At 37.7% G+C, this 144,179-nt stretch overlaps 4 protein-coding genes across 7 annotated transcripts; all 4 read left to right on the top strand.

Moving 5' to 3' along the window:
- The first annotated feature begins 9,025 nt into the window (after positions 1–9,025).
- On the top strand, positions 9,026–11,215 carry ZNF770 (zinc finger protein 770). The gene has a single exon (XM_062495822.1). The coding sequence runs from the start codon at positions 9,026–9,028 to the stop codon at positions 11,213–11,215; it is 2,190 nt and encodes a 729-aa protein (XP_062351806.1).
- An 11,397-nt stretch (positions 11,216–22,612) lies between these two features.
- Positions 22,613–71,324, top strand: AQR (aquarius intron-binding spliceosomal factor). The gene is made up of 35 exons (XM_062495381.1): positions 22,613–22,708; positions 23,634–23,690; positions 24,508–24,548; positions 25,552–25,587; positions 26,619–26,739; positions 28,046–28,186; positions 29,784–29,852; positions 30,323–30,423; positions 31,042–31,118; positions 32,338–32,402; positions 34,288–34,404; positions 35,845–35,958; positions 36,730–36,833; positions 37,313–37,415; positions 38,461–38,581; positions 41,322–41,463; positions 42,174–42,352; positions 44,129–44,296; positions 44,726–44,895; positions 48,845–49,086; positions 50,602–50,745; positions 51,053–51,122; positions 52,027–52,137; positions 54,177–54,286; positions 55,658–55,793; positions 56,633–56,842; positions 57,601–57,738; positions 58,594–58,665; positions 60,087–60,274; positions 61,914–62,085; positions 64,355–64,525; positions 65,267–65,352; positions 66,157–66,331; positions 67,632–67,745; positions 70,817–71,324. Exons 1-35 carry the CDS (start codon positions 22,613–22,615, stop codon positions 71,060–71,062), a joined length of 4,407 nt encoding a protein of 1,468 aa, XP_062351365.1. The 3' UTR covers positions 71,063–71,324.
- A 26,616-nt stretch (positions 71,325–97,940) lies between these two features.
- Positions 97,941–102,302, top strand: ACTC1 (actin alpha cardiac muscle 1). Of its 4 annotated transcripts, XM_062495714.1 has the most exons (7): positions 97,941–98,069; positions 99,022–99,148; positions 99,260–99,346; positions 99,992–100,153; positions 100,263–100,454; positions 101,642–101,823; positions 102,159–102,302. In XM_062495714.1, the coding sequence occupies exons 1-7, from the start codon at positions 97,941–97,943 to the stop codon at positions 102,300–102,302; spliced, it is 1,023 nt and encodes a 340-aa protein (XP_062351698.1). The 4 variants fall into 4 exon arrangements, with proteins under 4 accessions (XP_062351698.1, XP_062351697.1, XP_062351699.1 ...); XM_062495713.1 differs by having other exon boundaries at positions 99,022–99,346; XM_062495715.1 differs by lacking the exon at positions 99,022–99,148 and having other exon boundaries at positions 99,151–99,346.
- A 20,630-nt stretch (positions 102,303–122,932) lies between these two features.
- GJD2 (gap junction protein delta 2) lies at positions 122,933–124,850 on the top strand. Its single transcript, XM_062494821.1, has 2 exons — positions 122,933–123,339; positions 124,007–124,850. The coding sequence occupies exons 1-2, from the start codon at positions 123,269–123,271 to the stop codon at positions 124,848–124,850; spliced, it is 915 nt and encodes a 304-aa protein (XP_062350805.1). The 5' UTR covers positions 122,933–123,268.
- The last annotated feature ends 19,329 nt before the right edge of the window (positions 124,851–144,179 follow it).

Raw genomic sequence — 144,179 nt, forward strand, 5'->3', positions numbered from 1 at the left:
ACCAGAGGGCTTTAAGATGGACTATTTAGGAAAAAAAAAAAGGCAGAAAATAGGACAAGAGAAAAAGGAAGAAACCTAAGACTAACACGAAATGCATATTCACAGTTTTAAAAGCCTTTGCAATTTACTGCAGCCCTGAGGTGGCATTAATTGACACATTAGCAAGTTATATACTGTGTTATGTGTCTATTTAGCCTATAACACAATAAAAATAACACCAGGAGAATCGCTGCAACACATTGCAATACAGCTTGTGTTTAAAGTAGGGAACACCTTACAAAAGCAGACAAGAGCAGATAAATGATAATGTGTTGCAGTTAACTCACAGACTGTCCCTGCAACTCATGTAATCGAATTGCCAACTGTCAGCTTGCAGAGGCATCTTCACAATACTTTAAGGCAAAATCTTATACTTCCTAAAAATTAATGGGAACAGAAATTTATTTGAAGGAGATCTGGTTTTCCATATCAATAGACTACAGCATATACCCACAAAAAGACTAATCACTCATTTTCTGTTAAAATTAAGACTGAGATGCTAATGCCTACTCCAGATAGTATGACTTCTACAAGAAGTGGAGCAACGTGCATTTAGAAAAATAACATTAAAGGATTACATAACTTATGTTCTTTTGCAAAATTTCTTTTCACAAATGAAGGAACAATTCACCATTTCAGGATCTTGAAATTCAGCACAAGCCAGTGAAACTATTGCATATTTTTTTTTATTTAAGGAAACTTTAGGAATTCTTTCCTTGTTTATTTTTTACATTTCATTTTCTTTGAAAAAAAAAGGATCTTGCATGTAACACTATAGCTATCACTAGAGGTAATTCTGTATAACTTCTCCAGTGCTAAGATAGATAACAATTATGCAGACTGTCTCATTATGCTCCTGGTTTATTATCTATTAAATGTAACCTTATCTAGCTAAGTAAAACAAGGATAATGTGCATACCAAAGCATGCACATCCTGAATATTCTGCATACTCTTAGCACGTAGAAAACTGCTACAAATGTCAATATTAATGTGCAGGGAGAATGAATAACATCTGGGTGTGAAAACATCAGAAAGAAAAAAAACAGCTGGAGAATAGTTACAAGAATGGTGTGTATCCACAGCACCTCGATTAACAGATCATCAAGATCCCAGCACATATCTACCTACGGCTTCGGCTTCGGCTTCGAAGCACACAAGGTGAGGCAAAGGGCAGCGAGTAAATCCCAATGATTTGCTGAAGTGGGACAGGATTGTGAAAATAAGTGTGGTCAGCTTACAAGAAGACATATCCACAATCGAGAGGTGGGAAGAAGACATAAGTGAATAGCTGAAATCAGTTTATATTTAAAATAAATCCACTTTCCACTCCTAGGGGGTCTTGCATTGTTGATACAATGTTGCAACATGATTTCCTGCAAACCCTGCCTATTTTTTCTTCCCTGTCATAAAAACATATAATTGACTCCATGTGCTTGCAGCATTTTCTACAAAAACATATTGAATTAATTCACCTGCATTGTTATAGCTGGGCTAGGATAGAATTTAGTATTTTTTGGATTACACCTTCTGGTAACTTCCAGAACTACACAAGAAGATTCTCAGCTGGTATTCATTGCAACAGCATCTTTAAAATCAAAAGCTACAACAATCTACACCAGCTGTGGGTCTGCTATACTAGTTTGTTACCAGGCACATGCAGAACTCAGCTGCTTGTGTGCTTGCTTCAGACCAGACCAGAGGTTTCATGAGCAGGCTGCAAAGGCTGAATATACTTTAAAATTAAATAGATGCTTTAAAAAGATATATATATTCAGGTGATCTGCAGTTATTAAATAATGAATAATATTTCTGAATAGCTGTATGAGATGCACATGGCAATTATTATGCACTTTTTATAGCTCGGGGGTGGACATTTAGAAGCCTAAGTGACTTCCCTCTAGTCATATAGTGTTTCCAAGCTTTCAGCTCTAGGCTGTCCCAGTCCCCATTTCAGCCACAAGACTGGGCTCCCTTCAGGGAGGTTAATATGTGACTGTATGCTACTGCAGCAACAATCAACACTGGCCAAGCATTTCAGCTTAAATGGAAGTAAATTTTGTTGTTTAGTGTTACAGTTTGGTTTGTGTGCTGTAAACTAGGTCAGGTGTTATTTATACCACTGGCAATGAGAATGATTTGATTTCTAGCATTGCTAAGTTAAGAAGTAGTGATTGTTCTACAGACGTTAGCTTCTAGGTATCAGAAAAGGACATTTCTAGGTATCACAAGAGCAGTTCTTCACAGACACCATGCCCTGAAAAATTATCCTTAGGCTAGTAAATGCTGCCAACTTCTCTCTCATTGATTTATACAACATTCATGAGTAAACAATTACTTTTATATATATACAGCAGTCATTTAGAGTTTCCTCAGCAGAGGTAATTTCTACTTGAATTCCCAGTAGGACTGGGAGAGAAGGTTTAACACCCAGAGCAGAGAGACAATTTAAGTTACTGCAGCCTTTGTAAAACTTTACTAATTTACATCTTTGATATTTTTTTGGTTCTGCCCTCTTCTGTTTCTTCTGCTAAGAGTCAGATTCTAGCCTCATCCATTGTACTGAGATGGAGTCTTGGTAAAAGGACAGCTGAAAAAAGATGAATGAGTTGGCAGTCATGTTTTTCTAAGAAATTAATGCTGCACATGCAAATAATTACTTAATTTCAGTCTGCATGAACAAAAGAAAATAAGCAAAGCTCTTAGGAAAATGCATCTGTATGAAAAAAATAAACCTCTTACATACTTCATCTCAGGGAATGACTTATTTTGTCTTCAGTGTTGCAATTTCACTGACAAAGATGGTCAATTACGTGATGCTTAAAAAGGTGAGGCTTGGTGAATTGTCCTTTTTTAAAAGGAAAAAGGAAAGCATAGAAGACATCTTTTGGTCCTCTGTAATTCCTGAGATATGGCGGATACCTTAAAAATAATAAATTTTTAAAAATAGAAAAAATATCTGCAATCTGTCTTTATGTGCTTTTGATAAAGAACTTAAGATTTGACTAATAGAGTCCATATTCAGCTGTAAATGGAAGTGGCTAAGTCAGAAGTCTAGTGACTAGAAACTCTCTGTCCTAATGGAGGCAATGTAATCATCCTCATCCATGTCCTTGTGTTTTATTAACAGACATCTATGATGAATCTCTTACACTTTGCTGTACCATTTGCATGTTCTTTTATGAGGCAGAATCACAGAATAGAGTGATTTGGCAGGGACCAAACCCAGGTTATCTAGTCTAACCCCTTGCTGTACACAGGGACATCTTTCACTAGACCAGGCTGCTTAAAGCCCATTCAACCTGGACTTGAGCACTTCCAGGGATGGGGCAACCACAGCTTCTGGGCAACCTGTTCCAGTGCCTCACCTCTCTTATTTGTATGATATTTATTCCTCATGTCCAGTCTAAATCTACCCTCTTTCAGTTTTATTTTCTTGCTCTTTGTCCTGTCACTATAAGCCTTGGAAAGTCTTATAAGCCTCTTTGAAGCACAGGAGGGCAGTTCTAAGGTCTCCCCAGAGCCTTCTCTCTTCCAGGCTGAACAACCCCAGCTCTCTCAGTGTGTCTTCATAGGGGAGGTGCTCCAGCCCCTTTTTGTGGCCTCTTCTGGACTTGCTCCAGCAGGTCCTGTGCTGGGCACCCCTGAACTGGATGCAGGACCCAACTGTAAATGGTTTGTCTTGCTCTGTATGTCTTCAGCCCTTTGCTGGCCATTCCTCTGAGGTAACCTCAGCCAAGCTGTGGCCTCTAAGGGAGACCTGACTACTGCTGGGCACGTGTCCGTGCTTCAGCCCAGGAGCTCCTGTGCTTGTTTGTTCCCTCTGTCCTGCAGAGGAGGCAAACCTGTCACCTTTGTGTGCGCACATTATTGAAGGTGGTTTTAGAATCCCCGGGCAAGCCTCTCTTTTCCTCTTCCAGGTACCATTTCCTGGCCTTTTAGGCCAACTGGTTTGGCTTTACCGCGCGTTTAACACGTAACAAGAGTGTAACTCTGCCATCGTGCTTTGGTTGCAACCCTGCAACCACGGGGAACTGGCTATTTGCTTTTAGGTTGCTGAAGCAGAAAATGTGTCCTATTTGTACGGAACAGCGTGCCACACCAATAAGAAAAAAATCATCAGAGGGGTCGAGGGCATTTTCCGCCTGGGCATAAATGGAGCCTTCCCCGCCCCTCGTCCCGGCGCCGGCCCCAGCCCCGGCCGCGGCCCAGCGGCGGCGGGCGGGGCCGGATTGCGCGGGGGAACGGAAAGCACCGGCCCGGGTTTCCCGCTGTCCCGGTGCCATCCGGGGGGAAGGGTTTAGGCGGCAGCAATCCCGGGAGAGATGAGGAAGGTGGAGGTGTGAGAGCTGCTTCTCCAGGTCGCTCCTTCTTCGTCCCCGGTCGCTGCCTTTCCCTGGGCCGAGTGCGTCGCGGCGCTGCCCTGCCGAGCCCTGGGGCACCGCGGGGCCGTGCCGTGCCGGGCCGTGCCGGGTTGTGCCGGGCGGGGCGGGGCTGTGCCGGGCCGGGCCGGGCCGGGCCGGTCTGGGCTGGGGTGTTTCGGTGCGCGGCAGGGCCAGGCGGCCGTGGGCCCAGCAGGGACCCGCTGTGCTCCGAGAGAGAGCCGCCCAAGGGGCGGTGGTGGTGCATGTATCTATGTGTATATATCTGTGTGTGTGTATGTATAGGTGTGTTTGTGTGTGCGCGCGGTCTGCTGGCCGTAAGGGCCGCCTCGCCACCTGCTTTTAGGTTTCTAACTGGATTTACGTGTGTCCTGTTGCGGGAGTGTTGGTGTCAGACCCAGAGGTCTCACTCAGGCCCCTGAAGCAGAACCTACGTTTGTTCTTAAAGCAGCTCTATTTCACCATCGTGCATCTTCTATTTGGTTGGCTTCAGGAAGTGTATTGGAAAGTTGCAAGGAAAACAGGAGAGAATGGAGGGTGTTTGCTCTGAGGAGCCATAATGCCTGATGTTGATTTCCGTGTAACAGTTCTATTTCTGGTGTGATTAGTTTTCCCATTGTAGTAATCTAAACTTTTCTCTCGGGAGAGCTGGTGAGGAAATCCAGCGGGCACTGTGATTTCCTTGGTGCTCAGGTTCCTCTCTCTTTATCATGCTATGTTTCATAAATCAGCAGCTAGATTTTAATTTCCTTGTTGTGTCATTAGTGTTACTGGAGGTACCTTATGTTTCTTCACGTATCTATTTTTTATAATTTGTTTTCTTATATAATTGTTTCTGGGAAATTATAAGCATTAGTATGCCTCAAGGATTTGAAAATACACTAATAATATAGAAGAATCCTACCTGGCAAATTTTGAAATATATTGAACTTTCAATTCCTAAATTGCTTGTTTTGAATTACAATAACAAGTCACCAAAAACCAAGCAAGAATATATTCCTTTGTATAGGGTCAGCTGTATGGGTGTGGGAATTTGAGAAGTGTTTGTACAACCTTCTTTGGAGACCTCCAATGTAGGCAGAGCAATCTCCCCACATAACTTGTGTGTATGCTTATTAAGAAACACTTTGCAGCTCTAAGGACATTAATAATATACTTGAATTCTTTCTACTGTAATTTGAAACAATTTTCATTCACAACAATAAATGCTTTGGGGAACAGCTTATTTCTGTTTTCATTAAATGTGATTCTTCTGCTTTGCCTTGCAGAGGGTGTGGTTTTTTAAAAAAAAAAATGTGTCTCCTCTTTTTTAACCTAAATGGTCCCAGTTAGTTTAATATTTTTCCTTTTATATTTTGCATTTAAGCTCAGATCATTCTTGGTCCTCTTCTCAGAATTCATTCATTCCAATCAGTTCATATGTTTGACTTAATTTGAAGGGCAGTATTCAAAACTGGGCAGACTACTTCAGCTGAATTCTAAACAGTAGTAAGTAAGAAAGAAGATTTATATCCTCTCAAAGCTTTACATCTGTTCACTTATCCTGGTATGGATGGTAGCCTTTGGCATATTCATCTTCTGTTCCAGCTTATATTCGAGGTCTTTTCTGCTTTTCTGCACCAGGGGATTATTCTGTCCTAAATTGAAGATCTTGCTTTTCTTCCTATTTAAGTACCCCGTTCCTGATTGGTTGTTTGCCTGTTGTTGTAGCTTTTTTTTTTTTTTTAAACCCCAAAACACCACAATGCAAACTTTTCTGGTTAGTAAACACTGGATAAAATTTGGAATTTTCTTCCATCATGTTTCATTTTGTTGCAGCTTGCTGCCATCTGTAATATTAAAGAAACAGTAAACAATACTACTTAGGAGGGTCCTCTCTGAACTTTCAATGGCCTATGTAACTCCTTGATTCTATTTTTCTACATGAGCTTGCAGCCAAGATGAAAAGTAGTGACAGTGTAATATTAAATTGGACCTTTGCCATAAACTAAATCCTTATCACATAGTGAGGTATGTTTTCTAAGTTGAATTAGGACAAGCCTGTGTACTTTCAAGGCTAGCAGGAAGCAATATTCCAAGTTTGTCTTTTGCTCTTTAATCTTCAGCAGCAGCCTCGGATGTCCAAGGCACAGAGCACCCTGAAATAGGTGTGGAGACGCCTGTCTTAAGTAAATAGGATTTGAAAACATATTGGGGCCACACAGTAATGCCCATCTTGGCTCCTTTCTCCTTCCCTTGCTTAGTTTAGGTTGTCTGAGCCTTCAGTCTTTCACAGGGCAAGAAGATCACAGCAAGAAGATCTACTCTGCTTTTGACACCTTGTACTACAGAGCATTTTCCTCATTCACCAGATAGAATCTTAAAAAATTTATGAGCTAAATACAAAATCCCTTGTGTAATATGCCACAGCTGTCTTTTACTTCGGACTCTTTTTCTTTGCATGTCACTGTAGTGTTTGAGCATTTTCCTGATGTGTAAATTAGATCTGTATGACAGTATGATAACTGAAATTCATCACTCTTTACAGTTCTTCCTCAGGAGGTTTTCTTTCCCTGCTAATGGAGGCTGCCTTGAGCTGCACGGAAACAGCATAGCAGAGAATCTTTTCTCCTTCAGCCTGCCTGTCTTTAGCTTCTTCACTAGAAAGCATTTGGTGTTGCACCCTTACTCTCTAAACTTCTGGCTTTTGCATGATGTGACAAATGGGAGAAAAGGGGGTCTCCTAAAAGTGTGTTTTCTTGCATCTTGAAAAGAAGATTGAAACTGAATAGGTGTTAAAATTCTAGGGAAAAGAGAACTTGAAAGGAAGAGTTTACTTTCTCAACTGCTTTATCTACCTTGAACTGTTCCAGTGAGATTAAGAAGCTCTTCAGTGTAATGACAGTCACATCTAAGGCAGACATCCAAATGTTCCTTATTAAGGCCCACAGTTACATAGGAACATATCTGTTAGGGGTGAAACAATTCTACCTCATGACCAGGTTTTCTATTAAGCTTAAGAAAAATCTTGATTAACCAGATATTTTCACTCATTGTGCATATTTCTTGGTTCTCATTGTAACTTGCTTTTTTACCACTCACAAGTGCTAACTGTTTGGCTGTTGCTTTCAAGTTTGCTCCCTTCATCCCTTTTATTTAATACTGGTTATATCATAGAGGTATTTTTATTCTGTTGTTTGTACTATGGTTGTGGGCTGGAATACTTAACCTGTTTTAGACCCTGTAATTTAGGAATGAAGTGACCAGCTGAAATTGGTCCAGAGATGATTAAAACCACTTTTTTTGTGGACCTAAAAGCAATACTTAGAAAACCCCAGAATTTTCCTAGTTTTCAAGCAAAAGGGGAGAAAGCAGACTTTGAATACATAAAGCTGTGACAGAGAACATGGACAATAACTTTGTAGTAAAAAATGCTAAGCTGGGTGCAAGGAAAAACTCACGAGAAGGAGAAACTTTGAAGCAGGAGCCCTGCTGAGATTAAGGAACCTTCCTCACTGGAAATTTTTAAGATCACTTTGGAGGCTGTCTAGACATGGGTTAGCCTCACAGCTAGCTCGGGCTAGGTGTTCCTATGAATATCTTAATAACCTTTCATGCACTCAGGAGCTTGCAAATTATTTTTTCTTGTTTGTAAGTCATTAAGCTGAGACACAGTAGCTTGCCCAATTGTGTTCCATGTTGAAAATTAAAAGAAAATTAGAACTATTTTATTATTGTGTTTTAGACTAAAACAATAATTGTATGAATTATTATAACTACCTTGGTATTCATGATGACTTCACAGTATATGTGTGGTTAGGTATCAACCCTGACATTCTAGCTTTATGGTGAGATAGAAACATAGCCTGTGCTTTTTCCATGTTCTAGGAGTTGTCTTTGTTACGGTTATAGTTTATGGCTAGTGTGTTGCTCTTGCTGATTGGTTTCAGCACTTGCCATTTTGAGAGAAATCAAAATTGATTCTACTGCTGGATACAGCTGATAAGATGCAGAAACATGAGTAGTAAATTTAACAATATATTGAAACTAAGTATTTTTCTTTTCACTAACACTGCATTCATTTAATGCATTTCTGAAGTGCAAGAAATCTTAGTTCTTGTCTTTTTCTCTCATCTTCATAAATATTATATTTGGGAGTTAAAATTACTGCTGTAGAGAAGACGTTCATTACAATAAGTTCCTTATTCTTTTCAAATTAATGTTTGTAGCTGAACTGCGTATTATTTGGAAGAACAGATGCATTTGTAGCACAGATAACTTAAACTTGTTTTTTTCTGAAAAGCAATCCAGTTTTTCTGTATCATATAACTAGTGATTACTCTGTTACAAGGAAAGTATTTTAAGCTACATTAAATCAAGAGTGTGCTAATCTAATACTTTTGGTATCTTGTGTAGGAAACAAGAGAGAAACGTAGGCAATTATGTATTAATATAGGCTAAATAATACTCTCTTTCTTATTTTAGGGACCAGTGGGATTTAAGAATCTCTCTCCTAAGAAAATTCGCTGCTTCTACGGCTTTCCTTCTTAGTGTGCACTTGGTGATTTCACCAGAAATACCTATCTGGAGAAATTAAGACTAGGCGAGGTGTAATTACCTTTTAAAAATGTTAAAAGTTCAACATTGTGTAACAGCTGTGAAGATACCAAAGAAAAAGCCATATATTTGTGACATGTGCTATAAACAATTTGAAACTCCATCAAAATTAGCTAGGCATTATCTCATACATACTGGTCAAAAGCCATTTGAATGTCATGTATGCAATAAAACTTTTAGGCAGCTAGTCCACCTGGAGAGGCATCAGTTAACCCATAAGCTGCCTTTTAAGTGTATTGTTTGTTATAGAAACTTCAAAAATGTAGTCACTTTCTTAAAGCATCAGAAGCTTCATAATGAAAATTATGCGAATGATACAAAGCAAGCAGAAAACTATATAAATGCTGAGCAAGACAGGGTCACTTGTGGCATATTTCATTGTTCTGTGTGCTGGAAACCCTTTACAGCTAAAGAGAGGTGGATGCTGCATCAGTGCCTCAAGTCAGATCATCTACATGGTTCCAGAAGGAGAAAGAAGAAAACTCACACTTGTGAATCATGTAACAAGACGTTCCCATCAAGATCCAAGCTAGAAAGGCACTTCCTTATTCACACTGGCCAGAAACCTTTTGTGTGTTCTTCATGTGGCAAATCTTTCCGACAGTCAACACACTTGAAAATTCATCAGCTCACACACACAGAAGAAAGGCCTTTTCAGTGCTGTTTTTGTCAGAAGGGATTTAAAATACAGAGCAAACTCATGAAGCATAAACAGCTCCATGCCAGAAATAAGACTTTCCCCAATATTGTATGCAAAGCAAAGATCCTTAAATATCCCAGACCACACAATGTGTTGGAAGGAAAATGGGATAATTTTGAGAATGCTGATACACACAAGTCACAAGAGAATGACCTACATGATGTGCACTCAATTTATATTGTACCTTTTCAGTGCCCAGCATGTGACCAGTGTTTTGAAACAGAGCATGTTCTAAATTTGCACAGATGTTGTTCAAAAGGTAGCAGAAGTTCAGATAATGGCACAGCAGCATGCAGACACACAGTCAACAGGAAAAATAAGACCCTGATGAAAATGAAGCATACTGGAGGAAAGACAACAAATTTTTCTCTGGCTGACAGAAAAAAAATGAAATCAGGTCACGCTGGAAGTCCTGACCTGGTTACAGCTAGAGATCAGTGTTGTGATCAGCACGTGTCCACTAAACCTTCCAAGAACTGCCAGAGCAGGTGTGACAGGCACAAGTCAGTTTGTAATCAGATGAAAAGAATGTTTGCTGGGCTATTACCTTGGCAAGAGTACCCACAACCTCCTGACTTGGGCTGTAATTTAAAAGGTTTGCTTCCTGGTGAAAGCATGTTAAATGTCAGTGGTTCACTGGATAATAAAGGTGATGCTTTTTATGGTTCATCAAATGATAGTTTTTTTGATAATCCAGAAGCACTCCACTGTGCTTTTTCATCTTCTGCTAAAAATACACATAACAGACACAAAGTGTGTAAATGTGACAGATGTGAAAAAATTTTTCCATCTTCATCCAAACTTCAAAGACACTATCTTATACACACGGGACAAAAGCCCTTTGGCTGTAATGTTTGTGGGAAGACATTTAGACAGTCAGCTCACTTAAAAAGACATCAGCTCACCCATACTGAAAAGAGAGCCTGTAAAAGCCCTGTTTGCCAGGTAGAATTTGAAAAGCTGAACAAACTTTTCAATCATCAGGAAGATCACACTGAATTTAAGTCTTCTCAGCCTGTGGGTTGTTCAGGTTATTCTCAAACACCTTCACAGCCATCTGGCTTTCAAGAATTTGAGCTGATTCAGTCAAACCAAACAGCTGAAATCAAAGTTGAAATTGAGTCAGGGGATTTTGTTCTTGACACCAGCAGTAGAAACCCACAGACGTATTTGTGCAGTAAATTGTTGGGAACAGAGCAGAGCTGTTACAGCTATTGGCATGATTTTTCTGAAGGTACTGAAAAAAGTGAAGCTGTTAACAAATTATATCAATGCAGTATCTGCTTTAAAACTTTTAAATCTCCTTCAAAGCTTGAAAGACATCACCTAATGCATGCTGGACAGAAGCCATTTGAATGTTTAGTTTGTGGAAAAAAATTCAGACAGGCCCCACATTTGAAAAGACACCACCTTATTCACTTTAAAGAGAGCTTAAAGCTTAGTTCCACTGAGGAACAAGCAGAGAATATCTTATTATCAAAACGGGCTAATGTCAAATGAAATAATTTTTAAATTTTTTTGGTTGCATAAATATAAAGGATTTCTGTTAGGCCAAACAATTAACTGAAGGGGATTATATTTTCTGTTACAGAGATGACCTGGTGAAGTTAATTTACTGTCCTCAGAACTGTCTACTTGATAAAATTTGAGAGATATTCATGTTGAGATTTTTTTAAAAATGCAACAAACACACACTTTGCATGCCATTTGGCTAAGTTAATTGATAAATACACATTCACATTGTATCAATAGCGTTGCAGCAATCTTCAGTGTTCCAGATTATTATAATTATCACTGAACATAAAATACTATATGGGAAAATGTAACACTTTTAAACTATCAGAAAAGTAAAGACAGAAAGGTAATCTTGAGAATGTGAGAAAAAGGTCCCTTTAGTTTCTTCTGGCTCCCCACATGTTCTAAGCAAAGGATTCTTGCTGTATTTATCCCATACTTAAAAATATTGTTATTTTTAGATAAAAGAGGGTAGAAAAAGGGGAGAAAGTTCAATGAGAAGAATGTTGATGTGGCATTATAGAGCATTCTGTTTGCTATAGGATAGAAAAAAAACCTGCTTTGTTATTTGCACTTAATGTGCTTGGAGAGCTGTACATAAGGAATTCGATAATTTCCCTTTTTTATATAAAATACAAGGAGACAATGCTATAGTATTAGGATTTATAATCAATTTATCAATTTCACCACTTCATTAACTCCACTTCCTTGTAAATCCCTTGCCTTCTCTAGCATTTTTGGCCAATTTATACTTTACTGAACTATTTTTCTGTAAGAAAAGAAGACAAGAAATTATCATTAAGGTTACAAATAGGCTTTGTATCTGTTCAGTCTCCTTTCCTCATAGCATACATAGTGAACCAGTAAAAGAAATGTTCTTTAAGATAATAACTCAGACTAGCAGTTTTGTCAGGAAGTCATGTTCTCATTACGTTAAATATAAGAGACTGAAAATTACTGTTAGCTAAAATTAAGTAACTTTGATTTTGTATTAATAGAATATGTAGTTATACTTTCTGGTAAGTAGATGGTTTTGTCTGTTGTGCCAGTGGGGCTGACAAGAAGTGCACATGCAGTGGAGCTTCATACATAATGAACATGTATGAAGTTTGTTTCTTCTTTTTTGTCCTCAGGAAAAACTACCTTTTAGGATACCTTCTTTGATGCAACTTTTGAATAGTTAAATCCTGAAGTTCTTATTCCTGGTTCTAAATTAACATATCTGTAAGATACATTATATTGTTTTTAGCATTTAAACAGAACCATATTTAAGTAAAATGGGTTTGTTTGTTTGTTTGTTTGTGTTTTTTATTTTGGAAATGGCATGGACTTCATGATCCTTGGTGAATATGAAGGGTAAAAGGAGTTTTATTTTCATACATGTTATTCTTTTCCATTTTCAGTGAGAACAATACCAGAAAAAATACTCACTATGCTTTTGTATAACAGACAAATTCAGTATATTAATGATGATTATAGTTATATATTAAGAATTTTTCTCCCTATGTAAATTGCTTCATATTGAAAGACAAAATACTGTATAAAATGTTTTGAAAGCATATTGTAGATTTCTTTTAAAATACTTGTAATAAACTATTTTATTTATATTATACTTTCAGAGTGTGCTTTATGTGCAAACCAGAGTTTTGAAACTACCGAAAATTTATTATGCAGAAAAGACTGCATATCAACATAACTTTGTATGTTAAAACAATAGGTGTGGTTTCAGACATTTTTTGTTATAAAATATAAATATGTTTAAAGATAACATCTTTCTTAAGGAGTTACAATCATTTAAGATGCTATGAGAGTGATGTTTAGAGATCACAAAACTTTCATGTTTTGAAAATATCAATTTAAGTAAAATGAAGGAAAAGTTAATACAAAAATATATTTGTGAGTTATGAATAGACATCTGTGGGAAGTGTTACTGTCAGTATTACTGAATTTGAAAAGTAATGAAATCTTTGGGCTTGGATTTCAGAGCCACAATGTCTATCTGGCTCTCCACCCCTTCATAAAAAGTTTTGTGTCAGTATAAATTCATTAGTTTATGGGGATTATTCCATAAACTAACTAGAAAGGGGTTAAATGGTTTCTAAGAGTCAGGAGAGAAAAAACCAGGTTGAAATCCTGTGTCTTTTGCAGTTAACAGTAAAATTCTTCAAGTATCTGAGAATTTGAGCTAGAAAAGTTTTCTCTGTAAAAGTAACACTTGTTCATTAGTATGTCAATCATTTTTCATAATGCTTCAAGGCAAGTTCAAGCCATCAATCTTTCAGGTATCTTTGGTGGCAGAAACATTGCCTGTGGCTTTGTTAGAATGAACTGATGGCTACTACTAATAATTTTATAGTACTGAACTAGTGGATTTTTTGAGACTGTGCAGAACCAAAGCATTTTCCTACAGAGGAAAACAGTGGGTCCTCCTCTGTTAACAACGAGGTCCTGCTGAGGATAACTTCTCCAACAGCATGGGTTTAGCACTGAGGCTCTGTGTGGCATAGAAAAAGGTTCAAATATTTTGAAACAAACAGAAAAAAAAAAGGTAAAAGGGATTTTTTTGGAAGAAAAATTATATGACTGAGTACTAACTGATCATATCATCCATCTTCTGTCTAGATGTGGCTATGGATACCTTTAAAATGTTAATGCTGTACTATCACTGCAGTGTGTCAAAAATTACTTTCAGGTGGCTCAAAGAATCACTGGCAAAGGTATCAAAAACAGGTTTTACATAAAAGTGAAAGCACAACAAAGTTTGTTAGCAACATTCACTCTACTACATATTAGATGGTTAAAGTACACAGAGGAAAATCAGACTAAAATTGAAAAGAAATCCATCTATAATTAAAATCAGCCTAAAATTATCTGTGTGGAGGTTGGTGATGGAAAAAGGCTAAAGGTGGGAAAGGGTAAGGATATAAGAAATAAGGGAGACCCTCCAATTGTGTCACAAGGTTCAGAGTGGAGCCCCTTGCCAAACTTAGCCCCAGATTTGACCAACAGTTTAGGTCTAAAGTAAGAGCACTTAAAAGCACTTAATTTAAACAACTTCCCAAAGATTCTGTAGAATTTATATAGCACAACAGTAACTCATAGGCCTAACTCACAAATTACACATACTTGAGAATCCACGAGAGCAACATTCATGGTATGTTTGCTTCAGCGTATCCACCTTCACACATGCAAAGAACTAAAGGAGTACGTCCAGGGTATATTCCTGGGAAAAACTTCCTTCAAGTTCAGTGAAGTTCTCATGTCAGATGCCATTGCATCTTAATGGGCAAAGGGCTGAGCCTGTGAGGGTATCAGCCCAGGCTCTGCCAGAAGTGTTCAGTGCAGCCCTCAGAGTATAGCAAGCTTGAGTTCACCAGCTGAGAGCCGTCCCACTCAAGGACAAGTGCTGGTTGAAGCCCACTGTGGTTCAGGAGAGCTCCAAGGGTTTTACTTAGGACTGCTGTTTGTAGGGTTGCTAGAGAGTTGCCTTCAGTCACAATAGCCTTCCATCCTGGGTGAAATTCGTCACAGTAATTTTGTTTGAAAGTTTGGTAAGAACAAATTGTTCCACTTGTGTTATCACGCAGGCAAGAAAAACAAGTTTCCAAGGCTGTTCGTTAAAAAAACAGGAGCTTGTTAGATAGCATAAGTTCCTGGGAAAAGACAGTGTTTCTGATAAGTTCCAGAGGAACTCGGCCCCAGCACTGTTTGTCAAGGCCGAGGAGCAATTCTGAGATCATAGTGTGTGTGGCAGCTGTACCCCCACATAAGGTTTGCAGAAAGTCAAAACATACATATATAAGTATTTCTATATATGTCTACAGAAAAATGCAAAAGAGGAAAAAAAGTGACAATAAACCACAGAAAAACTGTTTAATCATTGAAACTGCTTTTCCCTGTGTGCTGGCTTTCTCACTCAGCTGTAGCCTACCCTCACACACCCAGAGCCAACAAGAAGATTAGTGAAGCAAATGGGAGATAGACACAAAAGAAACTTAATTGAAGTTAATGACACCTTAGGCTTCAAACCAAGATGCTGGATCTAATGTTTAGTTTTCCTGGCTGCCTCCTAGTATAAATGTAAAACTCCAAAAGTCATAATCTCTCAATAGTAGCTCATTTGAGTAATACTTACCTAAGTACAGTTGGATGACTCTTAAATCAATAAAGACTATGGATTTGGTCCACCTAGTGGCTCCTTGTAATGATGTTGAAAATGCCCAGACCTCCTAAATAACTGAAGTGGTAATGGTTCATATTCCTAGCACAAGATTTTGTGGATTTTTAAAGTGCAAATTTTAACTTAATAGCCTGGTTTTATGGTCTTATGGCTGTGGATGAGATGTGTCTGAGAGGCAGTTATCATAAGGAAAATTGAAATTACAGAAGTGACTTCTCCATGCTCTCTTATAATGTTCTTTCTCCAGGTTAGGCAAGTAAGTTGTATTTCTTCATATAATGACTAGTTCTGTTGAGTAGCTTTTAAACAGCTTTTTTTTTAGCATCTGTTAAAAAAGTGAATCTTCAAAGTCCACACAAGTGAAGGATAAATCAGTCTTATGACAACAAAATCACTCACAAATGTACTGATACCTCCTTGTTCAGAAACTATTGTTCTAACATGAAAGTGTCATTTTATGTCTATGCTGAGTTACCATGGGTCTCTGAATGCTCTTTTACTTCTGTTCTCTGCCATTCCAGTTCCTGACTGCTACCAGGATATCCTTAAATATCCATGTATCCTTGACATGAATTGGATATGTGGCTGAAATTTTTTCCTCTTCTCTGGAATCCTTCCAGTGTCCCTGGTGCCAATCTGTATGGCTCTGTTAAACCCCATCTGTGAGTTCTAGCCCAAGAGTCATGGAGCTGGCTGTTGCACGTGTGCTGCCCTGCTATATAAAATAGTGCCTGATGATGCGAGTGCAGGAAGATGTGAGAAGCTCACTGGTGATGATGTAGACAGTGGCCTGTGATGGTCCACTCAAAGTCATCTGAGTGTGTAGGGTCATAAGAGCACATGGATATGGTGACTGTCCAGCCTTGCCTGTGGCACTGGAATGTGCCTTGCTGACATAGTGAAGGAGGGGAAACAGAATTCCCTGGCTACTGCTATTTTACAAAGTAAAAGACTGTTCCTAAACTAAAGAAGCCAGCTATGCATGGTGTCTTCCCTTTGTACTCCTAATGCACTGCACTCAAATCCTACTGACATAATGGAAAACACTATCTGGATGCTAAGTGGCATTATTTTACCTGTGCATATTTTTGAGTATTAACTTTAATCCCTAGTATGTGTTTGCAAAAGTAGTTTGCTGAGCCACAGAAAATCAGATGATTTCCTCAATTTCTAGTTTATTTTGTTTCTAAGATGATCCTGAAAACACAACAGAGAGATTCCTGTTAGTGACAATACTAAATGTCCTACTAAATGAAGTAGAAATCTGCTAAGCTATCTAGACACCCCAAGTGTAGCAGCCGATTTGAGGATAATTTTTAAGTTCAAAACAGGTTAGGATTTTTTAATGACACTGAGAGCAACCTTAGATCAGTGTCTTAGCAACTTTGTTTGTGGTGTGTATCTTGTATTTTATACTCTGGGTCTTAAAAATAGCCGGTACTTGGGTGGTGAGAATAGCTCTGGAAGAACCCCCTCAGTGTTAAATAATGTGTCTGATGCTAATGCAATTAGCAGAGGTAAAAAGTCTATTTTCTAATAAGATAAAATTATTTGTTGAGTAATATTATCATTTATATTACAGTAGAAGGGGTTTTTTTTCAATAAAGGGCATTATTAAAAGTCAAAACTTTTTTTTTATTACACAGGTGTGAATTTGCTGTTTTCAATAGGTATTCTTTTTTATTACCATTTCATAATCCTTTAAATTGAAATGCTAATGGAAACATCTACCAAAAACCTAGAAAATATAGAGAAAAGCAAGGATGAAAGCTTTAGGAAACTAGAGCTAGCTCTAAGCACCTTAGAATTGCTGTCTCAATTGAATTTTATGCTACATACTAGGTATGTTACAGCTTTGTCTGCAATGTGTATTTTTTTCCTTTATTGTGAGAAAAGAGATGTGATCAAGAATGTACTTTTACAATGATGCTACAAATACACCCAAATTTCTATAGCACTTCTCATGCCAGCACTAGCATAAAGGAAATTATTTGACTTAAAACCTCATTTCAGTGATGAAATTTCTCTGTCAGATTTATTTCATACTGATTTTTTCCACATAGAAACTTCATCACATAAAAACCTCTCACAGGATTTTTAGCAAATATTGCTAGAGCTTTTCTGGCCATTGATCTCAACTTCTTACCACTGTTCTCCCTCAGCTGGCAGGAACCTAGCTAGAAGTCTCTGAAGAGAATTATAATAGTCCAGAGTCAGCTCTAACTTGAGCTGTTACCCAAATGTGAGCCCAGCAACAGAAAGCTAAGAATGACACAAAGTCTCCTCTTCCACCGTCTTCTTCACTAGAGGCACTACTTGCTATTCTGGGATATAAAAGCAGCTGGGTTGCTGAATTAACCATATTTTCCTCTAGTCATGAGCTCAGAATATCCATTGAAGTTACTGTAAGTTTTGCACAAAACTCAAGGGCAGTACATTGGCCAGAATGTGTGCTAAATAAATATTTATACACAGATCAGAATGCTACTGATGGCTTCTTTACACTTTAAAATTCTAAATATTTTAAGAAGCATCTGTTACTAAACTGAGGCATCATTTTTGAAAGTACCCATATTTACTGAGTGGAAGTACACATATTTAATGAGATGAACACAGTGACAAAAGTCTTGGACTAGAAGAATGCACATAAATAAAATAGTAAAACCAACGTGACATGATTGAATTAAAGCTGTAATGAACAGACTGAACATTTAGTTTATATGAATATTAACTGCTATGAAGGATGAGCTATAACCAAAACAATAACCCGCTGTCATTGTGCCTAAGCTTTTTACATGTTAACTGATTCGTCTAATCTTTTTTGAGATGATTTTCCAAATTTTATTTACCTGAAAGCAGGTTTAAATCAATATATTTCTTTGATAATTTCAACAGGTAAGAGATACAGAGATTTCAGATCTTTTTTGCTTAATGTACACACTATTCTATTTATATGTCACTCATCCACTCATCCCTTTCAAAAACATTTTTATATAACTTAGCAAGAAATATTTCAAAATATTGCATATCATAGTCACTTTCTTCCTTTGGTTAGAAGAAAAGCTGTATGTGCAAGTTGGTATATATATATGACACATGATGACACTTGAAATTCTCCTATGTGGAGATTTCAGTTTCAGAGCTTTTCAGAGGGATGCCTCTTGAAATATCTCATATGTATGTGCAATAGTCCATAAACTAAGATAAAAGCTGATTTTAAAGGGATGTGTTCTCCTAAGCTTTACAGACTCACTTCACAGAAAGTCTACCCAACATATGGCTCAGGGTCACTCAGGCTGAGATTCATCTGCTTTAAATTGAGGTGTGCAGTGTGCAGGTAGGTACCTCCCCAAAGCTAGGCGTACACATGTAGTATAAAGCAATGATACTAGACCAGGTAACACATTCCCATACAGTGGTGAGATGCATCCCAGATATTTTAACTCCCATCCTGAGAAGCATAGTTCTCTTAAAAAACCACCTGGACCACCTCAATATTTGTAAGTTGTGCACAGAGAAAGCACAATTCAGCCATCAAAACTTAGCTGTTTTTGACTTTCTGCACACAGAACGTGGCTGTCAGAATAATCACTGCTCCCTTTCATAAAGGGAATGTGAACTTCCCCTGGCCTCTGAGTTACAGAACACAGGGGCCAAGAAACTCTAAGGGTATTCAGTATATGCAGAAAGGAGAAAAAACTGCTGTTGAAAGGGGAAGTACAGCCACAGTCAACGATTTGGGAAGGAAGAAGAGTTTCCATCTATCAGGCCCCAGTGTCTCTATCAAGAAGCAATTAAGGCCAAAGATTCAACAGCTTTGGTCATTTATGCCTTGGAACTTTATGCCTAGCTTGAAACTGTACAGGTGGACCAGCAGTAAAAGAACCCCTAGATGGGAGAGCATGGGGCAGTACAACAATGCTGTTTGTCAGTGAGCTGCCCTTCTCTTTTATGAGAGCAGTGTTAGCAGGCCTTCTGCTATGAGGGAACAGTCTCCACCCTAGAAAGAAGGTTTTGATATCTTCAATTCCATCTTATGTCAGGGGAATGTTTGTTCTGCTCCCCTGGCCACCTGGACAGGTGACAGTAGAGTTGTGATAGTACCACGCCATCATTCCAGATCAGAGAGCCAGGAATAGTCACTGCTGCTGTGCTGCAGTGACCAGGCTGAGACACATGGGGGATCATCTATCCCAGCAGAATGTTTCCTTGGAGGAGAACAAGTCAGTTGTCCACCAGACAAGATCCTTGTTCATAATTTTGAAAAAAAAAAAAAAAAAAAAAAAAAGGATGACTAGAATGGGTAAGGTAATGCCATTTTGCACGCTGAGTAGAGTGCTGGTATTTTTTGCCTGCTTTGTAAAAACCTTCCCACCAGAGTATACCAAGGTGCAATATGGTACCCATACAGAGTCTGCATCTTAGTGCAGAGTTTAGGTCTAAGAAGCTGAAGTCTAAATCTCTGTATGATAGACAAACAGTCAAAAATTACTGTCAACAGTGTCAAAAGTCAACAGTGTTTATATTAGAAGTATGACCCCGGTGAAACTGCTGAATTCACTGGTCATGTATCACTGATGACCCTAAAACAGTAATAAACAAAATCAATTAATGTTTGAAATCTTTATATATAGTCTGGAGTTTTCATTGTTAGAAATTAATATTTTCTGTGACTCTAGGTAGAATCTAAAACAATTGCAAATTTAAAAAACAGGGAACATAGACTCAACCCCTGCCCATTATCACTAGATATTTCCTGTTCTGGTGGAACTGTGCTCAGGAGAGTATAACTGAAATAAAAGCAATGGCCAGCTTACTAATGACCTAGGCTTACACGGTTTACAAAGAAAAGGAGACAAGCACATTTTCCTGTTTACAATAATATAGAAGGGAGAATGGGAAGCATCCAAAACAAGAGAAGCTAATTAAGCAAGAAAGCAGCATGGAATATAAATTGACCAGGACTGTATGCAGCCTAGAAATAAATAATAGTCTTGAAAACTGCATCTACTCAAATACATGACTTTTAAATAATACATGTCTTCATGAATGAATTAACAGGTTTTTGAAAGGAATATTTGATTTTCTTGACATGTTAAGCCAACGAGTACAGAAAGATGGAGAACTTCACAGAAGGCTTCTGGGATGATGGGGTACAGGGTTTTATTTCTCCTCAATTACAAAGGAGTTTGGAGTGGAAAGTGTCAGATGTGCCTCCACTCTGGGGGAAACTGAGCACAGGAATTCATGAGAGCAGTCTCAATAGGCAATAGTTGTGATCTGGGGTGATTTGCAGATGGAGACAAAGGTACAGCACTGGGTCCATTATGCTTGGTTTCACCACAGTTCTTTAAAAGTTCCCCTGCTCTTAAGGATGAAAGCAATATATTTTTCCAAAGCACTAGTTTATACTTTTGCTACTCATCTGTAGTCCTACTGTCCCAGCATTCTCTAAATTAACAACATCTTGCATAGAGAAAAATTTAATATATTATTTATAGGGAGAGTATCTTTGTCATTTTATTTGACATTTTCACTAAGGGATGCAATCATACTGCCTAACATTAGGCACCTAATAGTTTCTGATATCAGAAGCTGCTTTAGAGAATGAGAGCACTTAGGTTAGCTCTGATTTGCCCTTTGGAAGGACCTCTGTTGCCACACTGACTTGTAGCGAGATTGAAGACAACTGACCTCCTCACTGGGACACCCAAATGCCAAAACTTAGGTAAACGTGGGCTCCTCCTTGAGGTTCCATAGCTTTTATAACATACGGAAATTTGTGGGGTTTGACACATGCCATGGTTATGATCCATCATAACCAGAAGATTTAGGTTAGCCTTGCAAGGCTGTCCTAGAAAATTCACAATTTGTTTTTGCAAAATTTACAAAGTCCAAAATGTGTTTGCCTCTCCGAATTGTCCCATCCTAACACAAATCAAACTTTTGGCTTCTATCTGAAAGCCAGTTCAGAAACTTTCCTATTTTCAGCCTATATTTATAGGCAATGAACTTACATTCCTTTGTCCTTTCTTATCACTGTTTTGTAGCTTCAATTTCAATCTTTGTTACTGATAAAATTTTCTACTGGTACTTTTGTAACTTTTAAATTTTACTAGCTTCCATTTTTCTGGATCTTCTAAAGTACAGCCATGCAGTAGGCATATTTATTTGAATGTAGCCATTGTCTGATCCTATTCAAGGTACTGTCACTACTTTTCCCGTTCCCATTGTACATTCTAATTCAACTTCAAAAAGAATATTTAGTTTAACCTCTGCTTGAAGAAACGAAATTGAGATCACCTTGATATGAAAACAAAGGAGGTCATATTCAAACAGACTTCAATGGGACCTGCTTGGAAGTTTAAAGTACTCAAGTGGCAGGTGATGGATAATGAGCCCAGAAACAAAGCACAGGGACTTCCTTGGGGAGTCCGTTAATTTCCTCCTTAATTAATCTGTTTAACAAAGAGAGTAAGTTAATTGCAAACCATTCTAAAGCATTACGAAACTGTTGACTTCCTTGAACACGCAATTTTCCCCTTGTAGCTTTGCCCTTCCTCCACACATTTCAAGAGATTCAGAGTACTCTGAGTTGGAAGGGACCCCATAAGGATCATCCTGTCCAACTCTTAAGCAAACGGTCTTAATTACGGGCCCGTGGATGAACACAGCGCTCACGTGCGCTCAAGTGTCGGTGGCAATTGTTTGATGTTAAAAAGAGCGTGTTTTTTCTATGTTAGATGGACAAAAAGCTGCGCTCTAAGTGATACATAACACAGGAGTCCCCCTAAGCGGATTCACCGAGAGTTGGAAGGCTGAGTGAGGGCAAGCAACCCCGTGCGCTGAAAGCCCCTTCACCTTTTCCCGCAGCCTTTCAACACCGGCTCCTGAACTACGGCCGGTGGCACGGAGGGAGCGGCAGGGGCCGGGAGAGGAGCGGCAGGGGCCGGGAGAGGAGCGGCAGGGGCCGGGAGAGGAGCGGCAGGGCAGGGAGAGGAGCGGCAGGGGCCGGGAGAGGAGCGGCAGGGGCCGGGAGAGGAGCGGCAGGGGCCGGGAGGGAGCAGCAGGTGGCGCAGCCGTCGCCCGCCCGGCCCGCGGCCGCTCCAGCCCTCCCGGCCCCGGAAGCGCTCCCGCCTCCTCTGCTCCCGGCCCGGAGATCCCTCCCTCCTTCCCTCCTTCGGCCTGTGCCGGGCGGCACCATGGCGGCTGCCGCGGCCACTGCGGCGTCCTCGGCCCCGCCGAAGAAGATCGTGGCGCCCACGGTGTCGCAGATCAACGCGGAGTACGTGACACAGGTAGGGCCGGCGGAGCCGCCTCTCCCGCGGCCGCAGCCGGGGCTCCAAGGGACATCGCGACGGCGCCGCGGTGTTTGAATAGGTTTTGTAGGCCGTGGGTGATGGGGAAAGGGTCTTGCTTGGTCGTAGCCGACGAGAGATGTACGCCTCTGCCATGTACGAGAGGTGTTTCTCTGCGCGCTTCCAGACCAGCGGGATTTAGGAAGCAGCGCTACCGAGCGCATCAGTGCAATGCACTGTGCATCGCTGTAAGGTGTGCTTTAACCTGTGAGTGCATCGCTGTAAGGTGTGCTTTAACCTGTGAAAAGCTGCCGGAGCTCCTTGTTGGTGAAATTTTTAAGTGGATTTTCTACAAGTAGTATTCTTCTTTTTTTTTTTCCTTTTCTTTTTTTCTTTTTTTCCCCCCCTTGGAATTCTGCTTTTCTTCCCCCTCCAGAGCATAAAGAAGCTTGAATGAAGTTGCACAGGAAGCTCTTGTCATCATGGCTCAGGAGTATTGGCGAAGTGATGGCTGCAGCAAAGAGCCTTAAGAGTGCTGGACTTTTATATATAGCCTGTAGTTACTTGTCAGATTCCTCAAGGAAGCATAATCACTTGCCATTTTGGATTTGCAGTTCCTGAAAGATCATGGTTTATTTTTGATTTGATAGATGTAACTTAAGGTTAGAAAATGTTCATTACATAGCATTCTGTGCATCTGAAATTTTTCCAAATAGTTGCATTTCTGTTGAAAGAGGTTTAGGCATAAAAGCCTTTAAATGGTTGATAAGCATTGCTGTTAGAAAACATAATTTTGTTACTTGTAGTTAGCACAAGCTGAAATTAAGCAAGATAGTAGTGAAATAAAGTTTGGGTATGTTGTAGTGATGTTTTATCATTGACATGAAAATGTATGTATTTAACCTTTTTTTTTTTTGTTCTGTAGTTAGCAAATAAGTACTGGGCTCCACATGTGAAGAAAACATTGTCTTTTGATGTAAAGGTAATTAATTCTACTGGAATTTTAATGGGGGGTGTAAAAGAATGAGGATCAATGATTCCATGATGTGCCAATATTTTTGATGTTGCTTATTTTACAAGACTATGGGAGAATGCTTGGAAGGTCAGCTGTTACTTGAGACACTGTAATTTGTTATGTATTTGTAGTTTATAAATGTAGGCACTGTTAGGAAGGTATGCTGTAGTGTGCAGTTATTTTGTATGCTGTTCAGTTTATTTTGGCCAAGAATTTGAGGGCAAAAGACTTTTGAGCATCTCCTTTGAGGTTAAAAGATGCTAGAGGGGATTCTACTTTCAGAAATCAAACAAGAGTGAAAGATGCAGGTATTACTGAACTGTGTTCTTTCTAAAAGCTTCTTTGGTGCACTTCCATCAGACAACTTTATTGCCATTTTGGTGGATATGTGCATTTTGAACGTTTGAAATTTGGCATGATGTGATTGGTTTTGTGTACTACAGGGTACTTAAATCTTAAGTTTCTTTTCCATGTGGATGTTTGCCTAAATCTCCATGTTCAGCCTCAGTTTATTTTGTAGTATTTGTGATAGAATTTATCTGTGATTGTTAGAACTGTAGACTGTTAGGATGTACACAAACAGCTGAACTGCATCTCTGTGTCATGTGATGTCAGAGTGTGTCTGTTACAACTTACAGTGCAGATTCTTACGTTCTTGGAAAAAATTATAAAAAGTATTTTAATACCAGTAAGCAGAGAGTGACAAATTTGGAGTAAAATGTCTTAATGCATTTTGAATCATGTTAGTGGGTATATAAAATTCTCTTGACATTTTTTTCCATAGGTCATTGAAGATGTATATACAAAAGAAATTGTCAGGTCAAAGTAAGTATACCAGTTGCTTTCTCTTATTTACCACCATTCTGACATTATCTGTGTTGGACTTGTTTCTAATGTTTGATAGAATACATTAAAACTCATCCATATGTTGAAAGCAGATGAAAATTACTCAAGCACATTTAAGTAATTTAATCATGGTGGTATTTCAAAGTCTGAATGTGGTAACAAGAGAGTTCCTAAGACCATAAACCTTAAACATGATGGTTGGAGTTAATATTTTTCAGACCCTTTACCTGGTAGTCTGTTGTCTTTTATGTTGGTTTTGTTGTGGTGGCTATAGGAGGCTGATCTCTTCTTTTGTCACTAAGGAACGTAAAGAAAAAAGACTGTCATGGAGTGCACTGCCTCTAGTTTCCTTCTCTGTTCTGGCTGCTGTTAACAGATTCCCGAAGGAGAAGTCTAATTTCAGTGAACTGTGCTATTAGATGGGGGAGACAAATCTAAGATACACTGCATTCTGCAGCTCTCTGTGCAGAAAAGAGCTGGAACTGTAGTTGGAGCTTTTTGGGGAAGATTGAGCTCTGCAGAGAATTCTCTATACTACTCCTGTATGAAAGCAATCTTAAGAATTTGTCCTGTGGAGTCGAGGCAAACTTCCATTTCCAGTCACTAAGAAAAAATACCATTATGAACAGATTAAGTATATAATTGTAGTTTTCCAGGAGACACTTTCAGCTGTTAGCAGCTTGTATCATCAAGGCTACTGGAGGTGGTGTCTTCATATTTAAAAGACATTTGTAAATTTATTTAAAATGTGAATTTAATTGCTTAATGAATCTCTATGAATTTTAGCTCCCGCAGTGTTACAGCAATTGCTTCTGCATTCAAGTAGTTACTATTGCATAGAAATGTCAGCACAGAAATAATTCCCGAGTGTTCCTGCAAGTTTCCTTATATAATGAAATAAGAGAAAATACAGCTATTTTCCATGCAGCTGCATGTGGGAAGCTTTCTTTCCTGTGTTAATTGTTTCATTTTTCCTTTTTAGGTTTGCGATTAGAAAGATCATGCTTCTTGAATTCAGGTAAGATAATGGGAGGGAAATTCGGAGTTATTTTTTCATAGGAACCTATAATGGTGAGAAGCGAATGCAGGGCAGTATGACAGTTTGAAGGTAGTATACTTGTTCATACTTCATCCTTGAATTGTGTACTGAGGAAAAATAAGTGGGGAGAGTTTAATTTAAAGAGGAAATAAATCCATAAATGTAGGTAACATCTCAGAGTGTCTTGTTTTATGATTCTCAGTTTCTAGTGTAAATGAAGCACCAAGAAAGAAAATGAATGAAATAAGTGAAAAACTTGGTTCTGTAATTTGGAATGTATCATTAAGCCTTAAATCAGAACTCACTGAAATCAGAGAAGTTTTTTGATTGTGTCTGTTACTATGAGGTTAAAAATGAATTGTGCTGTAGCAGCATCATTAACATTTTCTTCTCTTGAAAAGGAATGGAAATCTAATTAAACAGTAGTTAACAACTGCTTCAGACGTTCCTGGACGAATTTATAAGAGTATGTCTAACAAGGTGTAAAATAAATACTTGCAATGTGTACATAAACACACAATATTTTAAGATGTTTGGTTCTTTTATCCCTCAAATCTTAAGAAAAAATACAAGATGTTTTGTGTTTGAGGTACATTCTTAGTTTCAGAAAGGCTGAAGTCTATAAGTTACTACCAGTAACTACAAAAGGACAAACTTCCCTCGGTTTCTTGCACCTGAATTAGAAAAAGCGCAGAAGAGAAAGTGTAAATTATGGTTGAGGGTTTGATGCTAACAGATGGCATGCAATGGACTTCTGGGATTTGTATGTCAGCAGTAGCACAGAGTTAGAGGTTCCTTGCATTTCTGTGAACGTTGTTATCAGTTACTGAGTCTAACAAGTTTTGCTTCAGTGACCTAGATGAGAGGTAACTTGAGGAACTGCTCACAAACTATGAAGACAGCTTTCTGGGGAAGGAGGAAGAAAAACCCTAGTGGATAATGCTTTTTTAAATGAGTGACAGATTATGTGGGTGGCTGCAACTAATGAAATACTCTTTATCTCTTCACAGTCAGTACCTTGAAAATTACCTGTGGATGAATTATTCTCCAGAGGTGTCCAGTAAGGCATATTTAATGTCAATCTGCTGTATGGTGAATGAGAAGTTCAGAGAGAATGTCCCTGCGTGGGAGGTAACTGATTTCAATTGCAGCTAGAATTGACTTTGTTCCACAAGTTGCAGCTTTTACAGTGTGCTCACTTAGAGTGACAGAAGGTAGAAGAGCTTGTAGTATGAAAAGGAAATAGTGCCTCAGCTGGAATATCTCATCTGGTGTTTTAAACTTCGTGTTCTTTTTTTGGAGAAAGGAATGGACAGGTGAAAAATTACTTGATTCCTTCTGGTGTGGAAGTCTTGGTTCTGCTGTGAGATGGCAGACATTATCATCAGCATTTGCTTTTTTGGCACTTGACAGAGGTTGGGTATTTACAGGGAAGTTCTTGCTCTGATGTTGAAAGAAAAAGGATTTATATATATCTGTAGATACAAAAAGGCACCACTGGAAGTCTAACATATTATCCAATAATGTCTTGCTTAAAATAATGTGACTATCAGTTTCTGTCTTTTTTGCTTTATAGCAGAATAATGTCTTACTCTTCTTTTGTGTATATTGTTTGATTGTTTTGTTTGTTGTATTTTTGTTTGTGCTTTTTTTTTTGGTACTAATAGGTTTGGAAATTATTTAATATTTCTACACACAATCCAAGTTTACAGATAATCTCAACAACAGAAGCCTAGTTATACATTCTATGCAGGCATTATTTCAGAAGCACACTTACTTCAATATGTGTGTCATTACTTGAGAGCTGGCAAAACACAAGGGATTAATAACTTGCTCATATGTTGTCTGTGTGCTTTTCTTCTGGCTTATGTAGTAGAAATAAAATGACAGGTGCATGGTATGTTCCAAGCAGCTTAGTTAAATTTGTTTGGTACATGACTGCCCTTGTAAAGGAACTGTTTTATCTTGGTGATTATTCAGTTTATCTTTTTTCCTGGTCAGGTAGCTGAATGGAAGTTCCAGGACTGTAATTAAACCCTGGTGGTTTTTACTTGCTTACTTTTTGCAAGTCATTTAAAACTGCCATAGTTTTGGCCAAAACCTACCATTTATCTTCTTCCTGGGAGATTTTAGAGTGTTTCTGTGCAGTCACCAGGTGAACATTCCTACAAGACTTCACCTGGGCTTCTTGTCTAGTTTGTTCTGTGCGTCACCTCTTTGACTATGCAGAAGGTATAGGGGGAGATCCCTTGTCAGGAGGATATCATTAGACTGTTTTGCTTGTGCTGCCTGGTCAGAATAAATGAAAATGAGAAAAACTAATCTCTTCTTTTATAGAATTAAATGGATTTAGAGAACTTAAGCTATGTTATGTGAATGAAGATTGAAATTACTTGTATCAACCTGATTGAAAATTACCTTCCTCTTCTGTTCCTAGACATTCAAAAAACGGCCAGAACACTTTCCTTTCTTTTTCAAACGCATACTGGAAGCATTGCTGGTTGAAAATGAGAGTGAGTACTCTCTGCATGAACAGACAGTCCTGCTACTTTTCCTTGATCACTGCTTCAATAGTTTGGTATGTTCAAAGTAACTGTAAATATTTCCGGTGTGTTTATGTTGTTCTCTGTTAATAGCAGTTTAATTTGAGCAATTTCTTCCTACAAGGCAGATGAAGCAAAATTCTGGTTTAAGGAAAACACAGTACCAGAGGGCTTTTACCCTCTGTTTTTACTCTTACTTTATCTCTCTTATCACATTTGCTTTCTTCTGATACAAGGTCACAGATGAGACTTGCAACTGGAGGACTGACAGTTAGACAATTAAAATACAGGATTTTAATATAAATTTTTGTATTAAAAATGGTACTTTAAAATTTATATATTTATATTTGAAAGGGTGCTTTCTATTTTAAACCTATTAGTTTCTACTGTGCTCTTTTTAGTTTGCATAGGAAATAACAGAAAAATTATTTCCATTAACTATTGAGAAAGATAATGAGGCTTTTTTCACTTGAAACCAGGTTTAGATATGATTTTTTCCTGCAGTTTTCCTAAGTTAGTTTTAAGAAAGCATTAGACCAACTTGTGTTCTCAATCTATAGTTAAAACAGAGTTAAGGATCTTAAGTGGCAAGCAGGAAGAACAATTTACAATTACCTGTTATATGAAGCAGTGCTTTCTAACCTCTCTTGCTACTGGGCTTTTTCCTTAGTGACGTTGCACATGGGGTGTATTATTCAAACTCAGGGTCTGCACAAATAAAATTGTCTCTCAGACAAAATAATGTAGAAAGTGTATTATTTGATTCTGGGATCCCGAATGATTTTGGGAGCTAGTAACCATCTTGAACTTTATGTGTATAGTTTATTGAGATAAGTGTTTTTCTGTAGTGGCCATGGTACAATGCATCTTCATTTTAAATAATTTGATGGTGACTACAGAATCCTTCTTGTAGAGCATGTTTCTAATGCATCATGACAGGGAAGCTGGTGAAAATGGGCCTGTAAAAGCACACTGTTATTAGAAGCTGCCCTTTGTGAAGGGCAGAGTGAGATAGTCACAGTAATATTTTAAGTGAAGAGCACTGAAGTTTGAAGTTTGAGAATGCTGAGAATGGAGTATTTGTCCATGAAGACATACTTAAGATGTTAACTGAAAATTCTCAGTAGCTCAGGAAAGAAGGAAAATTTTGTGGATCCAGATCACAGGCACAGTTGGAGAGAGCATGTTTGAACTGACATGCAGAAAATTATTTCTTTCAGATAATGGGAAAAGTATAGAAGAAGTGAGAGAAATTTAATAAATTAAGGGCTTCAGGAGACAAAGAGCAGCTTAAAAACAAGTAGGGAAAGCATGGTAGGTGAGTTCAAGAATACAAAATGACTGAAGAAGGACCATCAGTTCTCAGCAGCTTTTGTGCTGAAAATACTTGCATGGATGGGGCCCCTAGTGAAGTCTTAAGAACTGACAGACTCCATGAAAAGAACCTAAAATACAGAGGTGTCACTGGGTAGGGCTATAGTACAGTTTCCTGTTAGGAAGTTGTGAAATCTAATAGAACAATATAAACATTTTTGTCAGATGGTAATGTACATTGATGTATTTTGTAAGACAGGCGTATCAGAAAACATAAGAATGTTTTAAAAATTTGTATCATTTGTAACTTTCTAACAGGAGGTGGATTTGATCAGAGGTCAGGTGCAGCAGCTCATTTCCTTACCGATGTGGATGGCTCTACAACCTGTAAGCATAACACTGTTAACTGGCAGAACAGTTTTCTAGGTGTTATCCAAGTTGTGTAAAGTAAATTCTTACGGAATACTGTTATGGAACTTCAATATTTACAGCATTGCTATGGAATTATATTTTTGTGTGCTTTGCTAAATTCTTTCTTGTTTGTTGCAGATGTCAATGTAATTATGTTTTTAATGTAATTTTTCAGAAAACTGAGCTTTGTTGTTTATGGCTTCTTTGAGCTGTAATTTATAGACAAGCCCATGAGGTCACAGGGAGGCAAAGGAGTTGGCATCTAGTCATGTCTGGACTCTAGCACTATTGCATTTTTGTTTTCCAGTGATACTGAGAATAGCCAGAGACAGCTCTTTATTTCAGTTTGTTATATATTTTTTCTTTTCTAATAAAAAGACTGGACTATATTTTTATCTCATGAAAACAAGGTTCCTTGGTGACTGAATATCATTTTAACATTTCAGAATCGACTGGAACAAGAGTTGAAAAAGACACCAAAACTGAGAAAATTCTGGAATCTAATTAAGAAAAATGATGCAAAAATGGATGAAGAGTCAAGAATGCAGTATGTACAGAAGGCATTTTTTCCTTAATGCATTCATGTTGCAGCTAAAATAAATTGTTCCAATGAAAAAGGTGTTTTTTGAAAATTTGTGGCAAATGAGGATTGATCATATGTGGCCACCTGGAAGCTGTTCTGTTTTTCAGTAGTCTTTATGCAAAATACTGTTTTAGAGCTTTATATTTTATTGAAACGAGAGGATAAAAGCATAAAAGGATATTCATGTAGCTACTCACTTTTTTTCATGACCTTTAGCAAATGTTTAGCTCTTAGGCATATAGCTTATGCAAGTATTTCAGTAAATCTGTGTCTGTCTCACCAAAATCAAATGTCCCAGTGCCTTTGTGTTGTACTGTATGGTGTAGGAGAAGACTTACTTCTTGACACAGTAAGAAGCACGGGTTGTTAATCAGTTTCTGTGCCTAAAAATGTAGGCTGCTAATCTGTCTGCCTGAGTGCAGAGAGAATAGTTATCAACTAAACAGTTTAGGTGTGTTTCAAAGCAACCTACTACCTTTATATGAATTTTAAAGCAGCTAACTTTGTGTTAGTGAAAGCTACAACATACTTCTAGTCTGCATTTAAAGAGTATTAATTCTTTTGTCATATGTCCAATTTTAGAGCATATCGAGAGAGAAGATTTCTTTCACAGCTCATTCAGAAATTCATTTCTGTTCTAAAGTCAATACCTGTCTCAGGTAACTGGAATTCTTATGTTACTTTGTTGTCTGCTAATCTGTGTGAAAATCTTTTCGTGTTGCTGGAGCAGCTAGTCCTTAGGATATCAGCCTGAGGGGACCTTGTTCAGGTGGGGCTTTGTCGTGAAATTGATGCCTGTCTGCATGAATTTCATTTCAAAATTAATATTCTAATCTGTATATACTTTAAAAATGAAACAGCAAAAAGTTACTTTGAATCTCCTTCTGTTCAGTATGTACTTGGTAAAAACAATATTTCTGGGAACTGATACTCTTTATTGTGTGCTTAGAGCCTTAAAGCATTAAAGCATTTCATACATGCTTAGGTGCCTTGTTAAATAGGTGGTACAAATGGATATCATAAAGCTCTGTCTGTTTGTACTGTTGATTTACAGTAAGAACAAAAGCCTAAGTGAAGTGAAATTCTGTGAGATTTGACTGCTCTTGAGTCATTGTGACAAGCAAAATTGTCTCCTTGCCTGATTTAGAATGGAAAAGTGTTTGTAGAGGAAGGTGTTAGCCTTTTAACAGAAAAGGATTATTATGCACTAAGCACAGCACAATTTGGGTGAAATCAGTTCCTAGAGTTTGCTTTTGCTGTTAAACTTTTAGCAAACTTCAGCTCTTACTTGAGCTGTAAGGGTAAATTTTGTAATGTGGCTTCCTCAGAAATGATGCTTATCCCCTCTGTCTTCCTAATTATGCTAAACCTAATTATGCTTTAGGAAGATTTACTTTAACAGTTCTTTAAGAGTTTGAAAGTCATAAAACGAAATGTGGTGTGTTTTGATGTGATTCTAAGGGCTTAGTGGTCACGACTGAGTACCTTTGAATATGGCCAAGGCCTTTTGCAAACATCTTGTTTGCAGCTTTTAAAAATGTATTTTTGAGTACCTGTCATTAAAAGTTCTTAACAAATGTAATGGGCAAGTGATATCTCGTGGAAGTGAGTGTTTCTGCATGTTACATTCAAGGTATTTTAAAGCTGATAAGATCACTTCTGAAATTCTGATTCTGTTACTCTTTCATTGCTAACCAAAAGAATTTTTAATATAAGAAAGAATTGTTTTAAAGAGATAATATTTTAATTAGTTTTCAACAAGATTAAAATTAACACTTTTATATTTGTAGCATTTATTTTGTTTTTAAGGAATTGTTCAAGTGTAAATATATTGTGATGTGGATCAGTGTAAACTTTTTTTGTTTATTTTTAATCTAGGTCCTATTTCTATGGACAAGGTTCATTATTGTGAGAGGTTTATTGAACTCATGCTAGACCTTGAGGTAAGTTTTTAAATTGATTCAGCCAGTTTCCAGGTGTACTTTTAAAGTGCATAAAGTAATTATTAAGCTTTATTCCAAACAGGAGGTGATTACATCACAGCTTTGCATATGGCTGTTGAGTAGTGATTTTCCATCTGTAAATAAGAGGTTGTAGCATTGCATCCATATTGGTAACTGACCAGCAATGCTGATAAGCCATTAGAATGCTTTGACCAAGCTAGGATCCTAAAGTGCTCAGTCAAGTGGATATAATTGGAATTGTGGTAATAATACTAGCAATTTATGAAAACGTGTGATGCTTTAATCTGGTAGGAACAATTCAGAATTATTCTTCCTGGTGAATAACAGGTCATTTAAAGTCTCTTGTGTTGGGTTAAGTCCCAGAAAACAGCAGTAGTCTGAAATACAAACTATTCCTGCTTGACTAGAGTTCATTATTTAGTAGTACCAGGTCTGGTGATGTGCAGTTTGTTAGAGTTGTAAGGCGTGGAGCAGGGTTTTGTGAATTTTTTCAGCAGATACTGAGAACGTGAGACAATTTTAAGGACCATGGTACCAGTATTAAAAGGCATTGATTTACAATCTCTTGCATGAATAATTATTTATTTAGAGTAACTACAGATTCAGAAGGCGTTGTGAAGTAAAACAAAATTTTCTGAAACAGTATCACAGGGAACTTTAAAATGGCTTTTTGATGAATTTCTGCAGGCTGGCGCTGTTAAGAGACTGAAGTAGTCTGTGCCTGTAGTTGCAATAGATTGAAAAATTTAAATTTGTCTTATGTATATAATATACTCTGGTAAGAGAAAATATGTTGGAAAGTGAACTAAAGTCCGTCTGACTTAAAATGCTTAGAAGCAACACATTTAATATTGGTTCTCTCTCAATATTACAGAAAGATTAGAATTTAGACAGGTTATAAAGCCTGTTTAAGTAACTGGAACAAGCAAATGAGAAATTAGCTGTAAATCCTGAAGTCTTTTTGCCTTTGTAGCATGTAATGTGTTAATGGGCTCTTTTTACTTGTGTTAAAACCTTTTTCAGAATATTACTCTTTCATATTACAGTGCATATATTGCCATCAAAACTGGTGATTTGGTAATTTGAAAGTAATGATTCAGTTGAGACTTCTAAGGGTTTTATGAGGGTTTTTTTGGTAATTATTGTGCAGGGCAATCAACATTTTCTGCTACGGATTCTTTTATTTTCTTCATCTTAGTTCTAAACACAATGCTGATGCTTTTTGGCTTTCTAAATCCAGTCTGTAGTGAGCAGATAATTTTTCTCTTAAATTGTTGTCGTCTTAACTGTATGGCATTCAACAGTTGCTACATATAGCAGCTTAATCTATTTACATTGAGAAGAAAAGAACTCTACTTTGTTGTTATTGAAGATTTGAAAAATTCTTGAGTATTTTGCAAATAAGAGAAGATACCCTATCACATTTAGAAGAAACAGTTGGCATTTTAAAGAAGATAAGCTTAAAATTCATCAAATTAGTGTAGAAAACAGACATTTAAAACATGCTGAAGCAGTTTGACATAACATTCGTAACATACAGTCATTATGTAGGCACTTAGTAGTAGAATAATTGATTTATGTAATTTACTATTTTACTGGCAGGATGAAATCTCACTAATGGCAAGTTCATGTCCTGCTCTCTGTTACATAAAGGACTGTATTCATAGCAGCTTACCTGCATAAACCCTGCATAGTGTCTTGGCATACATAAATGTTGCTTTAATACCTCTGTAAGGGTATTAGATATGCAAATAACTGCAGCAGTCTATCTGAATATGCTTTCTTGAAATGGAAAATTCTGAGAAGCCAAGATTTCTTACTTTCTGAAGAGTTGCTTGTATTAACGTGACGTTATTTGCCACAGGCTTTGCTTCCCACACGGCGCTGGTTTAATACAGTGCTGGATGACTCCCATCTTGTTGTTCACTGTTACCTGTCTAGTCTTGCTAAAAGAGAGAAAGAGGGTCATCTCTTCTGCCAGGTGAGATATTTTCATTCCCTTTGTTTCTGAATGCTGCAGTTGTTTTTTATTAAAGATAGGCTTTTGTTTGGATTCGAACAACATGTTTATTTAAATCTTTCACACAGTAGTTTTTTCTTACCTGTACCTACATGTGTGGCTGCTCTTACATTTCATGGAATCACAGCATGGCTTGGGTTGGAACCTTGAAGGTCATCCACTTCCAAGCCCCCTGCCATGGACAGGGACACCTTCCACTCAATCAGGTTACTCAGAGTCCTGTCCAACCTGGTCATGAGCCTCCAGGGATGGGGCATCTGTGGACAACCATTTCCAGTGCCTCACCATCCTCACAGTAAAACGTTTTATTCTACTATCTAATCTAAACTTGCTCTCCTTCAGTTTAAGGCCATTCCCTCTTTTGCTATCACTGCATGTCTTGCGTAAAGCCCCTCTCCATCCTTCTTGTAGCTCCTTTAGGTACTGTAAAGGCTGCTGTAATTCTCTTCTCTAGGCTGAACAGTCTAGCTAACTAACTCTCAGCCTGTTGCTACAGAAGGGGTGCTTCAGCCCTGTACTAAACTCCTCTGGACATTTTCAACAAGTCTACAGGTTTTTTTGATGGTGGAGACCCCAGAGCTGGACATAGTACTCCAGGTGAGGTCTCACAAGAACAGAGTAATATTTCTGCTTCTGTTTTTGAGAAGTTCTTAAAAGTACAAGCTAGAAAGCAGTACAGCTTCTGGCATACTTTACCACACACATAGCAGAAGTCGTCACCACTGCATTCTTCTCTTGTTCATTTTGACTTCCCACTGTTCTGCAGTGCAGCTGTTTTTCCCTCCTGTCCTTCAGTTTACTCACTCATAGCTAGTATATTGGTTTTTTTTATGGCAGGATCTGAAGATCTGTCCTCTTTCCTGCATCTCAGCTGCTTTTCCTGCTGCTAGCTGTCCCCCATCTCTGGCACTTGTTCATTTTCTCTGAGGGTCAGTATTGATGGAACACAAGGCCAGCAGCACATCTGAAAAAATTTTCTTCCTCCAAGTTAAATAATCCCATTGAAAAGTAAGATGAACTTTAGAGCTGCCATCAGAAGAGGGCAGAAGGGCACAAGGCCTCTCACTTTTGGTAGCAGCAAGTTCTAAGTTGGGTTCAATGACAGCCTCTGGCTAGATCACCTTACTGGGATCAGTTTCAGGTTTCAGTTTCAAGTCCTAGTATATCAAGAAACGATATTGCTTGTGGATTATACTGGAATTTTGATGGCTTGCAAATGAGATACCTGACAAAAGCTATTTTATGCATCAGCCAAGTAAAAAATTTAGATACCACTCCTTAGTCCAATTCTTCTAGAACTTTGAGGAGTTCTTTGTGCATTTGTCCTCTTGAATTATGGTTTTGTTTGTAGTAGGGTGTCTCTTATTGTTAATCCACTAATTTATATTGATGATGTCTCAGCTTTTAGATATGCTCAAATTCTACACTGGCTTTGAAATCAATGATCAGACTGGAAATGCTTTGACGGAGAATGAAATGACTACAATTCACTATGACAGAATTACTTCTCTACAGGTAAGCAGAGGATGAAGTGCTTATTAGAGAGCATTTGGTTTTGCTGTTCTAGTCTAATTTGCATGTGGAATAGGCATGAGGTTATTTCCCAAATTAAACCCCTTGTTTTCCCTGTTGAGTTACCGAAATAGCTTTAGTTTGGCTGCCTGTACCATATTGAAGACGTGTAATACTTCAGTATGGTGGATGTGATAATGACTAAATAATATGCTCGAACAAAACATCAGCATTTCGGATGTTGGGTTACCAAAATGAGTTGTTTTTGTTATCTCTGTTGAGGAGGAAAAGCAGAATGCTGAAGGAACCTGTGGCAATGCAGTAGGTGGCAGCATTTCCTCAAGATCAGTGTGCACGTGTGCCTGCAGTGCTCCCTTGAACAAAAGAGACAAAGCAAATTCACTCACAGTTTTTAAAATTGTTCACATCAGTTTTAACAGTATAATTCAAGGAAGCTTGGTTTTAAGTTAAACTTGCTCCTTGCTTTTCTTAGTTGCCTGCAAAGCTGCATATCTGCTTCCTTAAGTTTTGTTTTAAATGCTGATAGAAGGGTGTATGAGAAAGATACTGTGTCAGAAGTGGAGGAGTAACAAATAGATGGCGTTAAGAAAAATGGAGATTTAATCTGGCTTGTATTTCTATGCTGGTTGGTTTCATAGAGCGGTTTGTGTTATGAACCAGAAGAAGCTATGCTTTTTTCTAAGTATTTAAACTGTTATTAAATCATTTCGTTAATATGCTTACATCCAATTTTCATGAATGGATCTTTTGTAGAGAGCAGCGTTTGCACATTTTCCAGAGTTGTATGACTTTGCACTCTCAAATGTAGCTGCCGTAGATACTCGTGATGCACTGCTGAAGTTATTTGGACCTCTTAGGTAAGTTATCAAATTGAAATTGAAATTCCTGGTTCTCAGTATGATTAAATTTAACAAATTTCCAGCCTTTTTTCCTTCTGACTTCTCATGTGCATAACCAGTAGTTAACCTCTAACTAGTTTAGTTTTTCTAATTCTGTTTTGTAAAAGAACTACAACAGAAATCATGAAAGCATACCACTGTATTAACTGTATTATATTGTAAATGCTGTGAGTAAAAGGATAGCAGTATGTGTTTTGACAAAGGTGCTTTGTTTAGTTCTGCGTCAGGTCTTGAAACAACAAAAAATACCCGCCCCTTGCTGTGTTTATTGTGGGTGAACCTTATACACAAAGCTCACTTCAAAGCCTGACTCGTAACTGTTTATCTCTGGTCGAATCAGCCAGTTGGAGTTTTCTTTAAGGAAAAGGAGCTGCTCTAAGTGATGTGTCTCTAGTTTCAGTGTGACGGAGGCTTCTCTTTTTCTTGTCCTTGTGCAGCTCCAACGTTCTCCACCAGGTGGCGTCGTACCTGTGCCTGCTGCCGCCGCTGGCCGAGGGGCAGGACACGAGCCATGGGAAGGAGTTTCTGCTGGAATTGCTGGTAAAAACATGCTTCGTGCTGCTTGCACTTGTGCTGAAAACCCAAGGCATAGCTACACCCAGCAGCTATCAGCTACACTGCAGTGAAGTAGTCATTTAGAACCAACTATGTCTTCTGAACCAACTGTGAACCGCAGCAGTGTTCTAGCAGTAATTGGCATATTAAGATGGGGTTTAAAACCCTATAAATTAGGTATTTGAAAATGCCTATTCATAAATACAGTTTCCATGAGAAACTACTGTGTGCTTTTTTGGTCAATAAGGAGAGTCTTGGAAATGGTTTTTGAGTTATTCTGATAAAGTTTTTCTCCTATTTAAAAACAAAAATTCTGCTAAAGTAGCTAGAGATACTCAGCACCTACTTGGGCCTCAAACCAGTTTGAAATATTTTTGATGCACATCATGATTGTTTGAATATTCAAGGTCTGTCAGTATTACTGTAGGCTTCTAATCTGATAACAGAATTAGAATAGCATAGCAGTTTTTAAAATGTCTTCCAGAAGTTTGTTTTGTGGTTGTTGATTTCTTTAAAAATTTTTCATGTAGTTTAGTAAGGTTCACAGGGCGGTGATATGATGTCCTATGAGTGCTATGGAGAGATACTTGTTCAGATAACATATTATTGGATACTGGATATTGGTATTGGATAGATTTATTTTTTTTGTGTCCCAAAGAGAAAATAAAGCCTGTTACTGAATGAGCAGTGTTAGTTAGATACTGACCATATTTGCAATGGAGAGTAAGGTAAGTTTTATTTGAAGTTGATTCTCCTCTGAGCCTTGACTGTTTTCAGTTCTCTTGTGTCATTTGTGGTCTGCTGAATAGCCAAATGATTGTTTGATTCTAGTACTACGTACCATGGTTGGACTGTATTTTTTCATCTTCTGATGTCACTGTGTGCATTTAGTTATATTAAAATATTTAATTAGAAAAATATTGATGGAGAAAATGCAAGTGACTATCTTATGAATTATTGTCTATGTTTCAGAAGTATCTTTATTGTTCCTTTTTGACTTAGAGAGGTTTGAAATGCTTCCTTTCTTTAGGTTTCCCGTCATGAACGTCGAATATCTCAAATTCAGCAACTGAACCAGATGCCTCTCTATCCCACAGAGAAGATTATTTGGGATGAAAATATTGTGCCAACTGAATATTACTCTGGAGAAGGTATGATTAATAGTTCAGTAAATGCTGAACAGAGCTGCAGTAAAAAAGGAGTTCTGATACGTTATGTTTATTGTGTCCAAGAAGCTTGCACATGGTACTTTGGCATCTTCCAGTATCTTGGAGTAGGATTGGAGGGGGGGGCGGTGTTCAGTTATGAATCAGGAGCTCTTGAGATTACATTGTTAACAAATATATAGTGGATTTAAAGAAAAATCCAAAAATCTATTTTCACACAAAGATGTTTCTTTGCTTCTGGATAACAGATGTGCTGTGCTGCCAGCTGAGGCCCAGGTAAGGTGAGAAAGGTTGGAAGCAGCAATAGAAAAGCTGTTGGTTGTGCTCTGCACTGAAATATGTTCAAGAAAGCCTTTCTGAAAAGGGGGAAAGGTGGTATTGGGAGGAAATTTGCACTACTTATCTTACTTCTATTTCAAGGTAAAAGGACATCTAGTCACTGGAAGGTGACTGCTTTGAGAACCTAATGTGCTTGTGATCAAGGAAGTAAAGTGCTGGTGTTGCAGACAGGAATCATGGAATTCTAAGGTTTGCAATAAACAGCACATGCATTTTTGTTCAGCTACTTTAAAAAAACCTTGTTTTAATGTAGCTCATGAGAAATTTTATTAGAAATGTGAAAAATTTAATTTGGAATGTGGCAATTTCAAGTAACAATGTATGTCTTCACAGACTAGTATAAGGCTTCTTTCAGGTTATAGCAGCCAGTATTCCATACCCTTCTCCATGTAGTTTTGATTGAAAGGATTTTTTTGTGTAGGTGTAACCTGTAAGTTCAGCTGCTTTGCATAAATTTGTCTTTTTGGATAAAATCTCTGTGAAACAAGTATTAATGAGAAGAAAGAGATCACCCCCTTCAGATGGGCAGGGTTATAAGCAACAAAGGATCTTTTTCTTACAAGATAGGACACATATGTCATCTAGAGATCTGCCCCAAAACAGGAAAAAATATTTTTATTTAGTATGATGCAGTGGTAAAAGCTGATTCTAATTCTTCTGCTGATGACGTTCAATCTTTTTTTAAAAAAGGCATAAAAAAGAGACTGCCTCTCTTTCCCCAAAAAAACCTCAAAACAAAGGAAAAAAAGCCCTGAACTGAGGAGATTGCTGTAGTTTATAGGAAATTATTATATAAACCAGGTATTTTTTTAAGTTTTCTTTTTTGTTTCAGTGAAGAGCATGTAGGTTGTTCTGATGCTCTGAAGCATTCAGGTTCTTAAATGCAGGTCAGGGCAGCTCTACTGTCCATTCATTCTGTATTGGGAGGTTGACTTCTGTGGGTTACAGTGGGGGCAAGAGGAAAAAGCAGCTCATCATTGTGACTTCTTAATGCATTAAAGAAATTTTGTTAATGATGAGATGTAGTTCTGTCAAGTAACACTGATTGCTAGTGAAAACATTTCCTCCTGTGGTGAATATTTTTGGAATTATGGTATTGATGGTGCTGTTGTGAAGTATTTCTTTTGCTGTCAGACTGTTCCAAGTATTTTCTTCTGTTTTGCTTCTCTTAGTTTAGTTTACACTTTTTCATCTCCGTGTATTCTCTCCTGATTTCGAACAAGGCAGTATTGGCTTTGTGGTCTTTAAAAGGTTTTTTTTTTGTATTCTTAGAAGTAATTAAATGTTTGGTCTAAAAATTTTTTAAGAGTAATTTAACCCGGGAATGTTAGTATTGTTTCTATTTCCTTTTAGAAAATGAGGGAAGGAGAATATGTATTTGATGAATATTGTGCAGCCTTAAAGAGGTGGTGTTCCTTCACACCTTTTGTGCATATAACTAGCTTCACAGGACAAGGTTTCTTACTTGGTGTTGGGAAATGTGTTGAAGTATTTTATCACCATCAGGCTTTCCACAATAGAAATGACTGTGTTTGCTGCCTTTCTTCACTGCTGTTATATCTCAGTGCATATGGAAGTCAGTATGTAGAACCTATACCAGAGAAAGGTTTCAACAATGGTATTGCGAGTTTCAAAAGCAAGATGCTTTCACAGGTCTTAAACATAAGTATCAAACTGGAATAGTAGTCCAGTAATGTTAGATGAGTAACTTACAGGAATTTTAATTATGCATCTAAGACTATCCTAAAACAGTGGAAGAAGCCTTAGGATCTGTCTAGGTGTTCTAATACTCCTTGTGTAATACAATGTAATCTTCCTATGTTTTTCATTCTCATTTAAAAAACAAACCAGTAAGAGAAGCTTTAGAGGTGTGTGTTAAAAATTGATTTCTTGACTTAAATCTGTTTTCTACATTAATGGTTTTCATGGCCTCTTATAAACATAAAGCATGGGAATAGGGGAATTTTTGTATGTTGCATGGTTTTTACTAGTTTTATGAGCCTTTTTCATAATTATTTAATGCTAACTTAATTGTTGGATTTCCAAAGACCATTACTTCGCTGTGCATTTGATTTTCCTAAAGTCAATTTTGTTATAGTCTGAATACATTGGTGGATTTAATATTTGAGTAGTTCGCTGTATTATTGCTAAACTGATGAAAATTCCTTTAACCTTGTGCAGGTTCTTTTAGAGAGAACCTGAAAAATGCATGCTTTTAGAGGTGTGTATTGTTAAAAGGGATAGTTTTTAGAATCTCCAAGGTAACAGCTATGGCAGTTGTACAGTAAAGTGTGTATGTATGTATGAATTCACAAAAGCAGTATATTATTTTTTTTTTTTTTTTTATTCCTCAAATGCCTCTTTCCTTCTACCCTTAAACCCTTAGGCTGTCTTGCACTCCCCAAGTTGAATCTACAATTTCTGACTCTCCATGACTACCTGCTGAGGAACTTCAATCTTTTCCGCTTGGAATCCACCTATGAAATCAGACAGGACATCGAAGATAGTGTCAGTAGGATGAAACCATGGTAATGTTTATTAAATGGTGCAAACCAGTCAGTTCACTTCTAATCAAAGTGTATTTAATCAAAAACTAGTACTGTGTGTATACTAAATGCAGAGTAACAAATGCGTTTAAAATTACTACATAGATACTGTGGTTTATAGTTACTCCTTCAGTAAGGTTTTGCCATCCCAAGAGTTGATAGTTTAAGGGTTTGTGGATATGTTTCCCTGTAGGTGTTTTAAAGGCAGTATGTTGGATGCAAACAGCCTTCGTTGTCTTAAGATGGATAAGTTAATTTTCCATGAGTACTAAGCCTTGGTTGACATTACAAAATATGCAAACGTCATCAACTCCTCTGTTTGTGGGAGATGTTATTGAGTATTCTTGAATTTGCCATCTGCCACACTTTAATCCTCTTTTGATTTAAAGAGTTTATTGCTCTGATATCTTTTATACTCCGTAGTTGCTTTTTGTTACCTTTCCTTTATCTTCTGTTTCTGTGAGGTTTTTTTTATAACGCTAGCATAAATTGCTTTTGTTTTTTTGAAATATAAGTCAGTTTGTGTTATGCTATGATTCTAAAATTCAGCATTACACAAATCTTATTCAGCAGCACATAAAGTTAAGAATTCTATATTTGTCTTAAAACTTACTGTGTCATAATTTTTTTCATAGTTTCAAGGAGAATTGCATAAGCTAATGACTAACAAAACTTTGGGGTTTATTTCTTAGGTTATCAGAATATGGAGGTGTGGTCTTTGGTGGATGGGCTAGGATGGCACAACCCATTGTCTCTTTCACAGTGGTGGAGGTGGCCAAGCCCAACATCGGTGAAAACTGGCCCATGCGAGTAAGAGCAGATGTTACAATCAATTTGAATGTCCGAGATAACATCAAAGATGAATGGGAAGGTACTTAGCATGCTTTGAAATAAAGTGCTCAAAATAGGTGCTCATCAAAATACATTTTGATGTAATCTTATTTGTAAAAAAGGGAGGTTTTAATCCATGATACAGATTTGTCAATCCTAACACACTGTTTAGAAGTCAGTTACTCAAATTCCAAATTAAGAAGCTTCTATTTTCGTAAAGTGAAGTCTGAAATAAGTACTTAGATGTTCATTGGGAACAGAATGTTTATTTCTTCAGACTGATGTTACTCAGTGATCAACTGTAAAATGCTTTACAGGGACTGTAGAAAGTTAACTCAGCATTTTAAATAATGTATATGCTAAAAATGTTGGATTGCAAAGAATGGGGAATGTGATATCTGTCTCTCACACAGGTGGAGAGGACAGATTTTTATTTAATTCAAGCCAGTCCATTTCAGTAGTTTTCAGTATATTTGAATGTTACGAAGTGCTGACTGTACCAAATACTGTTTCTTATAAGTATCCACAGGCGACACTACTTTTGCTTGGGGATTTGAACTTTAGTTGACTGTGTTGGCAAATGACACAGAAGCATGCACTTATCAGTAAATGTCACTCCTTTCTCTTTTGTTAGAGAAACCTGATGAATATGCTGGAGCTGTGTGGTGTGATTACAGGTCACATAGTACAAATGCTAAAGCTGGGCTGTGTGAGAAATGAGCAGATACCAGTCTGGGACTGCAGATTTCTGTTAAAGTAGAAAATCTAGGGGGATGGCAGAGAATTCACTATACCGAAGGTATAGTGGTGCACCTAGCTTTTTAAATACTAAAACAGCCTTCATGATTTATAAAAAATCATGTTTTAACTAAATCAAAACTGAGGTGAAGAATTCATGAATGTATGATGTAATGGGATCTTGATTAAACTGCCTTCTGTTGAATAATATGTGGTGCTTAATGAGGAATTATTTGTCTTATGAAAAATACAGCATGTTTGCTGAACTTTGAAGGTGTCTTAGATCTCTGAAACTCCAGAGGTATACTGAAGAGAAGGTTTAATGATCAGAATTATGTTAGTGAATTGGCAAAACAGCATTTTAAAAATAGGATGTAGTTCAACAGGGATGATTATTAAACAAGAACAAGTCACTGTACAGATGCATGTTGGAGGAACAACTTACCAGGCAGTACCTCTGCAGAATGGAAAGATCGGAGGTCATCATTACTCACAAGTGGATGTGATTCCCCAACATGGTGTTAGCACTGAGGGGGGAAAAAAAAAACAAAACTGAAATTATATGGGAATTTATAAGCTGGAATGTAACAGTAAACGAGTAACTTGGTTAAGTGACCTTTTACTCTTAAATAGATAATTAAAATAACTTGGTTTAGGATTTTATGCCCTGTTCTAGGCACTGCACTGAACTTGTTGTAAAAGAAAAAAGCAACTGGAAGTTTGTCCAGAGAGAAGCAATGAGAATAAGAGATTAATGCCACACTTCTTTAGAGATGATTGAAAATAACTAGGTTGTGTAACTGGAATAAGATTACTGGGAGAAGAATAACCTTGAAATAGTGTTTGTTCTTATGAACAAAGCATTCAATTTACACTTTTTACATCTAGTATATCGCGGTGGCCTATGGTTTTATATTCTGTAAGTTCAAGGCATATTTAGAAGCAAAGCAAAATATACCCTATACAGGTGGGATTTTATTTAAAAGAAATGTTGGTGCTTTCTTTTATGTACATGTTAAGGAACTGAAAAGGAAAATGCCATTCAGTGAAATCACTGACTGTTCCTTTTGGTGGTCAGGTCTGCGTAAGCACGACGTCTGCTTCTTGATTACGGTGCGTCCCATGCAACCTTATGGCACCAAGTTCGACAGGCGACAGCCTTTTGTTGAGCAGACTGGCCTGGTGTATGTTAGAGGCTGTGAAATTCAGGGCATGTTGGACGAGAAAGGACGTGTTATTGAAGAGGGTATGATATACCAATACTTGTTCAAAAGATTTATCTTTATTTCCTCTCTCTATTTTTTATTTTTAACAGCCTAGTTGGTAATTTTTCTCTCTTTTAAGGAATGCTCATTGAATTAGTCACATACTTGGAAAGGAACAGACCAATTCCATAAGCAGCCTGAGAAAGGTTAACTAGTTTCCTCTGGTAAAATTTGATGTTGCTATGATAATTAAATAAATCCAATGTGTTGGGTTAAGGAGTAAAACAGATTCTATTTGAAAACTATTAGAATAATGCAATGAAAATGTTTCTATTGCTATGCAGAAATCAGTTTTGTAATATGCATTTGTCTAAATTTAATTTCAAGAACAGCTGTGTATCACTTATTTGAATGATAATTTGCTTTTATCACTGAGTCAAATTCTAATCTTGCTGTTTCATTATGGGCAGGACCAGAACCAAAACCAAGACTTAAAGGTGATTGCAGAACATACAGAGTATTTCTGGACCCAAATCAGTATCAGCAGGACATGACCAATACAATCCAAAATGGAGCAGAAGATGTCTATGAGACATTTAATATAATCATGAGAAGAAAACCAAAAGAAAACAATTTCAAGGTAAGGTACTTGCTCCTTAGCTCTAGGTAAGCATTTGTCTGAATATGCTGTCTGTATTGAGACTTTTATTTTAGATGCGTATAGTTAGGCAAAGTTTAGGCTTTCCCTGCAGGAAGCTAGACTATATCAGTTTGTGATAACTTTCCCCTGCAGATAACTCTTACATTGAAAATGAGAACACTGCTACTTTGCTTGAGGGTATAATAAATCATGAGATTATTGTTTCAGTCTTCTAACAGGAAGCCTACACGTTTGGACTTCTGGGTTAAGGGAGTATGTGGAATGTTTTTTGTTACCTAATGTAATAGTGAGCTGTAAGAAAAGGAGTAACCAGTCAAAATGTGAAAATCAGAGAGGTTGTTCACTTTTGGGAGGGTCACTGGATCAGTTTCTTATTGGGCATTGGAGTGTGTCAGATAGAGAGCAGCCCTGCTGGGAAGCAGTTGGAGGTACTGGTGGATGATAAGCTTGATCCTGGCCATCATCAAAAGCAGGGTGGCCAACAGATCACAGGAGAGGCTTCTTCCCCTCTGCTCTGCTCTGGTAAGACCTCACCTGGAGTGCTGCATCCAGCTCTGAGCTCCCCTACACAAGACAGGAACCTGTTGGAGCAAGTCCAGAGAGGAGACATGAAGATGATCAGAGGAATGGAGAAGAGAAGGTTTCAGGGAGATTTGACTGCACCCTTTCAGTTAAGGGGGCTTTATAAGAAAGATGAGGACAAACTTTCTAATAGTGATAATACAAGGGATAATATTTATAAATTAAAAGACGGTAGATGCAGACCAGATATAAGAAAGAAATATTTTATGATGAGGGTAGCGAAACACTGGAACAGGTTGCCCAGAGAGGTGGTAGATGCCACATCCCTGGAAATATTCAAGGTCAGGTTGGACAGGGCTCTGAGAAACCTGGTCTGGTTGAAGATGGCCCCGCTCATTGCAAGGGATTGGATTAGCTGAGCTTCAGAGGTTCCTTTCAGCCAAAACATGACTCAGCTTCAACAGTGCTGAGCAGAAAGGAAGGAGCCACTTCCCTTGATCTGCTGGGCAAATTTGTACTGTAGCACAAGGTGCTGTTGGCCTTTTTCACTGTGAGGGTGCATAATTTTGTACACCTAAAAACATTTCTTACTCAGTTTCTTTGCTTTTTAGACTTCTGAATCATTAATGTTCCTTGAGTTTTCCATGAAAATGAAACATGAATGAAAAACTACATTTCTTTTGGTGCCTGAAAATCATGCACTACATAATTGAAGTGATTTTCATTTTAGAGGATTCTGTAGCAAGTTCTGAGTAAATGGATGAAGAGGTAGGCAGGAAGTCTTGGGATTTTTTTTCTTTTTGTATCTAGAAAGATACCTTTGCAGTGAAGGAGTAACTTGCAGCCTACATAGACCATTGTGGTGCCATCCACCTGTGGTTGGTACTTCACAGAGAGCCCTTTATAAATATATTTAAAAGAACCACCAGAACTGATTATTTGTGTATCTGTGGCAGGTCCCTTTCACATTATAAATATGAATACCTTCTGCCAAAGCCTCCTGGTGTACAAGCATGTAGACATGTTTTTTCATTCACATGTATATGCACTTTCGTGTAGTGAGAGGGAAAGCTCTGCAGTGAATCCTTGTTTGGTTAGCATCGCTGTTAAATGTGAATGCAGCTTTCACATTTGTACTGTGTTTTTGCAGCTAATTTACAGTCAAATCCCTATGCAAGCCATTCTCTGCTGGCATTTACTAAAATCTCATACATTCATTTTTCAAGACAACCTAAGGCATTTGCATGTCTATCACATTGCTACTAGTTTAGGTGCATACATTGCCTTGTCATTTGCAAGCCTTTCTAACTTCAGCTGAAGAAAAGAAAACAAGGTGATGCTGCAATTAGTGTAGACAGTGTGTGCAGCAGATAGAAGGCAGCTTGAAGTTTAAAGCTGAACTTGTAGGAGAGAAGACAAGAGAACTCTTGTGCAGTCCTTGTAAATTAAGCAGATGAGACAGCAAAGAAAGTGCAAATACAATGTGTTTGCTAGAGGTGACACCACTGTGTCACTACAGTTGGTCAGCAGTGTTAGTTCGTACAAGAATGAGTCTTACTATTTTTACATACATAGAAATTACTTTTTGAAAAGCCAGAGCAAAGTTTTTGTGATGTAGAAGCAGCACATTACCTGTTAGGAACATATTTCATGCTTCCTTAGAAATTGGTCACTAGGTTTAGAAATACTACCTGAAAATGCAATATTGTCTGATTTCTTTGTGCTTTTCTTAGCACAAACATACTATGCACTGCCTAATATATGTTTGAGCCAGAACTACTTGTTCTTGCAACAAAAATATAAAAGTTCTTAGTTAATATGGGACTTGTCAGTCCATATATCTTTGAAGTAATTGCAGGACCTTCAGGCTTCAGAAGTACTAAGATGCCTTCAACTTGGTAGCTTTACAGGTCCGTCACAGAATCCACAGCATGACTGTGATTGGAAGGAACAGACTCAAGAGTACGGTTGAGGTTAGAGGACCCTTCAGGGATGATTTAGTTCACGGCCAGTTTAAAGCATAGTCAGCTGGAGCAAGTTGCTAAAGATCTTGTGACTTTGTGGAGTTGGAATCGGACATCTCCAGGGATGGAGACTGCATAACTGGTCTAGACAACCTGTTCCAGTGTTGAATTACTGCCACAGTGAAAATACTTTGGTGTATTTAGATGGAATTTCCCATATTTCAATTTGTGCCCATTGCCCCTTGTCCTTTCACAGGGCACTATGGAGTGGGCTCTCATTCCATTGACCTTACTTCCTCCTGTTACATTTTTTTTAATCCAAATTGATCAAATTCTGTAATACTGCTTGAGTTTTGTATTCTTGAGGATAAACAATCCCAGCTCTCTCAGATTCTCATGCAGCAGATTCTCCAATCCTTTAATCATCTTAGTGGCTCTTCACTCATTCCAGGATGTCTGTGTCTCTTGTCCTGTGGAGCCCAGCATTGGACACAGCAGTCCAGATGTGGTCTCCCCCACAATGAGTAGTGGGGAATAATTAGGACCTTAATAGAGGTTGACTAAGCAGGAATGGTGATCCCATTGTTTGACTCCTTGAATGGTACAACACAAGCAAGAAAAGAAAATCCTACTCTTAAGAGATGGATATGTGTAAATGTAGACTATCAGAATAAAATTCAATTCTTGGATTTGACTGACTGTTCATTTACAAGATTGGCATTTGGAGGTTCTGTATTGTAATCTGGTGTCGATGGCTGATGCAGTGTGTTTGCCATTTGTGTCCACATTGGGTGGCATGGGAAGTTGGAGGATCTGGAAATCAGTGCAGGTCTGGTGTCCTGTGTTTTTGCTGCTGCTGAGGAGCAGATATGCAGTGTCCAAGTGCTAAGTTTCAAGTGAGATTGTTCTTCAAGACTTGCCACTAGTAGCCCTTTAACAGGAAGGCTAAAGTTTGGCCACCTCTTAGTTAAAAGCACACCCTCTGTGCAAGTCTACGGTCAGGAGCATTTGTGTTTTCACAAGAGGGGAAGGGAGAGAAAACTTACATAAACACAGATTATTAGATAAATTAATTTGTGGGTGAAGAGCAAATGAAGGGAAGCTTAAGATGACTTCAGGGATGAAATTTATAGGCATGTGAGAGGAAATTTAAACTGTATGAGGATCTTCTGTGCATTTTTTCCCCTGCTGTGAGTGTTCTGGAATGAAAACTTTGCTGATGGTCATCTTTACTAGCTGTTAGTGTAAGAATTCTGTGCTTTGATACTGGTGTTTTGTTGCATATATACACTGTCTGTATACTGACTCAATCTAACTGCCAATTAAAGAGTTGCATTCTATAATCTTAAAACAGATTTGATTGATCTTCAGTATGATTTTTTTCTTGGTAGAAAGTCAGTCTCTTCAATCCTATTTTTAATGTTTTTTTTTCTTATTTTCAGGCCCTTCTGGAGACTATTAGGAATTTGATGAACACAGATTGTGTGGTTCCCGACTGGCTGCATGACATCATTCTTGGATATGGAGACCCAAGTAGTGCACACTATTCAAAAATGCCAAATCAGATTGCAACTCTGGATTTTAACGACACTTTTCTGTCCATTGATCACTTGAAAGCTAGCTTTCCTGGGTACAGTGTTAAAGTCACTGTTGACAATCCAGATCTGCATGTGCCCCCCTTCAGGTGATCTCAATATTTCAAGTACTTCTGGTCTGGTATTTGTGCTGAAATGTGTTTTCAGGTGGAGTTATGTTCAGGGGTGGAAGGGAGAGAGATGCTCTTTGTCTTAAGAAAAGATGGAGATATGTTAAGATTTAGATAGCTACATGATAGTTAACTGCACAACAGTTATACCCAGGAATGGCTTCTGTTCTCTTCTGTACAAAAATGCATCAGAGCATTGCTTGTAGATCAGCCTACGGAATATATGGAAAAAACAAAAGTATGAGTTAGAGAGTATTATGTGTCTTGATTCTTCTGCATTATGGTATCTAGCCTCCTCAAGATCAGCCTAGAGAATTTAATTATATAGTTTCCTTACACATCTCATTACAACAAGCTAAGAACAGCAATTTCAACATCAGTTAAAATGTGAGCTTTTGGAAACACCATTCAATCAACACAAAGGATTAAGTCTGAAATCCCATATTGCTTATTTTTAGAAATTATTTCTGAAATAGGATGCCTACCTTCTGGGCAGCTAAATGAAATTTCCTCATTTTTGTTTCAGTGGTGCTATTGTCCAGTATTTTTAGACTTGACAATTCTGTTCCTCCTGGTGCACTTCCTTGAATTTTGACAACTGGAAATTCACAATGCATAGTATTGGAGAACAGTTCCTTCAGCTGAAGAAGCTACATCTTTTCCTTGTGAAGGAATAAATCTGTGGAGGGAAAAGATGCCTTTCCCCTTCACCAGTCAGCTTTTATTATGGCTAAATTGAATCTTGAAAAGCAGGGAGTTAATCTCCCAAGCTTTTTTTGGAAACACTGCATGGAGAATTTGTGTGGAGAAAGCACTAAAGCTCTATAATGATATAAAAATAGTCTGAAGGTATCAGAAAAGATCTCACACACAATTTTCCTCAATGACCTATTGTTCAGTTTCAATTCCTATAGTAAGAGAGATACTGCTCTTTATTAAGAGCTGTTGCTCTTCCTACTACTGCATTTGTCCTTCAAGAGATCATTACTGTTATAGGTATATGCATTTTTGTCTTGAGTTATTTGGATAGGCATTGGGATTCCTTCACCTGTGTTTTTTCCTGAGCTAGAGAAGCTTGCTAATATATACAGAAGGCTATAAAAAAAATTAAATGGTAGGATAAAAATTTCATCTGTTGGAATAGTTTACAACATTGACACAGCTTATGTTCTGTGATAACTTTTTTCCTGTCTCTTCCATTTCCACTTTTGAACTTCTTGTCTTCAGTGTTTTTCCAGCTGGCTCTCAGCACTGCTCCTGGCTTTTCCAGTTATGAAAAGAGTGCTTTCGATATACTTCTTGTTTAATCAGCTTCATCAATTTATTTGCTATTTCTTTTCTGTATTCTCCTTAAAACTGTCATTTGAAGCACTTTTTTCCCTGTTGCATAAAAGTTTGCCTTAATGGTGAGAAAAAATCTTTCTCTGTCACCTTCTGAGACACTCTATATTGTAGTGAACATGTTGAACTGTAACCTTAAATTATGTGTTACAGGATAACTTTCCCAATGAAGGGAGGTAAAGGAACAAAAAGAAAAGAGGATGGAAGTGAAGAAAACCCTGAAGAAGCTAAAACACTGATTGTAGAGCCTCATGTTATTCCAAACAGGGGTCCATATCCATATAATCAACCAAAACGGTAAAAAATTGATGGGAACTTATTTTCTAATTATAACACATGCATAGCAGGTCATTTTCAGAAATGAGAGTGGTTTGTTTTATATTTAAATAAAAGTAAAAATGTCCCCCATCTGTTAAAAAAGTCACTTGAAGAGCAGTGAGAAATACTGTCTTCCAGTGTTTTTTGTCTCAGGAATTTGAATATTAGGAAAGTAATTCCTAAATAATTTTACAACATTATCTGCAAATAACTAAAACCAAACAGTCTTTTAGATGGAATGAGTTTGTTATCACATGGACAACATGATTTACTGTCTTTGTTGCAGCAATACTATTCAATTTACTCATACTCAGATTGAAGCCATCCGTGCAGGAATGCAGCCTGGGCTAACTATGGTAAGAATGTTTTTAAGTATGGTAAGAATGTTTTTAAGGATTCTGTACTCTTGTTTATTTAATTCTGGCATTAAGTACACTCAGTGAAATACTAGTAATGCCCCTTTCTGTAAACTTACTGAGGTAATTTCTATTAATAGTTTAAAGATATGAAAAATTAATATTCAGAGGTACAACATCCTCCAATCCTCAAAAATTCATATGGCAACACTTATATCTGTAACCTGTGTTTCAGTGGTTGGACAGTCTTTAAATAAGGTAAGAATGATTTGATAGCAGTTTGTAATTTTATGTGTAGATGCTTAGGAAAACTGCTATTCTGTGCTTCTTAATTCTGAATAAATAATTTTGAGATGCTTTATAATACTTGGATACCTTTAAAATGTCTGAGGTGTCAGTTTTGGAGTGTTTGTGGAATTGAGCCTATGGAAACATTGTATTACAACTGCCATCAGTTGTAGATTTCTGAGTAAATACAAGGAATGAACTCCCCTTTTTTAAAATTTTCCTGTTTTTTATGTCTGTTTCACCTTCTTCTTTTTCAGTTGTAGGTCTTTATTCTGTTTTCATTGTTTCCCCCCTGTTTAACCTGTTCTGAGGCTAAACTACCTTTTTTCTCTGAGGATATATGTTTTCATGCTAGTACTTCCTTTGCTGGATTACCATATTCCTTTTAGTCAAGAATCTGCCAAAAGAGTCTGAAGGATTCTTTTGTAGTATGTTGTATTTGGTCTGAAAGTTCACCAAAGCCAGGAAGCAGTGTGTAATGTCAGTGTCTTGTGAGATTGTTCTGCATTTTTTCTTCCCCAGCTGACTCAGTTTTCTTCATTGTGAAATATTCTGATGAACTGTGTACTGATTTTTGTTTGGTTTTATTTTTGTGTGTGTGCGTGTTTGATTTTAGGTAGTGGGTCCACCTGGTACTGGAAAAACTGATGTAGCAGTCCAGATAATATCCAATCTTTATCATAATTTCCCAGAACAACGAACTCTAATAGTTACCCACTCTAATCAGGTAAAGTGTCAATCATGTGTGGAATTCTACTGTAATTACAGTGTAAAAGAGCAGTAGGTATTGAGATCAGCAGTTTGGGAATTTGTCTTCTAACAATGGAAGCTTGAGTTGGCTTGTGTGCAGCTTTGCCAGTTTCATAATGCAAAGACAAATTTTTTAAATTTCAGGTGTGTAGTTCTGAACTATTTATCTGAAGTTTTCAATGTATTTGGTTGGTTGGAGGTCAAAAATAACCAAGTTTGCTTGGTTCTTACAGTTGCACATGCATTGCATGCATGCCAGATCTTTGCTAATTAGCTTTCTCAGACACTGGTTGCTCTGTGCTTTATGGTCCCAAAGGAAGGCCTCTTCAGCTGAATATTTTGTTTCCATTCATAACTGCTAGTTCTCAAGCATATATAAAATGAAAATAATAATGTTAAGTTTTTAGGAGTCTTACTCTTAATTTCCCCACTTTACTCTGCACTGATGCAGCCTCACCTTGAGTCCTGTGTGCAGTTTTGAGCACCACAGCGTACAAGAAACATAAAGCTATTAGAGAGTGTTGAAAGAAGGGCAACAAAGATGCTGCAGGACCATGAGGGGCAGCCATATGAGAAGCAGCTGAGGTCACTTGTTCTGCTCAGCCTGCAGAAGAGGAGACTGAGGAGAGACCTCATTGTGGTCTACAATTTCTTCATGAGGGGAAGAGGAGAGGCAGGCATCTCTTCTCTGCAGTGACAGTGACAGGACCCGAGGGAACGGCCTGAAGCTGTGTCAGGGGAGGTCTAGGTTGGATATGAGGGAAAGGTTCTTCACCCAGGAGTGGTTGGATACTGGAAGGGGCTCCCCAGGGCAGTGGTCACAGCACCAGCCTGACGGAGCTCAAGAAGCATTTGGAAAATGCTCTCAGGCACAAGGTGTGACTCTTGGGATGTCCTGTGCAGGGCCAGGAGTTGGGCTTGCTGATCCTTTTGGGTCCCTTCCAACTTAGCATATTCTATGAAGTCTGCGTCTGATTTGGAATTATTTGTTTGGAAACCAGGGTCACCTGTTTCCTGGTCTCCCTGATTAGTCTGTCCTGTCTCACTTACGAGTTACTTTAATTGAACATACCATTGGAAAACATTTCATAATTTTGCATCTAAGCAAGATGGAAGAATGGTTGAGGGGGTATCCTTTTGGTGAGGAGTTACAGCCTGGAGTAATACAGGCCAGTGTGCAATGGCTTGCAGGAGAGTGACAGGTTAAAGTTGGGAGAAAGAGTTGAGAACATGTCCATTGAGGAGAAAAATAAGGAAATACTTCCAGGCAGACAGAAGACTCTTCTTATCAGACAAGACTTTAATAAGGACATTAACTTGAAATTGTATCGTGAGAAATCAACTGTATCTTAGCAGGGTACTTTACCCATGCCTTGATGCTGCACCTCAAAATGTTTGCATGATTTGCAGCTGCAAGTGGAGCTTGCTTGTGTTTATTCTTATTTTCAAAACTTCATGGTCCAGTGCTTAAAAGCTTGCTCCTTTGAAATACACAAATTAGTTGATAGTAAGCCACTAGAGAACTGAAGAGTTTAAGGCAGAAAATGTAGCACACCTAGAAGTTGAGTTAAGCAAAATTCAAAATGGAAGAGTGTCAGTACCTGACAGTCAGTACCAGATCATACTTCTCTAATATCCAATAAAAGTTAAATTGTTTAATGTCATCATACAAAAATTGGTGTTTGTGAGACAGTTTTGTAAATTGATAGCTTTATCAACTCAGTTAACTGTGATAGAATTAACTTTTAAAATTGTAAAATCAAATGTAGTTGTTAAAGAATGCATAAAGAATGCAAATAAAAGGGTGTTAGTAGACTGATTTCCCTGATGTCAAGATTGGGAATTTCAGTATTAACTTTGTTTTGTTAAAATAAAATTAACTTTTGTTTGTTTTGACTTCTAAAATACACTAAAATAGGCATAATCTCCTACTTTACTTATAATTCTTCGGTCTTCCCCTGCAAGAGCCTCTGAACTTCTAAAAACTCCTTTTCTCCTGTTCTTGTCAATCTTTAGGCTTTGAACCAGCTGTTCGAAAAAATCATGGCTCTGGACATTGATGAGCGTCACCTTCTGCGTCTGGGTCACGGAGAAGAGGAATTAGAGACAGAGAAAGATTTCAGCAGGTGAGAAAGGAGATGCTAATGATAAACTCATTGTATAAACATGGCAGCAGGATGTCTCTGCTGAATCCACTCTATCTTCCATGCAAAGAAGCTGTGTTGGACAAGTTTTACCCTTCTCATTGAATCTTACTGTTGTTTGTTTATTGTTGAATATTAGTGTTACTACATAGAGTGCATTGTTTTTCAGTACAAGGTTCAGTAATATTAGTTCTTAATCTATACAGAAGCTGTGCTGCCTTGAGCATATAAAGGCAGAATCAGTCAGTTGCTTGTTCACAAACTCAACTGCTTGAATAATAGATAATTATATTCTTTGGACCCTTACACCTTTCGTACAATTAATCCGTGAGAGAAATCAGAATAATTTCAGATATATTGCAATACTTGGAGTTACAGGGTTTTTTTGTACAAATATGGTATCACTTGTACTGTCATGGTGATCTTTGCTTTAATAAACCTGAAATCAAACTTTCTGCAAAGTTGCTTATTTCATTGATAAGGCATTTTGAAGTAATACGTACATAAGGAAAGCTATCAACTCTGTATCAGTACAAAGACTTAAGAACCTGTTCTTCTAAATATTTGTGTGTTTGTCATGCATTAGTCCAATTGACGTCAGTAGGATTATGCACATTCATAAATGTAAGCAGGGTATAGTGGTCATGCACTGGAAATATCTGAACTGTCCAGTACTGGATTATCATAGCAATACTTTGACTTCAAAAGCTGTAGTAAAAATTATATATAGTCACTAGGAGCTACCCACATAGTAGGTATACATAGTTCAGTATTTAGCAAAATAAATACCTTGTGATTTTTTTTTTCTTTTAAATTGAATGCTTTGACGTAGTCAAATTATTCCAGAAATTTGATAGCAAAAAAACTTCCCGAAATGATGCCATAGCAGATACTTATTTAGTAGTATCCATAGTTTAATATATTCCTAGTATATCCATAGTTTAGTATATTCCTAGTATATTCCTTGAATTGTAGTTTTTGTTATTAAAAGGAATTTTTTAAGACACTTCACTTTCTATTGTCACATTTTTCTCAAGGTAACCCAGACCTATGGGACATTTCTGCAAGCACCGTGGGTTCTGGAAGTCCAAGAGCGGGGGGTAAAGGCTGAGGAATATTTCTGAAAGTGGGCTGCAGTGCTTTGAGAACTTTATTTCTCATAAGCTTGGCTTTGTAAATAGTTAGGGCTCAACTTACAGAAATAACGTGTAGCAAATTCTTAGGTTTCGGAACAGAGTTGTACTAGTGGGGTTTTTTTGGTAGGGTGCTGGGGTTTTTTGTGATCTGTCATTGTGATACTTAGATACTATTTTTGGTTTAATAAGTATTGTGTTGTATGTATCCATTTTGTAGGTATGGAAGAGTTAATTATGTGCTGGCTCGAAGACTTGAACTTCTACAAGAGGTTGGGCGGTTACAAGAGAGTCTTGGAGTCCCAGGAGATGTTTCTTACACTTGTGAAACAGCTGGCCACTTTTTCTTATACCAAGTAAGGACTAAAATACTTTTGCAGAGACTGTATGACCTAAATACATTACAAAACACTTTGTAAAATTTGCAGTGAATTTTTCAGAGTTGAGAGTAAAAGCAAAAAGCATTTTCCTTGGTGATTCACAATACAGTAAGAGCTAAAGTTAAAATTGCAACGTGACTTGCTTTTGTTGCTATTGTTTTAAATCCTGCCTGCTGACTCACCAAGTCATTGCTGCCCTTCATGAATGCTGGCAAAGATTCTAACTTGAAGCTTCTCCTTCGGATAGGAATATCTGTCGGCTGCTTTATATTTTGGAGTAGCATTAGAGCAGCTACTTGATGGTTCTGTTAGGAGGCTTTTATAGCATTAAATGCCAGTCTGAAATCAGCGGTACAGTGTAAAAAAATGGTGTGTTGCATGTCCCTCATTTCTTCTCCAGGTACTTTTTAGTGACGTGGTTTACATTTGCAATTAGTGTTGCATAAGGAGACTTACAGAGTGGTACTGAGGACTGAATGCACATCCTGTGTATGTTTTTACAGAAGTTACTCTGGGCTAGTTTTAGTGTGGGCCTTAACATAAAATGGACATTAGGTGTTGAAGAGTGTGAGGAACACTTCTAGAGGTCATCTTCTAGTTCAGTTTCCTCCTTTAATGAATCCCACTTGGTATTTAAATCGAAGTAATGTAAGTGGAGATAATAAGGAAGTTTACTTCTGCAGTTTACTTCCTGACACAAGGTCAAATGATGCCTAAGACATACCTTACTTCTGTGATAATTTTTTTAATGCTATGCTGCAAGCCTATACATTGCCAAAAACCTTATTATATAAACCCACTTTGTTTTGTCATAGGTAATGTCTCGTTGGGAGGAGTACATCAGTAAAGTGAAAGTTAAAGGTGGAAAATCACCAGATGTTGCAGATGTCTCCCGTTTCTTTCCTTTTCACCAGTATTTTGCAAATGCTCCTCAACCAGTTTTCAAAGGCAAATCATACGAAGAAGATATGGAAATTGCTGAAGGGTGTTTTAGACATATTAAGAAAATATTCACTCAGCTTGAGGTAAGGCATTGTTAAAGGCAAGTGAATCTGACTAATCCTGTAGAAAAACTTTACACATTCCAAAATTCTCATTTTCCCTATATCCTAGAAGAAATGTACACATCTAGGCAGCTTCATTACCTTGCAAGGTGAGATATTACACGATAGGTGCAAGAGTCTCATCTCTTTTGTGGGAAGCAGCCATTCTGCATCCATTTTCACTGATGAGGTTTCGAGGATTGGTACACCTATCACTGCTTCTCTGATCATCACAGGGTCTTTGTATTTACAGTGAATTGCCTTTAATCAGATAACCTAAAAGTAACAGATTCTATTTTCTGATTTTGCCAGAATTGCTTAAGAGGCTACTAAAAGTTAAGGTAAAGGTGATTTTTGTATCATTTCATTATATTCACTGTAATGGTCTTTCTACTGCTGAATTTGATGTGATGCAGTAAAGTAGGAAACAAGATACAGTAAAAGAAAATCTTGGGGGATTCTGTGAGGATTCCTCAGAATTATTTGAGTATCTGTCTGCAAATTTATATGTACATACAGGTTGGAAGAATTCTTTGATAGGTTTTTCCAAGATTGTTTTTCAAAACATGCTAAACCTGGAAAACACAAGTTATTAGATAGGATTTTTAACAGTACATAACCTCAGAACATTTCTTGTTTAATTATATTAAGAAGGTGGCCATATAGTTTGAGTGGATTCATTTTATAAGTGATATTTTTTTGTATTCTGACTTTTAAGACTTTACTTTTGTCCTCCTTAGGAATTCAGAGCATTTGAACTTCTCCGCAGTGGCCTGGATAGATCCAAATACCTCTTGGTGAAAGAAGCAAAAATCATTGCCATGACTTGTACTCATGCTGCTCTGAAACGACGTGACCTGGTTGAATTAGGTTTCAAAGTAATGAATATACTAATGTTACTGCACTACTTGATTTTGGTGTTCACTCTCCCCTATTCCCCAACCCATATGAATCTTTCTATTTGCCCCAAATCTAAGCAACTAGATGCTTTTTAACCCCTATGTTTCAATTTTTAAATTTTACTGAAGAAAAATATAACTTCTGTAAGTAAAAGATTAAATCACTTTTAAGTTATTGTATATACAAAAATACTTACCTAGTGCATTTTTTTAAAGTCAGTTTTGTCGCATTACATGATAAACAGCAGTGATAGGATGAATAAAATAGAGGCAGAACTAGGTAGAAAAATAATGGCCTTTACAGCTTGGTTTACCTAAAAAGTTAACAATTTGAGGAAAAAAAAGCTATGATGCAATGCTTTGTTCACTCTGCAGTGGTAACTATAACTATTAATTTAGTGCAGTCTATTTTTCTGACAAAAGCCAGGCACCAGTAATTCTTTCAGTATTATTTTTCACTGATCATGTACTGTATTGGATCACAAAGTAGTTCCTGTTCAGCTTCAGTGCAGAGGTACTAAATCAGTTTGCACCACTGCACAAAACTTTTCTCTCATGGTTATATCATATAGGAAGCATGTAATGTAATTCAGTCATGGATTCCTTCTAGGTATAAGCCCTGACTGGTACAGAGAGATCTGCCATTGGTGTAATAGGTCTTCATGTATTTGGTAATACTGAAATTTTGCTTATAAGGTGAAATCCTGCTATAACTGTCCCACCCAGCAAAATCGGGAGGAGTAATAGATGCTTTCCTTTGATAGGCTGAATAAATATGTTCCTTTGTGTGTTACTGTGTTTATGGACATCTCTTTACATTTTTTTTTTCCTCAGTATGACAACATCTTAATGGAAGAGTCTGCTCAGATTCTGGAGATAGAAACCTTTATACCTCTTCTGTTGCAGGTTAGGCTTGAAACATAAAAGATCTTTTAAAAAAAAAAAGATAAATAAGACTGTGTTCTTGAACAATATTAAATATTAAAATGAAAAATATGTTGTGCAGAAAGTAACCCAGAACTGATATTTGCTAGGAAGAACTTTCACATTGATTATGAAATTATTTTATTCAATGAAGTAAGTATCTTACAGTTTTTTTTGAAACTTTTAAATGACCACTGTACAACCAGATGGATCTGGCAGGTGAGGGAAAACAGGTATATGTGAGAAATGCAAAAACTGAAGAGTTTGTGTAATTAGAGTAGACCATTTCATCATAGGGGTATATTCTAGGAGATATTCCATGTTTTTATTTATGTGAGGCATCCAAATAGTTCTTGAAAATTGAATGGGCTTTTATTTTAACAAAACTTAAGGATCTGGCCTTCCAGAGTAGCAGTACTTGATTTCTTCACTTGCAATTTAGTGAGAAATTTTTAGAAACAGAATTTTTGGGGGGGGTCTCTGACCAAGATTAAAGTGGCTGATATGTGTAGAACAACTATATAGAATTATTGGACATCTGTAAAGCAGAAACTTTCAGGAGCAGATTTAAAAAAAACCAAACTTTTTGGGGTTTTGTGTTTTTTTTATTCTTGCCAATAAAAATTATTCCCATCCTCTTACTTTCTTACTAAGGCATTTTCAGGCTTGAAGAATTGGACAGTCCAGAGTTCAGTTTTCTTTCCTTGCTGTCTGATCAGAAACAGCTTGAGAGCTCTTCCACTTCAAGTGGCAGGAAAAGGACCTTTACATTCTGTCTCAAATAGTGTTCCCAAGGGGAAAGGGAATTATCACAGGAGTGTAGGATGAGGATATGACAGTGGGAAGTCTCCAGGATGCTAATTGTGAAGAGCATTCAGTCCAAGAGCCAAGATGGGATTAGTTAGGGGCACATCCTGGTCATGGAAGAGGCTATTTGAGAATTACAGAAGTAAACAGATGAAACAAATGTAAATAGAGACACTTGAAAGGCAGGTTCAGTTTTGCCTCAGAGATCTGAACACTAAAAACTGTTTCAGATGCTTCGTATTCACTACCTCAGAATCCAAAAAATGAAGTTCAAAGGATATTTCTGGGGTAACTACTGCTACTGTGTAGTAGGGTTTTTTGGCTTTTAAAGCAATATAATATGATATTTATTCTGATATTTCTCTACTACTTTTAGTAGATAAAGGTACTTGTTTTATAAGAAAAGAGACTTTTGATTTACAGTTCTACTCTCTGATTGGATGGAAGCTAGTAGTCCTTAAAAAGACTGCAGCTCAGCGTAGCTTAAGAGCAAATGTTGAAGGGCTTAGACAGAGGTAGACAATCTGACTCTTAATGTGTTTTGAGTGCCTTGATTATATTGTAATAGTTGCTGGTGTATAATTGTTCAATTCTAGAACCCCCAGGATGGATTCAGTCGTTTGAAGCGGTGGATTATGATTGGTGACCATCATCAGTTGCCACCAGTCATTAAGAACATGGCCTTTCAAAAATACTCCAACATGGAACAGTCTCTTTTCACACGGTTTGTTCGTGTTGGAGTGCCAACTGTTGATTTGGATGCACAGGGAAGAGCAAGAGCAAGGTAAGAGAGAAAATCCTTTGTCTAGCTTGTAAGAAAGTAACACGTTAAAAATGAGAGAAGGGCACATATAGTTATGGAAACTGTTTTTTATTGTTAGGACAGGAGTTTGCAAAACTGGAATTTAGTTGTTTATATTCCATTAATTTCAGCTTAGACTAGGAAGGCAGATTTTACTTCTCTGAAATGCAGTCAGATTAATTTCTTCATTGTTAATTTTATATAGTAGTACTCTGCTGTTGCATGAGTATTTTAATGAAAATTATATTCAAAGGTACTTAATCATCTTAAGTGTTTAGGGTTTTTTTACAAATGAAACTTTGCAGAAGCTTTCTTTTCTAAATTAACATTTAGTATGTTCAAGGTTAAATAAAGATCTGATTTATTTAGCATTGAATATATAATAATTCCCTTAAATCTGTAAAAGGGTGCTTTTCAAGAGTAGTATTTCAGGAGAGATGCATCCAGAGATTGGGCACATCCTGGTTGTTCTCACAAGAACATAAAGCCTTTTTTATATTAAAGGAGATACTGTGACTCTGTAGTGTAATAGCTTTTCTTTTTTATCTATGTGTTTATCATTTCACTGTGGAAATTTAAATACCAGATTTATTGATTGTGTAAATTGTTGATTTGTTGTGTCATGTTAAGAAGGAAAAGTAAAACCAAACAAGAGAAAATAACTCCATATAAAATCTTGCTACTCTAGGTTTAATTTTAAATCTTTATTTTAGGCTTAAAGTGTAGTGAACAATATGAAGGATAACTTCATTTTTTTTCATGTAGGAAATGTTTGGAATCTGGAATATTATTTTCTGGTCTTATGCATGGCAGTTCAGTATGATTTTTTTAAATGAAAATTTTATCTGAATGTGATGGTAAATAAAGTTTATTTTACAAAATCTTAGTGAACTTCTTGATAAGAGAGCAGAAGTCCTTCACTTCACAAATAATTTCTTGATCAAGGATTTTTGGTCCATGTCTTCTTATGCTTTGTCCTTTTTGATCACAGGCAGCTTCTCCATGAACTATCTGCTTCTTAATCTGGTCTGGATATTGTTGTGCATTTGTGAATGAGCAGTTAATATTACTGTCATTTTGTTAGTATTACTGTCCCTATAAATATCAGGAATCATTCAGAATTAGGTAGATTTTGTTTGTTCCAGTTCGTCTCTTGTGTTAATTATTAGGCAATACACAAAATAAGTAAGGAAATTTCTTTTACTGTAAGAAGCCTTACCACAGTTAATGCAGAATATACTTTTCTTCCTTAATCCTTCTGTTTTGTAAAGAAGCTTAATATTCCTTAAGTTTTGTTACCAGTGAAAATCTTCGATAGAATTCTTGAAAAATTTGTACCTTGATCGAGAGGAACACACTTAAACCTGAGTGTGCCACATTGGCATGGCATCTGAAGTTTTCGGTGGGAGAGAACAAAAGAGAATCACAACCTAAAAATAATATTGCTGGATAGATTGTTCTAGTGCGTTCATTTACATATGTACAGGCTGCCTAGCAAAATGATTTTTTTCACTAAAAACCTACAGAAGCACTAATCTTGTATGCATCTGAACTATTCTGAATGAGTTCAAGAGGCTGCTGTAACTGACTCTGTGTTTTGTGTCTGTGTGGTTTTGAACAGTTTGTGTAACCTCTACAACTGGCGCTACAAGAACTTGGGTAACCTGCCTCACGTGCAGCTTCTGCCAGAGTTCAGAACAGCCAATGCTGGCTTTTTGTATGACTTCCAGCTTATAAATGTAGAAGACTTCAATGGTGTAGGAGAGTCTGAACCCAATCCTTATTTCTATCAGGTAAGGGAAGTACTACATGTGTAATTAATTAACCTCAGTAGGGCTTCTTAGATCTCCAGTGAAGACAGACTATATCAAAACCAGTAAACTGACATTTAATTCAGGTTTGCAGATAATTGTGTCACGTGTATGATTTTTTCCTCCTTTTAATGAGTTTTGAATGTTGAAAATGAAACATTATGTTGGGGCTTTTGCTCAGTGAATGACTTTGATATCTGTTTTCTCATTGTTATGGGAGGGATGAGACTTGGTGTCATTCTTTACAAAATATCATTTTGACCTAAGGCAAATTAAAGTCTGTTGAATTTCAGCTGTACTGCCATGATAGTGAAATGAACAGTAGCACTTCCCCTGAACACAAAGAATTGAAGTTTGCTTGGTAGCTCATACCTGAGTTTGAAGAGTCACTGTGTTGATTCGATCTATATGTAGGAATGCTAAAATGCCCATTCATAAAAGAATAAAACTACTGAAGAATAAAACTACTAAAGATAAAAATACTGCTAGTAATATACATAAAGAGGCAGAGAGACACTGAGGATGAAATCAATTGCCAAAAAACCTTAGTCTTGGAGTTTCTCAACCAAATTTTCAAACTCTCGAGTAAATTTTGAAATTAAGCCTTTAACAACAGTTTATCTATTTCTCTTAAATGAGGAAAACATTTTACACTTGTAATGAGATACTTCTATTTTTAGTCCTTTTATTTTTCTTGTTTTAAAAACTGGTGAAACAAACTATGGTGCCTAAAATAGCAAACTTGGGCTTTTGAAGAGTTAGAGCTGGAGCGATGTGTGAGTTAAGGAGTTTAATTGAAATGTGGAATTAACACCTTGTATTTTGCTTAATATTATGGGTAGCAAACAATATACTTTATGATGATAATATTCATGTTAATTTTTCCCTCTGAATATCGCTGAGACTTATGTGAATCTCTATTTTTTAAAAAGTATGAAATATATTTGTAGGTTTTGTTTGGGTAGTTCTCAATAGTTTTTCAGTACAAATTAGTGTGCTGCTAAAGCAGAAAGCAGTGGTCAATCATAATCCACTTTATCCCATTGTTAGATTGAGGATGTAATTGTTTGGTGAGATTATTTTGATTTTTGGTTTTGGAACTCTAGCACAATTAGTAAAAAGTTGTCCAGCAGAACACAAACGACTGAAAGGAGTGCCTGATAATTGAGAGTGTGAGCACTGCTTTAAGACCACTCTTCGGCTAAAGAAGATTAGGAACACTGACATGAGGACACAGAACACACTTCTCATTATATCAGTACTCTCATATGCACACTCTTCTAATACTGCCTAGCATTACTTTTTTTTGGTGATCTTGATAACAATATTTAGCAGTGTATGTTGGTTTTTCATGAGATAATGGGTTGCTGTAATGTATTATTTCTCTTTGTGAATTTGGGCTTTTTTTTCCAGAGTTAAAGGGGATTAAAATTTGTAGAATAGCTTTACACCCGCAGGTGTTTGATATGCCTGGCAACTGCATTTTCCAAGTAATGCAGAGCCCACTTAGTAAGAAGAAATAAATGAGGCTGGTATGTCAGGCCTATTCAAACATACGCCAAGTGGGGATAAAATTCCTTGTATAAATAGAGCAGGAGTAAATGTCAGCATTTGAGAACAACTTTTTAACCTGAAAGATAATTTTTGTTAACAGAAAATGGATTTAAATAGGCTATGAATAACTTCAGTCTGGAAATAGAACAAAGCTTCCTGTAGCCAGAAGAGTGGTACTTTGGGACCTACTCATGAAGTAATCACAGAGAGAGAAAGTTACAATATACAAAACAACAGCTAGTAGTTTGTAATTGAACAGGATGACCTGCAGTAGAAATAACTGGATTTGATAATCCAGATGTCTGTCTCCTAATTAATACTTGAAAGTACTTTTATTTTTACAAGTGCAACTAGTTCTTACTTTCAGTTTACTGGCGAGTGAGTCATTGCAGCTTTTTGGGCTAACTGGAACTTTTGAGTAAATATTGCAAAGTTTCAATCAGTGCCTAACGATAATATTTTTAGCAATTCTCTGAGAAGGAATGAGGTATTACACCTACTTGTGGTTCTTTTATTCTTTCAAAATGGCTTGCATGAAGTGAGCAAAGAATTGTCAGATCTAGGGACATTTATTTCTCTCAACACTAAAATATTTGTCTAAGTACCTGACAATGTCACAGGAGTTATTCTTTCTAACCTTACAAGATAGTAACCCTTTTTTTGTCTTTTTCTTCATGTCTTTTATTTTAAACTTTAGAATCTTGGTGAGGCAGAATATGTTGTGGCAGTCTTCATGTATATGTGCCTGCTTGGTTATCCTGCAGACAGGATAAGTATCCTGACAACATATAATGGACAGAAACACCTGATCCGTGATGTCATTAATCAGCGATGTGGGAACAATCCTCTGATTGGACGGCCAAACAAGGTGACTTTGGAAATATATTAGTCATTGGAGCAGTTCTGCTTTCTGTGTTTTTAAATTGTCATATTGCAAATCATGATGATTTAAGCTATACTTAAACAGCTGTCTGTGGAACATATTTAACCACATATTTATGTTTAACCACATATTTATGAACCTACATTCTATGGAATTTCATCAGTTAGTGCCCTTGTTTTTGCCTGTTGATAATTTGACAGAGTGAAGTTGGTGAAGGTGAAAAGATTCCAGGCTATGTGGGACAAAATAACTCTTTTATTTGTCATTTGTTTGTCCTCAATAATAACGTCATTCCCCAGAATCACATCTTTAGAAAGATCCACCCAGAATGGAAATTATTTGATAGAACGTGTGATCACAAATCTGAAGAAACAAATAAAAAATATAGTTATAAAGGTCTGATGCTAATTCTGCAGGTTAAAACTGTATTACAAAGTTAATGGCTTTCCATAATCTTGGTATTAGTATCCCACTTCTAGCTGTCCGAATTTAAACAAAAAAGAAGTAAAAGAAACAGTATACAGTCAGACAAAAACTCCTCCCGATGTATTCCAGAAAAAAACCCAGACTTTTTGTTGGAGGCCAACAAAATCAGTTAAAGAATTTTCTTTTCTCATTTACTGCAATCTCAGTCCAAAGTTTGTGTTAAAATTTTGGTGTCATGTTTTAATTGAAATTTGCGAAGATTAACCAATAGAGGCTTTTTCTTATTTTTGCATTCTCTAGGTGACAACTGTGGATAGATTTCAAGGCCAACAGAATGATTATATTCTCCTTTCACTAGTGCGTACCAAAGCTGTAGGCCACCTCAGGTATGTAAGAACATCTTTTTATAGTTCCATGGCAGTACTTGTACTCTGTATCAGATACAGAAATGTTTACAGTACATTATACAAAAAATTCTGTTGTATGAGAAGAAATGAAGTTCAATGCTATGTATATAATGAAGTTCAGACAGACTTCCTTTTATAACTGTCTGGTTCCCTCTTCTCGACCACTTTATCCTTTTGTAATGCCTCTTACCCTATAATTAGTTTATTTTGCTGCAGATAGGCTGATCTTGGTTTCACCCTTGCAGAATGATAGGACTGTAGTATTTGTTGAGCAAATGCAGGCTTAAATTTTCTCATAGATCCTTTCCTGTAATAGAGATTTTTATTTATTTTGCATCAGAAGTGTTTGATCATTGCATAAGTTGTGTTATTGTGTGTAGTTTTAAATGTTTGCACTTTATGTTTGGGATGTGAAGGGGGAAGACTTGTCTAAGGTAGATAGATCAAGTTATCAGATTCTTCTTTACTCATTCAGATACAGAAATGCTATTGGGATTTTTTTCTCAGTGTTTATTCTCATCTTTACTTCTGAGGTGTAGGAAAAGAGAGAGTGGTTCTTCATAGTGGTATTGAACCAATATATTTACAGTTGTATATAATGGTACTAGGATTTGCTAGTTACTGAAATAATATGTAGGGAAAAAATCTAAAGACCAGATAGTATTTTGGCAGATGATTTTATATTTTTTTAAAATTTTAATTAAGACTCCTGTGTACTTCTCATTATTTTTATTGCAAGTGTGTCATTGTGAAAAAGAACATGATTGATTTTGTTTTCTGAAGGGATGTCCGACGATTAGTTGTTGCCATGTCAAGAGCCAGACTTGGACTTTATATCTTTGCAAGGGTATCACTATTTCAGAACTGTTTTGAACTAACTCCAGCTTTCAGCCAACTCACAGCTCGACCACTTCACCTCCATATCATTCCCACGGAATGTTTTCCAACGGCAAGACAGGTAGGAACAGCTGCACTGGATTTTGGTATCTGTAATGGCTATTTGTATTTGTGAGTGGGCAGTAAGAGGTGAAACTGTTTTCTCTGCTAGACTGGTGTATCTGCTTCTTGGCATTGGACCAGGCTGCCTAAGGAAATGATGGAATCACCATCCCTGGAAGTATTTTAAAAAGGTGTGGATGTGGCACTTGAGGGCGTGGTTCAGTGGTGAACTCAGCAATGTCACTTGATGATTGGATTTTGTTGATATTAGAGGTCTTTCCCAAGCTTAATGATTCTATGATTGTATGAATAGCTCCTTAGAGTTCTTTCGTCATGATACACACCAGCTGGTTTTAATTGATGTTTCCACAAAAGTTAATTATCAGTATAATGTAGGATCAGTTACTGTTGTGCCTGCGTTTTCCTGAGTTCTGCCTGTGTAAATGATTCAGTGCTTTTCTTTTGTGATCAAAATAATTTTTTAGTTTTTACATGGTTTCAGTTTGTTATGAAACAAAATAATGTTACCGCTCAAGCAAAGCTACATAAAGCTACTAATTTCTCATTTAAAGAGGTAAAATTACATGTATCCGAGTAATTCAGGATTACGAGGCTTTTTTCTCTTGAAATTGGTTCCAATATCACAAGAGTTTTGCTGCTGAGCTAGGTTCATAAATACAAAAACATAATTTGTAATAGTGCACTAGATCTTCAGGGAAAGGTTCGTGTTGAGGATCTAAGCACAGGGCACACAGACCAGGATGCTAAATGAAGAAACAAAGCAGCATATCCACTCTGCTTTCTGAAGCTTTGGGAAGGGATGCCTGCATGCACCCAAGATTCGGTTACAGATTCCCTGGTCTTAAATGCTGTTGACAAGTTTGGGAGGGAGCCCTTTCAGTTGAAACTTTGGACTTACTTTGCAACAAGAATGTAATGAGCCTGGTCAGTGGGCATGAGCAAGGAGCTGGGCTGGAACAGGCAAGAAGTTAGATCCTAACCTTATCATATAAACAGTTTGTGCCTTTAATATGTTAAGTTACTCGAGTCCAAAATGTACTTCATGGAGTAAGAGTCAGAACCCATCCTCTCCTTTTGAAGTTTCTTTTTCAGGCTGCAGTATCATGATTAATCCAGTTCTCCAAAATGTAAGACCTATGCTTCCAAACTTTCCAAAGAATTCACCAATTTTTTTTTTTTTCTTTGAAAGGTGTTATTTAATTTCTCAGGGCTTTTGACTTCTAATAAAGTTAAATAACCTTTGAATGATGGTTGTTTTGCTTTGTTTGCTGAACATCAGATTTTTTCCCCTTCCTTAGAATGGAGAAAGACCAGCTCACCAAATACATGTCATTAAGAACATGCCTCAAATGGCCAACTTTGTATACAATATGTATATGCACATGATACAGAGTACACGTCACCATCAACAGGTAAGGACCTTCTAACTTTTGGAATGCATTTAAAATAAAATACTTTTTCAGTAAATGGCATGAGGAGCTGTTGAGATTTAAGTCTGTTTCTGTTATATTTAAAATCCAAGAAGTGTTCGTGACTGGAAGTGAGAATATTAAGGTTTTCTAAAATGTACCAAAAGCTGTATCTTCTAGTGGTTTAAGCCCTAATTTAAGGCCCCAAACCTATGAGATGACAAGTGCACTGATGGCTCTTTCTGGGCCAAAAATACTATTCATTAATATTTAAGAACTAGCTTGTCCAGTATTAATTTGAAAGAAACTTGTGTGTTATGTTTCAGGTAAGTGTGGGATTTCAGCTAGTAGGATTATAGCATCAGTGCATGATGTAATAATTAAGAGAAAGACCAAATCATGTCTTGAAACAATTTTAGCCCTGTTAAATCACCCTATCATCGAGGTTGGTTTGCAGCTGTAGTGTTTTTTGTTCCGGAGCAATTTTTTTCAGCCCTACTTCAGCATCAAGCAAAATTGCATGGGGTTGGAAGCAGTTGTAGGCACTTCTGCGCCTAGTTTTTTCAGTGTTTAATCCCTGGAGCAGAATTCAGAACCCAGCAGAAAGTCTTTGTAGTCTCATGCAAGTGAGTGGAGCATTAAGGTAGCTTAGATAGGATACTGAGCAGAGAGTTGCCTTTACTCAGCATATTTGCATCTGTAAAGCCTAGAGGTAGTTAAACCAAAAGAGAATGGTGCTAAATGCTACCCCTCAACTGCATCAGCTTTCACTCAATGTCTGGGGTCTGTAATGTTTATATTACCTATATATTATTCTTCATATATTATATAATACTTACATATTTCATTATCTATAATTTATGCTTTCATGGTACTCTGAAGTTCCCTTATTGGTTTTTGCTCTTCTGAAAGATTTCCAAAAGTGGACAAAATTTATGTGAAAGGACCCTACTTACTCTATATTAGCTGACTGTGGGAAGAGAGTGTGAACATGGCTGTCCTTGAACAGATAGTCTAAGAAATCTAGGTTCTGTTCTTTTATGCAAGGATGTCTCTGTCACATCCTCTTCTTTTTTTTCTTTCAATTCCACAGTTCATCTAAGATGGAGCAGTAGAGATCAGAACTCAGAACTTTTTCTTTAACTGAATGTCAGACTTTCAGATAGAAAAATTATTTTTCTCTGCAGTTTTTACCCAGTAACTTCTGGATTTTATTTTTATTTCTGAGAGAAAGCTTCAGCCAAATTTGAAGTGTTTTATTACCCAGAAAAAAGCCTTTTCAAGGCTGTCTGGACAGAGAGGATACTCTCACTATTTTGGAGAAATGCTGTGATTACCTGTGTGCTATAAAGAAAAGGGGATATACAGAGAGGACGCTACTAGAATTTCTTCTTACTGTAATTTTTTTTTACTAACAGTGAAGTAAGCTCACACTGGATTTTTTGAAACCCAGTCCTATGAGCACCTGAGAAGACATGCTTTGAAGCCAGTATGTCTAAAATAGTTGGAGATCTTTCAACCATGCAAAATGTTATGTGATGAAGATTTAGTAGATTGTGCAGTAGATTGACCACATTTAGGTGTAAATGAATGGCCCTGTCAAAACAGGGAAGTGTATACATGTCCTGAAAAGCAGATGCTAGCATCTAAATTTTACCAAAAAGCATTTGCTTGACACCTTAATCAAATATGGACCCAATCTCCTGCTAATACCTCTTAGTCTTTTTGGCATCCTAATCTTATCCATTGCTAGCTAAAATTAGTTACAAAACTGCTTTTTTCCTACTGTGACAATGAATCACATTCTCCTTGCAGGAGAAGCCAAGAAATGAGCTACTGAAAAAAAGCAAAGCTGGTGCTAAATTTCTTTCATTCTATTCAGTACAACATTACTGTAAAAGAAAAGGAAGATAATAGTCTTTACAGTAGCCTTCACAAAGCACAGTGTGCATCTAAGTAAGTCACGGAAGTCTGTTTCATACATCGATAATGTATTTTTGTAAGATCTTTGGTTTGGAACTACACTTCCTGTGCACAGATGGATATAGAAACCAGTCTGATAACTTCAGAGTCTATAGAAAATGCTTTTTATGTCTCTGCTGGTAATCATAATTGACTTGTAGATTTGCCTATGCAAATTTGTAATATTAGTGTCATCTAATTGAAGGTAATACTTCACTGTAATTGAAAATCTCATTTGTCATGTGAAAAAACGTTGCCTTTTGAACAAAACAAAGCTAAACAAGTTTTTAAAGATTACATTTCATTAAAATGATCCAAAATATTCTAAAGAAATAGCCATCGTGTCATTAAATGTCAGGTTGCCTGAAGTGTGAGTATTTCTGTTCAGCCTGGAGTTGTACAGCATTCATCCATACTCTTCAGCTCAGTGTATTCCTGGTATTTTTGTCCAGTTGTGTAACTTGGCTGCCATTCCAGCCTGCAGTGTTTTGGGAACTACTTCTTAGGTTGTAAGCCGAACACTTTGAGTACACTAAATTACTTTTTCAGAAGTATTGTCTGAAAATATTTAAGCATTGTTTAACTGTTACTGAAGCTTGAATTGTTCTACCTTTACAGCTGTGCATGAAACTTGTGTAAGTACAGATAACATTCCGTTAGTATTTTATAAGATGTTGCAAGGGGAAATTATGGGTATGAGTTGTTAAAGGCAGGCCTGTTGAAGGCATCAAAAACCAAGTTAAATGTATCTAGGAGTTTGAAATGGTAACAGATGATCTTAAGGTAGAAATATACATATTGCTCCAAGTAGGGATTTACTATAACCCTATGACTTGTCTGAGTGTTTGGGATAATGAAATGTGTTTTCTGTTCTTGAATTTGAAGTCCTGAGATTTTAACACCAGCCTAGCTTCTGGAAAAGATATACCTACAATTGTGACCATTGTTCTGATTGTTTTTATATATAGGAGTGAAGTGCTTACAAATCATTATGGCTTCTAAATTTTAAGTGTTTGTTGTTAACTTGTTATCTAATGCAAAATCCTAAATATAAGATGAACAGTGCAAGCTAAAGTGTAAAAACTTAAAATCCTTCCTTTTTCACCATCCAGCATTTACTACCCCCACCTGCCATGATTGAAGAGCCAGAACCGACACAAACTGGAGAGACTGAAGTAGAAGGTGAAGGTCAGGGCATGCAGGAAGATGCAGCAGAAGAAAATGAAGTAGTGGAAGAAACGATGAAGGAAGGAGAATTGAATGTGGATGAAATGGATGAACATCGAAAAATGCCAGAACATCCTGGAAGAGACAGTGATAGTGGAGACAGTGAACCTGAGAATGAGACTGAAAAGTGATTGATGGAATCCTTGTCCTTAATGCATTTTGGAAAATTGACACAGAAAAAAGCAGTTAGAAAAATAATTGCTATTTTTACACTGACTTTCATTAAATGGTTGCCTATGTAATGCCTGTCTGGTATATTTTTCAGTGAATGCTTTGTCGACAAGCAAGATGTTTGGCAAGCATTCTACTGAGTTCCTATCACTAGTGGTAATGCAATCTGTTTAATGGCCTCAAATTGTATGCATTTTCCTTTTTATAAGTTGTTCAGTAAAGGTGCTTTTTATACCAGTTTTGAACATTTGACTCTTAATTCAGTCACCCATTAAACCCCACTAAATATATTCAGTATTGGTCAGATCTGCTTTATAGTTTCCTTAGTATTTTGCTATGGAGAATTCCTTATGCAGATCTATGCTTGTGTATGCTGAGATGGTATTTTAGGGAGAGGCTCAAGTTCATTAAGATATTTGTTTGTTTATCTGAGAAATGTGAGTTGTCATGGGACTTTGAAGTGTTCAAAAGCTTTATTGAATTTTGACCTTACTGGATTCTCAGGATTTCAAAGGCCCAATTACTTGTAGAAATTTCTCAGCATTGACTTCTGATGTTTTTAATTTATTATTCTTTACAGAAGAAGGAAGCTTTTCAACAGCACTGGGTTCTAAATTAGTGTTTTGAAATTAATTTCTTTTGCTTGGAGGAGACAAAGTAATTGTCCAGGTTAAAGCCACGAGTAAGAAAAGTGAAAGTAGTTTCCTGAATGCAGCATATGTAAAACATACAATATTGACATTAATGACATAACGGTTGAGTGGGGGTTTTTTAGGGTAACTTGTGAGTGTGCACATCATAAAGTGATCAGAGAAAGGATTTGTCCTTGATCCATTATAAATCCTTGCCATAGTGTCAAATTAGTCAGTGGTTTAATAAGACTTAAGAATTTCCAAGTAGATTTTCAAACACAGCAATAGCCATAGGAACACCTTTTGCTGGCAAAGAGAAAACTCTTGGCTTTCAAGTATTGCAGTTGTGAAGCTGCCAGATGGACTTGCTAGAAGGATTAGACAGTATTTAACTTCCAAGTTTTTTTAACAGCATTGAAGTTTTTTATTTTTCTTAATCTTTTAAAAGTATAGTACAGGAAAAAATAGTATCAAGTTAAATGTATGCCAAGCTCCATGAAATGCATCTATTGCAATCTGTGTGTGCTGGGATCCCATCTCCCACTTCCTCTGAAATCATTCTCTCCCCTCTCTCAAAGGGGAGCTGAAGAGTAGTAAATCTAAGTACTTACCTTCAGTTCACAGTGTTCTTTTATGCTCTTCCTTTGCTGAAATGAAGTTTTCCCAAACAAGAAACAAATAATAATGCAGAATTTGTGTTCTATCCTTGTGTTGTTTGATTTGAGGGTGTGTACTGTTTATTACTGAATTGTCTGCCGTGGAAGAGCTGTGTTGAACATATGGATATTAAGTTTCATGCAGTAACAATTGAGTTCATGGAGAATTGAATAACACTTGGCCTTCAGGCCACAAACAACTAGCTTGGATGAGGGTTGTCATCTTTGTTTTCCAGCTGATTTTCCATAAATATTAAGTCTGACAATCATTTAGTTGCTTTGGTATTTTAGGCATTTGAAAAGGATTCTCCAGCTTTTTTGTTGTTTTTTTTTTCCCTAAAATTAATAATTTAACTGACAGAGATTCTATAAGAAATTAGGACAGAATGACTCTTAGCAAGCACCTGAAGCTCAAAGGGGCTGCAGAGACCTTTTTGAGTCGTGCAGTTTGCAGTGGACAGTGTGCACACCTGGCTGTGCCATGCTGTGTTCTGTGTGCAGGTCCCAGGTGTGTCTGGTCATTTTGGCTCAGTCCTTGTAGAGGACTTGCAGCAGCAAGTATAGAGCTGTCCTAGACACACCTCAGTGCTGCCCTAAAGTCAGGAGTGGAGCTGCAGTGGATGCTGTTTCTGGCTAAAGTGCAGGAAGAAGCAATTGAACTGCAAACAATTGTAAAAGCTCAAACAGCTTTAGTGTGCAGCTTTCTGAGGTACCAAGCACCTCCTGTAAAAAAAAGTGGAAGATTTTGTTGAGGTAACTTGAGCAGAGCAGGTCATTTATCCTTAGTGCCATCTTCCACGTGTTAAACATGGTGGTGTTAGGAGGATGCATTTTCAGGAACTGGGGAGAATTGTGTCTGTTCTAGCAGTAGTTGAAGGATCTTGAAGCTTTGCTTTGGAGTGTCAGGTTGGGTTTGGGGCCTTTTACTTCCAAAGCTTTTTTGCTCTGTTTTTAATTTTTCGTAAAAGATGAACCTAGTCTTTTCCACCAAGATAGTTTTTTTTATTATTGATTTGCATTTTTTTTCAAGGAAGATTCAGTGGGAGAAGTGACAGAGTCTAAAACTGTAGCTTTGATCTATATGGTTTGTTTTCTAATGGCAATATTTGCTCAAGATTTAGCATCTCTATTTAACAACAATATCCATTTGTTAAACTAAATGTGTCAAATTTTTTAAAAAATACACAAGTTTAATTACTTTAAAAAGACAGAATCTTTAAATGAACGAAATAATTGTTAAAATAGCTTTTAAAAATTATTTTAAACATTATTGCAAAGATTATTATAGGAGTGCATAAAAACCTAATGAACAAAATTAAAACCTTTCTGAGGGCAAGATCCTCTAAGGGTATGAACTGGAGGAAAATATATAAAATTGCTTTATTTTATTGTTCCAAAGCTATAGAATAAGAAACCCATTAATTTGAGTGAACCATTGAGAAACCATTCGAGTGAAGCTAAAGAGCTATTTGTGGTTTTTCTTCATATTTATTTAGCCAACCCTTACATGAATTGCCTCATTTTCCTCTTACACTGAGCCTGTAAAACAACTTAGTTACTGCTTTCCAGACTTGCTTTGAGACTGGTTTAGAAACAGTTCAACCCTTGGATGCTGATGTAGTGCTAATGTAAAAATGATACAGTAAGGCAATGTCCTGTTCATTTCTGTAACAGCCAGAAAGAGAAAGGTGAAGAGCAATTTACTTTGGGTTCTGTCATCCATATATAGCTGAGATAATGCTATATAAATACAGGCCGTGACTGTGACTGAAATAATGCAGTAAGGGCAGGTTTTGGTATTATCAAAGAAAATGCCTTGGTAACTCTCAGAGCACAGTTTACTTTTGCTTTAGTCTGTATGGACTTTGAAAGGGCATGACAAAGGTGGTGGGTAAATCAGGACAGTTTTTGCCAAATTCAGGAGCAGTTTTGCCAAAGGGAAAAGAAGGGACAAGTAAATGTAGGACATACAGTATATATAATCTTATATATATAATCTTATATAATATTACTTATATAATAAGTAATATTAAATATAATATAAACTTCTAATGATAAGGCTGTTGCTTTTTGCTAACCTACATTGTATTGCTTTAGTGGTGTATACAGAGTACTACTCTGTATGTTCAAAAAAGGCAGGACCTAACCTCCTTTGGAGGGGAAGCAAGCACTGGCAATTTCCCTTCCCTCTTGGAATGGATCCTGCCATTTCCTTGGATTTAAAAGGCTATGAATCCTGAAGAAAAGTATTCTCATTAAGGAGTAGAAATGAAGGTTCTTTAAAGAGAATGGTTTTGCTGACAGGACCAGAGACACCAGCTTTCTGAAATCACTGAATTGTTTTAAAAGAAAACCTAGAGGTGATGATGATCCCATGCTAGATAAGCATTGTATGGTGCCATACAATTCTATTGATACAAGAAGTAGGTAACACTTAAAATCTTGTAGCCAGCAGACTATAGTGAATGTCCCCGTCAACAAATGGATCACGGCCCACAGCAGTCAAAAAGCTGTGAGTGCTGTTAAGATACATTACAGCATAGTTTCCTTTGCCAAACACGGTAATGCTCTCAGGAGAGATAATCAATAGAAAATGAATGTTTTTTGTGGGAGTTTTGGAAGCTGGTTTTATGGCCCTTGCTATGCGGTTTCTCAAGTGTAGTTCTTTTACAATCCTTTTCCTCGAAGTACTGGATGCTTAGGTACCTGTTGGAAAAGCCCAATAGCGTTGTAATGTTCACATGCTCTGTTTTCAAAGAATGCTGTTTCCATTGGAAATTGCAGAAGAACCTTCTTGAAAAGAAAGACTTTCTGCTAAGTATCCTCTGTAAGTCATGTATTTTCTTAAGTTTTTGGGAGGTACCTGGAAAAGTAGAGTACTCAAAACTTCATAAACTTGGAAACATGAGTATCTACAAAATTGCTACATTGGAGAGAATAGAAGAGAGAGAAAATAATTGCAGTTAACTCCCTTTCAGTTTCTAAATAGTAGTATTTCAGACTAAACACTAGTACAGTAATAAGAGTGATTTTTTTTTTTCCCCCCATACTCACTTAAAAAGTGATTTTTTGCTCCCACTTAGTTTCAAGGACAGATCATCTCTCCGGGCTTTGCTCTGGCAGGGCTTTAGCTTAATCTAACCAATATAAGGGATAATGTAATACGTTGCTATTAAGAAAGATAATGTGTTTTATTTAGCTGTAATTATGATTTTCACTCACCTTGAAAAAGGAGCAAGGACAAGGATAACTAAATCAAGTAATAGCATTAATTAAGTGCAATACAGAGTAGTCTGTTGCTGTATCGATATATCTGGAAAATGAGATTCAAAAATAAGCTGAAGAGGAGTTGTTTCAGCTATGGGTAAGAAACTTTCCAGAGTTCAGATGTTATCTTTGTGCTTTAGAAACACTATCAGAGCAGGGTATGTTTCTGTACAAGTATGTTTTAAGAAAATGTAGACCCAAACAACAGGTTGAGCCAGCTGCTGACAATGTCGTAGTTCACCTATAGATGTCAGTGAAAAAGCAATATACAATAACAGTGCGTGTTTGCTTAACCAAACATTAGAATTTTGTGATCCCAGGGAACAGCATAAAAGAAGCAAGCTGGATTGCCAAATAAGGATCAGGAATACATCAGTCCTGGCACCATTTTCAAGAGATAAAAAGAAGCCGCCCTTATTGCATTTATCAAGTGTGAATTCCTAAATTGCTGCAACCCGCTGTAAGAGAAGCCCTGCTACGCATCTAGAGACGCTTCAGCATCCTGCTGTGCTAGTCTGACATCTCTTATGTGTCAAGAGCACTTATTTTTAGATGGGACAGTCATTAGGGACAGAACGTATCTTAACCACTGTAAAGGAAGAAAGGAAGTAGTTCAGGGACAGCAGAAGTGGGTAGGGAGAAGCTCAGTATAGAGGCACAAAGATTCTGTTTCTGACCACAAGCCACAGCAGTTTAGGCTTGCCCTATTTTTTCAGAGTGATTTTTGGCAGCAGCAGTCGTGTCCTATTGGGCAATACCCTGTTTTCTAAAATGAGACCCTGTTTTTCAAGCTGAGTCAGAGAGGGGAGAAATCTACTCACCAATAATCCTCCTCTGCTGAGGGCACATTCAAGAGCATTGAAACAGGACTAACTGGGATGAAAAAAGTCCAACTGGGGAAAGGTTTTCTTGCTGTCTGTCACTGACAACCCCTGAAAATGTGATCAGGGTTAAATAAAAAACTGCTGTATTGTAATTATGCAATGTATGACCTAAGTTTGAAGAAAACTCATGCAAGTCCAAATATTGTCTCTGTATAGCTCTAAATTAAACCTAATAATGACTTAAATAAATTTAAGTTAAGAAGAGATAATGGTTTTGCACATGAGAAGAATATACTGAAAATTACTATTATTTGATTAAAATATTTACTGAGACTAAGTCTCTATTAGGAGTTTTGTGGTTTCATACAGATTCTAGGGGAGAATGCTACATATTCATCTTCAAGAAAATTTTGAGTTCTTAATTTTTTTTTTACTGATGGCCTACTCTGTATTGATCTGGATTCTCTTATCTCTATTGATAGGTAGTAGTGAGAAATCTTGTAGATAGAAGGGCCAGAACCCATGACATCCAGGTCAATTCTGTATTACAACTTTTCATCTAAACTATAGCAACAGATGTGTTTTACATAAACTTTAAATGATGAATTATTGGTTTTCAAATAGAAAATAAATGACACTATTTGGAAACTTCAGCAGGATATTGTTTTTTAAAATAATGGGGTTCTAAAAATGACAGTTTTCCCAAAGCAATGCTTTTCCCAAAACGTTACATTAATGTTGAAATTTGTTGGTTGCTTATTTAATTTACATGAATTATACAATTTTAGGAAGTCAAGGAATGAAATAGAAAGTAAAAGGTGCAGTATTATAAAACACCAAAACCAAACAAAGAAAAAATCAATCAAACAAAAAAGTCCACCCACACGAAAGAAAACCACCCCAACATTTTGATTGTTTAAAATCTCTATTGTTTTATTTTATTTTTTGATCCAATTAGCACTGAAAGGAATTTAAAATTTGGAGTTTCACACAAAAAGAAACATCAAACTGTGACCAGCTCTGATCAAATATGTTTGGATGTTGAACTATTCTGGCACTACCACTTGAGTTCCAGTTTTGACAAATGGCCAACCTCTGTGCAGAAGTGGGTGATTCACTATAATCTTCATAAAGTACAAGCTATTGGAATTGTCCTAAATGCCCTGCCTTCCTGTCCTGGTAAAAGATGGAGTATCCTACTGTTTCTTTCCTTGTCCACACTGTCCATGTTTGAGGCACCTGCTAGTTTTACTCAGACCTAAGAAATGCTAAGAAATTTTCACAGGCTCAGTTCTTTATCTCATTTGATCTCTAATGTACTATGAACTAATCTTGTTCCTGCATACACAGATACTTCAGTGATGGGACAGTTGTCCTAGACTGCTCCCTGCTCCTGCAGTGCTCACCCGCTGGCTCTCTGTCAGTCTGAGCTGTGTAATGAGATGCGACGCCGAGGACAGCTGCTGCTCCTGACTCATCTCAGTGCTCAGTACCTTCCTGTAACTCTGAACTGAACAGTCACTGTAAATTGGAAACAAATACTGAGCGAACACAGCAGGTCTAATATTTTAAATTTTATCTGTTGAAACACAAATATTAGTGGAAGTACACATGCATGCATACCTTGTGTGGTGGTAAACTTACATCAAGCTGATTCTAAAGAGAATCTCTTACTATAAGCACAAATTTGTTTAGTTTTGTCAGTATGAAGCCTGAGATTTTGTATAAATATAAGGTAAATCCTATTTTGTAAATAATTAGTTTAAATCAGATTTTCAATATAATTTCATTATAAGGAACTATGAATGAATAGGTACCCATGCTTTCTTTCTATGTAAATATGCAAAAAACCTTTCAATTTAAACAATATAAAAGGATTTGTCCTGCAAATTTAAACTTATTCTATTTGCATTTATTTTTTTTATATTTAGAAATTATGCCTTACCATGTTCCAAAATTAATACAGTGGAATAAAGGGCCAATGCAAGTTATTGTTATTCCTAATGCTCCTCTACCATGGAGGAGGGGGTGTGAAGAAGGCAATCTCTCTCTTACATTTCTGAATTCTGCCTGTAGAGGAGAGTACTAGAGGAAAGCACATTTCACCCAAGCTGATGAGGCTTTGGGTCAAGAGCGTTTATCTTGACTCCCCTAGACCTTACAGAAAGATGCTAAATTTACCCAGATATAAATTTGTCCTAGAAATTGCTACCCAAATTTTTGTGTAAGGGATTGCCTGGCTGTGAGTAACTGGGACCTGGACGGCAATAGGTATAAACTGGTGAGACCATTAGATCAGAGGTGCATAATATACCATGAGCACAGTGTGAGGAGATGCCCACTAATGTGCTGCAGTAAGCTAAATATGTACCTCAGTGGTTTAGCTTTAATTTATGAATGTAACAACAGCTCTGTGTTTCTTCTGGCAAGATCTTTTAAATGAGCTATAAATAAATCTGCTTTGATAATATATTTTCCCAGTTGGCACCTGTCTCCACCTTAGGCTACTTTTCTCCTTTGAGAAGCAAGAGAGGCAAGTGTGTTTTGTTCCTGTTCTCACACTGATGCCGGCAGAGCCAAGCTCTCTTCCTCAAGTCAGCCAGAAAAGCCTTAGTGGGAATCTGCCCCCACCCTCTGCCTTCTGCCTCAGTCTGCTGTTGACAGGAACTTCTCAGCTTGGGAACTTTGCTGGATGAGTTTTGCAGCTTTTTGCAGTCTAGATATGGCCACATTCAACACACAGTTGAAGGGAAAGACATAAACTTCACCTTTCAAGGTGAGCCTCTGAGAGTTTAATGTGAAAAAAGAATGGATGAGCTCATGAGCAGAAATCTGTATAAGGTTTATAAGGATAACTGTGATACTGAAGTGTCAAACTGCCACTGCCTGCCTCAATGTCAGCCATGTGCATCAAGGTCTCTCCTAAGCTACACAGCCTTTTGGCATGAGGTAGGAGATATGTACATATTTTCTGGTTATGGTTTTAGATTTTGATGTTTACATGCTGTTGTAGTCACAAAAGTTTTGGTTTGGGTAGGGATTTTTCCTTTCAGATTTACCTCTATGCTGATGGGTATCAGTATCTTTTCAAATCAGCAACCTTGAAGATTAGGAACAATTATTCATAACAATCTTCTGGGTAAGTCTGAGAAAAGACTTGAATGTGTTCATAATGTTATAATTGAATTTTTTGGTCTATCACCACCTCAGATACCCTTGTAAAATCTGCTTGAAATAGGGAACCCTCTCACCCAATAGAACAAGAAACACAGTACTTTCTTGTCTTGTTCTAACTTGAAGCCAGATTTAGGACATCTTAATATCTGAAATATATTCATAATTGAGGAGTTTGAAGACAGGCTTAATTAGCTATTTAACTAATTTGTTTAGGAAAGGAAATCAGAAATTAAGCACTATTTTGCAATATTATTTCTGTTGGTACATATTCAGAGTGAAGATTTTGTTTGTTTGCTATTGGAAGAAAAAATTCAAACTATCTCCAAATTAATGTTAAGGGCCTGTTCAACAAATGTGAGACAGAAGATATAGTGCCACTATTTTGCTATGTCCTGTGCATTTTCTTTATTTGAATTTGTTCTTTTGCTTAAGTTCACTTTGTGTTTAAAATTTCAGCTGCAAGCTGTCAGGCTTGCCAACAGCATTATAACTGTGAATATCATCCATAAACTTAAATTTTCAACCAAAACTTCAGTGGTGAAATAAATTTATGGAAAAAAAACCCCTTCTTCATATACACTGTGAAAAAAAGATGTTGACATAGTTCAAATCAACATTTATTTACATTGACTATAAGATGTTAGGTTAAACTAAATGCTCAACTTGTTTTGTGGCAGAAGACTTTCTTTGAGATATCTCCACAAGAAGAAAGTTACTTAGAGTATCTTACAACATTTCACTCTGGTGTGATTTCATATTGTCTAAGTGGATTTTAACATAATTTTCTGAAGCATAAACATTGTTGAATTATTAAAGAGCTGTCTATACAAAAGCATTTGTTAAATGCCTTTTAAAAAATTACCAAATGCACTAACAGAAGTACACACTGAACATTCCCTGGAAGTCATAGAATGTTCTTGTCATCTAGCAAAATGATGGCAAAGACAAGGAAATGGGAGGATTTGAGGAAGAGTTTATATATATATAATGAATATAAGTAGAAACTTTAGCATAGGAATTTTGGGACGTGTCTTCCTCCCTGTCTGGTTGATGCTGTCTCTTTGGTATGCCTGTACCAAAATCACAGAATCACAGAATATTTTGGGCTGAAACGGCCCCACAAGGATCGAGCCCAGCTCCTGGCACTGCACAGCACCATCCCCAAGGGTCACGCCCTGTGCCTGAGAGCACTGTCCAAATATGTCTTGAGCTCTGCCAGGCTGGTGCTGTGATCACTTCCATGGGGAGCCTGCTCAAGTGCCCAACCACCCTCTGGGGGAAGAAACTTAAAAATCTCACCTGATTCAGCTTCATGCCATGTGGATGGCATAAAGAACATACTCTTTCACAGTGATCACAGGGGAGGTTTCTGTAAAATCACTGCAAAACTTTCCCAGCCTTCCTTATTTTTCTATTCCTGTGCTGGAAGGAATAGAGGGACTAATTTTTCATATCATCAGGTGTGCCATGTCTCTCCTCCATAAGTTTTCACTAATCAAAACACAGCATGCACGTGCATTAATGTCTACCTTTAGTTTCCCTGCCCTGTGTTTTTTGTAGATGAGATCAGAAGAAACTTACTGTATTCGCTAAAATGCACGTGCCAAACCATGGCTGAGGCTGGAAGCTGCATCATCAGCTCTTCAGAATAGGTGATATACAAGGGTCTTACCTGGGCAGCCATCAATGCCTCTTGGGATGTGCAGTCTCTGCCTGATGCTGGTGACTTCTACACACTTCTGTCCTTGCCCAGCAGCTCCCGATACCCTAGCCCCCAGCTGGGATTTCATGAGCAAAGATATTTCCTGCCATGGTTGCCGCTTCACGGATGTGTGTTGGGGAATGTCAGGTTCATGAGTGGCTCAGTTCCTGGGAGACATTTGCTGTCCATGGAAGTCCCTCCATTCCTTGCAGCCCTCCTGAGGTGTGAGCCACTTGCTGAGACCACATCTGTCACTGTGGGCATGACTGTGTTTTGGCTGTAGCGTGGTTGGTCATGTTCAGGTGACACAAGAGAACACAGGCTCGCATTGAACATTGTATTCGCCCTGGTTCCCTGCTTTGGTGACTGTCCACTGGAGAAAACATGATCATTTAAAAAGCCATAAATCTCTGCTGTCAAGGTAAGGAAGGCTGTTTTCCATATACTTTTCTGCTTTTACTCATAATTGATAAATTTATATATTCTACAGTATGATATCATAAGGCAGTAAAAATTCAGCTAGTTAATCCACACTTTCTGATCTTTGAGCCCTTCTTTGGTCCATTTTCATTAACAGGAATGATGAAAGCTGCATTCGTATGTTAGCCTGCTCATGTGATTGTGTTAGTATGATTAGCGTGATCACCATGAAATTAGCCCAAGAGCAACATTCTCTAGGTAAAGCTATACTGTTCAAGAAAACATTCTTTCTGGTCATACTTGAAATGCTTTGTAAGCAGAACTTGTCTGCAGAAAGGGAACTGTATATGTTGCCCACACACCCAGAGATACTCTTATTTTTCATGTCACTGTTTACTTTGTCATGATTTTAAAGAGGTGCCTCCAGTGTGTTGTTCATGTATTTCATTAACATCTGAATTACAGCAATCTGTTTAACTCAGTAATACTGTACCATATCCATTTATCTCTCATTAGGCTGAGTAAGACTGCTTTTTACTACCCCAACTTGTACTTCTCTCTCTCCTTGATGTTTAACCCCTTTATCACCTTGTATATATAACTAATTAGCAGCAGTCATCTGATAACCAAGTGTGCGCAGAGTTCTTGGATTCTAATTTTAAAGGAGTTTCCTGAGCATATTGTATTTTTACCATGAAATCTCAATTATGAATTATTAAAAATTAAACATTGAGAAATGTCCCAGTATTTTAGATATGATGACTGATTTTTCCATTGCATCCTTTATCTAGGTTTATTTAGTGGTTGGACCTCTCACAAGACCATCAGAAAACGGCAGGTTGTGTTTTCAATTGTGTGGTGTTTTCATACTTACAAATATATCTGCAACTTTGCAGTCTGCTGAAAGAATGAGCAAGGCAGAAATAAAATCCTCTGACAGCTCACAACACATCTTAGTCATTGGGGAGCTAGCTGTTAATAGTCTTGGTGAATAATAGGCTTGATGGATCTGTTAAATAAAGCACATAGTCTCAAAGCTCATCACAGGGAGTAGGTGATAATGAAAAAAACCAGCAGATATGCAAACTCAATTAACCTGCTACTTACTAGTTGTGCACAACCTATTTCTCATTAAGCCAGAAAATAAGCAGTGTTGTCAACCTGAGGTGTTCTGCAGCTTTATGGACTAGCTATAGTCTAATTATTGGGATTTTATTAATGTATTACATTCCAAATGTATTATCCCCCAAACATTAATTTCATTGTTTACTTCTAGTCGTATTTTATCATGCATTGTAGGGACATTGAAACTTACCTCTGTAGAGCTGTGTTAAAAGTTTGTATCTAAGTCACTCTGCTCTAGAATGCTACTCATTAAAGTGAATCTGGTATTTATCTTTCTTCCTCAGGAAGAAACCCCTGTATATGTGACTTGGTATTTTTTAATTAGACTTATGTTAAATAGAAAAAACATTTTCTAAAAATATTTTTCTTGGCTGAAAATATCTTTCACTCTCTCCCTAAAAAAAAAAACATTCAAGCAAAAGAGGTCTATATCTGTATATGCACTTGCAGTCAAAATCGACCCTTCTTTTCCGTGTCAGTGGTTTCGGATGGCAGACTGCAACTGCGTAGTGTGGAGATTACTTTGCCTCGTTGTGCTGGTGTTTCTTGGCTGGCCCATGGTGTAGCCTTGTGTGCCCTCTGGATTCCTTTCTCCTCTCTTGGCTTTAATAGGACCTGATGAATAAAGTGAAGTGCTGCTGAAGGGTCAGTGTCTGGGGAGGCAGCATGCTCAGGATGCATGCAGTGGCCATCTCCTCTGCCAGGCAATGGAAACACTGAGCTTTGCCTCTGACAAGCTCTCAATTGTAGGCTGTTGGATTTCATTGTTTATTCTGTTAATCCTTGTTTTTCAGGTCTGAACAACCTTTTCTCAGTTTTTAACTGTGTGAATTTCTTATGAGCATATCACAGAAACCTTAACAATCCAGAGGTTTTTCTCCTAAAATATACAACGGAAGCTATTGTGCTGAAAATACCTTGTACTTAGAGAAGGTAGCTTACTTGGAAAAGGTAGATATACATGCATTTGTCAGGTTTTGAACTCAGTGTCAAAACCTAACTAATTAGAGAAGATTGAAAAAAGGATAGGGCAGCCAAGGTTATATTGAGGAGAATTGCTTGAATGTAAGCAAGAATGAGGTTATAGGGCTGATGAGATTTTGTTGAAAGACGTAGAGGAAAACAATGAACCCACGAATGATACTTAACTCCAACATGGCTGTGGAAACCTGTTGCTCCTGTGACAGTGGTATTGGTGAAAGTAAAGACACAAGCCTCACTGGGGAAAAAGCTCTTTAGTGCTATATGATGTCACTTCTGAGTTTCAGCTTCCTTTTTAAAATCTCCTTGAAACCTTTGTGCAAAGAGAATTCAGTGAAAGTATACCATGCTTGCAAAATCAAGAACTCAAAGTCAGGAATGTTTCTCTTACAGTTACTGATTAAGTAGAAGTTAAATGACTGCATATATTTTCTTCAACGGGGGTTATGGCATCACTCTGGGTACTACAGGTACATGCCCTGGGTGTGATGCTTTGGACTTTAATTTTATTCAAATCTATTCCAAAGCTTTTAATATGTGGAGACTAATGTATTATCTGTTCTTCTGGACCCTTGGAAAGCTCTGTGGTGAAGAAGGCTATGTGAAAATGCCTAAGGAAACCAGAGTCCATCTTCTCCACCTGCAGCTTAGAGAACTATCCCAAGGCTGGTTTACAGTATTTATGTACTGCAGTTATTTGTTAAGAACTGAAAGGGAAGAATAGATAGAGGAACAACCCCCAAATATCTCCCATTACCTCTTTTTGAGGATGCACCTAATCATTAGGGTATAGTGAGAGATTCAGTCCTGTGTACAGCTATTTATAATTACTCATGTAATAGCTGCCTTGAACTTGGCTCTGAGAGGTAGTGATATGCATTTCTACCTCAGTGGGAACACAAAAGGATTGCATACACTATTTATGAATAAGCTACTGCAATTAAAAACCCACTGGAAAATAAAGTTGGCCATAACTGAGGCATTTTTGAGCCTTTAGAAAGTGGTTTTTGGCTGTGAATCCAAACTGGCAAAAAAGAGCATCTAAGCTTTGAAGATTAATGGTATTTCAGAAATACCCTTGTCCTTATTTAGCCTCAGCCTTCAAGCATCAGCTTATGCTGAATTGGGTGATGATACACAGGAGAAATTTAATATTTTAGAGGATAGGATCAGAGAAAACACAGTGCTGACTGAGGTGATTCACTGGGAGGTTTTTTGCTGATTCTGTTCTCTGAAACATTTAACTTCCCCTGTGTATTGACATGGGAGCTGTGAATTCCGCTAGGGCAGAGCTGATAGATAAAACTTAGACATTAAACATTAATCTAACATTCACGTTAATATATCAGGTGGAAATATGAGATTTAGATTTGGCACACTATGTGTTCTTGATATTAAAAATAAGAGAAATAAATGCACCCAAACTCAAACCCTAAACTAAGGTATGTGGTTCATGTCATGGACTCCCTGTAGGCTGACTACGAAGTGCTGGAATGAAAGCAATTCTTTTGTTTAACTTATTTAGCACAGACAGAATGACTTGGATATTTTCTCTTTTCTCCCTCTTTTATAGCTCCATAATAATCAATCAGAATTGAGAAAAACTTCTGAAAAATCAGATTTTTTTGTTGAAAGCTGATTTTGAAATATCTGTATGTGGTTACTTTCTGTTCTGCATAGAAGTCCACTTCCTAAAAATCAATGTTGTCATTAGATTTCCTTCTCAATCATAAAATGTTGCTGTTTGACTTTCAACAGTGATTGTGCTGACTGGTAAAATGGAGCCTCCAATGTACAAACATCTTTAAGTTCCTGCTCAAGCCTAGCAGGTGCATCCTGGGAGTACTGGAGCATTAGCTGGTTGGCTCTTCATGTTTCATGTCACTTTGTCACACTTCCAGTCACACATCCACAGGGTACCAACGTGCCAAGGCTGTGTCTGTGGCCCAGAGGCACAGGACGATTTGTGAGATGAACGCTGGGAATCAGAATGTTGAGTGATCCCTCTGAGCATCTCATAACTTGCTCTTCCCTCCCCATCTCTCTCAAATTAAAAATAAGTAGGTGGTTGCTCAAAAACATTTGGATTGCAATGAGTTTTGGAGCCCACCAGCCAAGACAGATGTGAATGTCTGTCAGAGTAGCCTCCATTCTTTTCCCTTCCCTTTGAATGTGCTATTCCCTTCCATCCATCTTTATTCTCTTTAACTCTTTCCTCTATTTTTTTCCTATTTTTTGCTGGGTTTTTCTTAATTTCATTGTAATTTCCATCTGCTTTTTTTTTTTTCCTGTAAGATTTTAAATTTTAATAAATTTGAGGTTTCATTAATTGATTTTATTTTCCTTCATATTTTCTACCTTCTCCATTACACACTTTACTTGGTTAAAGTCCCTTTTATATTTAAAAAGCTGCTTTTATGCCTGATATAGCAGCTGTAGAGTTCCTTGTGCTGAGTATGTCTTAAGGGGTTGCTGCATTTTGTTTTGTGTTGTTGTGTTTTGGGTTTTTGTTGAGTTGTTGTGTTGTTGTGTTGTTTTTTGGTTCACAGTCTGTTGAACCTTATGTTATTAAGTTTTCTTGTTCAGCCATCCTTGGACAGATTTTGGACTGCATCCTATTGTTTATTATTTCCAAATGGAAATAATTTCCTAATGGAACAGATCTCCATCATTAAGTGTTTTAGGCTGGAGGTCTCCAAACTTTTTTGATTGCACACCTCTATCAGTAAAAATTTTGAATGGGCACATCCAACCCCTGTGTATTTATTAATGTATAACTTATGTATGAGTGCTACTGTAATAACACATTCTGTAAGCTATAAAACATATAAAAACAAAAATTAGAAAGTAGTGACTTAGATAAAATGAAACACAATATTAAAAAGATTTTTTATCTTATCTATTAATGGTACAAAGAATATTTTCCTCCTGCACCCCAGTGGATTGTCTAGTGCACCCCCTTGGGTCCTTGCATCCCACTCGGACCCCACAGCATTTACCTTTTGTAACATTCAAGCTAATTCAAACCCTAACTCAAATATCTAGGTTACTAAATAGAACCAGGATAATCTCTTCAGTTTTCTTTTAGAGATCACCTATCCTACATGATTTTTTCCATGCTAAATAATTAATCTCTCATGATATCATATGGATTGTTTTGGTAGCACTGACATTTTTATATCCAACTACAACTCTCCCAACAGTTCCAGCAGCAGGAGGTAAACCAAGAATATACGTTGAGATTTTCAAACCCCTCATATTTCTGTGCTCAAGATTTTATTTTTTCTTTTCTTTGAACAATGCAGAGATAATTTCTCTGAAGGTAAGACCTCCAGTATTTAATTTCCTTCTTATTAATAATTGAACTCAGAATCTTACTGCTCTTTGGCTTCAGGTGGGTATAACTGCTGAAACCAGCTGTACTTTCTAGGGCTTTCAAGCAGATCAGCTTGGAAAATATGGCTGAGCAAAGGAATTTCTTCATATTGACTACTGTGTCATCATGTTAAAGTCATCTGTAAAACAGCACATCCCAAAACACTAGTAGGAATGGGGGATAATTAGAAAATTTGAGGACTGTAGGACTTATGCTTAAAACACTGGAGTGGTACTTCTAAGAAAAATTTTTTGGGTTTTGGGTTCATTAATTATTTCCTGTTTATCAATAAGTCATTTAACCTGTACCTCATTGCTTTATGCTTAAAAGCCTCACAGGAATTTTAGGAGTTTAAAATTCACTAAGAAGCATGACATCTTAGTTACATCAAACTGGAAGACCTCTGAAGATCCAGAAAAACTACTGACTTTAGGACAAAGGCAGGTTGTTAGCTAGCCCAAGACTATAATTACAGTGTATATTCTATCTTTTTCTCTTAATGTTCAGGCTTTGAGACCTCGTTTAGTTTATATGTTCCTTAGTGTATATGCTTCAGGCCAACTGGAATTTTCAGAATATATTTAGAAATTTTCAATATTCATCCTATTATTTATTTAATCTTGAATTTATTTTATGCTTGTATGGAAGTGCATCTTCTTCCTCGTGTTATGGAAATTGACTCAGCAAAATAATATGTCAATTCCTTGGTTCAATAGAAATAGTTCAGTTTCTGCTGGGGTTTGAACTGTTACAGTATCCTTGCAAGGTGACAATCTAAATTAAGTTTTGTAGGGTACACAATGATTCATAATTAATGGCCAGAGTAAGTATGCTAGTTGTATTTCTACCAAATAAATATTTCTTTATCCTTGGGCATTCATGCCTTCTATTTAACTATAAATAGTTGTTGTTTCCTTCTTAATTTGAAAGGAAATAAACCTAAACAACTCTTCTTGGGCTTATTCCAAAGCCTAGAAATTCAGTGAGAGTTTATTAAAAATTTTAGTGCAGTTTTTATGAATTCCTTAAGCTGTCTTCAAAAGATTTTTTCTCAAACATATAGTGTTTCTGAATTTTCTGTAATTAATTCCCATTTTTCTTGGATTCGAGTTCTTAGAACCTGCATTCTGAGTATAATAGTTTAATTCTTACAGCAGCCATTTAGATAGTTTTCATCTGAGTTGTCACAGGGTCCTCCCTGGGAATCAGCTTGCGCATGAATGACAGAAAAAGAAACAGTGTAGATGAACCTTACACAAGACAAAGTATTTCTTTCCAGTTTCCAAAAGTTTTAACAAAATTTACATTTCAGAAGAGATACTGTATTTAAGGCCTTTACCCTTAAAATGGTATTTTTTTTGAAAGCATCATAGATTTTAGCTGTTACTTTCAAAAAACTGTGTAGCATTCAAAATGTAAGGTAGGCTGGAGGTGCTGCATACTTAATTCTTTGTTGCCTCTCACTCAGCAGGAATCTAGAGAATTGGCACAGGTGTGTTGGTTCCACCTGCAATAGGTGAGATGTTTTGGAACCCCCAGCAAATAACTGTTCTTTTTTACTAGTCATTGCCGAATCATTTGTCTTAGGGCCATTTTGTCTCGTTTTGAAATGCAGTTTGCTATATTTGAAATTTTCTTCATGTCAAGTGTATATCCAATATCTTGGTCTTCCCAAGACATTTTGCACTGGGAAATAACTGCTTATCATGAGAGCAAATTCTCTGAGGGTAGTTTAGATACCATCTTGCTAAGTAGGAAAACATTTAGATTTTCCTTGTGGTGACTGCCCTTGGTTGAACTATGTGTATTATTTTAGAAAATATTTCATGGTGAAATAATTGCTTTGTGAACCACCGAATTGACCTTTCTTCCCCCTCTCCCACCCCCCACCCCAAACATCTACTATGCTTAAGGCAACCTATTAAAACTGTATTTTCAGCAACATCTTCCCCAGTTGACTTAAATTATGAACTTTTGCCAGTGAGATTTTACTGATTTCCATCTGGTACTTTCTCTGATCTTGAACTGATGAGATTTTAGGTAGATTACCTGTTCCTTGAATATGCATTTAACTTTTCAATTTTGACCTTTTCCCCCCCCGAAGTTTTCCAGGATTCTGCAATGATTCAAGCCCCCACCTGCAAAGGATCACTGTTCCCAAGCTTAGAATAGTTCCTGTTTGTCAATTCTTTGCCGGATGAATGAAAATCAATAGAACTTTTAGCTATTCCTTAACAGTATTTTCAATGGAAAATTCTATTGCTCCCTGTCTACAACTCCTAGCTGTAGTACATACTGGACAAATTTATACAAAATGCTAACTGAAATTTGAATTTTAGACATCTTTGTAACAAGCATAAATAATTACTAGGTTTGATGAGCCAGTAACATAACTTCCTATGTAAAGGATGATAGTAGCTCAAAAAAAGTATTCCAATACATTGGAAATCCAGCATTCTGTTCTACAAGTAACTCAGAAATGCCCCATTTTCTATAATGTTAATGAAATCTTGGTAAATGCTGAATCTTGTATAAAACAGGGCTTTTTAGCAAGAAGTGAGGGACACCCTGACTTTTTTTTTTTTCTGTAGTTAGGACTTTAAATAAATAAGTGCCAAATAAGTACTGGTAGAAAATAATTCCTACTGTCATTCTAGAATACTATTTAGGAAATTATTAAACCCTGGACATAATCCATTTTTAGTTCACTGAAATTGTTTCCATCACCAAGCATTGTTTAATGGCTTAAAATGTGGGTTTGCTATTCTCATTTCACTCTGATTTTTTGTTGTGGTATTTGTTTGTTTAGCCTGTAGGTACTTCATATGAGTAGCTTAATAAATGCTGAGATCTTAAAAGTCTGTCAGTACAGTTAAAATATGACACATATATTTTATTGGTAAAATGAAAAATGTCAGTCTGCTATGGATTCTTATTAGTTGTACTGAATATATTATGGAAATTCTGGATTGGAATTAAGATTGCATTACTGAAGACAGCTCATTGTAGGATATTGATTTTGTAAGTACTTGGGTGTTCTTTATAAAACATGCTATGCAAGTAACTATTGATAGAATCTGGTAAAAAGCCTAAGCCATACCTACACAAAAAAAAGGTAGCCATATAAGTTCCCTGTGAAAGTAAAATTTGTGATCCAGTGGCTGACTGAAAATTCAGGAAATGGAACTCGTATTATACAATGATCACTTCACTGATAAGTGTAAGTTTTTGAATTATTCTCTCTCTCTCTTACTAGGCATAAGGAGAAATGAATGGAAAAAGTTGGATAAAATTCACCTTTCTAATGTGATATGCAATCACAATATATGAACTTACTCTTATGGTTTTTTTATTGCATAAACTCTCTTTATAAGGTAACATTGTGGAAGCTTCTTCAATCTTGTAGCAAGTTGCTTAATTTCTAATTGCTGAATTTTCTAGGAATCTAATGGTCAGCAAGATTCCAGAGAATTTTCATTTTGGTTACCAGAATTTTAGTTTTGCTTAATAAACTGTTATGTTTAAGATAATTTTTCATCTTTTGAAAACAGTGAGACAAAAATAATTTTTCTACTGAATTTGTCTGAGGGACAAAAATACTGAAAATACTTAGAAAAAAATTTGTGAAAAAATAGTTTCCACCTTTTTTTTAAAAATTTCATAATTCAGATAGTGTTTTTCTGCAAAATAAATCTGTAACTTTGTGGATTTTTTTAAACTGTAAGTAAGTGAAATGAGCTGACTTGAGAGCATTTTTTGAAAAATGGAGTTGCAGACTTTTGGGGTAAAAGTATTTTGAAGGAGCTTTGGTTTTTTATCAAGATAAATTATTTTTCCAGAAAGTTCTAAGCCAATCTCTGCATCATCCAGTTCTACACTTGAATCCACTTACTTCAAATCCATGTAACATAGTGTAGCTACACCCTCTGTTAATAACTGAGAAGCTTTTATCTAAATCATCTCACAGGTTTGTAAAATTATATGTGGGAGCCTTCACAATTTCATGAGACTCACCAAATACTCATCTTTGTGTTCCTAATAGCATCAGCAGAATCCATGGGTGTTGTAACACAACATTTCTTTAGAAAAATATATCTATGAATTGTGGCAAAGCAAACTCTCTGCATGCACCACAGATTCAGAAAATCTTACGTACTCTTATCAGAGAGCAATGAAATGCTTCTTATTCAATGGCAGAATAGGTCTTCGGAAGTGGGATTCAATTCTTACATAAATTGCTAATTTTCAGTGTAACTTCATCCTGCTGAAGCTTAGCTTCTCATCAGGAAAGCATCACTTCCTTCTCTCCTTAGTATATGCAGATTAAGAAATGTTGCTCCTGCTTTCACACACAGTACAAGCAAATGAATGTAGAGAGGTTAACAGAAAAGCAAGTACTTGATTGTTTCTTCTACTAAAGGTTAATTCTTTAGTGAGAATGCAATTAAAATTGACTGTTTAATTGCTGCTTTTGTTGTAATCATGAGACATCTGTCTCTGGTTCTGGAAGACTAAAATGCAGCTGAGAAACAGTCTGGAAACTTGCACTTTGCAGCAGCTGGTAGATTCAAGATCCTATAGTTTCATATTAAAAGAATTTCTTCCAAATGTCTAATCTAAATCTATTCTCTTTCAGTTTGAAGTCATTCCCTCCTGTCCTGTCTCTCTCCAGGCCCTTGTAAAAAGTCCCTCTCCAGGCCCTTGTAAAAAGTCCCTCTCCATCTTTCTTGTAGGCTACTTTCAGGTACTGGAAGACCACAATTAGGTCACCCCAAAGCCTTTTTTCCACGCTGAACAACCCAACTCTCTCAGCTTCTCCTCACAGGGGAGGTTCTCCATCCCTCTGATCATGTCAGTGTTCCTCCTCTGGAGTCACTGCAGCAGGTCCATGTCGTTCCTGTGCTGGCACCCCAGAGCTGGGGGCAGCACTGCAGGTGGGGTCTCACAGAGCAGAGCAGAGGGACAGAATCCCCTCCCTGGCCCTGCTGCCCACGCTGCTTTGGATGCAGCCCAGGACACCCTTGGCTCTCTGGGCTGGCAGTGCCCATGGCTGGGTCATGTCCAGCCTCTCAGCCAGCAGCACTCCCAGGTCCTTCTGGGCAGGGCTGCTCTCCATCTGTCCATCCCCAGCCTGTGCTGATGATACTGGGGTTGCCCCGACCCAGGGGAAGCACCAGCACTTGGTCTTGTGAAAATCCATGAGATTCCCATGGGCACAATTCTTGAACTTGTCCAGGTCCCTCTGGATGGCATCCTGTACTTCAGGTGTGTCAACCTCACTACTCAGCTTAAACATGAGCTGCCAGAGGTGGTTGCGACTCAGACCTTGCAGAAGGGCTTACAGTAAAGAATGTGACTACCTTGGGAGGTTGCAGCAGTGTGCTGGAAACACCACCACTGGCAGTAAATTTGCATCTGCTCACAGCAATGATCTGGTAGCAGTTTTCAAAATGCTAAATTTGCAAAGCAATAAATGGATAGGGCACAGATACATTTGCCCAATCTGTCACACTCTGAGCTCTCTTTGCACTGCAAAAGGGTAAGAATGTAATGAAGAGTCTCATCCTTCCTTTGGAACTGATATGTGGCAAATAATACTTCTGGAGAGTGAGAGACTTAGAAGAACAAATTCCTTTGACTGCCACTCACCTCCACTTATGCTGCCCATGTGTGAACTTCTAAGCCTCACAACAAGATTTTCTAGCTACATCTCTAACCCCCAGTGCCCACCTCATGATTTTAGCCTTTCAGTGCACACTTCAGATATTTTAGGTTAATTATAGAAGTGCAGCAGCACATAAGTGAGTGAGAGAAAGATGCAGAGAGATAATAAGAGCCTGCAATTATGTGGAAGGTTTAAATGCTGAGAAGACAAGGAATATATGAAGCAAGAAACATGGGCTAGTACTAGAGTGGATGAAACATAACTAAGAAAGGAGAACACCCAAAGAATTGTCTGGAAAGATTTGCCAGACAATGTAATTATTAAATTGGAAGACTCTCTTCTAGGAGAAAGATTTCTTACTTGGGAGGTTCAAAACTTCAGTAGTTTCATAAGGAATAATTTCAGATTTGTGGTGACTGCAGAACTGCCTTCTCTTTGTATGCCTGCATACACAGATTTATAACTGCACAGACATTGATAACAACACATGGCTCCTTTGTGACAGAGGATTTTCATCATATATTGCATGACAGTGATTTTCTTCATATATTGCATGTTTGGTATTCTCATCTGATCAGGACTTCTGCCCATCAACAAGACTCTGCTGCAATGCTGCTTATACTTCTAAAGACCATATAGCTCCAAACAGCTGTTGTGAGACAGAAGAGATAAAAGAAAACCTGTCAGAATGGCATTTTCTTCTTATTCTTGAAAATGTAAAGTTTCTGTCAAAGACTACACTGGCCTGAGGCTTAAGAGAGGTAACATTTGGCTCTGTGCTAGGACATATTTTATATGTCAACATCCATTTGATTTAGAAATAGCAGATTTTAAGTGAGAAGTTGCTCTAAAACCTGCTAGGTCAGGATATACTCTATATAAAATTCTTTGCTTTATTATGAAAAATTTATTGATTTTATTGGGACATTTATACAAAAAAATCATAAACTGAAAGGCTGAACGAAAAAATATAGAGAAGACCTGATCCTACACATTTGCAATTTCTGAATGCATTGCTAAGTACTGTGAATAATCTGAAGTCTGTTGTAATTAGTGTTTTATGCTTTGAAGCTTTTAAAGAATCATGGATACAGTTTTAAGCTTTCATATTTTTTAGTCAAAATCTGAATAGCAGTTGTGAGGATTTCTAGGCATCATAAGATCACAGTGCTATTTTTTTTGTTCATATTTTTACCATGCAGAGGTAAGGACTCATGTTCTGATATTGGCTGCAGTCACAATAATGTCTTGTTGGTTGAATACATCCAGTTTTGCCTATATGCATATGTCTCCTATTTATATGGATACACCTCTCTCAATATATACAGACATACATATATTTAATTTTGACCTACTATTAATAATCATACACATTGAAGCTTCATGTTCCTGTGTGTTCAGACTGTTCTAGGGGCATGCAGATCACATCCACTGCAGATCTGCCTGCTCTCCAACACCCTGTACTGCCTGTGTTTCCCTTGTCTCTGGGGTCACTCCCAACAGCTAAGTCATGAGAATGTGCACAGCATGTGGGGGCCCTGGTCAGTCAGAGCTAGAGTGTTTTTCCTGTAGATTACATTACATAACATACCTCATAGGTTTTTGCTTCTCTGGATTACTTGAGGCAGTGATAGCACTTTACAGCAGAAAGCACAATTATTTTGGCCAAAGGAATAACTTTAGCTGGGCAACTTTTGAGGGCTACGAAGAAGGAAATTATATTTTGAAATTATGCATGTTGTGTGGTGCCCTTTTCATTTGATCTTGCAATATATGAGAGTGTGTTGGTGTGTAGCCGAGTTCTCAAGTGCATCAGGATCCTAACTGTGAGTTCTGCTGGATTAGAAATGTAAAACTTGAGGAGACAGTAGAGAAAGCAAAAAATTAGTTAGAAAGTAAACAAGAAAATACAAACTTTTTCATAGATTTTTTTCAGTGAGAGCTGACTCTGTCTCAGTTTCAGAAGAGTCTGTCTCTAGCCAGAGGGAATGCAGGATGTGTCAGAGAGGGTCTGATTGGGGAGGAATTCAATGCAGCTATCAGCAGTGGCGTTCTATGTAAATACTGCAACACCTCTGAACCAAGCAACAGCTGAGATAACACTGTAAACTAATCTCTAGTGCTGGCGAAGCTGCTCAATCACTCACATTATATGGTTTCTGTACAAAAGATGTGCTAGGGAAAAAAAGAGGCAGATTTAAACTATATATGGCAATTTACCATGGGGTAAAATATGCTGACTTTTTAAAACTGAAATGAGCATATGGTATTTTTTTCTTTGAAAGGGTGCTCTGTTCCAGGGTGTATATGCTTAGAAATCCTTGCATATATATCAATTCTTGTATAAATAGGCATCGTTACCACCAAAATATTTCCAAGAGTCTGTTACATGTGCCTGATCAATTTAGATAAATATATACTTGCTTGCAGTTCCTATTGCACCAGTATTGATGTTGGTTGATTTTCCATCAAGACAAAACAAACAAAGAGCTAAAGTTTGTTGAGAGCAGAGGCATTCAAGCAGTGTTTTGCTGCTTTGACCTTTTGAGGTCACTGCATTTCCTACACAGTCCTACACAGCCTTTCTTAGGTAGCTAAGAAAAAGGAAAAAGCAATATATATACAGAATAAATACATGTATATAAAATATATATGTGCATCTATATTTATATATACTGATGTATTAAATATACATACACGACTCTGTACACAAATGGTGTCTCACCTGGAACAGGTTCTCTTTCTTCATGGCATTTAAAGAAAAGCAGGAGCTATTAATATCCAAGAAGTTTGCTGCTACCATCTCTTTCAGAGTTGTGCTCATAATTGGGCACAAACCCAAGATAAACTGGGGTTGGGGTGGAGCTAACCACCTCATTAATTGTGCTAGAAACAAGCACAATGTCTGATTTCAGTAGAAATTAAAGCCTGAGAGTCTCTGACGCCCCCTTTGGATATCGTTTAGAAACAAATAGGAATTTCCAATTGTCCTATGCTTTGTCAGAGCTAAAGCACTGTGCAAAGATTGCTCTACCCCCAACATTCCTCAAAGCCCCAGACTGCAGGTTGTGTAGCATTCACAAGTTCTTTCCTTCCACACAATTTAAGATGTATATACCCACATGATGTCTGCCAGCCTTTGTATGGCATCTCATAAACTGGACCCGTGTTTAAGCAGTTGATCCAATTGAGTGTTCATCTTTTGACTTTGAAGCTCACCATTCCCTTCTGTCCCAAACCCCAATTCTCCCCCTGCATCCTAGCATTGATTCACAGGCAGACATAGGGCATTTTACAAGCCGAGCTCCTGGAGGACACTGTACTCCACATTATAATGAGTTTCTCTGGGACATGAGTTGACAATCTCTGCTTTCACATGCCAGGCCAAACCCACTCAAGGGATGCCTCTCCAGTCTTTCTATTTTTAACAAACAAAAAAAAGTCCTGAAGACACATGGATTTTCTAGGTTCCACCGCTGTAACAAATTATCAATGTTGAAACATTCAACAACTGAGCAGAAAAACAACTGTCACATTACATCAGTACCACAGCTGGGTGTTGTCCAAGCTATTCCCATATCTTGCCCTCCACCCTAGACATATCACTATCTCTTACTGATCTGGTGTGCATTAAAATAGCAAAAATGAGAAGTTTAAGTACATGCATATTAACATAAATGAGAACATCCCATTTTAAGCCATAGATGTCAGCCAAAAGCAGAGAAATGGGTGATTTTTGCAGCGTGTGCTCATCAAAGTTTAAAAGAAATTGAGTGTGCACTGCTCCTTCCTAAGGCAACACAGAGAGCAGACGCAGCCTCCACGCAGGAGAGGAGCCACAGTTGTTGGCACCGAAGTAACCTCATCACTCTTTAAGTAGAAAGTCGACTGGCCTTTGTTTTTTCGGTGGAAAAACGAAAAGCAGGGGGAGAAAACACCCGTTCGACTTCCCTCGCACCCTCCGCCAAGCCCGAGCATCACGAGTTTGAGGCGCCGCACCTGGCCGGGCACCGGCGGGCGCTGACCCCGGGGCCGAGCCGGGCTGCGGGCACTGCGGCCCCTTCCTGGCCTCTTCCCGGCCCCTTCCCGGCCCCTGCCCGGCGGCGCTGACCCCCGGGGGCTGCGCTGGGCTCCCTATTTGGCCATGCGGCCGCTGGGGCCGCGCTGCCCCGCGCCTGCCTTACATGGGCCGGACGGCCGCGCTGGCCGGGGCTGGCCCGGCTCCATTCATGGCTGCGCGGCCGCTCAGTGGCGCGGAGCCGACCAAATAAGGACAAGGTGGCTGCCCCGGCCCGCCGCGGCCCCGGACGACGCTGTCCCTCGGGGGGTATAAATTGGGGCGTCTCCGCAGAGCCAGCACCCAGGGTCTCCTCCGCTGCCCCCCCCCCGCCGCCGGTGCTGGTCTGGTGAGTAGCGCGGCGGCACCGAGGGGCGGGCGGGGAGGCACTGGGTGAGATGGAACGGGACGGGACGGGACGGGACGGGACGGGACGGGACGGGATGGAATCCATGGGAGGGATGGACCGGAGGCACCGCCGGGCGGCGGACGCCGGTGGTGCAGGTGCAGCCGGAGCTCGGGCCGTGCAGCTCCCGGCTGAGCGCTGCTTCTGCCGGGGACTCCGCCCGGCCCCGGCCCCGGCCCCGGCCCCGCGCCTAGCATCGGCCGCCCGCGAAGCGCTCCGGGCAGGACAGATCTCTGCGATTTCAAAAGCCTTCTCGCCCTTTTCGGTCTGCTGCCAAAGGGATCCGCTGATGACGGATCCGCCCTAACTGAGCGTCTTTCAAGTCTGGGGCGGTTTTTGAAGCGCGCAGGAGAAAGCGGCTGACGGATCCCGTGTAGAGCCCTGCTCACGAGCCATCGAGCATCCTCCGGGATGACTCAAATTTCCCGCTCCCGCCGCAGCGATCCGGCGGTGCCCTCCGGGACGGCGGGCGGGAGGACGCGGAGGGGCTGCCCGCGGGGCTCTGACCGTGCCACCGTGCTGTTTTCCAGGTTCGTGCTTCCTTCCGAAGATGTGTGACGACGAGGAAACCACTGCACTGGTGTGCGACAACGGCTCGGGGCTGGTCAAGGCGGGCTTTGCCGGAGACGATGCCCCCAGGGCCGTTTTCCCATCCATCGTCGGTCGCCCTAGGCACCAGGTAAATTCAGAGGCAGGACCGCGGCAGGACGGAGCATCGCCCTCTCTCTAGGCGTCGCCTCCACTTTCCCCCTTTCCCCTCAGTTCTGCTGTGCTGTCCCCAAAATCCTGCCCTCTCCTCTGCTCACCTCTTGCGATAGTATTGGTGATTCGGTCTGGCCAGTGTTTCCTTAACTTCCCAGTTTGGCTGTCCCATACCTCCTTTTTCTCCTACAATTTCCTTGGTAAAAAGTTTAAAATGCTGCTGCTTTATTTTTTTTTTTTAATATTTGAATTTTTTTTTGTAATTTTTTTTATCCTGGATAAATTATTGCTAAGGCTGCATAGTAATATGAAGTATCTTCGATCAGTAGAATGCTAATTTCTCTCTGTATCTTTCTGCTTACAAATTCCTTTTCCTGCTCATGATATTGTGCAGTTTACTTTCAGTCAAATTTTTGGACCAAAAATAAACAGTTGAAAATAAGAGGTGCATTATAAATGGTGGAAAATCCATTCATCTCATGGAAGGAAAAAGGATTTTATAAGAACACCTCAGATTCTGTTGACTTAATATTTTAATAATGTTAAATTTATTTTCCCAAACAGCCTTTCAGAGGTGTGACTGCTTGTACCTTTCTTGAAAGTAAGATAATTAGAATTGCAGAATCATAGAATACCCTGGCTAGGAAGGGACCAACAAGGATCATCAAAGTCCAGTTCCTGGCCCTGCATGGGACAGGCCTGGGCCTGGGATCATTGTCCAAATTCTTCTTGAACCCTGTCAGGGCTGGTGCTGTGTCCACTTCCCTGGGGAGCCTGTTCCAGTGCCCAACCACCCTCTGGCTGAAGAACTTTTTTCTAATATCCAACCTAAACCTCTCCTGACTCAGCTGGTTGTCTGTGATGTAGTTGTTTTGACTCTGTGATGTTGTCTTCCTCAAATAATGTTTTTCTGTGTTTTCTTCCCTTAGGGTGTTATGGTTGGTATGGGTCAAAAAGATTCCTATGTGGGTGATGAAGCTCAGAGCAAAAGAGGTATCCTTACTTTGAAATATCCAATCGAACATGGCATCATCACCAACTGGGATGATATGGAAAAGATCTGGCACCACACTTTCTACAATGAACTCCGTGTGGCCCCTGAGGAACACCCTACTTTGCTCACGGAAGCCCCCTTGAACCCTAAAGCTAATCGTGAAAAGATGACCCAGATAATGTTTGAGACCTTCAATGTACCTGCTATGTATGTGGCAATCCAGGCTGTCCTGTCCCTGTATGCTTCTGGTCGTACAACAGGTAAAATTAAACAAATAAACATCACTTTGATCCTATTTCCTTTCAGGAGATCTCCTTCCTTTCCATTCCAAATTTCCATTTCCATTTCCATTTCCATAAATTCTTTAATTTACAGAAAAACAAATATTTTTAGTTTATAGCAATTGATAACAGTAGCATAAAAGCCAGTACAAAATAAGTCCACATTGTTCTTTCCAGAGACAATTTGCATTGCTTTTGGAGAGGCATCATGGAACTGCCTGTGCCACTGCTTGTTGTGGTGCAAATGAAGAGACATTCCTGTAGGAATACTGCAGTTACAAAAGTGTTACATCTGTTTAAGGGTTTAAACTGGACCAAGAGACACCCATTATCAGATCAAGACAGTCACTATTGTAAATACTCTTACTGCTCAGTATAATAGTGGTGGAAGACTGGTCTTATGGATTTTCTTAGAATATGTATGGAACAGTTATTCTGTGGGAAAATTCACACCCCACAGGAATGTCCAGGCAGGCAAAGGCAGAAAGGATTAGAAAGATATTTGTGACTGAAAAAGAATTATGCTAAAAAAATCCTTTGTTGGGTTTTTCGCTACTTCCTGTGTGTAAGGACTCTAAGCATTTGCTAGGTGATTTCAGCTGCTCTCTGGCATTTCTCTCCCAGGTATTGTCCTTGATTCCGGAGATGGTGTCACCCACAATGTACCTATTTATGAAGGGTATGCTTTGCCTCATGCTATCATGCGTCTGGATCTGGCTGGCAGGGATCTGACTGACTACCTCATGAAGATCCTCACAGAGCGTGGCTACTCCTTTGTGACAACAGGTCAGTCCTTCAGCTTTTATCTACCGTGAAAATCCTCATGTCTCTCTTGGCTGATCATCTCTAGTACTATGCTTATCCAAAGCTTGATTTGATTCTCCTGTATCTACAGCTGAACGTGAGATTGTTCGTGACATCAAGGAGAAATTGTGCTATGTTGCACTGGACTTTGAGAATGAAATGGCCACTGCTGCCTCTTCCTCCTCTCTGGAAAAGAGCTACGAATTGCCTGACGGTCAAGTGATCACAATTGGTAATGAACGTTTCCGCTGCCCTGAAACCTTATTCCAGCCATCCTTTATTGGTAAGTGCGCCCAGGAAATTCTCCTTTCTGTAGGAGGTATGAATGAATCCGAATATTTGGAAGGTGCCTCACTCCTCTTCCTGCTTACCTAAATTTGGCACAAAATCAGGCATGAATGAATAATAATTTAGATAATTTGGTTCCTGTAAGATGGGCTTGATGTGAGCTCATCTGGTAATTAGCTGAGTTCCAGGCTCTTGTTGCAAGTTTTAGTTCAAGGTTTTTTTAGTGATAAAACACAGTTACGATGTCATCATTAAGGAGTTGTACTCCATGATCTTCATGGGTCCCTTTTGACTCAAGCTGTTTTTTAATTCTGTATCACTGATGGCAAGAAAAGCTTTCAGAAATGTATTTGTAAGGCTTACACTCAAAACAGTATCTATTTCCACAAAGTGAAGTGTCAGAGAGGGGAAGGATGTGGAGTGAAGGTGTGTGTATATTTATAAACACTGTAATTAAAATTCCCCCGGAGAAGATGGTGTCCCTGCTGGTTGTGCATGCAGCTGACGGATACAGCAAGTGTTTATACTCTTAAGTCCCAAGCAGTACAGGCAGTTGTTCATCAGCTGACTTCTTACTGGATCCAGTGTCAGCCCTTTCAGGATGCAGCTGTTAAAATTAACAAATTGGAATGCAACCTACAAACACTTGCTTCTTGTTCCTTTTTTTCTTAACATCAAGTACTAGTATCTCATTCTGTGTCATGGTTATGTCTTGCCTTGATGATTCTGAGTAGTATAGACTACATTTTGAGTAGACTGAAGAAGTTACTATTGTCTTCTTTAGTTCTACTATTTTTATTGTCTTCATTTGCTGTCTTTACTATATTCAACTAATTCTTTTAGTGAGACTGACATGTACTTGTGTTTTCTGCTCTTGATACCCTTCTTCCATTGCCGTATAGTAAATGAGTTTATCTCATGTATCTACTTATCTTACTGTATATTTTAAGTCTCTTGCCTTTGCACATGCATTATTATTCTTACCTTTTCTAACAAATAATGTTCACTTCCTAAATTAGTTTTGTAATTCTATTTTTTGTATATTTTTCTGTAACATTTAATAATCAGGAAGCATTTTTACAAGAAAAAGGCCATTGAAGTTCATATTAATGATGATGAAAAATGCCATAGTTTCGTTTCATGGAGTATAATTCACTGGCTTACTGTCTTTTTTTTCTCAAGGTATGGAATCTGCTGGTATCCATGAAACTACCTATAACAGCATCATGAAGTGTGATATTGATATCCGTAAGGACCTCTATGCTAACAACGTCCTCTCAGGTGGTACAACAATGTACCCTGGCATTGCTGACCGCATGCAGAAAGAAATCACTGCTCTTGCTCCTAGCACTATGAAGATCAAGGTAAGGAATTTGACTCTGTTTTATAAAAATGTGGATAAAGATGGAGACAATGTCTGCTTCATTAAACTGGGTTATAGGAACAACTCAAAAATGAGATCCACGGCTGATGGACAGACGAGCAGAAATTCCATTTAATCTGAATAGTTACGTTGGTTAGAAGAAAGTGTTAGAAAAGAAGCAAATATGATTACAGATGTATTGTAAGAGCTGCTGAAGATCAATACTGTTACAGAAAAGTTCTTTACTTGCTCAAGGAAATACCTAGCGGTGTGTAGTGTTGATGATATGGATTCACTGTTCAGAAATGAGGATATTGTTGCTTTTCTTTATCCTAGATCATTGCCCCTCCTGAGCGCAAGTACTCTGTCTGGATCGGTGGCTCCATTCTAGCATCTCTGTCCACCTTCCAGCAAATGTGGATCAGTAAACAGGAGTATGATGAAGCTGGCCCATCCATTGTACACCGCAAGTGCTTCTAAGCACTCCCCTCCTCAATTTACTTCCCACTCAGGATGACGACAATATGCTTCTTGGAGTCTTCTGGCAAACCTTCCCGAACTCTTCAGTCATTGTACAGTTTGTTTACACACCCGTGCAATTTATTTGTGCTTCTAATATTTATTGCTTTATAAATAAACGAGATCTGGGACTTGCAACCTACAAATTATTGTCTTTTGTTTTATTTAAAGTATTTTTTTGTCAGAAAAATAAGACTAAATCCCTGGGATTTGGAAACTCCCATCAGACCTATGAATACTTTTACTGCATTCATGTCCTAACTGATGTAGACATGTTAGGTCATGGTTTTCTATTAGTAAGAATTTACATTTCATAGTTTTAATTTTGAAACTTGGAACAAAAGAAGCAATATATTTCAAGGCTTATAAAGAAAAAGCCTTAGGGGAGACCCAGTGAGTGGAACAAGTGAAAGGAAACCTCTCATACTCACTCACTCACTCAATTTAGAGAGATTCTTCTATTTAATTTATTATAACTCAGATATTTTAATATTCACTTATTAAAAGCCAAAGCTTCTATAAAATAATTATGTTAATACATTTAGAATGTGATTTATAAATAATTAACTCAATCCTAAAGAATCATACAATTGTTTTCCATGGGCTATAAATATTTATGACAAAACATTAATTGAAACTGACAGCTTACTCATCTTCCCCTATCCCTTCAAAGCCAGAGATAAAGAAGTGAATCTTTATTGTACTAATGCACGAGAATCAAACTTTTGCTGTATAAACCTACAATTATTACCATCACAATTATTGTCACATCATCATTCATGTGTCTTAGGCAATTTTTAATCCTTAATCTTTGCTATCCTTTTTTGCTATTTGACCCAGATACCACAGTCATAAACTGCACACTTTCCATGGGCATTTGTGTTCCTCACCAAGACTTCTTATAACTGGGCTCTTTGATTTTTCTTTTTTCAAAAAGTAGTAACTAAAAAGGGAAGTACAGAGTGATCTGGGACATTTTCATAAAAGCAATGGAACCTGTGAGTGTCATAGTTTGAACTATGTACAGACTGGAATACGATTAAGTTTTATTTAGGAAATCAGTTAAAGCATGTATCAAATTCTGTATGTAGTTAGCTGAGCTTCATCAGAGCTGTTTGAAAAGATAAGACTTTATGCTAATTTTATAATCCAATCCTAATTAAAAAAAATAATTTGTACATTTGTTGGGAAACTTTCTTTTCCTCTTTGCTCTTATTTTCTTGAAAGGCATAAAAAGTAGTCATTAGATGTGATCTGTAATTATATAGAACCAATTTTACTCTTTCAAAAATATGATGATATATTTAATGTTTGTCCCAAATTTACTTATCATTAGAAGGCATTTCACTGGGGAACCACTGAAATTTCCCACTATCCCCTTGTAATTGAAATATCAGAATATTTCTAGATATTTTTGGGGTTGGGCACAGAAGTTGGATGGAGTTGTCAAATATAAAAAAATTTAAACATAAATATGACATGTAAAACATTTTACATTTTGGACATTCATTTGAATATTTTAAGCAAACACAAAAATGAAATTTTAACAGTATAAAAATGTAAACATAAATGTGGAATAGTCATTCTAATACTGCGCACAGTATTACTGAAATGTTGCTGCAAATAGGCCTTTCCATAATAAAATACAAATTTATTAACCTGTGAATCTGTTAAGGAAAAGTCAACAGCCTCCACTGCTGTCAAGAAGGTTCCCATAGAAGGTAATTATTTAGAAGTTCACACCATGGAGAAATTTTGTATGTCTTGAAAACATGGGAACTCTTCCAGATGTCTGACCAACACAGATGTTTGCCCATGACTTTTGCATATCATTGTTTAGAAACATTGTACTTTTTTCGCTTGACTTGCTTGCTAATTTGAAAGATTTGGCTGGGCAGAAGGGGTATCTCAGGTATTAGTGTGAATTAATAGGGTGATACTGGACATAAATTGTAACTAATTGGAGCTTAAAATGTTAGGCAAGTATGCAAAGGGCGTGCTAAGTCAGCCCTAGTGGATGCCTGCCTTGACTGGCTCTGACTGACAGGTCAGGACTGGCAGGCAACAGTTGGCACTACATTCACAGCTCTGATCAGGGATTCACCACCGAGCATGTGGGCAAGAGCAGGGAATTGAAGGAAGCCACTGATTACAGGTCTGATGGAAACATTCCTTCCACAGGCATTTCGGGATGTGTAATTCGCAGTGTGTGGAAATGGATATGAGCAGCTAGGATTATACAAAATAGTCATGTGCTTGCATATAGGTAGGACAGGACTAAAAAAAGTGTCAACACCTAACCCTTTTTCCTCTTCTTACAGCATTTTTCCAGATACATTAATTTTTAGTGCAATAGTCCCATATTTGGCAATTGAAAGTGATGCATTCCTACTCAATGAAGTGAAAACTAGTAATTCATTTATATGGGAATTATAATTAATATTTCTGGAAGCAAAAGTAGATCTAATTTAATTGAGAGGAATTTGACTATTAAGTCACATCAACTAGGATTCAAAATACTGATAAGAGAGGCCACTGTTAAACTTTGCTTTCTGTTAACATTTTCCAAGACCTAATGTGTTTTACATTTTCTATGCAAAATGAGGATGGTGAAATGGGATGCAGAAATTAACTGCAGAGCACTTATATGGTAGGTCAATCTACTTCGGATATTTCCTTGAAAAAGATAGATTATAAAATATCTGTACCCAAACCCTGTTGTGGTCAACAATCTTCACCTCTGAAACACCTAATGAAGACATTGACATTGATCTGAAGACTAAAGGACACCAGCCAACCTTCACTGCTTTTGATGAGCTGCCCTTTCAATGGAAGAATGAGAATTAATGTTTAGCCGAATTATAGATTCATCACACATATTTTGAAGAGCAGTGTGAATACATGGCAAAAGGTCTGTCTGCCACACTGAAGGGTGTCTGGTTATTTGACTTTGCAGCTCTTACTTCTCTGTATGTGAAAGGAAGTGGAAGGAATTCTGTGGAAGTCAGTCTGACGTGATTTTTAAGCTACATAAAGAAGCTTTATTCAGTAAGAAGCGCTAAATAGTATTAAGAAATATTGACATACATCAGTAAGAGCTGAGACAAAATCTTATTGCCTGTTCTGGCAGCCAGAACAACTGTCCAGTACTTATGCTTTTGACTGAAGGGCATTAAGGTATTACCACTGCTGGCTCAGATCTTAAAGAAAACTTTCCATGTATAGAGCTGAGCATGTTGGTATTTGAGGACTATTGAGAATTATGATCAAAACATGAGGCTTTTAATAACGATATTAAGTATGTGCTAAGGATCTGAAAACATTGTGATTCTGCTTAAAAAAATATATTTTTTTTTGTTTTTACTGGAAAAAAAGAAAGGTTTCAGAACTCATTTGTTTATGCTTAAAGTTTCCTTAAAATAATTGGTAGCAGAGTCATAAATTCAATAGAATTGTCTACTTTGCACTAATCTTCTCTTAAAAGGCTATTTTAGCTACAGCTTTAAGAAAGTCAGCCTGAGGGAAAGCACTAATAGGAAAATGTTTGGCTTGAATGATTGAATTCTGTAGAGTGATAATTTTTTAATACAGAATGAGAGGTTTTTATACTTAGAAATCATTAAATGACTCTAAATATATGTGACAACCAGATTAATATACAATACTTCCACTAAAATAGAAAAAAAATAGATAAAACCCTGCTGGTTGGATAACAGTATATGAGACCTGGGCAGAGACTGATGCTTGCTTCCTGTAACAGCTGAACCCTGTCTCACCCTGGAGCAACCTTCGACAGAAGCCTCTGTCATTATCAAGACAAAAGAAAGAGAATAAGATATAAAACTAAGTGATTAGTAAATCTCATTTAATCCCACTTCAGAAAGAAGCAATTCAGGCAGTTAATACACTACCAATTACCTTTGGTTTTTGTCCTGAGGATAGCTACAATTGCTGAAACATGAAAAGTAAGCAACCAGCAATGTTAATTATTGGAAGAATGTTATAATACTGTTATACATTTAAAGGATGGATTTAATTTATCATTAAGCTGTCATGTGTGAATGATATTGGGTGAAATTAATATAGTAGGCATTAGCACAAATTAATATACCTGGTGGCAATTTTATATTTCATCATAAAAGCAGGATTCACAAAATACAATATATATATTGTCTACCAAATGCAGGGTAGTATGCTCTTGTAGAGGAGAAGAATTGCATTTCAGAAACATTTTTTAACCAGGAGATATATATTCATATAGAAAAAAAAATGGATGAGGTATGTCTTAAGGCTTTATTGACATAAATTTATATAAAATGTAAATGTTATATTAAGTCTGGGAAGGTACCAAACAAGATGAATATAGCAAGGCAGTTAGAAAGAGGTTAAAGATTAGTGTTGAGTCTCTAAGCCCCTCAGGTTTAGATCACCAGTAAGGGTGATTAACATTATCATTGACATTATCATTGCCTATGATAATGTGTACTACATGTGCTTACTTTCCAAAGGGTCCCAAATGCCTTTGGAGTTACATTGTGGTTCCTGGACATGCTTTTGCAAAAAGGTAGTGCTCACAGGGAAATCAAGGAGCTCCTGAATGTTAGAGGGGGCTTCCAACTCTAGCTCTCCTAGAGAGAGTGGAATTGCAGCAGCACAGCAACTCCTGCCATGCAGGTATCCCCCTCCCACAGCTCTCTGTAGCTGGTTGTGGCTGCCTCAGCAGAGACAGCAAACAGATGGAAAGTGTAGCTGATTCCTTCTGGGAAGGAAAGTGTCTGGGAGGCACATATTGCTGGGCCAGTGCTTGTGGGGAGATCTTCCACAGCATCCAGAACAGTGATTTGACATTATCTGCTATCAAGGAAAGAATCTGCATTTAGGAAAAACAAGCCATATCCTCATGTTTATGTAATAGATGAGTTCTGACACTAAATTTCACATTAGAACCTATTTATTTTTAATTTTGATTATATAAATTATTTTCATGACACAGACTTCTATCTTCAAAAGCAGTCACAATTTTGTATTAAAAGAACCAAACTAAACCAAACCCCAAACCTAAAGAGAGTAAGAATCATTAACCTTAAATGTGAAAATTGTCTGCTTTGGGTCTGTGTGTACATGTGTGTTTACAATGCTGTGAATATCTGATAAGTCAGAGGGGAAAAGTGTTCTTGCAGAAATAGAAATCTCAACACATTTTAAAGAAAAACCACTGAACAAGTCATAAGAACGAAACACTTAACTTCTTAAGCATGAATTATGTCTTGAATTTAGTATGTAAACTGAGTGATCCTTCCTTGTCAAGAAACATCACCTACAACAAAACATTGTTTTCCACCTGATAAATCAAGGTCATTCTGCATCTGTAACTTTGCTTTCCCAGTCTTCTGTTACAGGTTAATCAGCAAGCATTTTATTGTGCTAAACTTCTGACTTCATTATATAATGTTATAGTTTGACAATTTGAGTAACTGATTATTGAAATTAATGTCATTAACTAGTTGAGTTACTAATTCAGCATTGGTTGTGAATTCATGTTCCATTTCCATTTTGTTCCCCTCATTGTTAAAGTGCTGGACTCATAGTAGACAGCCTGTTTGTATGCACAGAAATGTGAAAAATACAATCTCTGTTTTTATTCTTACAAGTGCTTAATGATTTTTTAACCCATATTTGAAAAGCCAAATGCATTTGCAGATATGAATAGGTAGTAACTATTTAATGTATAGCTTATTAAATGTCACAATCCATGGTCAGTTACTACAAGATGTCCAGATACACCTTTACCTTGTAATAAAAGGTATTGTAAAAAACTGAAGCTTTAATATGTGATGCAATAATTTACAAAAATGATCTTTGGCCCTACTAGTCTTACTGGTGTGTAAATTATTTCAGATTTTTTTTAATTGAATTTGAGCTCTCTTGTGCAGCTCAGCTCTGTATGGCAACCAGACAAACTGCAGTAATGCAGCGTCTTGTGATATTTTACCCATACACTTTGGCAGTTAAATTGAATGGAATTTGAAAGAGATTTGCGTGGAATTGATATCTTCACTGTACATTGGAAAATGAGTAATTATGCTATTGATGGTGATTTTTGTCTCTTACATTTATTTCTGGGTTCTCCAAAGTTTTTTCTGCAATAACACACAAACACACACACATACACGCACACAGAAATATATTTATACCTATTTGTGCATATATGTGCATACAAATATTTTGCATAAGCCTTCCCTTTAACTTTGCAATGGAAGAGTACCTCTAACTTGGTAACAAGTTTCAGAGACCACGTCTGTACCACACAGCAAATGAGTACTTCTCTCTGGAAAATTAGCATAGTTGAGTTGGAAAGGAAAATATTTCTGGTCAGAAATATCACAGAGGTATTTTACTAAGACAAAACTGTGAATATCTTGTATCCTTGTTCCTAAGACAGAATTCCAGGGGTTTTTTTTGTGGGCAGAGGAAAACCTCAGAACTTTGGAATTCTGAGATCAGAACTTAAGTGTTTTTAGTGACAATGTGAAATAATCTTTCCTTTTTACAATCTACAGTCAAATAGTGCCACAGAGATAAGATTTTCAGATGCATCCTGAGTACATCATATACTACTGAAAGTGTAAAAAATGCCCAGACAAAATTTTTGTGATCTCTGGTGTCTCATTCTGCATTTTAGTGGCTACAGCAACAGTTCAGTAGACGTTTCCTCCTGATGAAACATATTGCTATCGGTTGTCATCAAACTTTTTCTGTCATTTAATTTCAACTAAGATCATGAATCCTGTCCATTGTACTGGCACCTAACAGAAATAGGAAACTACATTCTGACCTTATTTTTGTAAAAAAAAAGCACATTGAATCATCAGGAATAGTATTTATCCTGCAGACTCTTCTTTTTGCAAGAGATGTACTGAGAGTTCCATTGCTTATGCAAAGCAAATATCTTCCCATGGAAAGTGCTGTAAGGCTATTTCTTGTATAAGAAATTATACAGAGATAGTGATTGTGCAATCTCCTAATAGGGTCATGTGGTGACAGAGGGACAGTGGGTGCTATTAAAAGCTTGACATTTATCACTCACAGTGTTTAAATTTATCATGGAATTCGTGGCATTTGCCAATCTAAGTATAGAGAATGCCACAAATACCACAGAACAGATAAATACTGCTATACAAAACCCAACAAACTGCTTGTGGTTCTTTGCTAAAACTATATCACTGTCCATTCTGGAAATGCATTACAGGTGATACTGGCTGGAATTTCCCAGTATGAAAAAAAGCAAAAAAGTGTTTATCATTATTTTCTTTTCCTTTATCTTGACTATTTAGACTAAAAGGTTCTACGTATAGGAAATTTTTCAGTGTGTCTGTCTGTAGCCTCCAGAGCAATGGAGTCGCTATTAAAATTTAGTTATCATAAAGCTAACAAAAAACAGATTATGGTGTAACATTTTGTGTTATAGTTTAGTGGTGATATTTAGGCAAAGGTTGGGTTTGATGATCTGGGGTGGTCATTTCCAACCTTCATGATTCTATGATGCTATGGCATATCATTCAAACAGACAAAATATACATGACAGTACATAATTTTATGAAATGTTCTATTGGAAAATACATTACGTAACTTGTGATGAACAACTGTGGAATTCCTGTCAGAAAAAATGACTTTTCTGCAGGAAGTTGCTCTCCAGGACTCTGAGTTTTAGAGCTCTGTCTAAATCCTGAAGGGCAGAATTGATACAATCAATCACCACACTGTACACTTTCCCTAAGAAACACAAAAGTCATCATTATTTTATTTGCAATAAATGCAGAAAAGACATTAAGATAACATAGTGTTTGATGGAGCTATATTTTCTTAATCTAACAAAGCAGCTTTGGTGGTTGGTGGTAGAGGAGATAAAGGCTTTGCCATTTCCTTACAAGTTTCTGCTTATGGAGTCTAGGCACCCAAATCCAATTTGTACCTTGGAAGATATTGTTTCTTACCTTCTCATTCCCGAGTTCACAGGGTGAACATGAAATGGACAGCTGCTCTGAAATCACACCAGAAGATGCAGTTCTGTCCCTGCTTGGCTGGAGGAGGTGTTGTGGTGCTAAAGCAACAATTCTCATGGGTGTAAATTGCGCAAAGGGCATTTTGCTACAGCTTAAGAAATTGAAGCAAAAATTTGAAAGAATGTGTCCATAGTGGTGACCAAGTTCTTCATCTTTGGCAGTGAAGTGTGCTTGATTCCTTAGTGGAATTCTAGCCTTGAAGGACAGACCTAAGTGTGGAGTTATATGATTTCTCTGCCATGCAGCTATTGAGACTGGTTATTTGATTATCTCTTAAGTTTTTAAATGCATCTGGTTACAGCAGATGGCACTGAAGAGTATATAATGAATTTTCTGGGCTATCAAAAAAAATCTGTGTGTCACAAGTTGCTCCTGCTGTTAGTTCTTGACATGAACTCTCCACATTCATTTGCTCTTCTCTTCCAAATTCCCTGGTCTTTCCAAAACCACAGTTTGCCTGGTGAAAGCAATGGACGGAAGTAGGCTAGGGAAAGAGGATACTGGGAAAGAGGATACTGGGAAAGAGGGTCCAACTTCAGCCACTTCTATAATGATTTAAAATTTACATAAATCATGGGTAAGTTGACATTTTTCTCAAAATCTCTTTAAGAGTCTAATGTATTTTTGCTGCAGTGAGTATTTTTTTGAGGGCTAGAACTTCAGGTATAACTTAAATGTGGGACAAAAAGGCTGCACTATATTCTTAGGTCCATAAAAAATAAGAAAGGGGCAAAATCTCAGGTCAGATAAATCTAAACACTGCTGTTGTTTTGAAGCTGATGATACTGTCTAAAGAAGGTAAGGGTATGGCTATTTTCAGAACAGGTTTTTTCCTTCCCATGCTGTAAATCTCCAGTGCACACTTCTAATTGAGCACTGAGTAGAGCAGCTAAAAAGAATCAAGTGGATATACCCTTTGTCTTTTTGAAAGGGCACGTTATGTGGATATTTCAAATTGTGTGTTTCAATCTAGATTCTAGTGTAACCTGATGCAGACCTCTGAATATACTTTCTGACTTCTGAGAAAATTATTATCATCATAAATATACATAAGAAACACTTTTGTGTTCTTTTAAGTAAGAAGGCAATAATACCCAGTCACAGAAGACCACTTAGAATTTGGGTTATGTACTTTTTCAATTTTGCCTTTTCTGTGTGTATTGTGAGTTGGTTTTCTTATCTACACATTCACCTAATTAAAAAATAAAAATATTTTTAAAAGTTAATTACAACCATTGTAGCAGCATGCTTGATTTGTTTCAGAGGTAGCTGTGATAGGTCTCTGCAAGACAATCATCATGTCCTGTGAAGCAAGTATGTTGACACTTCCTAGTTCTGGAAAGACTTTTTTTCCCCTGCTGCTGGGAAAAGAACAGTTAAACACCTTTAATTTAATTATTTTGATATATATACACTTGATATATTTCTCTGACCAACCCTCCCAGTGAAAAGAAAGCAAAACATCTTATTTATGATGCCAAAATCAATCACATTATACTTCCTCCTGCCCCCAACCCCAATCTTAAAAACTGAAGAAAATCACATTATTGAGAAGGGCTGATCATAAGAAGAATGGCCTTTCAAAAGGAGAAGCTCAGACCCTGCTCCCTGTTTGAGAATGTTTCTAAAACCATGGTTCAGGTAGGAGGCTTGCCACCCAATTTAGGTTATCCTGTTGGCCTCATTGTCTTTCAGAGTGAAATACGTGGTGTTAAGTTGTATTTTCCATTCAACAGAAGCTGTGCCTACACTGTGTGTACGATTCATCTACCTGTCTAGTTGGTGTTTTTTGTATTAATTGATCTATATTTGATCTATATATGTTTTCTCTCATGTCTTGTTTGCTTTTGTGGCAGTCATATTTGGATTTCACACATTTATTTTTGATGTGCATTGTGCCATCCAGCCCAAGGTACAGTTCGCACTGACACTTCAGGTAGCATGATTTTGGACTTTGATAATTAGTTGGTGTAATTAAACTAAATATGCTTCACAAAGATTTATTAAAGCCCTGTGGGACTGGCTGTAAATTTTTTTTCTCTTCCCCATTGCACTAGCATTCCTGTGAGCCTTTACCCTTTGTAATACAGTTTCTGTGCCAAGGCTGATCCTTCATGCCAAGGAAACAGTTAAAATGGTGAAATGCATTAAAGAACACTAATGAATCAAAGCAGATCAATAATTTATCAATGCTTTTTTGACATATTGAAATGCATTTTAAACATGTTAAGCCTTTAAGTGTTTATCAGAAAACACTTGAATCGCCTTGCCTGATTTTTGTCCACCAAAACTGTGGAATAGATATACAGTGAAACCAGGGAAATCAACTGATTTCTATTTTTTAAGATCAGGAGAGGGTCTGTTTTGAAAAAACACTGAGGAGCTATGTCTCTCCATGACATCTTGAAACTTCCATCTGAAAATTGTGTATAATTTTCTTTTATTTTAAGTGTTGAAAAATCTTAATTAAATTGAAAGTTTGGGAGCCCTAGTCCTTCTGACCCTTTGATTCACTGCAAAACCTCTTTTCTTTTTAAGCAAAGGGAAATCTCTGGTATGCACCAAGTCCTTCACAGATTCATTCTTACAAGTTTCCACCAGGAAGAACGTGTTTCATCCTGCCTTTGTGCAGTAAATCAGAATGGGGAAAGGGAGACCTACTGTCCCATGTTAGGAGGAATGACGTTATGGGTTTGAGTACATTCTGAGTGACTCTGCCTTGAGGAATTTTTATGTGAAAATTTTGTGTGAAATTGTGTGAATATTATGCAAAAATTGATTTAAATAATTGGTAAAAATATTTACGATATGAAATATTTTTCCATTTGCATGTAAATATAAATACATGAAATTCACACTCTGTTGCATCCTTTGAAGTTCAACAGGCAACTATTTTACAGACTCTGTGGTTCAGGCTCTGGTTTAGGTGTTTAGCCTCACAAGAGGTGCATAATGTAGTGTGTGCAATGTAGCCCTTCAGCTTCCCTTGATCCTCAGCAAGGTGTAGAGCTGGGCAAGCACAAGTGGGAAAAGTATCCAGGGATGACTCAAAGAGATGCTTGGAGATGATGGTAGGGTGAGCCAGCCTGCCCACTCCAGGCTCCAGCTTCTGGAAATGTTGTGAAGATGTGGATAGAGTAATGGAAGATAAGCCTCCCCATGCTCTTTCCCACTTGTAGAACAGACATAGCTTTAGATTAGTGAAATAATGGAGCAAGGTACCATGACAAATTTTTTTCTTTTTCCATAAATCAGTGATAGCTTGTTTACATTTATCAGAGGAAAAAAATCCTCATGTTCTTGCAGGAAAAGTGTGAAAGAGGTTATGAACACTGCAGAGCAGAATTTATAACTCTAAAATGCCAAGTAAATACCTGATTCAAATGAGGACATGTAGAGGAGACGAATCCCTCTGCAGATACCCCTGTGAGGCCCCCTTGGCACTTTCTCTGAGATAAGAAAAACTACTTGCTTAGAATGACTCATGTTAGAAAAAAATGTAAGCTCTTCCTCTTATCTTTTTAGAATATTATTGGTTAGGTTTAATTCTTTATAATTGGTTGTCCCAAACAAAGAAAGATAATGTAGTTGGCTAAAATGTGTTAACCCTGTTTTTTATTGGTTTACTTGTGATCCCCCCAAACCCTATAAAAGTACACGTGTGATCCCCCATCTTTGGATTTGTAACCTGACCCCTTCAGGGATGATAATAAAGCCTGTGGGAAAAGTCTGAGCTGCTCTCCCGTTCTTTTTATGCCGGCTGGAAAAAGGTCAAACACCTTGTAACTTTCCCCTGCCCAAGAACAACAGGGGCAGGGGAGACAAGAAAAAGTTACAAGGACAGATTTGCATAGGATGTACATAAATCAGCCCTTGAGCAACTCTTACCTATGCAAGAAATTATGCAAGATTCAATGTCATCTAGAAAAATAAACTGTAAATTCCAATCTATAGAAACATTACAGATAATGCTGATTTGTCTTTTTCTTAAAAACACAGAAATGAATCACACACATTTTCAACTGTCCTACAATGTTTTATGAATGACTGAATTTCTCTTTTTGTCTTGTTGTGTCGCAGATTTCTGTGTTATAGTTGAAAGTACACCATCTCTAATAGATTCTGAGAAATATAGTTCTGAGTTAAATATTTCAGAACATGAAAATTTTTGCAAAATCTTAAGTAAGCATTCAGTTTCCTGTGGGATAAAAGAAATTTATAATCTGGATTTGATTTTGCTCCATAATGGGAACATCACAAAAATTTAATCAAATACTCATCCTGGAAATCTTTTTCTTCAGGAAAGATTAACAAATGGTGTTATGAAAACAAAGCATGTTGCACAGCACTAAGCAGATGCTGTTTGTTAGTAACAGTTGTGGAACTCACAAAAATGCCAGTTTAAATCACCACCTGCAAAATTTCAGATGTGCATGATTGGGAAAGCATTCTCGGTCTATAAATTGGTAATTTCCTGTAAAAGTGTATAGTTCTATATAATCTAGATTAAAAATTCTAGGCAAAAAAATGGATACTGCTGAATATTTATAAACTTACATTAATATGAAAATAATTAAAAAAATATTTAATGGACTCCACAAAATATGTCAGATTCTTTTCTCAAATCTATGACTATATGTTCTTGGTCCATATGTACTAATGTCACTGAAAGCCAAAATTTAATAGCTTTTACCTAGGATCTTACCTGGGACAAAGTCTAAAATCTTGTGGCATTTAAATATATCTTCTCTGCAGAACCAATTTAACTCTAAGGATGGGTCTGCCTTTCTTAATCCAGACTGTCTTCCCTGACTCATTCCTCATATGCACTATAGGGAACTTCACCCCTTTCTGTGGTAAGCAGGTTCTGACTCAGGGCCAGCTCAAGAGGTAGAGCCTGCAGTGTTAACTAATCAGGTGCTAACTAAGTTTCACTAAAATGTAAACAGCATTTGAAGGTCCCACCTCCCACTGCTTTCAGTGTGGTTTTTAACACTCCGTTGTACCATTAAATTTCCCAGGTGCATAATAGAGAATATGACACATCCAATCAATACCATACTCCCTGGCCCAGGTGTCTATGAGATTATTTTCAAAATGGGTCCCATTGTTAAGCTCAATTCTTTCTGGAGTGCCATGTCTACACAAGACTTGCTTTTCAAAGACCTGGATGGTGTTTTGGGCAGCATGAGGCACAGGGTAGGTCTCCAACCATCCTGTGGTTGCTTCTGTTGTGGTCAGCACACAGAACTTGCCTTGGCCAATTTGGGAAGGGTGATGTAATCAATCTGCCAGGCCTCCCCATACTTATATTTTTACCATTATCCCCCACACCACAGGGCTTTACCCATTTGGCCTGATTGATTTCAGGGTCTGTTTCACAGTTATGGATAATCTGGGAGAGACTGTCCATGGTTAAGTCTGCCTCAGACATGAGCCCATCTGGATGTTGCGTCTCTTCCCTAATGACCCGAGGTGTGATGGGCCCACCAAGACAGAAATAACTCACCCTTATGTTGCCAGTCCAGATCCACCTGATCTGCCCAATCTGCTTGTCTGCTGTAGTGCTTTTCTGTAGCCCAGCTCTTGGGCACACGTGCATCTCATTAGGTACTTTTACACCCAACTTCTCTACCTGGGTGGCGATGTCTTGCCACAATTCAGTAGCCCAGAAGGTTTTCCTCTGTGCTGCCAATTTGTCTTTTTCCATCTGTCCAGCCACTCCCACAGAACATTTGCTACCATCCATGTCCCAGTGTAGAGGTGAAGAAATGGCCATTTGTTTTGTTCAGAGATGTCCAAATCCAGCTGGATTTCTTTCAGCTCTGCAATCTGACTTGATCCATCTTGTCCCTCAATAGTTTCTATCTCGCCACATCAGACTCCCTAACCAGGACACAAATGTATAAATGCACGCATCTGTGTACCAATGAATACGTATTTATACTCTATATATCTGGGAGAGAATTAATATTGAATATATTTCACAAATTTTTATTACAACTGTAGAATCTTTGAATGACAGAAGGGTTAAAAACCCTCTGCATTTCTGCTTTTTCACTCCCATTCACTGACATAGTTTACTTTCAAGTCAATCACTTGACTTGCCCTAGTTATTGCAAGGGATTGTTTCAGCCTGGCTTCTGAAGGGAAGTGCTAATGTAATGTGAATTCCCTTCTGTGACTGGTGAGATGGAGAGGGAGAGGACAAGAGTGAGGGGCACCAGGAATACTGAAGACACTATGGTGGTGTAACATTCAAAACAAAGGAAAAGAACTCTTCAGTAAATCACGTCATCAAACTGAAAGCAGCTGGAAGTACACAGATTCAGCATTTGATTGAAGACAAATGTAGACAGGGCAGAGATAAGCAGTAGGTCTGGAAAAAGTGCTTGATGTAATGCATTCATGCTGAAATACTGAAGCATGATTTCTCATACTTTATTCTCTTTTTTTTTTTTTTGTATGGAATAGGAGAAGCATCAAAATGCTGCCAGGAGTTCCAGTATAGAGGACTCTTATCTTATTACTGAATCTTATTTTTCTGTTGTTCTGAATATTCTGAAGCATTCAATAACTTTCTCATAATTCTTATTCTGCTACAGGAAATTTTAAACTGTTCTTGTATAATTACCTTCAAGGTTTTAAATTCTGGCACATCTAATGCTGGTGGGAATTGCTATTAGTACACTGAAAATTTACTACCACAGGATGGAGATATTATGATATAATTTTTAAAGGTATTATTACAGTTCAGTTTAATTATATTTCTTCTTATGAAAAAGTTTAGCACTTTTTGATGGAAAAGAGAAAAATAAGGTTTGCCAAACAGAGGCTAACAATATTCTGCATTAGCTCTGGCATGTTATTGGTATAATTGGCTGGTGTTTTACCACTGATCAGTTATATCGGGCTACATTTATTTCTTAATATGTATCTTTGAAATAATGGACTCTAGGAATAAAATCATTTGTGCAATGGTAAAAAAGTTTCACTCCCATGTTAAATTAATTATTAAATTAGTATGTAGATATTTCTTGCATCCTTAAAATGTGTACTAAATCTGTTTATATATGAATCCTTCATTCCCCTTTGTGTCCAAGGTATTTTAGCAAGACTCTTTTATTATTGTACATGAACTCTTAGAGAAAACTGAAATGGAAACCCACATGAGATTGCTCACAAATTTACACTTAAAGCATCATAATCCATGAAATTGCATTAATAGAGTTTTGGATGCTTTAGCACAATATGAGTGCTTTTTTGAAATGGGTGACAGTCAGAAAGGAAATTCAACACAGTGGCAGCAGATCGTCTGGTCTCTAGAATATTTTATTTCTTCTGTATTTCTTTGCAGAGCCTGTAAGTCATTTGTTTCAATGATATTTTCCTTCCCCTGGCTGTATCCTATCTGCAAATAAATCTGAGTTTGCAAGAAGTGCAGATGTTGCTGCATTAGGAGCTGTAAATATGCCAGAAGTAAATGCAATTGTAATTCAGTATAAAGGTCCAAATAACTTCCTAGGAAATTGATTTGAACTGTTAATTTGTGCATAGAAAGGTCCCCGTGGACAGCTTACAAAAGCCCCATAAAACTTGGGTGATTTTTTCCTGTCAGGAAATAAAATATTCTGTAACTAGGAATGTATGATACTTATTTTTTTTTCTAGATAAAGCAGTTATATTTTGATATTTTAAATTCCCTTAGTTCAGAAGATTGAGGAACATTTACTTAGCACATGCCCCAGTTGTCAACATTTCTTATGGTAGCCCCCACCACCCCTGTGCAAGAATCGTTATGGAATTTCAACATAATTTATGAACCCTAATTTCCAAGTTCATGACTATTCATAGATTTATTCCTTCCCCACTGATTACATTCATTGTTTTCCTGAATATTTTTCCATTTATAGTATTCTTCATTTGTAGATATGGACCTCTGATGCATAAAAGACTCTTAATTTGATTATTAGGTTACCTGAGTGTTTTGTCTGTTTGTGCATTGCAGGAAACCCTGAATTCTGTGCACTGGACACTGCTACTGTCAAGCATGAGCCATATAAATGCAGGCTCTATTCCATTCTCACAACAAGGACCACAAGAGCCCACCCTGCAATTGACAGCTTTGGCACAAACCCTGTTGACTGGATGGGAAGAGTGTGCTACCCATTTTTTGGCAGCAAAATCTTGCAATGTTGCTTTCTCTTGTGAAGGACTGAAGTTGCTAGCACATCCAAATATTTTACCGTTTGGGAAGTCATTACTTTTAAAACTGCAGAAAAAACACTTTCTCTGCTGTGATATACTAGAGTCATCTCTTGAGGAAATTTTATTTGAGAAAAAGAGGGATTTCTTATTAAGATCTATAGACAGCAGCTAACTGCAGCTAGAATTGTACTCATACAGTGGGCGGGGGGGGAATGACACAACACATACACACAAATGCTCATTTTAATGAGAGAGAAAGTGTAGGTAGAAGCAGATGACCTAGATGATTTTATGAATAAAAGATTTAATCTGATGCAATAATTTCATTAATACACACATGGCACCAAATGAAAACAGAGCATAGCAGATGGCTATGAGAGATCTTAAAAAGGCATTTTCAGTTTAGTAGTTAATGACTTAGATTTCATGGACTACACCAAATACTATCAGAAATGAAATATTTATCATACTGGTCTTCCAAAGGATGTTCTAATGCTTTATGAAAATAAAGCTGAAAAATCTCTCTTTTGATGCTAGTTAGAAAATGGTCATATAAATATAATATAATAGTCATACAAAATAGTTAGAAAATAGCTATAGGGTAACATAATTTTTTCACAAAAGCTACTGAAAGAAAACCCCATTATATTATTTATTAATAGCCTATATTTATTTAATTAAAACTCTTTCTTTGCTTCCAGTTTTCTACAAAGGTGAAAATATTGGTTTCCAATATAACAATGAAATACGGTCATTTGCCATGCAATTTTAGAATATAGATATGGCTTATATTTATTTGCTATGATGATGGATCCACTGCAAACATCTGCAAAAATTGCATTGAGGAAGATTGTTGGCATAATACTAATAATTGATTAGATTTATTTTTATTATAAAATATTTGGAATAAATTTCGAATGAATGTATAACTTTAAAAGGAGGTAGTAAGGGTGGAAGGTTCATGTAAGATCTGTATTATGTTTTTACATGATTAAACCTCAGCAGAGAAAGCAATTAAGCAGGGGAATAACACCATTTAGCACACTCACTGTATGACAGCACTGGCCATGTGGTTACCTCAGCCTGACCCCATCATGTCATCCACGTCCAGGTTGCAGGGGGTCTGAGAGACAAGCCAAATGTGTCAGTTCTGCTCTCAGTCTGCTCTGCTCCATCCTTGAGGAATGCACATCCTGCAAGATTTGATTGCTCTCCAGACCCTTTACAAAACCAGATCAGGGCAAAAGGGCTGGATTTCTTAGAGAGAATCTGGCCTTCAGCTTCTTACAGACAGATTAACCTCAGTTTGGCTTCAAACTGAGGACACATACAGTCTCATTCTTCAGACCTAATCCCAGATCAACTCAATCTATATTATTTCATCAGAAATTAATATCATGGCACTAGCATCTTTGAACACATGCAGACTGAATTTTCTTTTGGCAGAACTTGTTTGAGATCCTGTTAGGAATGACAGAGTTTATATTGAATTTGGGCGGAACAAGAATGCTTATTCTCTTTGAATGCAAAGCAAGAGGAAAACAATACACCCTAGCACCCAAAAGCTTATGTGTGGAATAGCAAACTGATTTTATTTCCTTCCTATGCAGCAGAAAAAAATATTGAACAAGACAAGCTTAGCCTTGTTGCAAACTGTTATTGCTGCTTCATTAGAAAACAGTTCTTTGTAAGCCAGGAGATATAAAGTTTTCATAATCCTGAATGCTTTTGAATGAAATATAGGCATGGGTTTCTAATCTGAATATGTACATTGTGTAATATACATCCATAGCATCTCTGGCAGCCTGCTGCTCTGCAAATCCTGGCTTTACCATTGGCTGAAGTATTCAGAGGAATTGTGTAAAAATTAAGATGAACCTTTAGAAGCTGAAAATCTTCTTATGTCTACAACTTACAGTCATGACTATACATAGTCTGAACACTTTTTTTGATTTAGACTATTTGTCAGATAAATCCACAGGTTGCTGTTGCTCACAAGAAGGGTAATGTAAATGCAGTTAATTGCATTCTTTATACACTTCTCACTGTTGTGTAAAACATGCAGAGAACAGCATATTTTTTCTTGTTAACTTTGACAGCAAGTCAGGACTCAGATAAAAGACAGAAATTCATGGCCTCAGAAATAGTATATGTAAATTTGCCATATAGCAGCTTCCTTTGAATTTTTTAGCCACTTAAAATGTATGCTGGCCCTGTGAAAGAGACTCACTGAATTTCTTTTTCCAAACTCACCAAGGTCTGAAGTTCTAGGGGTAATCTTTCTCAAGAGGAAGGCCAAGTGTCCTGCATGTGAATGTGGTTGCAGGGTGTATATGAGTTTACTGCTAAAAAATGAGACATCAGGTATTCCAGAATGAGGTGCAGCTCCTGTAAAAGAAGGTCTGAAAGAGTTTAACTTCAAATCATAATTAAATGAAAAGCAATTTAGTAACAATATTTATATGTTTGCAGCATTCTTTTATGATATTTCATCTCCTTGTCTTCATGACTGGGATGCCAGGAACACAGCAAACACTGAGTAACTGTTAATTAACAGACCAGTTGTTTGATATGATCAGAATGTAATTACTTTTTATTTAAGGGCCCTAAAAGTTCAGATAAATCCAGTAGATAGATAATTCTATCCCAGTACGAGGGAACAGCTTTCCTTTGTAGAAATTCTGTTACTTGTCTATGAACCAAAATCTTCACTCCTCTCTTCAGTTACTTCAATCATGGGTCTTCCCTCTGTTTGGTGTGCTAAATAGGATTATCATCCTTAGCTGCTTAGCATATTCCCTGCCCTCTCTCCTTCCACACATGCATTACAGCTTCCCTTACTGCTTTGATTTCTCTCTTTTTCAGATCCATCTGCAGACACACAATTTGGGTCTATATGAGACACTCAGTTGTCAGGGTAGCTGGATAGATACCACAGTCTGCTTAAAGCAAACCAAATCAAACTCCAACTTCTTTTTAGCTTTGGTGTTGCAGCAGCAATTTTTAGAAACTATATACAAAAAGCCAAAGACTCTTGACTGAGAGAGAATGAAAATCTCTGAATTTCTGTGCAGAATTTCTCTGTATTCGCTGATCCTCTCTTGTTTGATAGTTTCCGAATTCAATCAGTCAACTGACCCAGTATCACGTGAAGCAGAGACCATCTGCATATTGCAAATGAAAAGACAACAAACCTTGGGGTGTCTAAAGCATACAGATGTCTTCTTGCACAGATGAAGCATGGTCCCATTTATTCAGAAAACACTTAACATCTTTAATATAACATAGAATTGGTTCATGAGCTGCAAAATAATAATAAAAAAACAACTACAGTGTTTACTGTGGCCTGTTCAGTTCTACTTTAGAAATAATTTGATTTTATTGAGTTCAATGGTAGGAATATTACTATAAGACTGATAAGAATTTTTATTATGTTGTTCTTTAAAGAGATTAGTTGAGCAGGTATGAAGGTTTACTTGATTATTTTGTAAATATACAGAATTTGAGAATATATTTTACACTGCTTCACTGGAGAAGTCAATTCCAACTGGTACCAACGTTTGGGGGGGAAATTTTTTGGTGATGTCTCAGGTACAGTCTGTAAGAGTACCTGTAAAATGAAAAAAGTCTATTTTAAACACAGTTGTTTATGACAATAAAATAGGTGGGCTGATTATAATGCAGGGATTTATTCAAGATACTTTTTTCTTGTACTGTTCAGTGATGCTTTGTATGAAGATTTGGTGTCTATTCTAGCACAAATACAATCTTAGCCTCAGAATTCTCTCTTCATTTCTCCGCAGTGATCTTTATAACTGTAATCAGGGGAAGAATAAAGATGCAATTTGAAGTTAAATATCTTCCAGGGTTTAGCAGTTCTAACAAGTAAGGTCACTGCTGTGTGACACCGCCTCTGGTTTGATCTCTAGGAGTGAGGCAAAGCCCAGCAACCCCTGGGGACCCCCGGTCAGGGGCCCGTGGCTGGAGGGGTCGCGGTGTCCCCCTCCCTAGAGCCGCTTTTCGGACGGGCAGCCGGGGCAGCGCCCGGAGCCGGCGGGCAGCGCTGCCGGGCGGAGCGCGGGGTGTGCCGGCGGGCGGGCGGGGGCGGAGGGGCAGCGGGCCGGGGCGCTCCGGCAAGGAGCCGCTCGGCTGCACAATGAGCCTCGTGTCTGCCGGGGCAGCTCTTCCTCCGCCCCCTCCTCCTCCTCCTCCGTTTATTTATTTCATTTATTTTTATTGCATTTATTTGTTTGTATTCAACGGAATAATAAAAATGAGAAAATCCGAGCGCTGCTTTTGGCGGCTCTCCACCAACCTGTCAGTGACGCAAGCGGAGACTACTTAAAGGCAGATTAGAGGCAGCAAGACATTAAAGCCAACCTTCCTCCCTCCACGCCGCCGGTCCGCCCGCCGAGCCGAGCCACGAGCCGAGCGGGCCGGGCCGGGCCGAGCCGGGAACCCTCGGCAGGGCTGTCGCCTCCAGCCGCCCTCCCGCCACCGGACTGCGGGGGGTAGAGACGGGCTGCTCTTCGGTCTGTTTTCCCTCCCCCTGAAAAAAAAAAAAAAAAAAAGAAAAAAAAATAGGAGGGGTGGAAAAAGGCAGAAGTGAAGAGAACCCCTACGCTTGCCAAAGTCTTTGTCTCCGGATGAACAGCGATGGGGGAATGGACTATTCTAGAGAGGCTACTGGAAGCTGCCGTGCAGCAGCATTCTACTATGATAGGGAGGTAAGGGTCGCGGGAGAGCAGCGGGGAGCGCGGGGGGATCCCCTCCTGCCCCAGCAGGTCGGCGGCGCACCGTGGGTCCCGGTGCTCAGTGCCCTTCGGCCGGGCTCTTTCGGGGTGTGCCTGGAGCTCGCGTGTGTTGGGTCTCTGCGTGTGTATGTGTGTGTGCGTGTGTGTTGTGTGTGTGTGCGCGCGTGTGTGTTGTGTGTGTTGGGGAGGCTGGTATGCGGCACGGGGCGCGGAGGCGCGGGGACACCGCAAACACCGCCGTCCTTGTCCCCGAGGAGCCACGGGGCACCGGACGGTCGTCGGGGAGACCCCAGTGCCACCGGGGAGCCGCTGCCGGCGCAGCCCCGCGCCTTTCCCGGCCGTACTCTCGGGGGCCCCGGGGCCCCGTGTGATCGCCCTTCCGCCCGAGGGGCCGGGCGGGGGCCAGCGCTGACCGCCGCCCGGGGTCTGTGGCACACGGCAGCGCCGGGGCGATGCCGCACAGCCTGCGTGCCTCCCGCCCGGGAGCGGGGCCGGTTCGAGCTGCCTGTGCCGGGGCAGGTGCTGGTGCCTGCGCCGGGGCCGGGCCGGTCGGCGGTGCCGGGGCTCCGGGGCCCGGTCAGCACTGGACAGCTCCCGGCCGCGCGGCGGCGGCGCGCACTGACGGGCTTCTCTGTTGCAGGATCCTGCTGACCGTGGTGGTGATCTTCAGAATTCTCATTGTGGCCATTGTAGGGGAGACGGTGTACGATGACGAGCAAACGATGTTTGTCTGTAACACGCTGCAGCCAGGCTGCAACCAGGCTTGTTATGACCAGGCTTTCCCCATTTCTCACATAAGGTACTGGGTGTTCCAGATCATCATGGTGTGCACTCCAAGCCTGTGCTTCATAACGTACTCCGTTCACCAGTCTGCTAAACAAAGGGAACGGAGGTACTCCACTGTCTTCCTTACCTTGGAAAGGGACCAGGATTCAATGAAGCGTGAGGACAGTAAGAAAATCAAGAACACGATTGTCAATGGGGTGCTGCAAAACACTGAGAACTCCACCAAAGAGGCAGAACCAGACTGCTTAGAAGTGAAGGAAATCCCCAATCCTGCTATCAGAACTACAAAATCAAAGATGAGGAGGCAAGAAGGCATTTCTCGATTTTATATCATCCAAGTGGTCTTTCGAAATGCCCTAGAAATTGGATTCTTAGTAGGACAGTATTTTCTGTATGGATTCAATGTCCCTTCCATGTATGAATGTGACAGGTACCCTTGCATTAAAGAAGTAGAGTGCTATGTCTCTAGACCCACTGAGAAGACTGTATTCTTGGTATTCATGTTTGCTGTCAGTGGGATTTGTGTGGTGCTTAATTTGGCAGAACTGAACCACTTGGGCTGGAGAAAGATCAAAATGGCAGTGAGAGGAGTACAGGCAAAAAGGAAATCCATATATGAAATCAGAAATAAGGACCTGCCAAGAATGAGCATGCCTAACTTCGGCAGGACTCAGTCAAGTGACTCAGCTTATGTGTGAGGCTGTGACAGAACTGAAACACTGTGCCAGGTGGAACAGACCCAGATACCATTAGAGAAAGGTACATTGCTTAGGCAAGCATTTTATCAAACCACCAAGAAAGCCATTAAGGTATTGGATCTGCACTTACTGAACTAGCTGCAAAATGCAGCACTATGTAAAAGACTGAAAAAACAGCTATAAAACCATGCTTGACCTAGCCTTACAGCACAGCTACTATTATTACTACTTTTCTTTCTAATGACTGGGTTTTATCTGTCAGTGAAGAAGCTTTTTGGTTGTCATTAGGATGTTTACAGTTTGAACTGTCTGACTAATTGTTGTAAATGTGTAGAATGTTCATATCAAAAACTCTGCAAGGATACTCTCTATGGGTTGGGGTGGGGTGGGGGACACTGTTGCAATGTGCAGGCATAAGCATGTTTTAAAAGGAGGGTAAGCACACTGTAAGGAACCTAACCACAGCTCAGTCAGGATATCTGCGTTCACGTATCTCACAGATGTCTTATTTTGTTTGTCTAAATCACAGACTTTATTCCTGGTGTGTATTACTAGCTATTTTCTATCATGGTTTGTGCATCAATTAGTCATGCTAAAAATAAATGCTGAATATAATTTTGCCATTTTTTCTTTGCCTGTCCACACACACACACACACACAAACACACACACACACACCAGAGACCTTAATTGTCTTGCATTAGCTGTGATCTGCAGAATATATCAGTACATTTTGATTGATTCCCTAATACGTGCATGAATAAGACGGAGCTGGTTCATGCCAGCCGAGTTATGCATTTACCTACAATCATCAATGATGACATGCATACCAAAGGTAGGGAGTTCATTGCATTTGACTGTGAATATATCATCTTTGCTCTTATTTCTATAAGTGCCATACTTGAAACATCTAACTCTGTACTTGGTCAAAAGGTTGTCCTGGGATACCAGCTGGTGTGAAATGAAATGATTTTATACTCTCTTTTGTTTATTTTATGCCACTTGTTTGGTCCATTGCAATGGTGTAAAAAGCAGTTAAAAGTAGCTATTGATAAATAAAGTATTTGCCTTTTTTTTTTTTTTTTTTTGTAAGCCAGAGAGATTTGGTCTTTATTCTTGTATACAATTGTAAGAAAACTTACAGGGTTAAAATAATTCACTTACAACAATTATTCTTCAGGGTTTAAAATGTCTTGTTGGTATTCTAAACTCTAAGCGACAAAACCTGGGAAATCAGGATTGCTTTTTATATCTGTTTTCCTCTTTAAGGAAGCTTCCTCTGTCTTTAAAGCCTGATCCAAAGCCCACTGACACCAACAGCCTTCTTTCTGCTGACACTAAGGGCAACACAGTTGGCCGCCAAGGTCACTCTAGGAATAGCCAGAATACATTTACCCATAAATGAAACAATTGCAGCAGCTTTTCATCAGGGAATCCAAATAGTAACCTCAACATTTCTGCCTTACAGCTGGTTTAAGAAATATGTTGTTCATGTCCCATCAACTTACTGGTAAGCCACTGAGGCAGTCTCAAATGAATCTCTGTTAACAGCAGTTGTCTTAATACAGAATAGAATAGTAAGATTTACTTAATTATTTTTTTTAACTTATTTAAACATTTCTTCTGAATTCAACATAAAATATTTCTGGCAACAGTAGGAGTTGGATCAGGACTAAAATACATACAAGTGCATTTCTAACTAAATAGAATCTGCCCTTTAAAGAAAAGGGCCAAAATGGTGCTGGAAAATTTGGGGGTACTTTATAACACAAGGAGGAGACATGGGCTCAGAGCCACAAATCGCCTTTTGATTGTATTTTATGTCAAGCCTGAAAATGGATTTTATTATATATTGGCTTGGAAATGATGCATATAAATCTTTTCCTCTTGGCTTACAACAAATACCTTAACATTCCATTCTTGTAGTTTGCCAGCATCGTCACTTTAAAAATGTTGATTAATTCTTAGATAGTCTATCCATTATCACATTCATCAGTTGTCTTTTTCCTTCCACTGTGAAGCACTAAAGGACTTTGAGATGCGTCGTGTTTTTAGAGATTTTAAAAATATTTTTCCTTATGTATAAATTTAAGCGTTTTCCTGATTTGATTATAGAAACCGCTAAAGATGGATTTCTCAAATTCTTTGTGATAAAAACGCACACTGATATTGCTAGCTGACTGCATGCTCACTGGAAAACTGCATGTTATTTTTAGAAGGACAACATGGCAGCTAAAATCTCCATCTGCAAAATAAAAAGCTTCTGAAGATTATTATTTGACACACAAACCCAAGTCTGATTTTTGTTTTGCAGAGTTCTGTGATGCTTTTCAAAAATCTCATTTTGAACAGATGTTGAAAGAAAAAATATTCTTTGACAGTCATAAGCACTCCTTTAACGTTGAAAAAATGAGAGATTGTGTGCAAAGCGCTCAATCCAGTGCAAATTAAAGTTGAAAAAACAAAACTCATACTTCATTGGGCTTTGGTTCACATTCACTATAATTTCCTGTTAGACAGAAGCCCTAATGCAAGTTTTTTCCAGTGGCTGCATAGCAGTTTTCAGTCAAACTCTAGTGAAGGTGCATGTCTTGAAAGCGTTAAGTTTTTAATACCTTAAAGTTCTAAGGTAATATTTAGAAAGTATCTGTTTATGTTAGTTAATGCAAATGACTCAGTTATTTAATATTTTTTATGTTGTTGCGCATTTGTATTCCAGTAAGTTTGGATTCTTCAGATTTGTCCAAAGAGAAGAATATCAGGAAATTCAAATGCTGATTTATGTAACAGGATCAGTGATAAAGTAGGCAAAGAATTATATTTTGATCAACAGAAACATCATCCACCATACTTGGAATATGGCTTTTCATATTTCACTTGAGAGATTAAATGTGTCAAGAGATCAGTTATTCCAATCTTCCTTTTAATCTATTGTTTTTCATTTCTTACCAACTACTCGTTTGTCATGGACAAGAGAAATGTAGCAAGCACTTTTTTTTGTCAATGTATGTGAGAATCATATGATTAATGCTAATGGACTGTTTGCATGAAAGCTGACTATTCATTTACAGAATAAATACTTTAAAATTGGCACAGCAATGGAAAAGTCTGTTAACTGAACAGAACTGAGTGAACATGAAGCTGAAGGGCACATTACTGGCTATTTAGGCTCTTGCTCCTGCCTCAGTGAAATAAATTAGTCTTATCATTGACATCTCTGTAAGGATGGGACATTAAAAATGAAAATTGGTTTAATGTTTGTTTTGTTCATTGTTTGCATTGTTTTGCATTGGTGGACAACATTAAGTATCATGATAAGTGCAAACGTAAATGCTATGCTCACTAAGCTCCTATGGAAAATTGCAATAGAATCTAATAAACTATTAGTTTCATGAAATTTTAAAATTTATGTAAAATTATGACATTATTTCATTTTTGTACAGACGTGATCTTGTGCTTTCCACACCTGTGTGAATTTCGAAAACTATCTAAACTATATAGGGGTTATGAACCATTTGATCAGATGTGTATATGATGCACTGAGAATCTATTAAAATATTTTTTGAAAAAGAGGATTTTTTTTCTCATAATGAAAATTACTGCATTTTTGCATGCAGCATTTTTACATGGGGAAGCTGAATTCACTGGTCCCATAAAGAGTTTAGAGACCTATGACTTTGAAGAAATGTAAGGGTTTTCAGCTTTTTCAAGGGAAAACTGAAAAACAGAGATCAACTGACATTAATGAACCACAGAAGTGGTCAGATGGATTTTACTTTTTTTACACTAGTGAAGTCAGAAACACTCAGAATCTTCAGAGTGGGTGCAATGCTTTTCTTGCATTATACCTAACAGTGTAGGACAAAGCTGCTGCTATATAGACAACAACAGGAAAAGATGCACATGAAATATTAAATGTGAGGAAGGGTTCTTTTCCTGCATTTGTAAAAGAATGCATTTTTTCAAGGCAGGATGTTTGATCAGGTGGACATTGTGCCTGCATACTTTTGGCTTTACTTTGCTTGAATGTAACTGTTTCACCTTGCTCCTTTAGCAAAACAGGTTATAAACTTTTGTTTGGTGTGCAAGTATAGAAATGGGAATTGAAAAATTGGGTCGTATGAGGAGAACACAGGCATATGTTGCAGTACTTAGAATCTGGTCTGGCTCTTCATGCATTTAATGACAAGACTTCATTTTCTGCAGGACCAAGTCAATTCCCAGCTGGGTGAAACACTTATGAGATTAACAGGAGAGATTACCGCATTTCTGCATTGTACACCCATCCCTGGATATTCTGGAATATTCTTCCCAAAAATTCTATTTTATTGTAAGCTTTCAGGAAACACACTAAGTTAGTATCAGCTACTAATACCAGATCTCAAACATCACCCTCTTCTCAATGAAATTCTAATTGTATCTCTATGAAGAAAAATTGTGCTGGGAAGTGCTTCATATTATGTCTATTAAAATGTGCTAAAGACGTCAATCAAGATTCAACAGCCCATTAGATAAGTGCAGATATGGAGCATTCCCTGGCACTACACTAAAAATAAACAATGCATATAGATGCATATATGAGGCTAAATATTTGCAAGATTGTTCAAAGATTTTACCTAAACTGAATTAGTATGTAACAGACTGAATTTCAGAGATGGATACAGAAGTCACATATCCAGAGACAGTTAGAAACTGAACTAGATGAAATGACCTGACTGGATATTTAACATGCAAAAACCCCCAACAATCAACCTTTTCCTGTGATTTCTGGGGCTTTGGGCTATACCAATAGCTTCAGAGAGTTTAGCTGAGCAGGTGTCTCTCTAGCTTTTAAGAGGCTTGTCTTCAAAACATTAAAATCTATCAGGTTTTTCTTGGTGGTGCCTGAAATACAGGATGAATCATCTGATATCTAGATTATGGAGACCCACATATAAAACAACTTTCTGATATCCCCTAAAAGTGAGAATTACTTTTGTATTCAACAGAATGTGAAAGTAAGGTAATTTACTAGTAATCTATCTATTTTTTGCATATGTATTTTGGCGAGAAAGGTCATAGAAGGGTTAGCAGATTCTGGATAATAATTAATAAATCCTGAAGTGATTGAGCAAATCTTGACTTTGGTTTCATTCACTGAAAACAGCATTTTCTGCATATGATTTATCTATATATATTTCATGCCACATAGTTAAGTGTAACTTTCATTTTTTAAAATATTTAGTGAAGTTTCCAATGAAATCATGATTGATGTTTTAATATTTTTTTTTCAGAGAAAGGTTAAAAGATTACTGTTTGAGATATGCTCTCTATTTTTTTGAAAGGTGTTATAATAATTAATCTTATATTTTAAATCTGATAATATTTTTTTGAGGAACATTAAAATAGAAAATTATTTGTACCAGTAAAGCAACATTACATTTGGCAGAGATGTTTTCTTTTTCAGTGACAAGCTTTATTTATCAAATATTTTTATTTTATTTTATTTATACTGAGCTGAGATTTTTTTAACATATTAGCAGTACATATCGTAAAGAGATAACTTTAAGGAAATGTAGAACAGCAAAATTTGGGGGAAAAAGTAAGGATTTGTGGACATTAGAGAAAAGTAGGTGTGCTATGGACTGACTTTTCCCTACTTATTAACAATTAAGGGTTAAAGCCTATTCAGAACATATTCATGAGCAAATATACAAGATTCCTTGCACTATCTCTTATATAAGCAAAATGTTTCTAGAAATTATTTCCAACTGTTTTCCAGTTTTACTTTGAATAATCTAAATAGTGCATTACAACGTCCAAAGCCATCATGAATATTGATGTCTCTCGTTTCACCCCTAACTTCAGGGTTTCTTTTGAAAATGGTCTGTACCACTGCTCTGTATCAAAAACCATTTTGCCCTCAGAAAAGCTGCCCATCAGAAAACAGGTGGTACTTGGCATGGATAACGAGCTGACTTTAATGCAGAAACCAGACTTAAAGCTGCACATTAAAGGGTGACTTGTGATGAGCATGTTATAAATGGAGTTACTGCAGGGCCCAAACAACTTAAATAAAGGGGTTTACAAGTTTGCACTGCGTGCAATATTCAGGTACAAGACATCCAGGGGCTGTGAAGAAAGATAAGGGCCATTGGAATGTCTTTATTTTCTCCTTCGGAAAAAGAAGACAAAACTTGTTCTAGCAAGGTTCTTTGTGCAAGAACATGTGTAATTCTACATATGTACACATGTACAACTCTGAGAGTCCACATCTGACATGGTTCAATGCCCACCAGCAAATGTAATTGAGCAATATTTAGTTTACATATATATAGAGAGAACACATTCAAGTCTTTACCACCATTTTCTCTCATGCAAGTGGAAACACAATTTGTAGGAACAAGGAAATAATTTCTTGCATCTGCTATATATTTGTACCAATTTCCCCAAAGTGAAATTCTTTGTATTTCTTTCTCACAAAACTTTTGAAGTTTGTCTGTTTATTATAAAGGTTGAAGCACAATTCAAAAAAAAAATTAACATGTTTACATTAATGTCACAACTCGAGTTTTTGCGGTTTTTTTTTTTAATTCTTTGTTGTGCAAATTTTCTTGATGTATTCTTCAATTTAATATTCTGGTTATTGTTTGTATTGTGTCTCATACAGCTACCGGGAACTGTATTTTTTCTGGTTTTCTTTTTAAAATTATTATTATTATTATTATCTCAGATTCTGCACATATGTTAAGGTATTGTAATTATTAAAGTGTCAGCAAATATATAATTTGAAAAATTGTGCAAGGCATCCAATTATGTTTAATTTAGTTTGTGGGGTTTGTGTTTGTTTGTTTTTTTAAATAGTAAAACATAAGGCTTTCATTGATCACTTCTATTATTATTATTCCATTTTTAGAAATTATTTCTCGTGCATTTATTAATGCAATTTTTATGTTAATGGAAATGAAACATCTTATCTGCCTTCAGCTATGTGATCTATAGCTCAAATTTCAGCTTACTTTAAACTGATAGGACTACAGAGCATGAGCAACCAAGAGAATCACAACACTCAATAAGAGACATCAAAAAAGAAGTGAATTTTAGAGTGTTGATTTTATAAATAACATATACTGAATTAAACCAGTCTTTATGGCCTAATCACACATAAGTGAATACATTATCATTGTATATTGTTGGGGCTTATACTAAGAAAAAGCTAGTGCCAGTTACTTACTAATAAGAAGGATATCTTTAAAATATTTTTATTATTTTTTTTTATTTTAGTATTTTTCGTTTCTCACATAGCTGTTTAAAAATCCCTTAAAAGGATGCAAAGGTTGAAATGTAACTGTGACACTCGCCCATCTTAAGTTGCTAAAGCATGTATTATAAAATATGTCTGTATTGATAAAATACTTCCTAGAATCATAGAATATCCTAAACTGGAAGGGATCTACAAGGATCATTTAGTCCAACCTCTGGCCTTGCACAGGACATCCCAAGAGTCACACCTTGTGCCTGAGAGCATTTTCCAAACACTCCTCGAGCTCTGCCAGGCTGGTGCTGTGACCACTGCCCTGGGGAGCCCAGCCACCCTCTGGAGGGACAACCTTTTCCTGATACTCAACCTAAACGTCCCCTCAGTCTCATTCCCTCAGGTCCTGTCCCTGTCACCATGGAGAAGGGATCAGTGCCTGCCCCTTCTCTTCCCCTCACAAGGAAGCTGCAGACTGCAGTGAGGTCTCCCCTGGGTCTCCTTTTCCTCAGCCTGAACAGAACAAGGGACCTCAGCCACTCCTTATACTGCTGATCCTCCAGAGCCTTCCTCATCCTCTTGGCCTTTGTTTGTACATTCTCTAATAGCTTAATGTCTTTTGAATATTGTGGTGCCCAAAACTGCACGCAGGACTCAAGGTGAGGCTGCCCCAGAGCAGAGCAGTACTTCTTCGCTCACATGTGTGTACTTTTTAACTTTGCTTAGCAGGCAGTCAAGAGAGAAGGGGCTTTAATTGTTCAAATTTTATTAGACTGCAGTAAGAGCACAGACAAATGAAATATTTATAGCATGGTTTTTGAATTTGGCAGCATGACTCCTATTAACATTAATGGAATTTTTACAGCTGAATCTTAGTGGAATAAGTAAAAAATATTCATTCCTGCTGTTTGCTCAACAGCTTGACCCTTCTACTATAAATTAATCAAATATTTTGAATTAATTTTAGACTAATTAAACATTGAGGCCCTCTTGTACTCTTTCATGAAAACACATATCAGGGAGAAGCTAGCTTGTCAGCATGAGCATATGGTTATCTAAATTTAGCCTATTTTATTGAAAAGGTGTCAAATTTGATACATTGAAACTGTGGCACCATTGGAATAGCACCTTGCACTGTGCACTAATAGAGTTTATAGCGGTACAGTGTGCCAAAGAACTCTGCAGCATTGGATATTTGATTCCTTGCACTACTGAAAAGCCTATGGATATTTGTTACAATGACCTTCTGCTTTGAATAAAGGAGAAAGAAAGGAATCCTGCCAATATTATGGTCAGGAGGTCCTTGACCATGCTGTCTCCTTCGAAAATGTGAGAGCTTCTGAAGCAAAAATATAAAAATGGAACTGTGTTTAGACTACCAGTCCTATTCAAACTGGAGTTTTGCTTAGAAATGTCCCCTGCTGGACTCTGAATATTACTATGGGGCTGTGAGACCTTCTGCAAGGCTGCTGCAACCCTGTATGAAAACAATTAATGCCACTGGTTGTCTGTCTGTCTTGACCGTACTGTATGACCTGCTTAACTATTAAAACAGCTAATGTCTCACACAATGTCTACCGAGAGGCAAAACGCTCATTCAAGCAGCCATGCGTTCTCAAATTTTATCCTAGGACAGAGGCTCATATCCTCCCAGGAATGAAAGAACACAAAACTGGCTCCAGCCTGCTCAGCAGCATCAGCAAAACCACGGGGGAGAGAGGGAGAGGACAGGAAGAGCTGGCTTTGCCAGTTTTCTGCTGCTAAGGAGAAGAGGGAAGAAAAGCTGTGCTTGTCCTTGCCTTCACCCCACCCTCACTTCTCAGAGGCGGCTGTCACCTCGCATATGTGACCGTGCCCTGGACCCAGCAGCTGTGCTGAGCTCTGTGATTGTACTTGCTGCTCTCTCCTGCCTGCTGGTGCCTTTGCAGGGGCTGTAATGGGCTCAGCAACTGAAAGACCCTGGCAGTTGCTAATTCTCACTAGTCCAGGGATTCTTTCACCATCCTTCAGAAAAATCTCCTGTTTTTCTTGTGCAAGACAGCTGAATTATCAAGAGTCCAAGGCAATCCTTGATAGTTCATGTATTCACTCCATAGTGAAAAGAAAGGAAAGAAGGAAGGAAGGAAGGAAGGAAGGAAGGAAGGAAGGAAGGAAGGAAGGAAGGAAGAAAGAAAGAAAGAAAGAAAGAATGAATGAAAGAAAGAAAGAAAGAAGGAAAGAAAGAAAGAAAGAAAGAAAGAAAATAAATATTAAACACAGGAGTTTTAAAATGAAATTAAGGCTGTAATTTCTCAATTGCTAAGAGATAGACACAGCAAAATTCTTTATGTGGGAACATTGATCCAGAAATGCTGACTCATTACACAGTGAATGTATATTTCAAATTGAATTCTTCCTAAGGAAATGTGAGGATAGTCCTGTCAGTGTCAAAAAATCCTTGAAAGAAGAAGAAGAAATTCTTTGACTTGCCTGGAAAAGAACATAATGTCTCATGTAAGTTAGAGAAAAGATTGAAAAACAATAAAGTTAACATTTTCTAAAAAGTTCCCCTATATTTATAAAAATTCCCACTACAGGTAAAAAAACTCTGAACTTCCTTTTTTTTTTTTTTTTTCCTGATAATCATAATATATAATTCTCCCTGTGCTATTTTAAAAAAAATTTTTTAGAAAACTTTCCTCTGATGCTCATCATACTCAGAGCTCCAGGATAGTTCAACACTGAATATGAAAATACTAAAATAGATTAATATCCTCAAATTTAAAAGTGTTCCAAAGAAGAAAATTATGGTTGGCTGTACACTCTACAAATACTTTGAACTGTTTTTTAAAACAGAACTTATCAAGACAATAATTAAACAACAGCCAGAAGAGACTAACTTAAAGTGTTTAAAGAACTGGGGCAATGAATTGATATAGCCACTAAAAATATATATAACATATTGTGTGGTGAATTTATACCTTGTTGGATCTGGTAGCCCTGAAATGGGTAAGCGTCATGCCCCAGGTCCAGCCAGTAGCAAGACTGAGCACATATTCTCAGGATGCACATGCACAGAGTGCACACATAAGAACTTCACACATAAACGCAGCTGGCTGCTCAGATCAGGCACAGAACACTCACATGGAGCTCATCCCACTTCCATCTGTGCTGTGGGATGGAAACACCTCAGTGAAAATATATATGTGTATATGTGTATATATACACATGTACAACTTGACACTAGATCCCAGTCTCCTCAGTTTTGTCACCTGGACTTAGGAGCCCCTGAGGGTGCAGGCTCACGGCAGCTGCTGGTGCAGACCCTGTACTCACACAGAGGCACACACATGTACACATATCCAAAGCTGCCACTGCGTTTCACTCACTTGAGTCCCTCCACACAGGCACATGGAATTCCTGACTCGTGGTCAGACTGCAATTGCTGGCACCCAGACCCCGGCACAGACACACTCAGTAGAAAGTCCCTCACCGAAAGAAATTTTGAGAGAAGGTAGGACAGGCTGAGATGGTCAGGTGCAGCTCTAGCCAGAGAAGCATCCCAAGGAGAAAACTGCACCTGACTGGCCTCTTTGTCTCTTCTTATCCTCACACTTGTTACTCCCAAAATTGTCTAGATTGCTTCCTTTCCCCACCTTTGACTTGCTCCCTAAACATCCCAGAATAAATCTTGAAATGAACATCTTTTGCATCCCATGATATGTCCCATATCCTTAGGCACATTCCCTCATCTCAGCTAGGGTAAAACCACCAAATGTTGCTGTAATCATAACTCATTTTAGTTGGCTTAATATCCAAACTTTGGTGCTGAGGCGCTACAAGGGCTGCTCTGAGATTGCCTAGACAGAGCAATCCTTCCTTTGACTCTTTAGTTTGGGTCTTCTCCTTGCTTTTGTACTCCTGCACTTCTCTGGTGTTGTAGAGATGAGTATTTTATAGGCTGATGGCTCCTGCGATGAGTATTACAGTAATTGGGAAGGGAGTATTTTGAGTTTCCTCATCTGCTGTTATCTCTCTATCTTCTTTTGTGGGTGTGCATATGAAGTTTGATCACATCAGAATCTTTTGTCAGGTACAAATTCAGGTTTTAGAATCTTTCCTATGATTCTCTGAGAGCTTATAGCAGAAATGCATGATAGAAAAACTGAATTTGTTGCAGCTGTAACTGTGCAACCTCCTCTAACAGCTTTCAGAGTGCTGAAGGATTTAACTACAATGCTGAATTTTTTAAAGAGGAAGTTGAGCTGTGCAAATAGGAAAGGTTTATTCTGCTTATTTTGTGTGGGTAGTCAATTATTTTTTGTCAGTTCTTCCCTCAACTAAGTGGAAGAATTTCACAGTAAAATGAATGAAAGTTGGCCTAACACTTGTTAAAGATTCAGTCTTGAGGATTCTCCTGCATAGAAGAGGAGCCTGGCCCCAGTGATTTAAAACATTTTGGCTGGTTGTTCTGTGCTCTCAGATCCCCTACCTGCCAACACTCTTAGATGCCATTCTCAGCTAAAAAAACAGCTTCTGTCTTTCAAAGGCATGCACTAAGTTTCTTTCTTGGACTGAGACGTTAAGCTCTGTGGCCAAATTAACAGGGAGACTGCCATGATTTCTTTAATGGCAGCCGGGTTTCTGAGAATTTAGAGTAATTCGCATCTAAAGTTTTCATTTAAAAGGCAAAATAAACTACCCTTTTATCCATAATGTTGTTTCCATGATTCTATTCACATTGAAAACTGTGTTATTTAAATTACACAGCAAAAACTTAAAATCTCAAAAATTTTGACCGTCTTTGATTTACACTTTCCTAAAAACATGAAGGAACAAGTAGACTTGTTTTGTTACTTTTTTCTGGTTTCATTCATTTTATTCATCTGATTAGCTCAAATGATAGACTGCATCTCAGCCTTTGTGCTTGTAACTCTGTCCCTATTTTTCAGCTTGATGGCTGTTGACAGGCACAGGAGAAAGTATTTCAGAGCATATAGAATATCTCTCATAAGTGTTCCGTTAGAATCCCAGCAACTGTCTACTTGAACAGTTTTGCAATGTTCTATTTCAGATGGCAGGTCTGAGATCACTGGGAAACAGCAGCTCACTCCCTGCCCTCTCGCAAAGGCATTGCAGTAAGTGCAGCAGACATGGAAAATACAAGGACATAAACATAAACAGCTAAATGGCAAAAAGTGTGCAGAAATAGTTGAAGTATAGGTTGTCCATTGTGGTCTGGACACTTGTTACCCATGAACAGAGGGGATAACTTCACTGAGATTAGTAGGCTGTTTAAAATCACATTTTCATCATGTCAACAGAGAACCAGATCTAGCACTGTTTTTCCAACTACATAATGCCATAAAAATTAATTCAGGTTATTCTATTGTGCAATTGTTACAGCTTCACACCAATATGAATTGTAGAACTGCTTGACACCTCAAAATTAATAAGAAAGCTTTTAAAATTTATTTTATTCTGTTCACATTTTTGGTCAGCTTGCTAGCTCCCCATTAAACTCACATGTGAGTCAAAATACTTACACATATATGTATATGCACATAGTAGAGATCTGAGGTTGTATTGACTCAGTCTGTGTTTAACTCGTCCTTTCAATCCTTGTGAAAGGAAACATTATAAAAAGTCTTGTTCATTGCACAGACATCCTAGGCCTTCCATGTGCACTGTTCTTCGACAGCTGCTTAGCCATAGGCTTCTTTTGACTTCATTCAGGTGACTTTAAAAGCTAATGACAGGAACACTTGTTAACAATAGTGAGTGGCTCAGCCCCACGGCATAGCAGAATGTCTTGTTATCACAGTGCGAGAAAATTCAGTCACCTTTATTTAGGGGTTATTTTGTGCAATCATACATGTTGAATTTAGCAGTTATACTTGTTTAGTTACTCCATGGACCCGACTACTCTGAGGAAATCTATACATATCTGTGAGCCATCTAGTTTGCTGCCACTCACTCATTCACTGGGAGTGTTTCCATGCTGCAGCTGCACACTATGCTCAGATGCTGTAATGATATAATGATATAATAATGCTAGCCATCCTGTCACACTCTTAATGTCCGCTCGGTGCAATCCTACTAAGGTTCAGTGGCCACAGTTTTACTGAACTCAGGTTTTATTATATTCCACTGTGGGCAATTTAGGGACTCTGTCCTCTGTGATCAGTGTGTTTTCCATGAACCTTTAGATTTTGGTAGGACTACTGTTATAAAAAGGAAAATCTTGAAGTGAAATCCTTTTTATTCTATTATTATATGGCCACAGTGAAACAAAGGCCTCAACAGCTCTTTTATGAAAAATGTATTGTATGTTACATGACAAAAATAACAATAATCTTAAATGGGATGTTTCATTGTAGCAACTTTTAGTTGCTCCTATATGGCTTATTCATTTTGTTTTCTTTTTTGAATGTGTGAGTTTTCTTATTTCTTAAAATACAGCTTTTTGCAAGTACTGTCTTTTGATATCTTATGTGCAAATAGCAGTCTGTGGCTGGTTGGAAAAATATGGCAAAAATAAGTTACACAACATCAGGAAAATAATTGCCAGAGTCTAGAATGAAACTTAGAGGAAAACCAAAGGCCTAGTAATTAGAAATCCACATCTTACTGGTTTCTAGTGGTCTGTCCTTAGCAGGTATTGAACCCTTGTTCCTAATTACTAGGAAGCTATTCAAGCATCTGTTAACTGATGTCACACATAAGTGGCATGTCATACATATCACATCTAAATCATTAAGTAACTCAGCTTTGCCAGGTCCATTATCATTCACCTTCGTATAAATGAGCCACATTACTAAATCACATCATTACTAAATCAGTCATCACTGAATCCCATCAATGTAAGTCCAAGTCTTCTCCTACCTGGAATTCCTATAATAAAGCATAAAGGCCAAAAGTCTAACCTTGGTGTTTCCAAGCAGCTAAAGCTGTTTGAGAGAGATTTTTAGCTAATAGGTCTAAAAACTTCCTTAATGTGGTTTAGCAAGTTAAACTGTTCTGTTAAAAAGTCTTGCTTTTAATGAGTTTATTCCAGGTAAGAACATGTAGTTAAATAAATTTCACACATCTTTCTCTCACCCTCTGTGTTACAGTGCTGCACAAAAAGAAGTAAATGCAAAATAGCATCCATTCTCCCCACTTTCAGCTTCATCTGTTATGCCTCCAGAGGTGTTTATAACTCTACAAATATCCCAGAAAAATAAAGCAAGATCTGGGAGTGACTTAAGCCTGTAAATCCATGGAAGGATAAGGCAGAGAGACAGGCAGCACTTCTAGTGCAGGATTAACCACAGTGGAGGATTGTCTGCTCACTGCAGGTCAGGGATTGCAGCAGTTCAAAATCTGAGACCACCTGGAATTTCTGCTATCAGCACCTAAAATACTGGCAAAAACTTTGGATTGTGTAAGAAATGATAATTTTCCTGAAAATCATGCAGCGTTTTCATGCACGATGAAATTTTTCATACTTGCTATGGCACTTGTGCACGGAGCCAGCATTTGGTGCTGTTGAAGGTGTTGTGATCTAGGACCCAGAACTCAGCCAGATGTAGGCCACTTTTATGTTAGGAGGGTCTGACCAGTATCTAAAACTCTGGACAAAGGAGAAACATTTAGAATTTCTGTTCATTCACTGGCTTTCATCATTTGAATACAATTCAAGGATGTTTATAAGAAAGTAATGGGTAATTCATCAACTTTTCTCTGAGCAAAACAAGATGAATAGAAGTGAATCTCATTATGCAAAAATCTTGAAGGTGAAAGAACTGGGAATTCCAAAAATATTCTCCATATGTGGTGTGGTGACACCTGATGAGAACTTGATATCAAGGGGAAAAGTGAGATATGCATCTAATTGCAGCCCTCTAGCTTCTGCAAAATTATTTGTATGGATTACCATTTTGCTTTGCAGGTCTGCTTTTTCAAACCACCAAATAATGTTTTCATTTTAGTGAGGAATAGATTTTAGTTTTAAACCTTTATTTCCACAAAAGAATGTATCCACGTATAGATTTGTACTGATTTATTGAGAAAGCTGCAATAAAAATTTTTATTAAGTGAGTGTGAATATCAGTTTTCATTTCTCAAGATGACCATTAAATTGAATACAGAATATTTCCTTGAAATATTTTTTTTTCTATTTGTTTGGAATGCAAATTCTAGGTACTTTTTGCAAATCTGCTTGAAAAAAATTTCAGCCTTCTTTCCACTGGCAAAAAAACCTCTTCAGCATAAATAATTCCTTTGACCAGTTTGCTTAATTTAGCAATTTGCCTTTGAAAAGTAAAACTTCGTACCTAATCTTGTAACTTTTTCTTGTGTCCCCTGCCCAGTTTTTGTTGGGCGGGGGACAGTTCCAAGGTTTGTGAGTGCTGGCCTTTCAGGCACTCAGCTTCATGATTTCTCACAGAAACCTGTGGTTTTCAGCCAGCATAAAAAGACCGGGAGAGCAGCTCAGACTTTTCTCACAGGCTTTATTATCGTCCATGAAGGGGTCAGGTTACAAATCCAAAGATGAGGGATCACACATGTACTTTTATAGGGTTTGGGGGGATCACAAGTAAACCAATAAAAAACAGGGTTAACACATTTTGGCCAACTTCATTATCTTTCTTTGTTTGGGACAACCAATAATAAAGAATCAAACCTAACCAATAATATCCTAAAAAGATAAAAAGAAGAGTTTACATTTTTTCTAACATGAGTCATTCTAAGCAAGTAGTTTTTCTTATCTCAGAGAAAATGCCAGGGGGCCCTCACAAGGATATCTGCAGAGGGATTTCTCTCCTCCACATAATCTGTTCTAATTTATTCTACCACTTAACTAAGACTGTTGAACAATGCCTTCATGCAAGGTTAATTTCAATGACCAGCTTTGCTATTATAGTTTGAGACTTAGCAGAGACAGTGTAAAATACTCACCACCTTTTGTCTTTTCCTTGGTAATTTAGTGACTATTGCACACAAAGACAAGTGTATGATCAAGTGCTGCCACATTTGCACTCCCTACCCATGAAACAAATATTTCTGGCTTGTCTGTGTGAAACAAATGTGCAAACTCACAGAAGACTGCTGTCCTGACAGAGTATCTTCCAGTAATATTTGGTAACCATAACAATTGTATTTCATCTGTGCAATCACCCTAATTTGTTCACTGTCATTCTTGCTTGTATTGTGGCTGCTCAATCACTATGTGCCATTTAATATTGCTGTTTTAAGTCAGGTTCTTCAAACCATCTAATTTCTTATTTTTAGCAGCTATTGTCTGCTTGGGAAAGGAACATGAATGGTATAAGAACATGACATGTCTTTCTAATAAGGTGGGCTTGATTATAAAATAATCACAGAACGCAGTGAATCTAAAATGTGATGAAAACTGCAAACTAATTCACAGTGACTAACACCTCTGTGACATGAGCATCTGAGGCCAGACGAAGAAAAGGATCCTGTGGAAATATTATTCCTTGAGCTGAGAGGTAAGCATCTCTCTGTACCAGAACAATTCTGTGAATGTGCTTTATAAGTTTTTTTAACAAACAACCAATCTACATATGTAATTACCTGTGTTTTTTTCCTATCATTAATTGCAATAAAACAGGGAAGAAACCAGTGAAGGGAAGAACGGACCAAACAGGTTATGAAGCAACAGTTCTAAAAATTATTTGTTCTTTGAATAAAATCTTTTTTTATTGAAAATGTCAGAGAACTAGTTAAAAATTTCATTATTTGAATTTTGACCAGTATCAGAAATGTTTTCAGACCCATATTGCAGGAAAAAATAAGTTAAAGAACATTGATGCATATATTTAAAACTAATATTAAATTAATTTTGATTTACTAATTAAATAATGAAGATCAAAATAGAAAAATAGAAGACAGTGCTTTGCCATGTACATAAAATACTTTCATTAAACATAGTTACTGGTCATATCTGATCATCCTGTGAGCATTTACATTTGTACAAATCTACCAACTTCCTGTTGGTTATGTGTGTGTATCTAAGAGAAGAATTTGGTCCAGTGACTTCATTTGCTGTCACATAAAGTGACCAGATCACTTTGATCAGAAAAACAACAGGAGGAAAATGAACATATTTGTATGAATTAATTTGATTTAACTACTACAGGATTTGATTTAATGATTAAACATACTCTGTTCTCTGGTAAAAAACGGGTACCAGATGGTATGCATAGCAAAATATGTTCGCTCTATACCTGCGGGTTTTGAAGTAAAATACAACCTAACGTCTGGCATACCACCTCAGGACATCAGAAAGTACACAAAGTGGACAGGTATTATCAGACTACAGAAGGCTGTGTTGAGTAGATTTAATGTTAATTTTATACAGATAGTGTCACAAAATAGTTAGGAACATAAACAGCACACCAAGAAATATCAATTTCATGCAGCATTTTACATTTAATTTGCAGATTGGCGGTTGTGCAATACCAAGTTTCTTAGAATAGCCACAATTGTCATATATAATTTATTCTGTAGTTTCCATTGCTAAACAGAAAAATGTACTGAGAGTTATCTAAAAATGTGTTGACATGCTGGCTTGTATATAAATAATAAATACTTTTGTATTGTTTCCTAAGGGAGCTGTCAGATAAAACTCCAACAACCTAGGGTATCTTTTCTTTTTCAGTAGGGTTGATATACATGACATTGTTGTTCCAGTCAAACACAGGATCTGAATAAGTCCAGAAGCATCAGTAACTTAATAGAGTTGTCTTGTGGAACTGTACAGATACATTCAGTCCCATTTGAATTGCTGAGCGGTGTTCACAGCACACAGTGCAGGAGTATGGAATACTGCAGTGACTTTAAGCCTAGTTTTTGAGCTGCTCAGGGCTTTTAACAAGGGTAGCCTTCCCCATGAACTTCAAGTGTCTCTTAGGAGCATTTCAGAGTGTTGTGAATGCTTTATTTTCAAACTGGTCAATTCCATGGAATACTGAGTGTCTGCTTTAGAGGCCCTGATATATAGAAATTCTATGGCATATAGAATAATACACAGTCATGTGATCTTATGAGCTGACATTTTCCATACCTATAAAGCTGTCTGAAATATGTATGTTCCCTTTTTTCCCCCTGTTAAATTGGTTCAAGATTTTATTTTGAATAAAGTATTTAGAAAAAATACACTTGCATTGTACTTGAGCTCTATTTTCGGATTGGTATCCTAAATAGTCTGTATCCAGAAGTGTGAGCAGGCTGACTTCCATGCTGGATTGAATTTGACTGCCCATTTCAAATGAACAGATGTGGAGCCTGAATCCAAGGCTTCAGGGACAAAAGGCAGACGTAGTTATGCTGCCATGCTGAATGGCCTGGAGGAGCCAGTGGGACCTTTTCATGCAACTGGTGTTAGACATGCATCCCAAACTCCATTCAGATGTCTTGTGCTCTGCTATTAAAGTGTCTCGAGTGTTCCAGTGAAAAACAGCTGAGATAATGTCAGGCATTGAAAATAATATGTCAGAATTCTGAAGGGAAATTACCAGACTACGCTTTACCTTAAACTGATCAAATACTTAAATGACAGCCTGAATCTCAATACTTTAATAAAGGGGTATGGTTAAATACTTTTCCTTGTTGCAGCCTATGACTTTGGATATTTATTTTGTCCAGTTTTATTGAGCTTAGTAGGAGCTAAATTCTACAGTGTGTTTCATTTTCAATTTTGTTCAATGGATTTTTTCAGTAATACTATATTTAGAGGAATTGCTTCTTTGCAAAAGCTTTTTTTTCCAGTATTCAATCTGAAAACTAAAAGCTTGAAAATTGTCTTTTCTTTAGATACACATTTCTCAGAATCCTAAGTATTACTGAGAAGAGTTGATTTTTCTTCTCCATCACCAGTGTCTGAAATTATATTTGAAGAGAAACAGAACTATATATCAAATGTTCTTCCCTCTTCCTTGTATTCTTGGAGAATTACACTTGAGAAATTTTGTTGACAGCTCCTGTATAATATCTGTATTCCTAAGAATGACCATCTGACATTTGCACAAAATAATGTATCATTTACAAATTAATCAGAACAGTTTAGCTCAGTACAGAACCTAATCAATATAGAAAGAGATGTTGCAT

Source organism: Cinclus cinclus, chromosome 6 (assembly GCF_963662255.1).
Source record: "Cinclus cinclus chromosome 6, bCinCin1.1, whole genome shotgun sequence".
Classification (NCBI taxonomy): domain Eukaryota; kingdom Metazoa; phylum Chordata; class Aves; order Passeriformes; family Cinclidae; genus Cinclus; species Cinclus cinclus.

Excerpts from the sequence above, each read along its gene's own strand:
- ZNF770 (XM_062495822.1), top strand. The coding sequence starts at position 9,026 with ATGTTAAAAGTTCAACATTGTGTAACAGCTGTGAAGATACCAAAGAAA.
- AQR (XM_062495381.1), top strand. The coding sequence starts at position 22,613 with ATGGCGGCTGCCGCGGCCACTGCGGCGTCCTCGGCCCCGCCGAAGAAG. Across the intron at positions 41,464-42,173 it reads GTCAGTAGGATGAAACCATG|GTTATCAGAATATGGAGGTG; the intron begins GTAATGTTTATT and ends TTTATTTCTTAG. Across the intron at positions 66,332-67,631 it reads GTTTTCCAACGGCAAGACAG|AATGGAGAAAGACCAGCTCA; the intron begins GTAGGAACAGCT and ends CCCCTTCCTTAG.
- ACTC1 (XM_062495713.1), top strand. The coding sequence starts at position 97,941 with ATGTGTGACGACGAGGAAACCACTGCACTGGTGTGCGACAACGGCTCG. Across the intron at positions 99,347-99,991 it reads TGCTTCTGGTCGTACAACAG|GTATTGTCCTTGATTCCGGA; the intron begins GTAAAATTAAAC and ends TTTCTCTCCCAG. Across the intron at positions 100,154-100,262 it reads CTACTCCTTTGTGACAACAG|CTGAACGTGAGATTGTTCGT; the intron begins GTCAGTCCTTCA and ends CTGTATCTACAG.
- GJD2 (XM_062494821.1), top strand. The coding sequence starts at position 123,269 with ATGGGGGAATGGACTATTCTAGAGAGGCTACTGGAAGCTGCCGTGCAG. Across the intron at positions 123,340-124,006 it reads CATTCTACTATGATAGGGAG|GATCCTGCTGACCGTGGTGG; the intron begins GTAAGGGTCGCG and ends TCTCTGTTGCAG.